Genomic DNA, 125,068 nt, shown 5'->3' on the forward strand with positions numbered 1-125,068 from the left:
CGTAAATAGGCTCTTATAATTCCAGTCCTGGAGGTGAGAGACAGGTGGATCCATAGAGGCTTGTGGAGACTTGATAGCTATCAGTCTGTCCTACTTAGCTACCTCAGTTAATTAAAATGGCCGGTGGCAACCCCTTTGCTCCCATGAGAAGCTGTGCCCTGTGGACCTTCAATCAGGGAAATCGATTCGTATGAGGCATGTGGAAGTTACTCAAAGGCAGAGAGAGCTTAGAGGATTCACCTGCGGAAGACATGGGCCTCGAGCTTTCAGGGCCAGCACCTTGTGGCGGACACTAGACCTAGAAGCCCAAAGGTCCAGGTCCTGTTCTAAAAGACACCACAATGTAGGGCCTTAGCAGGAATTCTGCGAGGGCCGGGAGAGGGCGCACCAAGGTATTACCTCCACCCCCAAGCCTTAGGACAGATGGCCTGGCCCATTGGGCCCATTGGTCCTAGAGCCTTTTCGGAGGGTACACTCCACCCACCTCGCCGATCAGCCACGCCCATCATGAGGAAGACCCTTCCATTCCAAGCCTAGCTCAGCTGGGTCTGCCTAAACCACTCCATCCTCGCATCAGTACCGCCCATCAGTGTGCTAGACCGCGCCCACCGGCTCAACTCTGCTGGGCCACTTCGCCACTTCGGCGCTCACAGCTAGAGCTACTTCGCTCTCTCCATTCTATCTAGGTTCTGCCACGCCCATCCGCCATCTAGGCCACGCCTATCAGCCCATTTCTGGAGGGATAGGGCGCGTCCCCTCCCCTTGGCTTCTCCCTCCTGTTGGCCTCTCAGCCCCCACACTCAGCTGGGGCCAATCAGTCCCGAGCGCTGGCCGAGCTTCTGCTCAGCTTAGCGAGCCTCTAGGCCACGCCCACCTAGCCCTACAAGTCTCTTCCCTGTGCCCCCCCCAACTCCCACCTCGGGTTGCCCCAACAGATCGTCCCTCCCACCAGGCTGCCTCTGCTTGAGTCGCCCCGCCCACTCCAGCTTACTCTGCCCAGACCCCGCCCACCTCAGGTGGGGCTGCCCCGCCCTCTGGCCGCTCAGCCCCGCCCACTCTGCCCGCCTCAGGTGGGGCTACCCGTCCCTTTGCTGGTCCCAGCCGCGGCAGGCTACGTTTACCTCACTGCTTCTCACGGACCGGAGCTCCGCAAAGTTTTGACATTCTGGCAGCGGAGACGCGCTCTGGCTCTCTCCGGCTGACAGCTGTGGAGGAGGCGGACTCTCGAGGGCCGCTCAGTCGCAAGTCCTAGGCGCTCCCGCCGCCCGGAGTCCGGCGGCCACGAGGCCCCGCCGCGTCCTCCCGCGCTCGCCCTCCCGGAGGCTGCAGCCATGTCTCGGGGACCGGAGGAGGTGAACCGGCTCACGGAGAACACGTACCGGGTAAGTGTGGGACTTTGCGGAGCTCGAGACCGGAGATGGGAGGTCCGGGACCCTGTGGTTCCGGGCTGAGGGCAGAGGCTGGGAGGCCCGGAGACTGGGGGACTCCGGGGTTCGAGGCCAGGAACGTGAGCCCCGCCAAGCAGCTGACCATTGTCGCCAGCGGGCTAGGTCGAGATTCTTTTTCACTTTCGAGATAAAGTAGGGACTTTACATGATGAGGGTCTCCCCTTCCCCCTTGGACTCTCGGAGACTTCCAGGGACCCCACATTTCCAGAGTTGGGGGGAAGGGGATTGGTGACTCGGACAACAATCTGCGGGGTCCCCGAGAGGTTCTTGTCCACCCCCAACTTCTCTTTGTGATCAGTGACTATGCTGGTCAGACCGCTGGGGCTAAACCCTCCCCAGATCCAAAAGCGAGAAAGAGAGAGAAAAAAGAGAGACAAGCTCGAGTTTCCTCGGAGAAAAGAAAGCGCTCAAGAATGTAGGGAGAAACTCCTCCGTAATTAGGAATCCAACGCCAGGTGAGCCTGGCTCCCTCAGCTCAGGGAATTTTCTAGGCTGCTAGGGAATCTGCTCCTGGGAAGCCTTGAAACGCTTTCTCCCCCATTTGGACTCTTTCATACAGTAGCTTTTAAGTTCGATTTGACTTTTCTTTTGATTTCTTTCTTTTCTTTTTTGTTTAGCGTTTTGATAGTTTTATACATCTATATACAATTATTACGAACATGTTCGCCCACGGTTGGACTTTTTCTACGTTGATGACTTGGGGGAGGTTAGTAGAGTCTGAGAGCACTGAGATTTTAATAAGAATTGACTTAAGCTGACAGAACGTGTGGTGATTGGTCGCTTAACTTGCATGTTATGTGAGAGAATTTTTCCAGAAACAGACATGGGATTAGAGGCCAGTTTAGTAAGTTTTAAGTACTTATAAATGAATTCCATTTGAAATGAGATATGCGTTTAATCATCTGCTATTAATAGAATACAAAACAACTTTTGTTTTAATTTCACTTAGGCCCACTGAACCCCTGAGATTTAAAGTTCTCTTAAATTTACTTGTAGTCATGATTAAACCCACTCTTTGGCCATTGCTCTGGGTATTTTTCCCCCCTAAAGTTGAATTTCTAGATTTGCAAGGTCTGAGTTCCTGAAATCAGAGTTTATTGAGTTGCTGGAAAATAATTTTAAAGCAATATGAAAATGTTTTCAGAATCCATGGTAGCTCCAAAATTTCTCCACCCTCTATGTGTGTACTATAACACTTACTCTAGACAAAGTAGACTGTCTTATTATGATTTTGAAGGCTCACAACTGTGACCAAAACTTGTTCCTATTGGTGTGCTTCCTTAATTACATGGCAATTTTTAGAAATGCCAGAAATTAGAATGTTTAAAGCCTTCTATTTGGATTGGCATTGTTCATCCTTAAATGATCTGAAGACTGGAGGTGTGGGGGTGCTGACAAAGTAAGGGAGTAAAGTGCCCTAGCGTGGTGCAGACAAGGAACTCAGATGATCGGTAAGGAAAAACCGGAACTGAGGAATGTAGGGTGTTTATTGTAGTTTGTGCGTGGAATCTGAGCATCTGCTTTGGTGGAAAACACAGGCGCAGTAAAGTTTCTCAAACACAACCAATTGTTTATCTTGCTGGTCTGGAAAGAAAATGTCGACTTGAGACAAGCAATCAGATACCCAAAGTAAACTGTTCTTTTTCTCACTTCTGACTGAGAAACCCTTGGTTGGGGTGTGGGCAGGCAGATTACAGCACCACAAATACGAACCATCTTGGCATGTCTTTTTACCCACAGAACTGGAGCAAGAGGAAAATTGTTCTGTTTTATCCCCATTTGTAGACATAAGGCATAGTAAGTCTTTTTGGGGGTGTTTTGTTTTTCTTTATTTAAAGACAGGGGTTCACTGTGTAGCCCTAATTGGCCTAGAATTTGATATGGAGACCAGGCTGACCTCAGATTCAGAAGTCCACCTTCCTCTGCCTCCTCCCAAGGGCTGGGGTTAAAGCACTACAACTCCTAGCTATTTTGTCGTTGTTTTTTCCTCTTTTTTTGAGATGCTCTTGTGTGTGCAGCAGTCCAGGCCAGCTTCCCTGGGAACTCACTATGTATCCCAGGCTCGCCTCAGACTCCTGATTTTTCTGCCTCAGCCTCCCCAGTGCTGGGATTGAAAGAGTACACCACCATAATAGCTCATTTTCAGTTTTGAAAGGCTGTAATAGATTGAAGATGAGAGAGACTGGTATGTTATTGGTTTCCATCTCCAAGTGTTGAAACATTTCAAAAGCTTTCTAAATATCAACTGATTTTAACCAGCTTTTTCTTAATATTTTTGGGGTTAGTTTTTTTTTTTTTTTTAAATTCGGAGATAATGGGATTTAAAAAAAAAAATCACAGCACTAGACAGGAGATTTCTATACCTATAAAACAAAGTGAAGGCAGCTAGCCCATAATTTGACTCTAAGGATATTCACACTTAAATTTACATTTATGGGGGTGATTGGAAGCCCGAAAAGCCTTTTATTATAATCAAGGCTGAAACATTTAAGTGCAGTATTGCAAAATTTCTACTGACAGTGTTGATGAATGGCATTCTTTTAAAAACAGATTTCTTTGTGTTACCTGGCAATCTACAATATTTTACTAATAAAAACACACCCTAACCAGGTGCGTTTACAAAAGTTTTAGGTGTGTGTGTGTTGTTGTTGTTTTTATTTTTTCTAATACTCAAATACCTTAACACCCCCCCCCCCCAGACAGGGTTTCTCTGTATAGCCCTGGCTGTCCTGGAACTCACGCTGTAGGCCAGGCTTGCCTCGAACTCAGAAATCCGCCAGCCTCTGCCTCCTAGAGTGCTGGGATCACAGGCGTGCGCCACCACTGCCCAGCTCTCAAATACCTTTTAAATAAAGGAATAAATTCTTTAGGGCAATGGGAGATTGGTAAAGTAGTGTGTGATTCTCTGTGTAGTATCAGATATCCTTAAATGTATATCTATCCATTGGCATGTTTTTAGATAAATGTTTACTGGATATCCATGCAGACTCCCAGAAGGATGCTATATCTTACTGTTTCATAAATAGCATGATAATAGGCCCTGAAAGAAAAAGTTGATCATTTGAGTTTAGCCAAAGATAACCAGTCTCCTTCCCTTAGCCTGTAGTGTGCTCAGAATTTGCCCTCGAAGGCGTTCTTGTGACTTTTGCATGTTTTTCTGATAAGAACTTGCTTTGGTGGATAAGGATGAGGCAAAGTTCAAAAACCTTTGCTTAAGAGGAACCACGACTTTTCTAGCAGTTAGGATTTCAAGGTCTTAGGAGACTGGGAAAGCATGAATGTAGTATCACCAAGGGCATCCTACCTGTGTGAAGGAAGAACATGACTCTCACTAAGGAAAGAGGGAAAGGACCACAGACACAACCTTTACCCAGTGCCATGAACAAAGGTGCGTTCTATTAAAGAACTAAGGTGCAGTGTATACAACTTAGGGAACTATGTATGCAAAAGCTGGAGAGGTGGTTCAGAATTTACTGCTCTTCCAGAGGACTTGAATTCTGTTTCTAGCATCCATGGAGGATGGCTTACAACTCCCTATATCTCCAGTTCTAGGGGATCTAGAATGATAACTGGAGAACAAATAAAACCAAATATATAGTAGATTAAAAAAAAAAAACAGACATTTAGCACCAACCATAATTTTAAAAGTTCTAAGATTGAGATCCTTTTCAATCTTAACAAAATTATTTATGGTACCACGAAACAATTGAAAATGGTGTGTGTGTGTGTGTGTGTACACATGTGTACACGTGTGTAGGTAATGGATAACAAGAGGTTGCATCAAGTGTCTTCCTCAGTCCCTTTCCACCTCATCTTTGAGACATGCTCTCTCGATGCACGGTGTTGGCTAGACTGACTGGCTGGCTAGCGAGCCCCGATACACTCCTGTCTTTGACTCACCAGTCCTGGGATCTCAGGCTCACACTGCCTCCTCTAACTTTTTACTTCGTTGCTGGGAGTCTAAAGTTCTTATGCTTCTAGAAAGAAACGCTTTATCACTGAGTCATTTCCCACCCTCTCTGACTCAGGAGACAGGGAGGCAAGCGGATCTCTGTGAGTTCAAGCCCAACTTGGTTTGTAAAGTGAGCTCAGGGCACACAATAAGATCCCCATCTCAAGAAGGAAAATAATATAAGAAAATGTTTCACACAAAGCAGTCAGGAAATGTCAGTTTTTCAGGAAGGCCTCTTTATTTAACTCTCTTAAAATTACCAATCTGTTTTCCAGCCCCACCTCAAGCTACTTTTCTTTTTCCCCCATAAAATTTATAACTGGAAGATATACGTTTACTCATTGTGTTTGTTCGCCTCTCCTCCCTCCCCGATGGGAATGTGAGCCGCTTAAGGTAAATACCTTTGTTTTGTTGTATTTCAAGCACCTAGAACAGTTCCTGGTACAAAGGTGTATTTGTTGAACCACTGCACATTTAATCAATTTAAGTGTTTAATCCTGTGTTCAGATCTCTGCTCCCTCCTTTGACGACATCTACCTCCAAAGGTAGCTGTGGATTCTTTATTTATTACCATGTTCTAAAGATCTATTTAAACTTTTATTTTCTGTGTGTGTTTACTTACTTGTATATGTATGCGCCGCATGCATATCTGGTGTCTTGACTGGAAGAGGGTGTCAGAGCCTCTGGAACTAGAGTTCCAGGTTGTTTTGAGCTGCCTTGTGGGTGCTGGGAATTGAGCCCTGCTTGTCTGCAAGAGCAGTGAGGGCTTTTAACTGTTGAGCCGTCTTCAGCACCAGCCTATTTATTTATTTAATTTCATATGTATTGCATGTATGACTGTGTGAGGATGTTGGATTAGAGACAGTTGTGAGCGGCCATGTGGATACTGGGAATTGAACCAGGTCCTCTCAAAGAGCAACAGCCAATGCTCTTAACCTCAGCCCAGCACCAGCCATTTTAAAATTGAGAAACAGACCTGGAGCCTGAGTGACCAGCTTCAGTCATTTACACCCCCAGCCTCTGAAGAGTGATTCAGTTTCTGGTGACTAACGAATGCACACAGCAAATAGATTTTCATAATTCGGTGATCTAAAAATGTCACTGAAATTTTCTCTTTTCTGGAAATTCATCATCATAGCCATACTTTGAACAGACCTTTAAATAAGAAACTGAGATGTTTTTTGTTGTTGTTCTTTTATTGGGTAGAGTAAGCCGTCAGGGCATGTGTTTCCTTGTTTGTCTTCTCAGCTTGAGTGTAATGGGGGTTGTGGAAGTGGAAGGGTCAGCTTGGTCTCCAGAGAGGATAGTCAAATCTGCATGTAAAGCTTTAAAATGCCTTTCTAGCTGAGAGTACTGGGATACCCCTTTGAACACAGCGCTAAGGCAGGAGAATTGCTGTGAGTTAAGAACAGCCCTGGCCACAGAGTAAGACACTGTCTCAGAAAAGTAAAAAACAAGTGCTGGAGAGACAGCTCAGCGATTCAGGTGTGAACTGCTCTTCCCGAGGACCCAAGTTTAGACCCCAGCACCCATGCTGGGGGCTCACAACTGTCTGCAACTCCAGCTCCAAAGAGCCTGTGTTCTCTTCTGGCCTCTTGGGCACCTGCACACATACATACAAACACACATACACATACACACACAAACACATATATACACACATACATACCATATATATATATATATTTATATTTATATTTATATTTATATAAAATCAACTGTTTTTAAAAAGTAAAAACAACTGATCTCTGAGGTATATTTAGTATATTTATTCTGTAGCTCTTTACATTATTTGGCATTTCTATCTTTCCTGTAACACTTTTTTTCTTCAGGTATCCTGAAGATAAAATGAGATTTGCAGAAGTCTAGATCACTTGCTGTTAGTTATCCAATGACTAAAAAGGAGGGTGTAAGAACACTGTGTCAGGGAACAGCAGGAAGAGTTGCCAGGTGTCAAATACAAATGGGACCAGCCCAGTGAGGTAAAATAAAATATAAAAGCAAATAGTAGTTTGCTTTTTGCTTTTAAAGCACACTTTGTTACTAAGGAGTTTAGCACCTGTTTGGTAAGATGGCTGGCCAGCATCCTTTAGTGTACAGCGAGGGAAGTTTCAGTGAGTTATAGTTTATTCAAGAAATTTCAGGACTGATATCTGCTAAAGGAAAGTTTTGTGTCTCTGTCTACCTGCTATTCTTTGTCGGGGGAGCTTGTACGTACATACTTGTGTGGATGTATACATAATGTGGATTCATGTATTTGGAGACCATATGCAGCATCAGGTGTCATCCTCAATTACTTTTCCCTGTGTTTTAGACAGGTCTCTCACTAAACCTGGAGCTCATCAATCATGTTAAACTAGCTGACCAATGAGCTCTAGAGACCCTCCCGTCCCTGGGTCTCCACCCCCTGAACTAGGATTATAGATATGGCTGCCACACTTGGTGTCACATGGTGCCCAGGATCCCAATTCAGTCCTCATGCCTGCTGGGTAGTTACTATATCAACTGCACCATCTCTGTAGTCCAGAAAACGTTTTGTTCGGTGGTGGTGGTGGTAGTGGTTTGGAGACAGTCTCGCTGTATAAATCCTAGACTGGCCTAGAATAAATCCTAGACTGGCCTAGAATTCACTATGCAGACCACGCTGTCCTCAGACTCAGAGATTAAAGGCATGTGCTACCACACCTGGCCAGAAATGTTCTTTTTAATTCGAGTCTTTATCCTGATTTCATTGTAATTGTATATGCTTGAGAGCAAGTCCTGAAAAGTATAATTTTCTGCATTTCCCATAGTGTTTGTATATATTAGTCAAGTTAGAGGATTTTGGAAATGATTTTTCCTCTAATAGCAGAATATTTCCAAAATTCCTATGAAAATTCTAAAAATAAGTCACCTGGAGTCTCATAATGCACAGACAACACTAACTCTTGTATCAATGCTTTTCAGTACATAGTTCCATGTCAGTATTTGGTACTTCAGCCTTTTGATGACTCCACAGTATTCTGAAACTCTTCATCATGAGTTATTGATCCAGCCCTGTTGTTAGATATAGATCATTGCCAGTAGGTTGCTATTAAGACACTGCAGTGGGCACGGCTGCAGATAAAGCTTTGGCCTCCCTAATCCAGGTTGATTTCCAAAAGTTAAATTCCCAGAAGGGCGCTGTGGGCCTGAGGTTTGCCCCAAATAATAATACTGACATTTGCATTGTGTGAATGCACTTTACACTGAACTCTTGGCCAGTTACAGAGATATTTTAAAGCCACTTCCTTTTTCTTTCTTTTTTTTTTTAAATCCAGAGAGAGATTTCATGTATTTGTTGCAGAAAAACATATCTGTCAACACTGTATAGATTACGGACATTGTCTAGAACACCTGAGATGGCATGTCTCCATGACTGGTGTAGTTTATAATCTGGAATGGATGGGTATTTAACAGAGTGAGCACATGGCCTTGTGAGCCTTCAGACCTATGTGCTTCTGTTCCTATTTTCATCAGCCTTCATTCCATATTCTCTGTTTTTCTCTACTTTGATTCTCTTTCCGGTTAGTCCCTGGTTGTAACAGTGACTAACAGATCTTTATAGATAAAGGTGAGACTAGTGTAAATGAGATAAAATGTTAGTTTTCTCTTTCTTTAGGAAAAATGTTTTCAGGCTGTTCCCAAAACAGGGAGTAAAATAGATGAGCAAACCTTAGCGACGCTCTGAAGGGTGGTTTACAGCCGGGAGAACTGCACATTTGACCCTAACTGCAGGGGTTGAGTGCCCTCCAGTTGGTCGCTGCAACTGATTCATTTATTTGGTTCTTTGGAGATTGAAAGTTCTGAAGCAGTAACAATCCCTTCACTATAAAATTTAGGAGCTCACGCCTTTAATCCCAGCACTTGTGAGGCAGAGACAGGCAGATTTTCTGAGTTGAGGCCAGCCTGGTCTACAGAGTGAGTTCCAGGACAGCCAGGGCTACACAGAGAAACCCTGTCTTGAAAAAACCAAAACCAAAACCAACCAACCAAACAAAAAATACTTAGTAGCAAGGGCTGGAAGGAAGCTAATAGCAACCCTACCCTTACAGAGGCCTTCAGTTTTAGGTTCCTAGCACCCAAGACACAACTGCCTCTAACTCCAGTTCCTGGGGAGCCAGCACCGTCTTTTGGTCTCCATAGTCACCGCACTCAAGTACACCTATGAAAACACACACATTAAAAAGTAAATGTTTTGGGGGCTGGAGAGATGGCTCAGCAGTTAAGAGCACCGACTGCTCTTCAGAAGGTCCTAAGTTCAAATCCCAGCAACCACATGGTGGCTCACAACCATCTGTAATGAGATCTGGAGCTCTCTTCTGGCCTATAGGAATGCATGCAGGCAGAACGCTATATACATATAATAAAGCTTTTTTTTTAAAAAAAGTAAATGTTTCATACAAAAATTGTAAACAATCCAGAAGCTTTCTCTCTCTCTGTGTGTGTGTGTGTGTGTGTGTGTGTGTGTGTGTGCGCGCGCGCGCACACACATATGCACAAATGTGAAGGTTAGGGGGCAACTTGTGGGAATTGGTTCTTACGCCATGTGGAACTGATTTCTGGCTTGGGTTAGGGTTAGCAGACTTAAAGGCAAAGGCCTTTACCCACTGAACCATCTCCTTGGCCCTGAAATGATTACTTTTATGTTTACCAAAAAATAAGCAGAAATGGATATACAGATTCCAGTTCAGTTAAATCTATTAGAGCTGTGGTAAAACTTAGTACTCACCACCTGTCTTGCAGGTTAACCTTTGAAGATAAAGCCTTAAGATTTTTCCCTTAAGTTTCACATAACAGGAATGCATTTGAGATGTTTACTAATCTGAAACTACAGTTGCAACAGAAGTTAAAACACTGAAAAATGTTCAAAGTACAGTTCTTGAGATGGTTTTAAGGTTTTTCCTGTTGCCAAGCAGTTTAGGATCAGCTGTGTCCTGGACACAGGTTCAAAACTAGTGATGACCTGTAAAAGGCATGGGGAAGTTCATCTGATTAGAGCACACCACCCAGGGTGAGGAGTGTGTAGGTGAGAAGAGATGACAGGTCAGACAACTGCTGACCCTCAGGCTTGCTAAGAAAGGTACAGGCAACAATCCTGTCCCTTTCAGATGCTTATCAGACACTGACTCCTGAGACTGGGAGTAATAGTTCACTTCTGACCAGAAAACATCCTCAAATAACAAACCAGGAAAATAGCAGTTATAATTCCTTATTTTTTTTTTTTTTTTTTTTTTTTTTTTGAGTAAGGGTTTCTCTGTGTAGCTCTGACTGTCCTGGAACTCACTCTGTAGACCAGGCTGGCCTCGAACTCAGAAATCCGCCTGCCTCTGCCTCCCAAGTGCTGGGATTACAGGCATGCACCACTATGCCCCGCAATAATTCCTTATACTTAAGTTTTGTTGCTGGGATTACAGGCATGCACCACTATGCCCCGCAATAATTCCTTATACTTAAGTTTTGTTGTTCCGATTTTTTTTTTTAAATGAAATGTTGGCAAATGATCTGGAGGTGCAGCTCATGGTCGGTCATTGCCTAGCATGCATGAAATCCTAGAAATAAAAATAAATCGAGTATGGAGAAATGGCTGAGTGAGTAAGACAGCTTGTTGTGAAAGCATGGGGAACTGAGTTCTAATTCAGCTCCCATAGAAATCCTGGGCATGGCTATGCGCTTGTCTATAACAGCAGCACTGTGCAGGGTGGAGGCAGGAGGATGGCAGGAACCACTGGCCACTAACCTAGCTCTAGATTCAGGCCTGGTTTTCCAGGAAGAAGACAGCGATAGAGCAAGATACCCCATCGTCTCCGGCCCCTCATGTTTACAGGCACATAAACCTGCTTCCACACAGTGTAAATAAGATAAATAGTGGAGATTGGTACTCCTCACATTCCTGTGACTACAATTGTCCCGTGCTCCTTAACCGAGGGGACTGAGACAGCGGCCGTAGTAAACAACAGCCTTGTTTCCAGCACCTGTTATCTGTTACGCATCTGCCAAGCTTACCACAAGCATCCACACTTTTCTTCAGCTGTTTTCTGCAGACCCACAGCTGTACCCAGGCTCTGTGGTCACCACCAGAAACCACAGTAGAGTAAGGCAGCGTGGTCTGTATAGCTAAAGACAGGACAATGCTGGCAGTGTGTCACCCTCCCAGCTCCTGCCCTGAGCCACCGATGGCTTCCTTGACCTGTCCCAGAGGAGCACTGCCTTTCTGTTCCCTTATCGTTTTCTTTTCTCATTTTGGCAGTATTATGGACAACATGGCAGGTTCCTCCATTCTAGGGAGTGTTTACTCCTGAGTCACACTTGCAGGCTCTACCTCTTGAGCTGCATTCGGGCCCTCTTTACTTTTGAGGTAGGGTCTCACAAAATTGCCTAGGCTGTCCTTGAACTCCAGATCTCCTGCTTCAGCCTTCTGGGTAGCCCGGATCCCAGGCCTACCTCCAGGCCATCTGTTTATGCTTTCCTTTGGACTTTGTTTTGTTTTCCACTTGGACCAAAGGAAATGATTTTATTTGAGAAAAGTTGCTTTTTTTTTTTCAAGGCAATTTGTAAGACGTTCTTGAGAAATTGGCTATTCAAAGAAGTCGATGAAACTCAAAAATTATACAAGTTAGGGGCTGTAGAGATGGCTCCATGGTTAAGACTGCGTAATGCCCTTGCAGAGGACCCAAGTTGAGTTTCCTGCACCCACACTGGTACTCTAGATCCAGGGGATCCAACACCCTCTGATTTTTGTGGTAGCCACATTCACATGCACATACCCACAATCAGGCACAGATGCATACACATATATCTAAAAAGCATATATTTAAAAGAGATTTTTATTCCTTGTCCTTCAGTCTAAGAGTATAAGTAAAGATCATGAATTGTCTCAAAATTATTTGAATTTTGATTTATTTTTCTCTGATTTCAAGGCATACAATTTTAATGCACATCAGAATGACCTGTCTCTTTGACAGGGACTCACTAGAGTTATTCCACAGATAAAAATGGTATTTGGAAGGAACTGATAAACTTAAAACAACAAACAATGCTTGTACGAAATGAGCATGCTTTGATCTGATAAAGTCCCTGTTGCTCTTAAGTACTTTGGGGGAATTTCTAAACAAATTTCAGCATAGCATATAAACCACCCTTTCCTGCTGATCCATTGTTTTTAAACAGTCTGCCACTCTTGCTGGCCTGGAGGTCACAGAAATCCTCCTGCCTCTGCCTCCTGAGTGCTGGGATTAAAGCTATGTCTGGCTTATTGCTTGCCTTTTATCCCCGGTCATATGTTTTAAAAACAGCAAGCAGGAAGAGCTAGCGGCAGGCATGCAGGTCAGACCACTTCCCTGAGGTCTAGTTACTCCTTCAGAGTATGTTTCCATTGGTGGTTCCTCTAAACCCAATTATCATTCCTTTAACGATTGCCTTTTAATTAATTATTTGGGGGGTATATGTGTATGCGATGACATACTTTCAGAGGTTAGAGGATAATATTCTGGAGTTGGTTCTCTCCTTCCAGCTTGTTGGTCCCAGAGAGTGAACTCAAGTTATTAGGCTTAGTGGCAAGCCCCTTTACCGTACTGAGCCATCTTACTGGCCCCCATATATGCCTTTTCAATATAATAAAATTACATATTTCAAAATGATGTGCATTTCAAAATGATATGTGAATAACACTTAAAACATTTGTATATATGCAGTGTGTATATGCTTGTGCATGTAAATGAGTTTAGTGTGTGCCTGCCACACATACAGAGATCAGAGGACAGCCTCCCATGTCTGTCCTGACCGTTTACCTTATTTAGGACAGGTCTCTGTTGTTTTGCTATTGTGTTGGCCTGGAAGCCTTGGGGGAACTCTGCTGTCTTCACCTCCTGTCTCCTCGTAGGAATACACTGGGGTTACAGGTGCCGCACTGCAACCAGCTTTCCTGTTGGTTTCAGGGGTTGAAACCCAGCTCTTCTTTCTTTGACCACAAGAACCATCTCCCAGTCCAGTATTTGCATTTTTATTTTTCTTCCTCTCCATTTGGTTTGCCTTAGTATCTTTCATGCCCATCTCTATGAAGCCATGCGACTAGAACTCTCTTCATTCATCTTTGTAGATGAATGGGCCTAGCATAGGGCCAAGCTTGGTGTGGGCTTCTAATAAAGCTTATACAATGTCTATTTATGCTGTAAATATCTCAGTGGGAGAGCTTTATGGAGTTGGCAGAATGAAATTTAAGTACGCATATTCTCCAGTTCTTGCCACGATCCATTCATTCTCATATTTATTTTTATTTCTGGAAAATACCAGAAGCAAAAGCACATTTTCAGATTCTGGTTGGAATGTTACTTCCACATTCAAAATTGTCTGACTGACAGTACTGTACTTTATTTAGACTAGGAAGCTTTGCCCTCCCATTCTGGCAAACAAAACAAACCGCTACAAGTCAAGCAATAATGGAAACTACTGTTGTAGTTGGAATTTTGAGTAGTTTTTATTTTAGTCATAGATACCTTCTCTCTGAAGTTCATACTCTAAAAGTTGGTTGAAGTCTGGAACAGGATTCTAAAATCCCGTTTTGGGGACAATGCCTCACTAGCCCAGGCTGGCTCTGAACTCTCGATTCTCCTGCCTCAGTCTCCCAAGAGTTGTCAATATAGCCTGTGCCATCCCTGCTGATTATATCCTTCCATGTTTGTTTGTTTTTCTGGTTGATCTTGTTTTTCATTTAAGTCATGTGAACATGGCATTGTGTGTGTGTGTGTGTGTGTGTGTGTGTGTGTGTGTGTGTTTTCAGAGGACACTTTCTGAGAGTTGTTTCTCTCTGTGTACTGTGTGGATCCCAGGGATCAAACTCAGGTCTTCGGGTTGTAAGCATCTTTACCTGCCTAGCGATCTCACCAGCCATTTTCTTTCTTTGTTTTTGGACAGGGTCTTCCTATGTATTCCAAACCTCTGGAATGCACACTTCCTTTCGCTTGCGTCCGTTAACTTCCGTAGTGCTGGAATAACAGATGTGCACCTCCACATCTCCCATGGCTTTGTTTTTTAATAATTGAGAACCTAGATTTTATAAGTTAGCATGCTGATTTGAATGCTCTCAAAAATAATTTTCTTAGCAGCCTTACTAGAGAAGGTAGGGCCGCCTTCTCATACCTTCCTCTGTAGCCGGGAGCCTTTTTGTTGATTTGCTTGTGCTTTAGCTTCAGGCAAGTCCTTGTTGCCTAAACAAGTGGAGAATACCTCACTGCTATCTGTTTCTTTATTGTTTGTTTAAAGCTGGGCCTCAGGTAGCCCTGGCTGACTTCATGTAGCAAAGGCTAGCCTTGAATTCCCAATCTTACTGCCTCTACTTCCCAAGTGCTGGGATTATAGGCCTATACCACTTGTGTTCTGTGGTTGGACAAGGCATGGTATGCGCTCTACCAACTGAACTGTAAACCCAGGAGTTCAGACACTGGGTCGAACCTGACAGTATAGACCTTGTGTTCTGGGTGATAACACTGGCTTCTGATTTCTTGATTGATTATTGGGAATCACAGGACCTAATAGGTGCTCCCTTAAGTGCCAGTAACATTCTACAACCAATAGAGGGCTGTTCCTGTGCTTCACTGTCCACTGTTCCCGTAGCTTCTTTTCACTCAGGCCACGTTGCTAGAGACAGACAGATCCATGTGCTCCTATAGGCCCCTGCATGACCTTTGTACCCTAAAGGATTACTTTGGCAGAAGTAATTCTGTGTAACCAAAACCTGGTTTATAGGAGAAGGGAAAATGATCAGTGGAGGATTTTCTCTGGGGCTGGATATTTCCTATGGAAGTTTCCTTTATAGAAGGACATAGTAAGGTTATATTTTCCTGGAAACAGATGTCTGCCAAACACCTTCTCCACCCATAGCTGGAAAGACAGATGCTAATCCAGCAGATCTGTCTCAAAATGGATGTGTTATCATTTTTTGCTAATGGGACAAATTGATTTTTACTCTGGGAGAGGCAATTGCTGCAGAGATGGACATGGGCATAAACACTTTATAGACTGAGAATACTTTCTGCTCATCCTAAACTAGTGTTCAGTGAGGATGGTAGGTGACCTCATCTGACTTATCCTGAAGAAATAGCTCAAAAGCCAAGCATGAGAATCTAGGTTTGATCCCCAGAACACACACTAATTTATACACACACACACACACTTCTAATCCCAGCCCTGGGAAAGCAGAGATAGGCAGATCTTGGGTGTTCTCTGACCAGCTATCTAGCCTAATCACGAGCCCCAAACTAGTGACAGACATTTTGAATGAATAAGGTGGACAGCACTAAGTGGTGTTTTCAGAATCTGCAAGCCTCTTAAACCTTAGTAGACAGAGGGCAGAGCCTTGTAACTTTTATGATTCTCTAGTGGAGCTTTTACTTTGCGTTAATGAAGTTGCAAGCACTGGCCCCATTACCTCAGGCTTGATCTTAGGGCTAATTGGCCCACTGGGCCATTGTGTCTGTAGCAGTGTGTTCAGATGCATCTGTGGAGTCGAAAGGGCCGCAAGTAGCATATCAGCACGAACACATAAATCTCTATATACAGGCTTCAACACTGCGGGACATTGAAGGTTGGCACTGCTCCTGTTCCCGGATCGCAATGCAGTGGGGGTTAACCTCAGGTCCTTGACCTTAATTCACGTGTGCTTTCAAACAAGGTGACAGGGGAGTGAACAGATAGGTGATATCACGTGTGGTAACAGCAAGCACTGGAAAATAGATCCAGGAACACAGCAAAAGCAAGGAGAGAGGGAGGCAGCCGTTGCCCTGCCTGGGGAAGACGAGGGCCAGGGTAGGTGTCTGAGAGCTGAGCTGAGACCCAGTAGGCCTGGTGTCCAGCGCCAGAGCCTTCAGCTGGGAAGAGCAAATAATGGATTTGGCTCTTTGAGATTTGCAACTTATGAAGGACCTGGAACATAGTGGCTGGGGGTAGTGTGAGTTCAGTTGCCAGGAATGGCCCAGTTTGAAATATCCCTTCCTCGTACCATGCTGCTAAAAAGACAGAAACCAAACATAAGAACTAAAGATAAATCTATTAAATCTTACCAGGATCTGCCTTATGTTGGGTTTCTTCTTCTGATTAGATGATTTTTACATGTATAGTCTTGGAGGGGGGGTTATTTTGTTTTTTATTTTTGTTTTTGGGTGCTGAGGTTTAAACATAGAACCTCATGCATGTAAGACAAACACTCTACTGAGATATAACTCCAGCCACTGTGTGTATATTAAAATATATATATTTAACACTGAAATTAAAAATAGCTTTTGGTACTTTTGTAGAGGTCTTGCCCTTTACAATCGAGTAGACAAACAGTATAATCAAAAATATTGGTGAAGATGTTTGGATAAAATAGTATTTTTGTGTAGAAAGTTATAGAAGTATAAATTGCTGCAGCCTCTTTCTCCCTTGGTGATATGTAATAAAATCCATTACCTACTCTGTGTCTCAGATATTCTATTTTCAGATAAATTCTTACCTCTGCATATAGGAAGAATGCAGTTTATTACCTCATGACTGATGGTTACACAAGCTTGTAAGAATCAACTTTCTATCAGTGGAGAAATATATGGACAAAATGCATGTTTTTATATAATGTGTATGTATACATTTGCATGTGCGTCTAATAAAAGTGCAAAATGTTAGCCAGGTAGTGGTGGGATGCTTTTAATCCCAGCTCTTGGGAGGCAGAACCAGACAGATTTCGGAGTTTGAGAATAGCCTGGTGTATATATACAGAAACCCTGTCTCAAAAACAAAAACAAAAAAAACAAAAACAAAAACAGGGATAAAAAGAGTAGAAAGTGTTTTAGGAGGTTGACTTATATGATTGTGGGAGGTGGTGAGTGAGCACTGTGTCGGGCTGGAAGGTGACACAGTTCCCAAGTATCACAGGGGCACCTCAGTTTTGCTAAGGCCTTCCAGCTGATTAGATGACATCCACCCACCCAGAATTGCTTTTGCCATCTGTTAGAAGATATTGATATTAGTCATTTCTGCAAAATACTTCTGTGGCCAGGTCTCAGAAGTATAACTTTTAATAAAAAGGAAAAGAGAAGCGTGGAATGAATTGGATCATACCACAAATGTTTATTATATAGGTATTGTTTCAATAGATAAAGTAAAAACATCTTAATCGGGACTAAATGTGTGTATATATAAAGATATAAAGCATAGATTAGAAAGGCATCAGTAGTCTTGATGACAGATTCTCTGTGGACTAGCATGACATCATTAGGACACACAGTGATCTTATCTGCAGTAGGTAGGGGCTTTCTGCGGACAGGCCGGTAAAGACAGTGCTAGCCTTTAGTTAATAATTCCTGTCAGGACTAAGTGACTGTGAGTTCTTTTTTCTATTATACTTTTTAAAAAGTGTACTTACCTGTACATGTGTGCACATGTGTGAGATTAGAGGAAAACTTTCAGGATTCAGTTCTCTCCTACCCTGTGGATTCTATAGCTCAAATTCTGGTCAGCAGGCTATGCAGCAAACAACTCTACCTACTAAGCCATCCTGCTGGCTCCATATACTTCTGTTTTCTTTCTCCTTTTGTTCTTTTTTTAAATGTGAAACAAACATAGGAAGAGATCGGAAATAACTCAAAAGCTATCGGGAGGTTAATTATAGTCACAAAAAAATGGGTAGTAAGAATCTAAGAAAATATATATAAAAAAAAAACTATAGCTATTTCCTTAATTTCTCATAATGTAGTGCTCTGACATCACAAAAGCATTTTTACCCCAGTGTGTTTCACAACACACCTGAAGAAGCGATTGAGGCACCAGGGTGAGTACAGAAGTTGGTAGTGAAGCCTCTTGCTGCCCATTGGATGTTTACCAAGGTTTAAGATGTAATGCCTTGGACTGGAGAGATGGCTCAGCAGTTAAGAGCACTGACTGCTCTTCCGAAGGTCCTGAGTTCAATTCCCAGCAAGCACATGGTGGTTCACAACCATCTGTACAGCTACAGTGCACTCATATACATAAAATAAATAAATCTTTAAAAAAATATAATGCCTCAGAGTTTCTGAATCTCATCTGTAAAATATAGTAACCAGTAACCATGAGGTTAGAATCAAACAAGATCCAAGTCAAAGATTGGGTCTAGAGCCAGGATTATAACACCATGAGTATTAACAGATACTTCAAACCTAAACAATTAATAAAAGAACCCAAACCTCTCAGCTGAATAAAGCAGATAAGAACACCTTTAATTTTCTGTGGTTGGCTCCTTCTCTAGATATTTTGTGGTCACGACCTCTCTCATCCTGATAATGACATTTTGAGGTAGGAGAGCTGATATATTTCTGTGTTACCTAGAGATTCCTGAGTAAACAGGAAAGGCCATCTGTTTGAAGATCGACCAGTATTTTAGAGCTCTGCTCTTGCAATATTAATTACAATGGTTCAGTGTGTACCAAGCATCAAGTATTGTGAAGAGTGTATAAGTGCACCTAGCGAGCTGGGGCGGGGCCTCAGGGCAGAGTGTTTGACTAGCATGCTTAAGGGTCTGGGTTTGATCACAGTACTGCAGAAATGGATATGTAACAAAACAATAGGAGTTCCATAATGTTAGATTATCAATTCAGTTTTCATATTTATTAGAAAATAAAAATTATCACTATTACCATTTGTAAAGCAGACTAAGGCTCACAGAGGTGATGTTAATCACCCAATTATTTAAAATGGACCTTGTCTCCCACACTTGCAGTTCCTTTGCTCCTATGATGGCGTGTTACAGATTACAGACAACACAAATTACATAGAGTGCCATTTGATAGATAATAAAATAGTATAGATTTACGGGAGCCAAAATGTTTTGTTTTTTCATTTGTTGTTTTGTGTTGTTTTGAGACAGGGTTTCTCTGCCGAACAGCCTTGGCTGGCCTGGAACACTGTAGACCAAGCTGGCCTGGAATTCACAGAACTCTGCCTGCCTCTGCCTCCCAAATGCTGGGAATAAAGACATGCATCGCCAAGCGTAGCAACAGAGAGGGTTTTTGAGTTTACATCTTTGAATAAAGTTTTTGTTTGTTTTGCTTTGCTTTTTTGAGACAGGATCTAGCCTGGCCTCCAGCTCTCAGTCCTCCTGCCTCAGCCCCCTAAGTGTTGGCATTGCAGGCACGTATCCCAAAGCTGGCTCAAATAAGTATTTCTGGTCTAGCTTAGTGCTCAGAAAGCCCCATCTCAGTTCCCCGAGTTTCCTTACCCAGCTCACGCTCCATGCCTGTGACGAGCGTGAACAATGCGACTCTTGTGGCCGCCGCTTGGCCCTCAAGCAGTTCTCTCTCTGCCAAATTTGCTTCTACTACTTTCCTCAAGGCTGAGGAGGTAATCAAATATTGGCAAGGTTAGGACAGGAACAGCAGCTTCCAGAACCACTCAAGGAAGAAGGAAGCAAAGCTTTCTTCAAATGAAGCCTGTCTCTGGGTATCCTTAGTTAACTCTTGCCACAGATGTGTCTGCCACACAACTTTAACATTCGTCTCCATTCATACAAGGGCTTGTATCAAATGACATAAAAGTCCAAGCTGTAGAACTTGGCATTTATTTAGAGACTTGTAAACCACTTAAAGATTAATATTCTTCTGTAAATATTATTCATATTTTTGGCTTTTTGGAGACAGGGTTTCTCTGTATAGCTCTGGCTGTCCTGGAACTCACTCTGTAGACCAGGCTGGCCTTGAACTCAGAGATCCGCCTGCCTCTGCCTCCCAAGTGCTAGGATTAAAGGCGTGAGCCACCACTGCCTGACTTTTTTTTTTTTTTCCTTAAGTCTTCTGTTTTTACCTCCAGACTAGAAATGGAGTTACTCTTTCCTGCTAATGACCTCCAGTTGTAGACAGTGCCAAAGCTCAGGTCTTAGCAAACCTGGCCACAGCCCCGGCCTTTGACCTAATGACTGCTTTCCTAAAACACAGGACCCATTCAACGCTCAAGTGCGCACTGCCCACTGCTGTAACATCTTCCAGACTTCACGGTACAAAGGCAGTGGTGCTTTTTTGTTCTTCAGTTTAAAAATAACTTGTACTTCAGCTAAAATAACTAGATTCATGGCCAAGAGCCAGTATAGAAATGGATTTTCCATGGTTGAAAGGGGCCAAGGTTTCTGTAGCGAAACCTAAATATCAAAGAACTAAATGATGCCTTGAACTTTTCTAGCATAAGAACTCTAGTTTTCTTCAAAGCTGGTTGTATAGTCTTAAGGCTCAGTTAAAAATCTATGAATTATTTAGAGTGATTCTCATTTCTTGGCCTTTTAGCTAAGACTATGTGTGGATAGTGATTTATATGTGGGATTCAATGCTCATCATAAGATGTAAAGTTATTAAGTATTTCAAGAGTTATTTATTTTTAAGAAATCAAATTATGAGTAAATATGGTGATGTACACCTTTAATGCTAGCACTTAAGAGGCAGAGGCAGACCGATCTCTGAGTTCAAGGCTAGCCTGGTTTACATAGTGAATACCAGGCCAGCCAGGGCTATATGATGAGACCCTGTTTTAAAAGAAAAATAAATTAAGATGCAGAGGAGGTAGCTCACTTGGAAAAGTGCTTGCTTACAAGCATTTCGAGCTTAGTTTGATCCCCGGCACTGACATAAAGACCTGGGCATGGTTGTGTGTGTTTGTGACGCCAGTATTCACAAGTTGTCAAAGATGTGGATGCTTGAGCCTTGCTGGGCAGCCACCCTAGCCTCATAGACAAGCCCTGGGCTCCACTGAGAGACTCAGTCTCAAGAAACATGGTGATGCCTCTTAAGGAAAGGTACCTTAGTTTGACTCCTGGTCTCCACATGCATGCACACATACATGCACCTGCACATGCCCAGGCATACTCAACCAAATTACACTTTCTTATTTTATACAAATAATATACTTAGAACAGATCTAGTTTTTTGGTTTTGTTTTGCTTTTTATATGACTGCTCGTATGCTATAGGACAGAGTAGCTCTTTCATGGTTTCCTCTAATTTTACCATACACACCCAGCTTCATACGAATATTACAGGAACTTTAGTGATGCTGCATTCAAAATAGTTTTATTTTTCAAATTAGGGTGTGACCATTTTCTAATGAGGGTTTTACTGTTGTAGTTTTGAAACTGTTGCATATTTCAGGCTGGGTTCAAGCTCCTGTGACATAAAGGATAGCCTTAAACTTGTGAACTTCTGATCTTCTGCTGCCTCCCAAGTGCTGGCATTATATATCTGCACCAGTATGCCCAGTTTCTGTAGTGCTGAAGATGGGACCCCGGGGCTTTATGCTTACTAGACAAATGTTGTGCCAAGTAAGCCACATCCCCATGAAGTCATTAGGTTTTAAGAATCATTGAGTTCTACATGCAGATGGGATGGCAGAGCGGCCCAGCTGCTTTGCCCACAGGCCTGGCAGCATTTCATAAAAAGTTAAACCTACACCTACCCTATGATGCAGTGGTTGAACTCCTGTGTATTTATCCTATAGATATAAAAACGTATGCCCATACACAGACCTGCATATAATTGTTCATATCAGCTTTAGTTGGAATAGCTCTAAACTAGTAACAACCTAAATGCATACATTGGTAAGCAACGTGTGATACATCCATACCACAAAACACAGCTAGCAAAAACAGGAAAGAGGAGGAGCTATTGATATACCTACCGTGCTGGGTACTTCTTAAAGGCACTGTGCTGAGTGAAAAAGACCATTCTCAAAAGGCCACATACTGCATAACTCCATTTACATAACCTTCTCACCGGAACAGATTAGAGTGGTCAGGGTGGGTGGAGAAGTAGTGACTAGAAAGGGGCCCAGAGGTTGACTGGACAGACCATCAACTGTATGTACATCAACTGTGGCTGTATTGTGGCTGAGGTGATAGCTGTGCAGACCCATATACAAGATAAAATTTTATACATAGTCCACTTGGAAAGCAATAGGGATACAAAGATTGGAAAAAAATCTGGGGCTGTAGAAACGGCTCAGCAGTTAAAAGCTCTTACAAAGCATCCAAGTTTAGTTCTCAGAACTTGGGTTAAGTGGCCAATTTCTGCCTGGAACTCCAGAGCCAGTGCATCTGACACCAGATAGTCTCAGCAGGCACCTGCACTCGAGTGCATAACCCACACACAGACACACAAATACAGATAATTTGCTCTAGTTAGGGTTACAATTGCTGTGACAAAACACCCACCCACCGAAGCAACTTGGGAAAAAGAGTTTATTTGGTTTACACTTCCATATTGCTGTTCATCAGGGAAGGAAGTTAGGACAGGAACCTGGAGACAGGAGCTGACAGAGGCCGTGTAGGAGCGCTGCTGACTGGCTTGCTCCTCATGGCTTGCTTCAACTGCTTTCTTATAGAACCAGTACCACCATCCCAGAGCTCCTACAATGGGCTGGGCCCTCCTTCAGTTAATCCCTAAGAAAATACCTTAGAGCAATGGTTCTCAACCCCTTTGGGGGTTGCATATCAGATATATACATTACAATTCATAACAGTAGCAAAAGTCCAATTATAAAGTAGCTACAAAATAATTTCGCAGTAAGAGGTCACCACAACATGAAGAACTGTATTAATGGATCACAGCATTAGGAAGGTTGAGAACCACCGCCCTAGAGGCTTAACTAAGGCCTGATCTTATGGAAGCATTTTCTTTTCTTTTCTTTTTTCTTTTCTTTTCTTTTCTTTTCTTTTCTTTCCTTTCCTTTCCTTTCCTTTCCTTTCCTTTTCCTTTCCTCTCCTCTCCTCTCCTCTCCTCTCCTCTCCTCTCTTCTCTTCTCTTCTTTCTTTCTTTCTTTTTTTGGTTTTTTTTCTTTCAAGACAGGGTTTCTCTGTATAGCCCTGGGTGTCCTAGAACTCACTCACTAGACCAGGCTGGCCTTGAACTCAGAAATTTGCCTGCTTCTGCCTCCCAAGTGCTGGGATTACAGGCGTGCACCACCACCACCCAGCTATGGAAGCATTTTCTTAATTGAGGTTCCTTCCTCTCAGCTAACCTTAGCTTGTGTCAAGTTAAAAAACAAATCCAGAACATAATTAAATGGTAAAATATTTTTAATTGCCAAAACCCAAATAAGGTCACCGTCAAAATCCAAGTAAGATCGTAGCCATACTTCTTGTACAAGTAAGTAGTTATTTAATGGATTTGAGAATGTTCTGTGATTATAGAAAATGTCACTGTGGGAGCTAAGGGGAATTACTACATCTAGAAACTGTGTGTGTGTGTGTGTGTGTGTGTGTGTGTGTGTCCATCTGTCTGTCTGTCTCTGTGTGTGTGTATGTGATGTGGATTGTGTAAGTGTGTGTGTATGGTGTGTGAGTGTACTTATGAGAGTATGTGCATGAATGATGTTTGAGTGTGTGATGTGTGTGTATATATATGTATGTGGTATGAGTGTGTGTATGGTGTGTGTGTGTGTCTGTATGTGTGTGTATCTGTGTATGTGATGTGGATTGTGTGAGTGTGTGTGAAAGTATGTGCGTGATGTTTGAGTGTGTGGTGTGTGTATATATATGTATGTGGTATGAGTGTGTGTATGGTGTGTGTGTGTGTGTGTCTGTCGGTCGTATAAACATGTGCATGACATAGAATGTGTCAGATCAGAGGATAACTTTTGAGAGTTGTTTATCTTTTTGCACCCTAGTTCTAGGAGTCACACTCAGGTTGTACAACAATGCCTTTACCTGCTGAGCTACCTCACCAACATCCATTGTTTTAATAGTGCCTTACGAGGCCTAAGGTGAGAAGCTTAGAAGCTTAGGGGGTTTTAAGAAGAGACTAAAGCAATAGCAGTATGTCTACAGATATACAGTACTAGGTACTGAGGGTTCATCAGAAGAGTGGGGGCCAGAAGCTTTGGGGGACTCGGTCACCTGTAGACCTAGGACAGCTGCTTGCTCCAGTGATACAAGATGGATGGACTTCCACACAGAGGGACCCTTATGGTTTTCTCTCCCTCCTTCTGAGAATACCCTGACATACACACACACACACACACTCACACACACACACACACACACACACACACACATCTATATATGCTATATATAGTGCAGAGCTCTAAAGGGGAAACATCTGTTGACAAAATCTAAAGAAACTTTGTGTAGGATGGCTGCAGATGTAGCCCAGTGGCAGAGTGCTGCCTAGCACACACGAAGCCTTGGGTTCTACCCCTGGCACTACATGAACTGGACATGGTGATAACAGGCACCTGTAATGCAGCACTTGGAAGGGCAAGACAGTGAGTGGGATCAGAAGTCCAAGGTTTTCTTTGGCTACATAAAGAAGTTGAAGCTAGCCTAGGATACATAAGACACGTGAGAGAGGGAAGGAAGGAAACAAGGAAAGAAATACTCTTTGAGTAATAGAGGAGTGGTGGCTGGCTTACATGTACCCAAAGGATCCATAGGGACATACTGGCCATTCACCTAGGACCTCAACTGCCAAGGGCTAGGATGGTAGTGTGTATGCATGCAAGGTTGTTCAGCCACCAGGTTCTTTTCCCTATCCCAGTTGCCACTGAGAACGGAGCTCTTCTGCTACAGACTGGAGATTTAATCTGCAGACATGTTGGATCTTGGTCTTAAACACCAGAGGTAAAGGTGCACAGGAGAATTTGGTGGACACTGGTTCAGTATACGCTGGTTCCCAACCCCCATCCTGGCTGACAGAAAGGCTAACCATCTGTTGGATATTCTTCTCTCCCTTCTACCCAGTGATTGCGAATTAGGAATGTCTCTGTAGAAACAATGCCCCTGAGTGCTATCCATAGTCAGGATCCCCATGGAGTTGCTGTCTAGACACTGTGCTTGCAGTCTCTAGCAGCAGCTACCTAGCACCCACAGCTCTGCAGCGGCAAGAAGGGCTTCACTTGCTGGGCACTGGTGGCACATGCCTTTAATCCCAACAGTTGGAGGGCAGAAGCAGGTGGATTTCTGAGTTCCAGGCCAGCCTGGTCTACAGAGTGAGTTCCAGGACAGTCAGGACTATACAGAGAAACCATGTTTTGAAAAAAATAAAAAAATAAAAATAAAAAAAGAAGGGCTTCACTTGTAAATATGAACTGACTTATTGAAAAAAAGAAAAAAGAAACTGTGTGTGTGTGTGTGTGTGTGCGTGCATGCGTGTGCGCCCAGAGACCAAAAGAAGGCATGATCTTCTAGGGCTGGAGTTACCTGCAGTTGTTACCTACCTGGTGTGGGTACTGGAAACTGATTTGGATACTCTGTAAGAGCAATATATGTTCTTAACCACTGAGCTGTCTCTCCAGCCCCCAACAACCCCCTTTAAAGATCACCAGAAGTGACTGAACATGATGGCATATGCCTTTAATCCCAGCACAGAGGCAGTCTGATGTACATAATGAGTTGTAGGCCATCCAGGGTAACATAGTGAGACCCCCTCTTTTAAATAAATAAATAATCACCAGAAGTCAGGCATGATGCCACACACTTATAATCCCAGCACTCTTTATCAGAGGGATAGTTTAAAAAATATATAATTAGGAGATGATGCCATGGGAACTGGAATAGAACGCTGACACTCTAGAGTACTCAGAAGAGAGGACAATACATTCATAAACAAAGCCAGAATGGTGATGGTGATTTTAAAAAGGAAGAGTTAAGATACTAAAGCACTCAGAAAAATTACACAAATGGTGTGTGTGTATAATTAAAAACACCGGGTAGGATGACACACACCTACCTATGATCCCAGAGGCAGGAGGATCATGAGTTTGAGGCCAGCCAGAGCTACTTAGCAAAACCTTTTCTCAAAAGAAAGCAAAAATCAAAAGCTTAAAAACAAAAAAAGTTAGGATATAAAGTTAAGAATATTTTTCAGATGCAAAACATAAAGACAGAGTGGGAAAATAGAGAAAAGGTAAAGTTAGATAAATCTAGGAAGCATAAAACCTTCATCTGAGCTCCAAAAGAAATAAGAAACAAAAAGTAAAGCAAGAGTTTTCCAGGTCTGACACTGATTTTCCACATGGCTAGAAGCTGCCAAAGACCTCATAAAATAAATGGAGAGGGTGCCCACAGTGAGAAGGGTACCCATAGTAAGGAGGGTGCCCACAGTGAGGAGGGTACCCACAGTGAGGAGGGTGCCCACAGTGAGGAGGGCCACCGTAGATTTTACAACAGGGATACAGAGATAGTGTCTAAACTAAGCTTTAAAGAAGGGGAGAGTCTGAAGCTGGGGATGTGGCTCAGTCAGTCAAGTGCTTGCTTGCAACTATGGGTACGTGAGTTTGGATCTCCAGTAGCCATAAACCCAAGCACAGCTGCAAACGCCTGTATTCCAGTGCAGCCCTGGGTCTCGCTGGCCAGCTAGTCTAGCTGAATTGGCAAACTCCAAATTCAATAAGAGATTCTGTCTCAAAACTCAAGGTAAGGAACAATATAGCAAGATATTTGTTATTCATTTCCAGCATCCACACAAGCATGCACACAAACATCCCCAAAGGGTCAGGATCAGGGGAGTCAGACAGACAAACAAAAAGTCCATTACTTCAGCAAACGTGATGCTAAAGTCAGTAGCGCAGCATCTTAAACATTCTGAGGAAGACAGGTGGGTAGATTATATTGCCCAGCAAAACAGCAAACAAATGTCAAGGTAGTTCCAGAGGATAGTGAGAAGGCACTTGTCACCCAGACTAATGACCCAAGTTCAGTCTCCAGAGCCCCATAGTCTCGGAGAAACGACTGCCCCAGGTCACCCTCCGTGTGTAGGGACATTCACATTCCTCCTCCCCTTGCCTGCACACACGATAAGTGACTTGATATTTGTAAGAAGTTTCAGACATTTGGAGGCACGGATACACTTCTCATACATCATTACACCAGTTTTGGCAGCAGAAAGGAAGAAACTGGACAGCAAGAATGGGAGCTCCCAGTACAGGCAACCAGCTGAGAACATGCAAGGACAACAACCTGGCATCCTCAGGTGGAGCTGAGAGCGAGGGGACAGAATCCTTGCAAAGGGAGATGGGAAATAAAATTGGTAGGACTGGGCTTGATCTAACGCTGCATGGGAAGGGACGTAAGGTAGACGCAGAAGCATGGGGGAAGAAGCAAGCCAACTATTAACTCCAGGAAAACAAAAAGGCTTTGCTAAGAAAGGAAATGTGGTCTTAAGTACATTCTTTGAATTATAACCAATATTTATAGTCACAATGAATAGACACGACTGACCAGAAAGTTGTCGATTGCGTAGGAAAGAGGAGGGCTGTAGTAGAGAAGTAGGTCCTCCTGAATTACAAGAGGGAGCTAGCGCTTACTCTAACATTGAGCTGAGTGAATAGTCAAAATGGTGGTACTTCTGGGAGGGAAGCACGTGGTTTGACGGTTCTGTGGAGTAATAGCAAGGGTTAAAGTATAAGGCACAGGTGTTGTCATTGTACTTTGTATCACTACACATCCCTACCCATCTCTCTTCCCAGTTACTAATGGAGAGCCTCTTTTGCTTTGAAGGCTGTGTGTAAAGCATCTGATACGCTGAATGTTGGCTCTTTCCCCCCTTTATCATTTGCTCATCCACAAATACTACAGACACGGGAGGACGGGTCGGGAGGCCTGAGTCGTCCATTTAAATTGATGAATATGAAGCAACTTGTTGGTCCTACATGGAGCAGATGTCTATTGTCACCATATGTTGATGTGTTCTCAGTCATAAAGCCAGCACCCTGGGAACAATGCTTGTTGTCTGTACTGTATAGGTTCAGGCAAAATGAAAGCAAGATTGCCCTGAAGTTTCTAAATACTTGATAGCCAGAACATTACCTTTAATTATAAATTAAGCTGAGGTAGCTGCTCAAGCAGACTGTTCCCTAATGCTAGCTAGAGTGCAGTCTACCTGCACCAGCAGAGTTATTTGGCCTCCAGGCTCACAGTCCCCATGGGGCCTGGGAGGGGCATAAATGTCTCCTGCTTGCTGCATTTATAGCAGAGTCCAGGCAGCCCTTGGGTAACTGAAAGTTGCAGGATTATACCCATCTTGCTGCCTGTTCCATTGGGTCAGACAATCGAGTTCATTGAGGGTTGTTTTTGTTTTGTTTTGGTTTGGTTTGGTTTTTTTTGGTTTTTTGGGTTTGGTTTTTTCAAGACACGGTTTCTCTGTATAGCCCTGGATGACCTGGAACTTACTCTGTAAACCAGGCTGGCCTCGAACTCAGAAATCCACCTGCCTCTGCCTTCCCAGAGTGCTGGTTACAGGCATGCACCTCCACCGCCCAGTTCATTGAGATTTTTATGACTGCATTTTTTTGTGGGCTGAGGATTTGGCTCAGGTAGCATACCTGAAGCCCTAGGCTTGATCCTAAAAATTGTAAACCACAGGAGGAAATAGACACCTGTTATTCTAGCATTTAGGAAGTGAAAGCAGGAGGGTTAGAAGTTCAAGGCCATCTTCAGATACATAGCAAGTTCCAGGCCAGTTTGGGATTCCTGAGACTTTATCTTGATTGATAGATAGATAGATAGATAGATAGATAGATAGATAGATAGATAGAGACAGACAAGCATTTGAGACTTTGTTATCTATAAATTCTACTATATAGGAATTCTAGAACCCACAGTGACAATGTTCATATCCTGCCCTCTTTTGTTTGTTAATTTGTTTTGTGTGTTTGTTTGTTAGAATGTTATGGAACAATTCAATCCTGGACTCCGAAACTTAATAAACCTTGGAAAAAATTATGAAAAAGCAGTGAGTGGTAAGTCTTTTGATTTTTCTTAATGGATTAATGTAAAGAGAGTATGAAATCTTTTAACATTTTATTTATCTTTAATACTTAACATTGAACTCTAAAAATGTCTGTAAATGGAACTTTTCATAATTTATCTGCAGGATTTTTCCAACAACAGTGCAGGATGGTCCTAGTGTATTTGAAGCAAGTGACTTAAGTAATAGTGAGTGTCCTACAAGTGACATGTTTTAACTTTCAAGTCATGGTTTCTGATACACAAACTTGGACTTTTATATCCTTTTCATGAAATTTTCTAATTTTTAAAACAAAGCTTGTGAACTAATAAATTATATGTATACTTATTTGAATATGGCCAGGTATGATGGTACATGCCTCTAATCCCAGCATTCAGAAGGCAGAGGAAGGTGGATTTCTGTGAGTTCAAGGCCAACCTGGTCTACATAGTAAGATCCAGATCCTCCAGGGCTATTCAGAGAGAAAAACAACAATAATAACATGTGAACATTAGCGTCCTGCTACGTGAGAATCATTCACTTAGCTATCTATAGAAGAATTTCTTGCCTTTATATAGATTACGTTTTTGCTTATTTTGAGACAGAATCTCACTTTGTAACACAGGCTTTAAACTCAGGCCTCTCCCACCCTCCAAGTGCCAGGATTATAACTGTGAGTCACCATAACACCTTGGTGCTGATCTTTTTCATAGTAACATGAAAAATAATGTTTTTAACCTCAGTGTAAGAACTCTACATTAAAGGTGGGGTTTAGATTTTCATTTTAAAGTAGGTGCTTCATAGAAACCGAAGTTGAAGCCAGGCTTGGTAGCATATATCTGTACTCCCAGCTACTTGGGAGTCTGACATAGAAGGATTATAAGTTCTGTGCTAGTTTGTGCAACTTAGCAAGAACTTGAATCAGAGACAGTGGGAGCAAGAATAGAAAGATGGTAAGAAATAGAGAGATGGGAAAAAAGGAGGGCGGAGAGGGGGAGATTTCAGGCAAGCAACCAGACAGCTAGGGTGTGCCTGCAGGATCACAAACAAGCTGGAGAAGTACTTATCTAACATTAATGAGGCCCTACTTTCAATCCCCAACCAAACTAAATAAATAAACTCAGCCATTGGCATGTGCCTGTCTTTCAGGACTGAGGTTGCTAGCTAGCTATCTGGAAAAGGTTTTCACTGAGGAGGAGTTTTGGTAAGCAGCTACTCCTGCACTCCTACTAAAACTGAATGCTATTAGAATACATTAACCACCCAAAAACATGGCCTAGGCAAGACAGCGCACTGTTTGGGCCCTAAGCTATGGATGACAAGGAACATGGTAGTCAGAGTCACTGGAAAAGTAGATTGCGTGGCTGTGCATTTTTACCTGTAGCTTTCAGTGCCAGGAGGCATAACAGGTCTGGGATCTTGCTGCTCTGCCCAGCAGTGCCTTGCCATCCACAGGTACATTCCTTTCTTTGAGAGCGAGAAGCCAGCCTTGCAGTTCTACCTCTATGATTGCTTAATCACCAGGCTACAAAATCACTGCTGTCTCCAGTCCTCATGGGGAAATCCTTATAACCTGTAGAACCTTTCCCGTGTAACCTCAACTACTTTCTGAGGCAGGTATAGACTAAGAGAGCTGCTGGCAGCTTAGCCTCCTGTTAACACAACTTCTCCACCTCCTGGAGACAACTCTGTACTTGATAAGTATTCTCAGAACTGAGGGCCACCTAGATAGAGTTTTGGTGAAACCACTGATAATTGTAGCTACATTTGTAATGCCCTTGGTAAGAATTTGGGCCGAGCAGTGGTGGTGCATGCCTTTAATCCTAGCATTTGGGATGCAGAGGCAGGCCTATTTCTGAGTTCGAGGCCAGCCTGGTCTACAGAGTGAGTTCCAGTACAGCCAGGGCTACAACAGAGAAACCCTGTCTCGGGGGGGGGGGGGGGGGGGGAAGAAAAGAAAAAAAGAATTTGGGAGTAATGATGAAGAAGTCAACAGATTACAAAGGCAGAGTAGCATTCAAATGGCTGACAAATACAGGTCATTATCACAGGGATCTGACAATGTGATTGCTGTGGACTTGAGCAGGCAAGAGACTGTGCAAGAACGCCAGCTGACAGATAAGGGATGTTGGCAGACAGACACTGCTTCAAGCAGAAAAGTTGAGCCCTGGGCACCACACTAACCTGGGAAGAAGCCTTGAACAAGTGGGACTGGACAATGCCAGCTTAGCTACGTGTTGCATGGTGGCACCAGGCGCCGGCCATTGCACAGAATGCTGCAGCATCCCACAGACGATGACTTAAGGTGCCACCTTCGATTTCCCCTGTAAGGCAAGCTAGCTCTCTGCAGACTCAGGGCTCTCTGCTTGACACACTCTGTCCTCAGGTGGCCTTTCTCCATCAAGGTCCTTTCTATAGTCGCAGTTAATGGCCTAGCATTTACTAGGTTCCAATGCAAGCCATGCTTGTTGCAGTGCTCTGGCCAAAGCAAGTCCCATGGCCAGTGTCCCAGGGAACCACAGACTTGAAATCTGAAGGAGTGCAGTTCACGAAACTATTATAAAAGTCTTTTATGAGCGCATGGACTGTGGACTTGTGGGAGACCCATGCAGGCTTTAGCAGAGTAGGAATCCAGTGAAACTGTTTCAAGAAAAAAATTATCAGCAGAGTGTAGAGCATGCCTTTAATTCAGCTATGTGAGTCCGAGGCAGGTGGATCTTGAGTTCCAAGTCAGCCTGGTCTACATAGTGAGTTCCAGGACAGCCAGGGCTTCATATGAGACCCTGTCTCAAAAACAAGCAAAAAATTATCCAATAGAGGTATGTACATTGACGACTCTAGATTGAGGTGATTAAACAATCACTAAAATAGAATTCATCAGTTTCCTTAAACAGTAAGAAGCAGAAACCCCCACAGAGTGGGGCAAAGTTATCCAAATACTATTTCACATTTTTTAGTTCTGGATAACTTGTATAGTTTTAAAGTTAATTTAGCTTTACTAAAAGCAAAGCTACTTTGAGAGACTGAGGTTACATGGTTTTAAATATAAGTCAACAGTTGCTTTTCAAAAATCTCGGTTTAACATGGGTGTAAACCAGAGATTTTTAACTGTTGTGTAATCCTAAAGGCCACTCTCCCTCCGCGTGCTCTTCAGTTTATCAGCGCTTTACGGTTGAAGCCTTTCACTCGCACACCATCTATGGAGCTGACATCTTGCTGGCAGCACTCTTGTTTCTAGGTGGAGTTGCTTTTTCTTTCTTCTGTTCCAGCTGAAGCTCTGTGATTTAGAGTGGAGGAAGTCAAGTACCCCAGCAGGAGATGTGTACATTGTGGCTGACTCACACCGACCTTGGGGACAGTCTGAAATGTCTCTGCTCCACTCCCTTAGCAAAGGGAACTGATAACATTACCTTCCCTTGTCGTAACAAAGCTGGGTAGATTAGCTAAGTAATGACCCGCAAAGCCTTTATAAAGGCTGTCTGCGTTGGTTAAGTATCCTGTAACTTCTCCAGTCCTATAAAACACCAGGATAGCAGAATATTGCATGTCTTAAATTTACATGCCAATGCAGTAAAGTAAAAGCCTTCATTTATATTGTTGAAAACTCCATAGCAAGTGCTGAAATCAGTAAAATTACAGGGGCAGGAACTTGGCTGGTAGTACTTTCAGCTACCCGTATACTTGATAAATCCTCCGATCTTTTCTATACTTCCCCTTAAAGGCCCACCTTTGAGGTATGGGGATGCGGCTCAGTGGTAGAGTGCGTCCTAAGCACATGAAAAAAATACACATGGGGCTGGAGACATGGGTCGGCAGTTAGCAGCACTTGCTGGTTGTGCAGGGGAACAACCTGGGTTTCATTCCCAGCACCATGAGACAGCTCACGACTGCATATAGCTCCAGCTCCAGGGGATCTAATATCCTCTTCTGGCCTCTGAGGGCACCTGTATATATATGACATGTTCACACACAGACATACGCATATGTATAATTTTTTATCTTAATTAAGAAAAATAGGACCTGGGAAGATGGCTTAGTGAGAACAGTGCTTATCTCAAGTGTGAGAACCTGACTTTGCTCTTCAGTACCCATGTGAAAATGTCAGGTGTGGTGACACAAGCTTTCCATTCCAACACTGAGGAGCCACAGACAGGCAGATCACTGAGATCAGGGCTCAGCCAGTCTAGCCTAACGGTGAGTTCCAAGCCAGTGGGAGACCCTGTCTCTAGGGAGGCGGAGGCCGACCATGTTACTGAGGGTGGCACCCAAGGTTGTCTTCTCTCTTCGCACAGCCATTCATAAGTGTATGTAGACACATACACGCACTAAATAAATAAGCTACTTCTTAGCATGGCCTGGTGGCATAGGTTTGTAATCCCAGCGACTTGGGAGGCTAAAGCCAGAAGGATTACAAAGTCAAGGCTAGCCCAGAAAAACTTGGTTGAGACTCTGTCTCAAAATGAAAAATAAAAAGACTGAGGATGTAATTCATTGGTAAAGCACTTGCCTAGCCTTGGGTTCCATGTCCAGTACAGGGAGACATTTAAAAACAAACAGGGACAGAACAGCTGGTGTAGCTTCTGCCTGCTCTGTGGGAAGAGGAGGGGTGGAAGCCCTTTTTCTTCCGAGCTCCTGTGCTTTCCAGGGCTCCAGGAAACTGGTTTCTGTGAGTTCAGGGGAAGGGTGGAGAGTTTTCCTCCGAAATCACTCTGGCTTCGGCTGGGTCTTGTGGAAGCGCTTGCTTCTCCAACACCATTCTCAAGCTTAAGTGCCTGTAAAGCAGAAACCGGGCTGCTGTTTGTCCATCCCATGCTGGCTGTTAGAGAACTTCACAGAGTGGACAGCCTTTATCGCCACAGGGTGCAGACATTGTCCAAGTACCTTCAGGGTCAGTTTGGAGGAGAAACACTTTTTAAATTTTCAGTTTAGTTATTTTAAATTGTGTACGTGTGTGTGCATGTGAGTAAGGGTGCTGCTCACTGAAGCTAGAGACATTGACTGCCCCGGAGCTTAAGTTAGGAGACTGAGGCTCTCTCTCAGCAGGGTGCTGGGAACCAAACTCCAGGCCTCTGCAAGAGCAAGACGCACTCTTACTGCTAAGCCATCTGCTCATTGAAAAGTATTTTTTTTAAACTACAGAAATATATATTTTAGGATGATAAGAACCCAGCTTCTGTTGCAATAAAATCATTGCTCATTTCTGTTGGAAGGAAAAGGAAGGAAAAAATTTGTTGTTTTTTATATGTAAGTTTATAATTATCAGAATGCTAATGTGTTTCAAACTTCATAGATTTTTTTTTTTTTACCTCAGTAACAAATCTGTTGGCTGTGACCAGATTGTATTAGGGACATAGGGTATGCTGGGCAGGCTGTCTGCACTGAGCCCTGCCCTCAGCTCCTCACCGGGGGCTTCAAAGCAAGTACTCTTCATAACCTCCGCCTGTTTTTTATTTTTATTTTGAGATAGAGTCCCACCAAGCTCCCCTGGCTGGCCGTGAACTCACTCTGTAGCCCAAACCAGCTTTGAATTCCTCCTGTCTCAGCCTTTGAATAGCTAAGATTATAGAGAGACCTGGCTCCCTTTTTTTGTTGTTGTTGTTATTTAGTTTTTTTGTTTTTTTGGGTTTTTTTGGTTGGTTGGTTTTCGAGACAGGGTTTCTCTGTGTAGCCCTGGCTGTCCTGGAACTCGTTCTGTAGACCAGGCTTGCCTTGAACTCAGAGATCTGCCTGCTTCTACCTCTACCTCTGCAGTGCTGACATTAAAGGCATGTGCTAGCCACTATCATCCAGCTTTCTTTTTTTTAATAGAAAGATTAAATGTGCTTTCATGAAAGCACAGGTTCCTAGGCCACAGCACCCAATATTCCTTGAGTAATGACATGGCCGACTTGTAGTCCCAAAATGTCTCTGCTCCCAGTGACCGTTTGATATCAGTAGCATATGCCCTGGAACTGGCATCAGAAGCAGGTGGGGCCTTGGGGATGTCACTGAAACAGTCTGCCCTAGAACTTCCTGTAGCCAGGGGCACTCTGGGATGCTGAGCCTGTCTCCCTCCCGCCTTTCCTTGTCTGAGTAATGGTTTTCTGTATCACATTCCTGTTTAGCTATGATCCTGGCAGGAAAAGCCTACTACGACGGAGTGGCCAAGATTGGTGAAATTGCCTCTGGGTCTCCTGTGTCAACAGAGCTAGGTGAGCTGACCATCCATTTCTACAAAAACCTAGCCTGCTGCCCCAGGGTTGATAGGAGTGTGTCAGGTGGCTCAGACCAGAAACACAGAAGGGAACTGGTTGGGCACTGTAGTCTGAGTTCACCTTGGTACATGAAAATAGAGTGTTTTGGAAGGCAGGCCCGGGCTCAGGAGCGAGGTGGAGGCCCCTTCTCAGGCCTCTGAGGAACTCTGCTCCTACCTCTGCTGCCTGGGTTCAGGCCTGTCACCTCGGATCCCTGAAGCTCCAGCGTGGAGAACTGTGACCTACATTTTGAACCAAGGTGGGTGAGACAGGCCAAGTTCTTGTGGTGACTCACCTTGTGGAGACTGACTCCTTGACTCCTGCTGCTGTGCCCCGGCTCCCACTCTTCCACACTTGCCTTTGGTTGTGATTTTTCCGGTTTTGCTGGTATGAATGGATCCCCTGTGCAGGCGAGGAAGGAGGATAGCCACACCCTGGGCAGCCCCGGCACAGCTGAGGGAAGCTGGGCTTCTATTTACAGAGCTATGCCACTGCGCTGCGGTCCTCTCCTGCAGGGCAGGGCCACTTGGCTAATAGACCCACATGCCACTCTCGTCTTTAAAGCTTGTGGTGGACTGTGTTTTATTGTGTGGACGCTGAGAATTCTGCTTTAAGGGTTCTGAAAACACAGTGAAGAGCGAGTGTGTGTTTAAAGAGCCGCGTGTCTGTCTCTACTCAGTGTCCAGTCTGAGAAACTCACTGACCACATTCGAAGGCTGGAACAGGCTTGATGCCTGTGGCAGGGTGTGGGCGGGCTGGGTTCATGGTCTCTGGCTGCTTTATACTTAAAACGTTGGGGAAAGCCACAGGCGCAGTGCACCTCTGCAGTGGTGTCACATGGGGACCAGCAACACTGCTCTGGTTAATGGAATCGATCGCAAATGATGTTTGAAATCCCAGATCGTGCTCTGAGGGGTTCGTGACTTCCCCCTGTCATGACGGCCAGTTGCAGCTCTGAAGCGCCGTCGGTTTAATGACGTGCAGCCAGCTGTGTGTGTGTGTGTGTGTGTGTGTGTGTGTGTGTAGCAGATAGTAGTATTTTAGAAATTTGGGGTTCTAGAAGAAGCTAAGCTGATAACAGGGTTCCAAAAATAAGATTTAATTAAGAAGAAACATGCCATTGTGCCAGGCATGGGGGGGAGGGAGGGTCTGGCCCTCTCATTAACACATATGGCGCTCTGACTCACCGCCCTTCAGCTCTCCGGTTTAATGTTTTATGGGTCCAGCCACTGTTTAAATGAGACTTCTGTTCCACACCTTACTTTATTCAGCAGCAAGTCCATAACATTGGATCAGCTATTTCCACAGCAACAGTGTTGTTATAAACACTGCCCGACACTCCAGCTTCAGTGGGGAAAGTGCGTTGTGCAGACGAAGGTTCCTTCTGTGACGCTCCTGCCCCATTTCCCTTGGTTCCCAGCTGCCCGTTTGCTTATGCCCACTGTCTCAGAGGGTCTCACACAGTTACTCACTAGTTTTTTAGCCATTTACAGCATTTTCTTTAGGTTAAAAAGTTGCCTTGTTTTGGGCAACTTAATAAGAACTTCTTTTGACTTGCATAGTTTTTCTTTTGGTACTGTTTAAAATACCTTACTCTATCTACTTAAATTCCCACATGGAAGAATAGCAGTCAAGTCACATATTTTCAAAAAGTAGAGGAGGAAAAAGGAAGAGAAAGACAGGCTGGGGAAATGTGAATAAGTACTTGGCATGAAGTACGAGCCAGAGGACACTCAGATTCCTAGCCTGCATGTAAAAGCAGAGTGCAGCGGTGGCTTTGGTGACACGTGCCTACAGTCCCATCACTGGAGAGGCAGAGACAGGAGTCCCTGGCCTCGGTCATCAGGTAATCTCCCTGAATAAGTAAACTCCAGATGCTGTGAGAAACACTGTCTCAAAAATGAGGTGGAAAAGCTAGTTTATTAATAAAGACACATGGCATCGACCTCTGACCTCCACAGACATGCACGCATGTTCACAGGTGCACACACCCCTCCTCCAAAAAAGAAAAAAACCCAAAGGTAGATTGTGTTTCCTTCCTTTTCCAGTACTTCATGTGGCTTTGGATACTGGTACTCATAACCTTATGAAACATAAACTTTATTTAAGATTGTCTCAGTTTGTTTTGTAATTCTGTGATAAAACACCATGACCAAAAGCAACTTGGGGAGGAAAGAATGTATTTTGCTTACATTTGCATATCAAGTTCATTATCAGAGGCAGTCTGGGCAGAAACTCAAACTAAGGCAGGAACTCAGAGGCAGGGGTTGATGCAGAGCTGCTTCCTGGCTAGCTCCTCGTGGCTTGCTCAGCCTGACTTCTTACACCACCAAAGACCACCAGCCCAGAGATGACACCACTGCAGTGAGCTGGCCCTCCCACATTAACTATCAGTGAAGGAAATGCCCCAACTACGTTGGCTACTGGGCAAACCTGTGGTGCATTTTCTTCATTAGAGTTCCTTCCTTCCAGATAACCCTCGCCTGTATCGGGTTGACATAAAACTAGTCAGCACAAAGACACACAAAGACAGCGTGATGACACATGCTTGTAATCCCAACGCCTTGAAAGCTAAAGCAGAAGGATCCCAAGGTCAGTCCGAGTCATATAGTGAGGCCAGAGAAAAACGGGCTGGTAAGATGACTTAGCAGGAAGTGTGCTTGCTACTGGCCGATAACCTGAGTTCAATTCCAGGGACCCGCTTGGTAAAAGGAGAGAACTGACTCCTTAAAAGTTGTTCTCTGACCTCCACATGTGTCCTATGGTCCATGTATTAGAAAACTTTTTTTTAAAGATTTATTTTTTTTAAAGATTTATTTTTAAAGATTTATTTATTGTTATATCTAAGTTCATTGTAGGTATCTTCAAACACCCCAGAAGAGTCAGATCTCATGGATGGTTGTGAGCCACCATGTGGTTGCTGGGAATTGAACTCAAGACCTTCGGAAGAGCAGTCAGTGCTCTTAACCGCTGAGCCTTCATCTCTCCAGCCCGTAGAAAACTTTTAAATGAAGGACTGCAGCACAGCTTTGGGGCACACTACTTGGCACACAAAGCCCTGAGTCCCATCCCCAGTACAAGGACCACAGGATAACTGCAGTAAGACCACGAACCATTTCCAGTTTGAATCAATTCAAAAGACATTCAGTGTGTCTTTTGAATCTGTCAGTGAAGATGGAGTGGATTTTTAGCTATAGATAGTTTCCATTTAGGCAGTCTCACCTGGCATCTGCTCATCTGCTGCCATGTGGGTAATTTAGTATGCTTTTGCTTAAACGTAACAGAATGTCCAGCTTACAGTGATTTGAGCGATAGGCAAGAGTATTGTTCCATGTCAGGCCTGCCCAGTCAATCCTCAGCAAGGATTCAGACTCCTTCTTTTCTTGTCTTCATACACATTTCCTCATGCCACCAAGATAACCCCCGGCCTGATGACCACATTTATCTCCTCATTGTCTCCAAATACAGGAAGCAAAATGTGTCCCAGGTGTGTCCTGTTATAAAGGAGGAGCCCTGGCCCGGAAGCCCCAGCACACATGTCTCTAGCTCCATAACCCAGGTTAGGTCACATTTGTCCACGTCCAGCTGCTAGAAAAGATTCCTTGGTGTGGCCAGCCAGGACTGCAGAGGAGAAGGCGCAGCTGTTCGGCACAGCCCTGCTATCAGGCATCTCTGGCATTAATGATCTGGTTTCAGTGGTTTTGGGTGAAGGGCGGGACATTACACAAATGTTCCTGCAGTCATTTGTGGTGTTTCTGCACACTGCATGTGTCTGGTTGGAGCGGCTCCCCGCCGCCCACATGAGCTGGTGTGCATTTGCCCAGCACGTGTATATATCAGACCTTGTCACCTGTTCCCGCAGGCCCATTGCACTTCTTTTTCCAGAACACCACAGCTGTCCTTCCCCGTCCAGCCCTGTGTCCTTAGACAAGAGCTCAGCACAAGGGAAGCAGCACTGGGGACCTCTGGTTTCTTCCGCCCACTGAGTGTTACTGCTCACTCACTCACCTTTGAGAGTTCGTGACCATGGATGGACTCCAGGACATTTCTCCTGGGTCTGCTTCCTCGCCTCTGCTCAGCAGCTGCCTTCCTGTGTGACTCCTGGAGCCTTGTGCTGAAAATGAGGGGAGGGACTAGAGAAACATTAAAAACATCTTTGAAGGCTGCAGCTGTGTAGGCCCTACCCCCACCGTGTACCTGTCCGGTCTCCTAGTCAGTGCGTCTAGCCCGCTTTTCCCAGTAAGAAATGTAAGACTGTCTCACTCACAACGTAGAACCCTAAGTACTTGCTGTGAGCTGGGTGCCCAGCATTTCACGCACGGTTACCAAGTAGTTCTCACTGTAGGCCTGGGTGGTGGGCATAGGTGCCTTCCATCTCTCACAGGCAAGGCCTAGAGGCAAGGTGACTTGTCTCAGATCACTCAGTGGGTAGTTTGACTTCAGAATCTGAGTTCTTGACCTTTGCACTGTCACTGAGGCGAGGGGAAGAGGAAGAGCCTGCGGAGGGAGGGCTGCTGAACGCTGAAGCCTCCACCATAGTGGCCTTCTCAGAAAGGGGGTGGAGCCAAGCCTGTGATCCCAGCACTCAGAGTTCCCTGAAAGGTTAGCCTGAACAACATAGTCACACCTTAACTGAAAAAAGGCAAGAAGGGGCTGGCAAGATGCACTGACCTCAAGGCTGAAGGCCTGAGTTTACCCCCAGGAACTCACATGGTGCAAACAGAGAACCAGTTCCTGGAAATAGTCTTTTGACCACACCATGCAGGTACTGCCCATATCCCAACCCCCCAAATCTTTATGTAATTTTAAAATTAAAAAAAGAAAGTTATTAAAGTTGATATTAGTGGAAGAGCAGGTCCGCCAGTGTATTTAGTGGTGACCGGTTCCCCTTGAAAATGATGGTTTCTCTCAAATGTCTGTTAACAGCAAGAATCAAGAAGTTATTGATATGGAAATAACAGATAAATCATACATACACACACACACACACACACACACACACACACGTGCGTGCGTGCACACAGAGTCTTTTACTGTCCACACAAATTTGGGTCTCATTGAAGCCTCACTGAGAATGTATGGGGAATGCTTCCCCAGCACTGAGGCCCTCATTCCAGTCATTCCTGGGCAGCTTTTCTGAGGATCTGTAGGTGCTGTGTTCCCCTAGGGGTGGCTGCTGGGCTCTAGAACAAACAGTCATTATCTCCTTTGCAGAGGGAAGGGATAACCCACTCCATAGCGACCACAAGTCACTCTCTCTCCCTGGACTTTGTAGCCAAACAAGACAAAGCAAGACTTGAGAAGCCCAAGGTCCCTGTGGAGCTGGACAGGTCTGCCTGTCTCCATTCCATCCGGCTCTCACCCAGGACAGCGAAGCCAGGTCACTGTTTACCCTCCTCTGCCTGTCACTGGAGAGTCCACAGAGGTGGCGGTGGCGGTTGGCTGGGTGCAGCAGAGCTTGGGCAACTAACTCTTGGCCTTAATGAGCGGGCTGGGTGTGCCTAAAGGAGGTGAAGGTCGGCTGTGTAGGTTGTGTGAAGAGGAAATGAGATAATGTGCCTCCCAGCTTCTAAAATGTCAAAGACTAGAAAGATGGCCCTACCCCCCCTTTACTTCACCTTCAGGCAATTAGCAAACACTACCAGTGCCCCCTACACATTCTTTTCATTCATAAAGTAGGTAGCGTGGGTTTGGAAGACTACACCTTTTTCCACAGTGATGCTTGTTTTTTCATGAGTCCTTTTGATCATTTCTTTGTTTATTTCATTTCCCGTTCTTTTTCTTTCTTCTATTGTTCTTTTTCTAATTTCATAACTGGCACAATTAAAACATCTATTAATTTAAAGCATTAAAAGCTTCACATGGTAATAATACCAGAACAAAAACTGCAAATCGAAACCTAGCAGCCATCTTAATAGATGAGAAAAATGGTAATTGTTGTGGGACCTTTGAAAAGGCTTGGCTGAGTTGGGCGGTGGTGCTGCACACCTTTATTTCCAGCACCGGGGAGGCAGGGACAGGTGGATCTGTGAGTTCAAGGCCAGCCTGGTCTAAAGAGCAAGTTCCAGGACATACAGGGCTACACAGAGAAACCCTATCTTGAAAAGCAAAACAAAACAAAAGTTTGGTTTGGGAATGAAGCTTAGTGGTAGAGCCCTTGCCTAGCATGCTCGAAGTCCTAGGTACCATCCCTTACACTGCAATAGGGGAAAATTTTTGTTAAAATTCTCATATTACTCAGGTAAGGTGACGCACACTTGTAATCATTTAGGAGGCAGGAGCAAGAGGACACTACCACCATGTATGTGCACACTCGTGCACACACGTGCGTGCATGGGGAAAGAGAGATTAAAATAGAAAAGAAGTGAAAAACAATAGCCTATAACTAAATCAAATGGAATTGATAAGGCGTAGCCGACGGAGCCAGTTGCCTCACTCGCGGTCCGCAGACTCTGCATATGCAACCACAGGGACTAAAAGGAGCCCAGATTTATTGGCGTAATTGAAGGAAGTGGTTGTGATGAAAGGACAAAGATGTTTCTGAGAAAATGATGCCAGCAAAATCCCTTCACATAAAAGGAACGCCCTAAGACGTCTTGCAACACCACAACCTCAAAGGGTAGAACTGTGTGATACAGTCTTGATCTCTGTCCAGATTGCTAGCACAGAGCTGATAAGTCTTTATGTGCTGAGGAACTGACTGACGGCCGGGCCACCTGAGGCTCCGGATGGAGCTGTTCGCCAGCGAGTGAGTAAACCAGTCATGGCTTTTAGATGCTTCTGCAAGGACTGGGTTGAGAGGAGCTTTAGATAGGTGACTACGCAGTGTTCATGGAGTGTACAGCACAGGAGAGAACGGAAGTCTGTTGCCACTCTCCAGATTCTAAGTATCCCTCCAGAGTCTGTCTGTCTGTCCTCCCCGCCCGCCCGCCCACCTCCCTTCTTTCCTCTTTTCCTATCTTTCTTTTCTCCCTCCCTCCCTCCATCCCTCCTCCTCTCTCTCTCATCTTTATTTTTTTAAAAGATTTATTTATTATTATATGTAAATACACTCTAGCTGTCTTCAGACATTCCAGAAGAGAGGATATCAGGTCTCTTTACGGATGGTTGTGAGCCACTATGTGGTTGCTGGGATTTGAACTCAGGACCTTTGGAAGAGCAGTCAATGCTCTTAACCTCTGAGCCATCTCTCCAGCCCCCTTTCTTTCTGTTTGTTACTAGTTTTGGTTTTTTGTTTGTTTGTTTTGTTTTTCAGTATGTACCCTTGGCTGTCCTAGAACTCGGTTTGTAGACCAGGCTGCCCTAGAATTCAGAGCTCCACGCACCTGTGCCTCCAGAGCACTGGGATTAAAGGTGGCATGTGCCACACTACCCAGTCAGGACTTCTTTCTAATGAACCAGTAAGGTTTCCCTATTTTGAGAGATTCCCATAGTCAAACCCATGGAAGACAGGGTGAGAACCCCAGCTTACAGCTGACAGGTGAAAGTGAGAATCTAGTTTCTATCAGCTGTGAATAGGAACACCCTTGTGAGACTGAGCTCTTAGCCAGTGGGATCAATCACTGTCTTCAGATAGTGTCCGAACTGAATTTGAGGCTACCCAATTGTCATGCAGTACAGACTGCTTTCTGGGTATGTGTGAACATGGTAACAAAGCATTTTGTGTTTCAAAAATACAGACAGGGATTTGAGTTTGCCGTTTACTACTCTGCCCCCACACTGGGAATTAAACCCACAGTTTTGCATATGTTAGGCAAGTAAGTGCTCTACCCCTAAGCCACATTCTCTGTCTTTTTCATACATTTCTAAGCAGATCCAAATTTAGAAAGGATGTGACAGTTTGATAAAGCACAGAAAAGATGTTCTAGGTCCATATCTAAAGTTATATGAGAAGCCAGCAGTCCCATTGAAATTATTCTTGAGAAACTGCTCTTGTTTGAATTGAGACAGGGTCACACTGTGTATTCCAGGTATGTGTCACCACACCTGGTTTACCTTAAAGCATCTTCAAAAAGAGAACCCACCACCTAAGTACCCTGAAGGCTGAGGCAGGAGGATCACAAGTTTAAAGACCACAAGCTTGAGCCCAGCCTGGGCACATGCCTATAATCCCAGCACTTTGGTGGGTTATGAGGTTGCAGAGGTAGGAAGATCGTACATCCAAGATCATTCTTAGCTACATAACGAGTCTTAAGGCCAGCCTGGGCCACATGAAACTTGGTTTTAAAAAACAAAAGCAATTCATCATCATGCAGGTGAACATGAGTGATCCTGTAAGAGTTGTGATAGGAAAAACTGTTTCTTACTGTTGACATTAACAACACGACCCCAACAACCACAGTACTCTAAGGAACTCGGTCCTTAACCACTTGGTCTTGTTGGGATTCATAGACTCAGAGCTATCTACTTAGTGCTATAAACAGGGCTCAGCGGGTAGAATGGTGTAATCCACTGTGTTTAACTGTTAAGCAGGTCACAGGGCCAAAGTCATGGCTACAGGCTGCCAGGGTGGGGCTTGTAGTCACACACATAAGGCTTTATGCCATGCCCACAGCTCAAGTTGGCAGCATGCTGACCTGCCCTGCCGCACACAGCCGAAGCTCGCTCGGTGTGAGGAGGCTGCCAGGCTCAGCCCTACAGCAAGCAGCACTTATTTTTTTAAACTTAGGAAGTACTGAAAAAGAAAAACAAAAAATGGCCAGGAGAATGTTTTAGAAAAATATTACAAAGAGCTTCCGAATCACTTTTTTGATCATTTAAGCAGGGAAAAAAAGTTGTTTGCATTTATTTATTTATTTTAAAAAACCCAAAAATCCACAAACAAAAACAGCCTTTCTTCTGGGAATTTATAAACTTGCTTTGATTTTTTTTTTTTTTTTTTTTTTTTTTTTGTATCTTACCATTATAAAAATTTAGGCAGTGTTATTTTGTTCCAGTTTAGTAAGCTGTTTCATTATTTTGAGTTATATGTTTAATTTCTTTTTACATTTTATTTATTGTGTGCCTGTGTGTGTGTGTGTGTGTGTGTGTGTGTGTGTGTGTGTGTGTGTGTGTAGAGGTCAACCTGGGAGGTCAGTTCTCTCCTTCCACAAGGTACATTGCAGAGACTGAACCCAGGGTGGCAGGCACCTTTACCTACTGGACTATCTCCCCAGACTCCAGACCAGGATCTTAGATCGAAAACAAAATAGATTCTCTGTGCACCCTAAAAATTCATGGATTTCCCCCCCTTCCTCTATCACTTTTCCCTTTCTTTTTTGACTTTTGAGTCGGTCTCCTGTAGCCCCAGCTACCCTCGAGCTCACAGTCTCCATGTTCTGACTGCTGGAAATCTAGGCGTGTACCACTGTGCCAGTGCGCTTTCTCTTACTGATTGCAGATGGAGTCTTTAGTCTTAAAAGTAAGAGCAGAAAAGGGTGGGAAGGAATATTTTTAAAAGGAATCTGCAAGACTAAAATGTGGCTCAGTAGGTGAAATGTTTCCTGAGCCAGAGTGAGGACCCAGTGCAGATTCCAGCATCCGCATAAAAGCCCTAGCCTTGGAGAAATGTGGAGCACAGGTAAAGACTCTAGCCAGTAAGCTCCTGGTTCAAAGAAAGACAGTGTGTATGGTGGCATACACACCTTTAATCCTAGCACTCAGGAAACAAATGGATCTCCAAGAGTTCAAGGCCATCCTGGTCTCCATAATGAGTTCCAGGCCAGCCAGGGCTACATAATAATGTGGAAAGTGATAAAGGAAGACTTTCAGCATCAACCTCTGGCCTCCACACATACATTTGCACACACCCAGGAGTGTACTGATGACAGAAGTATGGTTAATACATTCCTATGATGTAAATAAAACAAAAGAATTCAAAGCAGTCAGTGAGCAAGGACCACAGAGCCAAACCAAGTTACGTCCAACCGAAGTCATATGATTTTTAGGTAGTTAAGGCTCCTTTTAAGGAAATTTGCTGCTAAAAATAAACAGTAGGGGCTGGAGAGATGGCTTAGTGGTTAAGAGCCCTGACTGCTCTTCCAGAGGTCCTGAGTTCAAATCCCAGCCACCACATGGTGGCTCACAACCATCCGTAATGAGATCTGATGCCCTTTTCTGGTGTGTCTGAAGACAACTAGAGTGTACTTACATTAAATAAATAAATAAATAAATAAATAAATAAATAAATAAATAAATAAATAAGTAAGTAAATAAATAAATAAATAAAAATAAATCTTAAAAAAAAAAAGAAAGAAAAGAAACAGTAGGTTGTTCGTTGGTTTACCTGACAATAGCAGCCACACCATCAGGTGCTGTTCTAGCACTGAATACAGATTGACTCTGCAGTCCTCATGACAACCCCATGAGATGTAAGTCAGTAAATCATATCCCTTTCACAGAGGTGGAAGTAGGTTCAAAAAGAGTCACTTGCCTGTTACCTAGCTACTTGTTGACAAGATCTGGGTTATGTGTCCTGTTATGCCAATTTAATCTTTTAATTATTTATTTAATGCTGTCTTCAGACATACCAGAATAGGGCATTGGATCCCATTACAGATGGTTGTGAGCCACCATGTGGTTGCTGGGATTTGAACTTAGGACCTCTGGAAGAGCGATCAGTGCTCTTAACCACTGAGCCATCTCTCCAGCCCTGTCATGCTTTCTTATATGGCAGTCAGATTATCCTGCTATCATCACCCAGAAGAATAAAAGCCAGGGCCAGAAACTGACTCAGAGGTGAGAGAAGTCTGCATTTTCTGTTTTTCTCAGATACCATTCCATATTGGGCACATTGTATTTACTTTGGAACAATTTACAACATGAGTGCTTCTTCCAGCATGTGTGTCATACACACACATATATGTGTATTGGAAATCAGAATTCAACCTCAGTATTCAGGTTCAGGCAGAGTCCCCCTGGAGAAATTTTTTCTTTTTTTGAGACAGGCTAGACTGGCTGGTCATTGAACCTTGGGGTTCTAACTGTCTCCACCTCCCCAGTACTAGGATTACAAGAATATACCACCACTACCACACCCAGCTTTTTATATAGGTGCCCGGGTGTTGAACTCAGATCCTTATGCTTATATGGTGGCGCCGTCTTGCCAGCCTCCTGTCCTTGCTTTTAGGAAGAAAAGTATTCCCTTTCTACTTTATGTAATAGGGGTGGAAGCAGCACACGCGTACCATGGCACTCGATCGGAGGCAGGGGAATAGTAGATTCCCACCTTCCCACGTGGGTCCAGATCATTGAACTTGGATTGTCAGATGGCTTTATCCACTGAGCCACCTCATCAGCCCTATAGCTTTTTCATTACATGCTAGCAGTTTAAAACGAGGAAGGGAAAAAAAAAAACCCAGGAGTTTTTCCTGGAATCATGCATTGTACCCTCTTGCATTCAAAAGTGGCTTGACTTACCTCAGTTTTTCAGTGTCTGTACTCAATATGTCTGTGTAGAGAAGGACATATTTTAACTGTAGTAATTATAGAGAAAGATAGTTTAGAAATAAGTAACTTACAAGCATCTGTGTTATGTTACAGTTATCACAGAGGTCTTTGTTGTATAGTCATATTGGTATAGATATGTGTACATTTCCTCAGGGGTTGAAATGTTCTGTTGGAAATTGCTTATTTTACTGAAGTAACTATGTGTCCACATGCTGTACCGTCACCTGTCATTCATAAGGACCGCAATTATGAGACATACGTCATTAGCGTCATATCCCTTTCACAGATGTGGAGACAGGTTCAAGGAGAGTCATGTGCCCAGGTCACATAGCTGCTCACTGTTAGCTGACTAGATCCCACACATGTGGCCTACAGTGTCAATTTAATTTTTTATACTTATGATTTTAAAAATTACTGTTTTGACTTATTTAATTGGGGGGGGGGGGGTTGGAACATAAGGCTTGTGAGGGGAGGCAGAGGGCAGCCCGGAAGAGTCAATCCCTCCTTCCCATGGAGTCCAGGCAATGCACCTGGGTTGTCAGGCTTGGCAGCAGGTGGCTTTCTCACTGGCCGAAAACAATGAACACAAGAAACTTGAAGGAGGAAGGGTTTCTTGAGGCTCACAGGTTTTGGTCTATTGTGTGAGGACGGCAGAGGTGCTTTGCTCCACATCTTAAAGGATCAGGAAGCCGGGAGCTGAGTCAGAACTTGACAAACTACACCTTTCCAGACCCACCGCCAGAGTCCCATTCTGGCTAGGTCCCTTGCCCCAAAGGTCCCACAACCTTCCAAAACAGCACCCCAGCTAGGGACCCCAGCTAGGGACCATGTTTTCAGATGTACACACCTATGGGAGATGTTTCATGTTTGAATCATGACATAGAGATGAGGTTATGAGATCTGTATTATCTTAGCTTTATTATTTAATGCTACCTGATTCCTCGAGCACATGTGAACCTGAAACGACACCTGCTTTTTATTACCACTTCGCCCATCCTCAGAATCTTTGACTTGGGAAGTGTACAAACAGAAAACTACTCTGTTTCAACCCATTTTTCACAGCTTATTGATCTTTTTCTCCTAGAAGAAAATCATGTGTCCAAGCAATTCGAGATATGGAAGAAAGGACTGTAGAGATAGTTCCATAGTTAAGAGTTCAGTTCCCAGCCAGCTTGGTGATACACGCCTTTAATCCCAGCACTTGGGAGGCAGAGGCAGGCGGGATTTCTGAGTTCAAAGCCAGCCTGGTCTACAGAGTGAGTTTTAGGACAGCCAGGGATACACAGAGAAACCCTGTCATGAAAAAAACCAAAAAAAAAAAAAAATTAAAAAAAGAGTTCAGTTCCCAGCACCGAGATTGAACAGTTCCCAACCTCCTACAGCTTCAGTTCCAGGGGATCCGATCCCCTCTTTGTCCTCATAAGACATATGTACATGTGTGTGCATAAACACACACATACTAAACATTTTAATTTTTAAAAAAGGAAACAGGTAAGTGCCCTTGCACTCATGTCAAACTCACCCAGGGCCAAAGCAATGACCATGCATTGGATGATCAGTGCCAGGGACTCTACTCTGCCTCAGCTGCTGACACCATCGCTGGCGACTAGAGCCTCTTGTACCCTGTTATGAATGAGTGCACATATCTTATACTGTTGATAGCACTGTGTCAGAAAGGGGAAAAGCAGGTTCTAGCACACAGGGGAAAGGCACTTGAGAGCACACCAAGGACAGCGGCTCTGATCAGGAGCACAGGGACAGAAAGGGGCAGTGAAGAAAGTGAGGCCCAGCCTGCCACAGACATTTCCCAGCATGCAGCAGTGCCAAGGTGTAGGGATGGCAGCTCTGGTAGGGGGACCAGGAAGATTCCTTGTTATGTAGGTGGAATATCCTCTGGGTTAGGAAAGGCAAAACCACAGAAAAGATACTGGGAAATGCAAACCAAAACACAAGATAACCACTTCACACCCAGCCAAGCAGCTGCAACTAAAAAGACAGCCAAGACCCAGCAAGATGGCTCAGTAGATAAGTGGGTAAAGTACTTGTCTCCAGCCCGACTACCTGAGTTAGATCCTAAGGACCAATATGGTAGAAGGAGAGCTGACTTTCACAAGCTGTTCTCTGATCTCTACATGTGCATCCTAGACATAGATACATACATAAAGTATTATATTAAATTTAAGGCTTATTTACACAAATGCATGTATATGAATGGCCTATCTGCATAATAGGATCCCATTATAGGTAGTTGTGAGCCACCATGTGGTTGCTGGGAATTGAACTCAGGACCTCTGGAAGAGCACCCCTTAACTGCTAAGTCATCTTTCCAGCCCCTTAAATTGTTTTAAAAAACAGTCAATAACAATAGTAGCAAAGATGTAGCAAGCCAAACATAGTGGTACATGTCTTTTTTTCTTCTTTTTTCTTCTTTTTTTTTTCAAGACAGGGTTTCTCTGTGTAGTTCTGGCTGTCCTGGAACTCACTCTGTAGACCAGGCTGGCCTTGAACTCAGAAATCCGCCTGCCTCTGCCTCCTAAATGCTGGGATTAAAGGCGTGCACCACCTCAAAGTCTCTGACTTTGAGACCGGCCTGGTCTACACAGTGAGTTCCATGTCATCCAGGAAGATCCTCTCTCAAAAAATAAAATAAAATGCAGAAAAATTGAAGGCCTCATCTATTGTTGGTAGGGGTGTGAAATGGGATGGATTTGGTGAACAGCCTTTGTTCCTTAAATTCTCATGTGACATAATTCTACTTCTTAATTGTGTATGAGAAATGAAACGTATAGTACCACATCATCTTAAACTTGAGCATTAATTATAGCTTATAATTAGAAAGCCAATTTATGACCTGTCCCTGTAATGAAGTGTTTTTTAGCCATGAAAAAAAAATGGAGTACTGATGCATGCTGCTACATAGTTGAGCCTCTAAAGCATGGTAAGGCAAAGAAGCTAAATAAAAGGCCATATATTGCATGATTCCATTTATATGACATATTCAAAAACTTAATAAACACAAAGCAAGCTTTGAAGTTTACAGGGAACCAACTGAGGATTGGTTGCCTAGTGAGTAGTGGGATTCTTTTTGTGTGGTTAAAAATACAGTGGTAGCCGGGCAGTGGTGCACGCCTTTAATTCCAGCACTCTGGGAGGCAGAGGCAGGCGAATTTTTGAGTTCGAGGCCAGCCTGGTCTACAGAGTGAGTTCCAGGACAGCCAGGGTTATACAGAGAAACCCTGTCTGGGAAAAAAAACAAAACAAAACAGTGGTTAAAAAAAGATCTTGTGGCTAAAAAAGGCAGTGGTGTGGGTTGCACAGCATTGTGAATTCATATACTAAATGTTACTATTGACACTTAGGGGCACTTTACTGACAGCAGCAACAAAATATAAGTTGGGCTGAAGAGCACTTGTCGCTCCTGGAGAGGACCCAAATTTAGTTTCTAGGACCCATAATGGTCAGCTTACATCCACCTAGAACTCCAGCTCCGGGGGGTCTGAGATCTCTGGCTTCCATAGGGCACCTGCACTCATATGCACATTCCTTCCCCCCACAAACTCTGTGTGTGTGTGTGTGTGTGTGTGTGTGTGTGTGTGTGTGTGTGTGTGTGTGTGTAATTAAAAAGTAAAAATTGTAAAAGGCTGGCGACCTCTCTCACATCTCAGGCATAGTTGTGAGGCTGGGCGAAGGCCTCCTTGTGATCTGTCAGCAGTAAGTGCTGGAGGGATGGGACAGAGGACAGAGGACAGGTAGCAGCAAGAGCCACAGTCTCACCATCCCTGCTGGGCTCATTGATAAGCTTTTGGTGAGGCAGGTCCTCAACAAGAGTTACAGATGAATTTAAGAATCCTTGATTGGCCAAGTGAGTTGACACGGGGTTTTTTAACATGGGATTTTGATTCTAATATAGGAAATCGGTTCTCTTTTGAAACCATGGCAGCAGACCTGGTCTTCACCTGTAACACAGTAAAGAGATTATGAAAATACAGATATACACAGTTTGATTTGGGATTTGCACTGAGTAAGGGGGTAATGAGAACTACAGAAATTCGTGGGAAAAGATGACCTCACTTACATGAGGGTGGCAGAGAAGTGGCAAGTCTGAGGGTGGGCTACAGGGCGGGTTGGAGAAGCTGTGCTTTCTCTTAGGAACTGAGTCTGTCTTCACTAACCTGGGCTTTGGAGCTTATGGAGAGGATCATGGGTAATAATGTGCAAAAGAAAAATGGACCTTTGTTTCTTGGTGCGTTGGTATGTGTCATTTCCAATTGAGGAATTATCATCATTGTCACTAAAGGTTGGGAGTTATTAGAAACTGAGTCATACTTTAGGAGCATGGGTTCAGAGGTTCAGTACAAATTACCAGATGAGCAAGGAGGCATCGTGAATGACAGGCATTTACAACCATGACCTGCACCTCACAGGCCAGCTGATCATCCCTGCGACTCCGCAGGGCCCCAGGGCTGGGGCGTCACCCAGGCACAGCTTCTGCCTCTGTCCTGATAAGGTTTCTGGCACGGTCATTCATTCATCCATCAATCTATCCATCTATCCATCCATTCATTCATTTTCTCTCGCTCTTCTCTACCCTCCGTCCTTACTCTACTCTCAGTTTGTTGTTTGTGATTGTCTTTTAAAAAATACACATAGGTGCACATGTGCACACATATGCACTGGGTGTGGTGATGGTGCACGCCTTTAATCCCCAACACTTGGGAGGCAGAGGCAGATTGATCTCTGAGTTGAAGGTCAGCCTACTCTACAGAATGAGTTCTAGGACTGCCAGGGCTTGGGGGGGTGGGGGGGAAGCCTGCCTCAAAAAACTAAAACAAACAATAAGAAACCAAGATGGATGGATGTGGATGGATGGATAGAATCCTGTGTCATCCAGAATGACCTCAAACTCTCTATATTGTTGAGGGTGACCTTGAACTTCTGATTCCTTGCTTCTACCTCCTGAGAGTTGGAATTACTAGTACGTGCCAACATACCTAGCTAATGCAGTGCTGGCAATGGAACCCGGACCCCCACATATGCTAGGTAAATGCTCTACCAAGCAAACTACATTCCCAGCCTCTGGCTCAGTTATTTGAGCTAAGGTCTTTCTATGTAGCCCAGGCTGTCCTCAGACTTACTATGTAGCTGAGGATAACCTGGAAATCCTTCCTGATCCTCCTGCCTCAACTTCCCAATGCAAAGATTGGTTTATGTGCTGCTGGAGGTTTGATTTAGGACCTCACACATGCCAAGCGTCATTTCGCTAACTAAGCTCTATCCCCAGCACTTCTCTAAGTTCTCAGCCAGGGTCTTGCTAGCTGTGTAGCTCAGAGCTAACCGCAAACCTAAAACCCTTCTACCTCACTCACTGTCTCCTGAGTTCAGCCTGAACCATCATGCACCTCTTCTTTTGAAGTTTTACTGTATCTAATTAAATATTTTAATTTTATTTCTCTTTTATTCTGTACTCAATCCAGTTTTAATTTCCCATTCATATAATGCTATATAATTTACAAGTCCTCAGGGATGTCAAAAGCGATATACTTTGATTTTGTAATGAAAATTACAACCTACATTCTAAAAAAAAAATCTTATATCTTGACTGAAAAATGAACTTAATATCAAATTTAGTTTTTCTCTTTATTATCTTAAATTGTCTATTCTTACATAATTAAACCCTTGGGTATAAATTATTTTGGCCAGCCCCTCCCCCCTTTGAGATAAGGGCTCCTATATTTAGACTGTCCTCAAACTTGCTATGTAGCCAAGGATGACCTTGAACTTCTGATTCTCCTGCTTCTGCCTCCCAAGTGCTTGGATTACAGAAGTGTGCCCGCATGTCCTGTGTCATTCTGGGGTACCTGGGGACCAAGCTTAGACTACTCTAGAACTTACTTTTAAACGTTTATTAATTAATTTTTTGATGCTGGTGCTTGAACCCAGGGCCTCACACCTATACTTGAAGTGACAAATAATTTGTTCCTTGTTTTTCCTCTGGTGTTACCAGGGATTGAACGGAGGACCTCATGCATGCTTGTCAAATGCTCTGCTGCGGAACTATATTCCCCATTGGTGATATGCATTACTTTTGACGGCTGTCTATATTTCTCTGTAAATTTTCCTCTCTTGGAGCTGGGTGCTGGAGAGGAAGAGACATTGTGGTACTAAGGAAGTTTGGGATTTCTTTGTTCTTGGCTCTCAAAGAAAGCTGAGCAGAGGAAAATTAATTTTTGGGTATTTCAAAAAGCCATATGAAACCCAAATCCCAGTTGGTAATTAAGTGATAAAAGAAGTATTTTTCTTTCCTATCTGCCTTTTATTTTGACAGCTGTTTAGGTTTCTTTATTTGGCCTTAGGTGGTGAGTGTTTTGTCCACATACACACATGTACGTGTGCCATGTGCCTGTTGGATCCCCTGGAACTAGAGTTATGGATAGTTGTGACTCCTGAGAATCAAACCTGGGTCCTCTAAGAAGAAGCAGTGCTCTTTTGTCCCCCCGAGACAGGGTTTCTCTGTGTAGTTCTGGCATTCACTCTGTAGACCAGGCTGGCCTTGAACTCAGAAATCTGCCTGCCTCTGACTCTCAAGTGCTAGGATTAAAGGTGTGCACTACCACTGCACAGCAAAGCAGTGCTCTTAATCCCCCCTCTGCCCCCCATCCCCAGTCATCTTTCCAGCCCCTCCTTCCCTATTTAGATGAGCATCTGTTGTCTAAAGCCTTGTTCTAGTGTTGAAGATAAATGAATACAACAAAAGTTCCCCTCCCCGGGGACTTTCCAGTACAGAATAGACACATGGTGTGACACGTGCATCAGGGGACAGATGAGGAGCACTGAATGGCGGAGGAAAGGATGGAGTGCCATCAAGTTTGCTTGCAGTAGACATCATGCGTATATTGTGAGGCAGATGTCTGACACAGCCATTCCAGTGAAAACCAGCAAGTATAAAATAAAGGGCCCAGGTCTGTAGCAGACATAAAGTCTCTGTCCTTGGGGAAGGAAGTCAGGAGAGCGATAGGGTGAGCACTTCAGATGAAGAGGGTGAGAACGTGGCCGGGACATGGGCTGGGGGCCAAGGACGAATTGGCCTTTCAACCTGAGCTGGAGGTGTGAGCTCTGAAGGTGATGAACCTGGGAGTGGAATGACCAGACATAGATTTGTAAGGGCTTTTCATGGGCTCTGAATGAAGAATAAATGGTAAGAGGTAGAAATGGGGAAGCATGGTCCAAGGCTGGCACGCCAGTCCTGGTTGGGCAGGATGGTGGCTGGGAGCTGGGGAGGAGGCACTTGTTGTCTGGTCCACTGAGCACCGAGTGAGGAGAAGGACTGGGTGCCTGCCTGCTACGCCGATGGAGATGGTGAGCCTTCCACTGGAAACTTGAGTTTGGAGATCATTGTGAACAGGCTCTGTAAACAGGCCAGCCCTGTCTCACCAGCCCAACAGCAGGGACACTAAATAAGCTAGTTCCCGGGTCCTTCCTGGATCATAAATGTGGCCATTCCTGCGGGCCACAATGTGTCAACAGTCGTTTGCCTTCTGGTCTTCTCTGATTGTCACTAGGTTGGAGGAGGGGTTTCTGTCAAGTCTCCCAGGCTCAGCCTACGACATAGAACAAGCTATGTACGTATGCCTCTCAGCCAAGCCCAGGAGCCCAGTCCTCTCTGAAAGGCCTCTCCCCAGTGAGACTGTAGATCAGACAGCCGTCATGTACCCTGTGCTACCTGATTCGGGCTTCTGTGTGTGTCTGTGAGCCTTAGAAAGGCAGTTCTACCATCACAGCTTTACCTCCTACAGAGTTCATTCACTCAGCTGACGTAGCTTCAAGGACCAGCCCAGTCCTTCCTACGTGTGCCTCTGTGGATCTGCCCAGCCTTTCACGATTCTCTTTTAGACAAAAATTCAAATGCTCTAGTATTTTCTCATTTGTATTACATTATATTTTTGTACATGTCCCTGTATACACATACATGAGTTTGCCAGGGCACGCATGTGAAAATCAGTGGTTCTGTTCCAACACGCAAGTCTTCACGTCACCATGTTTGGTGGCAAGTGCCTATACCCACCGAGCCTGTCGTGATCTCACCAATCCAGAGTGTTCTGGTACTGATGAGACTTTTGCTCCCACACCCTGAGCATCACTTCAGCCTGTGTACTGCATTAGCTGCTTGTGCATCATGCTGATAGAGTCCTAAAACAACGAAAAAGAGGAATTACTGACTTGGGCTCATTCTCAGGAATGATGCAGTGGTGAGGTCATGAGGGAGAGCGTGTGAAAGAGCAGAGTAGGCAGACATGGCAGCCAGGAAGCAGAAGAGAGCAGAGAAAGCAGCCAGCCAGGTAGGCACCTCAGATTCCATCCAGGCGCACGGCCTACTTGCATGGACCTGGGCCCACTTCTTTCTTTTCCCTACCTCCCAGTAATGCCACACAGGATGACTCCATCAAGGGATTAATGTTAAGTAAGTCAGAGCCTTCCTGATTTAATACCTCTCTGGAAATGTCCTTCCAATCACTCCGAGAAGAGCTTTCAGTCCAACCAAGTTGACAACGAAGATGAGCCATCTCGGGCACCCAGTGATGCAAACCCGACCCTTCCCTGAGACCTTCCACTCAGAGTTGAACCACGGACACCTAGAAGTCAGGATCCCAAGCTCAGGGTCAGACCTGGGTCTCACTCTCAGTAGAGTCCTTATGCAATGTTAAGAAAATCTTCCAGGGCTGGAGAGATGGCTCAGCGGTTAAGAGTACCTACTGCTCTTCTGAAGGTCGTGAGTTCAAGTCCCAGCAACCACATGGTGGCTGCCTCTCAAAAGCTCAGTAAGATCCTCAAGGGCTGGAGACATTGCTAAGCGGTTAAGAGAACTTGCTACTCAACAAAGGACCCAGTGCTGTTGTAAGCATCCATAGTGCCCATCTGTAATTCCTGCTCAGGAGGAGCTGATGCCAACGTGTAGCCTTCACACACACACACACACACACACACACACACAGAGAGAGAGAGAGAGAGAGAGAAATGTGTACAATTCTAGATGTACCATTAAGTCTTGAATGAAAATGAGCCATTGTCACCTCATTCATGATTGGTGGTTGATGGCACAACTGTTTTCATTGGTGTCAGCGTCACGGTAGATGTATTTCAGTAAATAAGAAAAATGAATCATTAATGTTCAATTTGCTTCACTTGAAGTTATTTGTCGAACACGCTAATCTTTTAATTTTACATTAAGCTATAAAGAAAACTGTTTATCATTTCTATATGAGAACAAAATTGATGTTTCTTCTGTGTGATATAGTTGATACGCTTAAATAAATTAAAGCATTCCTTTGGTCCAGCAAGATGGCTCAGTGGGTAAAGGCACTTTCCATGCAAGCCCAGTGACCTGAGTTTGATTTGATCCCCCAGGAGCCCACATAAAGGTGGGTGGTCCTTTCATCTCCACCCGTGGCACATACCATAGTAACGACAAACTGAAATTAAAAAGCTGAAATAAACAGTACATTAAAATTCAACTGGAGGTACTCGGCTGGCAGATGGCTCTGTGGATTTCAGTTTGGATCCCCAGAACCCATGTAGGTAGGCTGGAGATGGTGGTGCTGGCTAGAGACAAACAAGAGTCCCGGAAGCTGCAGAGACTCTCCAGAGGAGCCGCTCCAGCTAGTCCGGCATGTGCAGGAAGCAGCAAGAGCAGACTCTCAGGGTGAGAGAGTTGCGGCCCGATACCTGAGGTGGTCTTTGGTCTCCGTGCTCATGCTTGCATTCTCATGGACACATACAGAGACACATCATACATACAAAACACATTTTAAGTAAGGACTTCACCGTAAGTATTATCACAGATCCTGTGTTTAGCTTGCTGTACTTGTGAGTGCAGGTCGACTACTCGGCTTGTTTATCCAGAGTCAGGTGGGAAGTAACAGCTTGCTTTCAGAATCAGTTTATCAGGCCAGTGACAGAAATGCCACCTAAACCCCAAATCTCTCTTCTGGTTTAAAACTGGTTCCTGATTTTGTCTGAGATAAGCACTAGATTGCTCGAGTTCCATTCTGTAGACCTAGTGTTGTATTGTTGTTGTGTTCCACACCTCACTGAGACTCGATTTAAAATACCCAGAGGACTGTTGGTAACTGGTTTTGTCTTTTTTCCCTTCCGGCCTAGTTTTTAGTGTTTCAGCCTTACAGAATGAGTAGATCTTGAACTGTGTCCATACCTCTTTCCCTCCACTCAGGCTCCCCATTTCAAACATCCTGCTCTGTGAGACTGCTTGTGAGGGTAACGGGGAACAGTATTGGCAGTCTATCATTTGCTAAAGACTTCAGTCTACACGAGGGTTCATTCTGCTTGTGTTATTTCCAAGTGTGTAATGCCATTCTGTCACTGCCCACAAGCCCCTGGCACTGATCTTTCTACTGTCTCTAAAGTGCCTCCTTTCCTAGAGTGTCATGCAGTTGGGATCACAGAATATTTAGGTTTAGTGGTCCATGTTCCTTCACCGTGTACACTGAAGGTTATCAATGCTCAGGTGTTTCCCCTCAGGGGAAACTGATTGCCTGATTCAACCCCTGCCTTCCACCTTTGCCCCATATCACAAGGAAGTGTGTTGCCTTGTACAACTAGCCCAGCTAAGACCAAAAGTAAAAACTCAAAGTACAGTTTCTGTTGAAACACGTTGCACGTTTCTTTCACACAGTTAAAAAACCTTCAGAAGGCAGCCAGGTGTGGTGACGCACACCCTTACTCCCAGCACTTGGGAGACAGAAACCAGCAAAACTGTTAGTTCAAGGCCAGCCTGGTCTATAAAGCAGGTTCCATACAGCCAGGGTGGTGGTGGTTACATGGAGAAACACAGTACAAACAAGCCGACAGAAGACAGAGCCCACTTCTGTCTAGTAACAGGGGCTTAACAGATTCTCCTTTCTAACTTGGACGTCCCGTTGTTACCAGTTTCACTGTCCACAAACTAGAACCACTCAGTAACTGCTTCTGAGAGAATTGTGCAGGCATTTGTCGTTTTAACTAGGGATAGTTGGGGGGAGGTTAATGTGAGACAGGGTTTTGTTTGTTTGTTTTAGAATAACAAAAACATACTTTACTAAAGCATAAGGTTTACAGAAGTTTCCAGCCAAGCCATACAACATGGTCACAAGCTTTTTTTCGTCCTTTTGGGGTAGAAGATGGAGAGTCTACACTTGACAGCAAAGTCACAGTGTTGTAAGTGATGTTTATTTAATGTTCCCATGCTGGTTCAGACAGTCATGCTTGTCCATCTACAGTATCTAAACCGGGCTAGAGAGCGTATTCTAAAAGCTGGTTAACTGCCTCTAACCACTGCAGTTAGATCCCTTGAGAGGGAAAGGGGAAAGGAGGTCATAACATTAAAACTGCTTCCCCCCTACCCCCCGAAAGTAAAATAAAAACACCCATCCCCCTGACAGCTAACCCTGACAACTACCTCCATCACAGAGCCGCGTAGTTTAACCATCAGCAGCCGGGACGGTGCTTCAGCCTCTGCTCACACTTTACAGCAGAGAATCAGGACAAGACAGATTTGCTAATGTGCGTGTGATCACCAAAGATGGGGGTGCTGGGGCTTTTATTCTGTAATGTTCTAAGACGATGTCCATTAAATGCAAACAAAGGAGGAAGTCTTGGCAGACAGAAGTGGTGTTCACTCGATGCTCTGTCCTGGCTTACAGCCCGCTCTCGCTGTTCCTACAGCTTGGGCTTCGTTGGTCTTCCACTGCTTGGCTACATCGTTTGCTAGTGGGTCACCTGGATTAGGAGCACTTAACGAAGCCTGCATTGATAGCAGTGCCAGGGACCACTTACCTTTCAAAATATCTAAATGTATTCTTCCCAACCTGTCTACGCTAGGGTGATAGATCTTGGTCATGAAATGTACTCTAGGTGCTGCCATTGGCATTCTTCTGGAAGGAATAGTTCAAGATTAAAAGTCCCTCCCTCAAAGAGGGAATCCTAGGGGCCAGCGATGACCTCATGAAAATAGCGGGCATTGCTCTCATCTGGTTCTGCTTTAATGCCAGGGACTGGTTCTGCCAGCAAATGCTGAGTTTCTTTGATGATCCTGCAGGGTAGCCGGCCATCCTGTCAGATCCCAAGTTCAGCCTCACGCCAACCGAGACAGGGTTTGATGTGGAACTGTGGCCTAAGCACAAGGCTTCTCGCCTGTGTTAAGCCAAGCACTCTGTCGACCAGTTGCCACTGAGCTATGCCCCCAGTCCCTAAGAATAGTTTTACCAAGCCAGGCATGGCAGATGTTTGTGTAACCACGGGCTGAGATAGGAGCGTCACGGATTTGAGGACAGGTCAAACTAAAGAGTGACACCCTGTCTCAAAAAAAATTAAAAAAAGAAAGCCAAAGAAACATTTTATTACTTTTATTCCTTGAATGCTCTCCATTGATTAAGTGTGTGTGTGTGTGTGTGTGTGTGTGTGTGTGTGTGTGTGTGTGTGTGTTTAAGGCTAACCTTAAACTGACAGAGACCCACCTGCCTCTGAGTGCTGGGATTACCATGCCCCACGGATTTTTTTCGGAGACATTTGTCACCAGTAGGCTTCAGCTGCAGAAAATATTAGGTTTTATGTCAGAAACTCAGAGCTGCATAAACACACACACACACACCCAGAAAGAGAGAGAGAGAGAGAGTAGGGAGAGAAAGAATGTGTGTGTGTTTTCTGTGTATTGAGAGGATAATTTTACCAGATAAATAAGTTAGGCTGGGGAGTCTTGGAACTCTTGGATATTTTACTGTCTTTGGTAATTTAGTTTGTCATAGCCCAGCTAACTTTTCATGGCACTCCTACTTCAAGTATTTTGAGTCCCGGGATTACCATTGCAGGTTGTGTGCCACTATGCCGGTTTGCTGTTTCCCCCTTTTCTTGGTGGGGGAGGGGAGAGAGAACAGGCTGGACTGCATAGCTTAAGCTATAAAGAATTTGCTCTCTTACTCTGCCCCAGGTGCTGAGCCTTCAGGCTTGCACCACCTCGGCCCGCTTTACACTCTCTTAAGTGGTTTATGAGGGGAAGTCTGCTGTAATTCTTATCCGCTTCCTCTCCTGCCCTGGCGTGTCCCACCCTATGGCTTCCTCAGAAATGACTGTTTATCTTTGGTATTTTGCAGTCTATGTATGATATGCACAGGTATCAGTGTTTCTGTGTCTATTCTGTGTTCTCTGGGCTTCCTGGGTCTGTGAGTATCCGCCATTATTTCCAAACCTGCCAGGTCTGGAAAATAGTCTCCAACACTGTGACGCTCCCTTCTCTCCCTGCTTCCCCTTAAGGGTGTTGCTCACCCGGCTTGGATATTTTGTTCCTTTTTTCCATTGCTTTCTTTTGTGTCAATTTAGGAGGGTTGTAGTAACATCTCTTTCCTCAGCGACTCCAGGCTCCGTGTGGGTCTCCGATGTCTTTGATTACTCTTTGAGTTGAGTCTGATCATGCTCGTCTGTTTTCACATCTCTCGGTCTTCCCTGGAGTATCCTTGCATGTTGTTACATCGTAGCTGGGTTTCTTTGTTTCTGGGTTATGTTTGGTTGGCTATTTTGTTTTGTTTGAGACAGGGTTTCTCTGTATATCCCTGGCTGTCCTGGAACTCACTCTGTAGCCCAAGCTGGCCTCCCTGGTGCTGGGATTAAAGGCAGGTGCCGCCCAGATGTTTCAAGTTCTTAGTCTTTTTGTTTTGGGCTATGACAGACTCTTACTGTGTGGCCCAGGTTAGTATAGAACTTACTGTGCTGGTCAGGCTGTCTTCAAACCGGCAGCCCTCTGTCTCACCCTGAACATTAAGATTATCAGTGTGCATTATTACATCTAGCTAAATTATCAGTCTTGCATTTTCAAAATCTCCACCATATTGGAATCTGGGTCTGGTGTTTGCCTTGTCTCTTTAGATTGTTTTTCCTTAGTATGTCTACTTTGTAAAATTGAAAATTTTGAAAAAATTGAAAATTGAATATAATAATATACCAGGTAAGAGGAAGATAGTCCTTTGCTATAATTTTGTTTGTTTGTTTGTTTGTTTTTGGATTTGGTTATTTGGAGACAGGGTTTCTCTGTGTAGCCCTGGCTGTCCTGGATCTCACTCTGTAGACCAGGCTGGCCTCGAACTCAAACTCAGAAATCCGCCTGCCTCTGCCTCCCAGAGTGCTGGGATTACTGGCGTGCGCCTCCACTGCCCATCTACTGCTGTAAATTTTTTTAATCTGGCTAGGAGTTGGGATGTATTTCACGCTGGGTGTGGCTATAATGGTGTCAAGGTTTTATTTCTCTTCCTCAGTAGTCATTCCTCTCAATGGAGCCCGGCAGTTGTGACCTAGGTCCTTTCCTGACTTTCTGCTGATGACTTGGGAAAGGAGAACTTCACTCCTTATCGTCTGTGGACATCTCAGGTTGTGTTGCGGAAGTTTCAGACTACCCTGATCTGACCTTTGGGAGAGCTTCTTCACCTTCCTTTGACCTTCGTGAGAAAGCTTGACAGGGCCTGAGATTAATTACTGTTCCCATGTGAGATAAGGCGTCCTTGCTGCGCTTGCTGGCCCTGGAAGACCAGTCTCTCTGACAGCGGCAACAGGGCTCTGGGCTTCTTTCACAGTGGCTGCTAGCTCTGTTGTTGGAAGCCTGGGGGTGGGGGGGGATTTTTTTCTATCTTCACAGAAAGCAACCATTAGAACCCTGAAAGGTAAACTCTGGGAAGTAAGGAAGATTCCTTAATTATACTAAGTAACATTCTACACAGGCGCAGAAGCCTGGCTGGGACCATCCTATCTCTGTGCAGCTCTGACAGCATCTGAGGCTTCCTGCTTTGAGCCCTCTGTGGAATGAGAGTCACTAGTCTTGCTCCTCTCCAGCCTCCACCGTCTTCCCAGTGCTGCTGTGCTCCGTTACCGAGATCGGCAGCAGCTCTGACAGGCTAATGTGCAAAGCCGGGCACTTCTTTCTACACTTACACAAAAATTAGGTTGCTTTTGTTCTGTTTTGGGTTGTTTGTTTGTTTGTTTGTTGGGGGGTGCTGCTGCTGAGACAGGGTCTCTCTCCATAGCCCTGGCTGTCTGGAACTTACTACGGAGACCAGGCTGTGCTTGAACCCAGAGATCGTCCTGTCTCTGCCTTCCAAGTGCTGGGAGTAAAGGTGTGCACTACCAATGCCAGCTATCAAAAAATAAGTTTATTTTGTCCAGTGTCTGAAAGAGTCACCTACAAGAAGAAAAAAAAGCCTAGTTTATAGTTATCTTTCTTTTTCAGTTTTTTGAGACACAATCCTATTGTATAACTCAGACTTGCGCAAAAATCAAAAATCCTCCTGTCTCAGCCTCCAGAATTCTGGGATCAAGGTGTGCGCAACCACTCCCCACTCTGACCGCATCCTTTTAAATTATTATCTTTAATTCTATGTATGTATTTGGGGTGTGTGAACATGTGAGTGTAAGTCCCCACAGAAGTCAGAGACCTCAGATTCCCACGGAGCTGGAGTTACAGGAACCAATCTCAGGTCCTCTGCAAGAGCCGTAATTAACCCCTGAGCCATCTCCACAGCCTGAGCAACTTCTGTTTGACATGGAAAACTATTCACTCTCAGGTCTTGACTGTGCCGACCACTCTCTAAGGAGGAGGTTGTTAAGGACTGTACTTTAAGTACAGCATAGGTGTCAACTCACCTTCCAGCACCCCTCCTTATATCCGTGCCTCCATTACCTCCAGCAACCAGCACTGGACTTCCAGGACTGGGACGAAATACTCTGCATCCTCTCCCCTTCCTCCCCTTCCTCCCCTTCCTCCCCTTCCTCCCCTTCCTCCCCCTCCTCCAAAACTAAATAGGTAATGAGAGGCCAGTGAGATGGCCCAGTAGGTAAAGGCCTGTACTGCTGACCTAAGTTCAGTCTCCGAAACCCACACAGTGAAAGGAGAAAACAAACTCCAACCAAGTCATCTTCCGACCTCCATATGTGCACGTGTGCATGTGTGTAATAAATGTAATTTTTAAGTCTAAGTAGGTAAATACGTTTCACTTCACTAGTATGGTACTGTAAACCTGTTTTATAAGTGCTAGGCAGGGGTTGCGTCTGGACCAGGGCCTTGAGGTATTTTAGTGCCAGACCTTTGTCCTTGCTAGACTACGCCCCAAGCCATTTTGTATCCGGTGAGCGTCAACTGTGAGCGCACTGGTCACCTTCCTCCCAGCTTTGATGTAGGGCACTGTCTGCTTTCTCGTTCACTTTGGATTTTTTTTTTAATTTTTTTTTATTCGATATAATTTATTTACATTTCACACTTTGGATTTTTAAAAACATGTCTGTTAACAAGAATCTTCGAGGAAAACTCCCAGGCTCTGCAGTAGTTTATTCCTCATCCTAACTTACACCTGTTAGTGATTTTTGCTCTATCCAGTCTTTCCTGTGCTGGTGGCAAAATGGTGACTTCCTGAGTCTGGCAGATCCCTTAATGACCCATAGTTTATTACTGTCCTTCACTGTTTGATGCTCAGGTTAGAATACCCATGTCTGACAGTCAGCTGACTCTTGTGACATGCCCCCTCCATGTGAGTTATTTGTTTATTTTGGGGAACACTGGCAGAATGATTATATGACGTTACAAGACGTGAATTGGAACTGTAGCTTCAGCTGGTTAAGTCAGGAATGACACCCGTCTAAGCTCTATCGCACAGGTATGTCGCTGTGCGTGAGGTTTTCCTTACTGCTGTTGTTCATGTGGTTGAATTGTTGGTTGGAAGTTCGGTTGGTTGGTTTTCTGTTTGGTTGGTTTGGTTTGGGGTTTTTGTGTGTGTGTTTTGGTTTGGTTTTTTCAAGACAGGGTTTCTCATTATAGCCTTGGCTGTCCTGGAACTTACTTTGTAGACCAGGCTGGCCTTGAACTCAGAGATATATGCCTGCCTCTGCCTCCCAAGTGCTGGGATTAAAGAAGCACTTGTGAGAGGAGAGCCCCCGCCTGCCTCCAGGGACGAGAGCCCTGTTTAAAGGCAGTAGACCATCTCGGAGTGCGCCCATGGGCGGCGTGCAGCGGTGGGTGGTGCGCGGTGCGCAGCGGTGGGTGGCGTGGCTCATTGCACACTCCTGCCAGTCCAGTGCACATCACATCCTGGGGCTTCGCCTTCCTTTTACTGCACTGGTTACTTTTTTCCTGCACTTTTATTTGCATGTGAGAGTCAGAGAAGCCATAGGAGTTGTTTGTTCCCTCCGCTGACTGGACCCCAGGGATCGAATGCAGTTGCCAAGCGTAGCAGCAAGCCCCTTTGCCTTCCGAGCCCTTTTTTAGCCCCCACTGTAGTTTCTCCTCATCACAGTTGCTACCTGTAAAACTGTCAGGAAAGCCACCCGAGCAGAGGCGGCACACGCCTGTATTCCCAGCCCTCGTGAGGCAGAGGCTGGTGGATCTCTGAGTCTGAGCCAACCTGATCTACAGATCGAATTCTGGGACAGCCAGGGACACACAGAGAAACCCTGTCTCAAAAACAAAAACAAAAACAAAAAGACAGACAAACAAAACAAAACAAAACAAAGCCACTCAAAAACTATACATTTTGCCAATGACATTTTTGGTTATTTTCACTTTGGTCCACACACTGTGACTTTAGGCCAGTAGTAGGTTGGCTTCTTCATGGTCATTTTATTATCTGATCCCACTTGTAGCAGCATGTAGGAAGTGGCATGTGACTCAGCCACTACTCTGTACTTCCGGAAATAACAAATGTGTTGTAATTATCTGTGACCAGGGAAGGACTGGGCTTGGTTTCTCTCTCTCTCTCTCTCTGTCTCTCTGTCTCTCTCTCTCTCTCTCTCTCTCTAAATGTCTGCCTGAATTCAGCGTGCATTCCTTGCTGCCTCTGTGGCAGGCTCCATCTGGTTCTCCACATTCTTACTGTGAATTGGAGAAGGCTTATCACACCGAAGGTTATTAATAGATCAGCTGGGTGTGGTGGTGCATGCTTGTAATCCCAGTGCTTAGAAGGTAGGCAGAGGAGGACTGTAAGTTTGAAGACAGCCTATATTACAAGAGCCTATGTCAACGAATAGTTAGAGAGGCTCTAGGGGGAGCTGGGGATGTAGCTTAGTAGATGAGTAATTGCCTAGCAGGCCGGGCTGTGGGCTCCGTCTGCAGGACCCACACAGGGAAATCAACAAAAGTATTCAAACAAAAAGTGTTCCACACCACTGTGGCACAGTACAGCACTTGCCCGCATGGGTGCATACCTCATGTCCATCTACAGCACTGTGAGAATTTTAAATTTTAACAATAAATTCCCTATTATTGCCCCCCGCCTCTTGGGAACCCAACTTATTCAGAATGAGTCACATGGCTATAATGATTTGGGTTTCCTCCTGAGATGTTGGCTCCCAACCTGAAAGGAGAAAGGAGAGGGCTGGTGTGGCCTGCAGCGCATGCTTCCTGTTGGGACACGCACTCCGGTCTACTCTGTCTCCGTCTGGGTTGTGCTTTCTCAGCTCCTCCCTCAGTGTTCTCTGTTCTTTTTCCTTCTCAAATATAATTCACGAAAAGTCGGTTAGAGCGTGAGGCACACAGCCGCACAGAAGCAAAATGCTGCCAATCCTGAAGTGGCGCTGGCCCAGGCGGAGAGTAAACGTCTGTGGACGAAACCGAAAGGCAGTTTTGTGTCCGTTTCAAAGTATGCTTCTGCGGGCTGCACACTCACAGCTAAGGTGTGTTCCCGTCAGTTCTTTAAAACTAAGGACTCGGGAGTTACCCCTGGGAGGCCAGCTTAGGAATTCCACAGACGGTGTGGGCCAGGACTAACAAGGTCAGGGGTTCCCATCCTACTACTGTGAATGGCCCATTTCATTGAACCGTCTGCAGTGGCAGACACCACACAGGAGTATGGACAGTGGGGACCCACGTGAGGTGAGCTGGGCCGCAGGGCAGAGTCCAGAGTAGAGCTGTGCTTACACACAGCACAGTGCTCTGAGGGCACATCGAGTCGGGCTGCGGAAACACAGTTCAAGAAGGGTCATGTAAGAAAGAAATGTGATGCTTTCAGCCAAAATATTTTTAGATTTTTTTTTTCCTAAGAAAATGTGATGTGCCAAGAACTGAGTGCTTAGTTACATTGAAGTGTATTTTATTTGTTTTTTTAATCTCCAACAAGGGATTGTTTATGGTTTAAAATAGATATAAAAGTAACTCCGGATGTTTCCGTATCTGAAATGACATAGTAATGTAGTTATATTCTTGGCCAGATTGCAGACTTCTCTTGTGAAAGAGTCTAGTTTGTCTTTTTATATTGACTTTTGGAAATGTTAGATCGGCATCACTGGGGAGGGAAGCTGATGAACGTGATTGGTTATAAAACCCTGGATCCTTTCTACCATAGCTGTCCTCTATCAGCACATGGTCAGACTGGAACGTCTTAGGTTCACAGAGCTTAGGGGACAATGTGTGTCCTTGGATCCTGATGGCCCGTGACTTCTCCAGATTACGCATGTCTCTATAAGCAGTCCTCGTGCCCACCACAGCCGGGTTACACGGCACTGTCTATGGAGGCCTTCAGCTTATCCGTCACGGGTCTCTTTATCTGGGACACTGGGGAGAACAGGGAGGCTGCCTGTTCTTTGCTTTTAGAAAAACCTCTGGCACCTTGTAAAGTTGACCCAAGAGAGAACCTACTCCAGAGAAATGAGGTCATGCACCAGACAGGGATGGAGTGGAGGAGACTGTGCTAAGACCTAGCCAGCTGGATCTCTGTGTGGGGACCATCTTCCCACTTCTGTTGAGTGGACTTGGGAAGCATGTGTCTCTGACTTCAGTTTGTGTAGCGTGTCATCTTCTCAGGGTAGGACAAGCACAGATGTGGGTGAGTAAGGTTCCTGTTCTTCCCGAGAGGTGGCCTACTTGATGGCACCAGTGCACAGTAAGTGACTGTTCATCATGGGCATGACACATAGGTGAGAAGTTTCCCACTGTGACTGGCTCGCTGGGGTTAGGAGGGATTAGGAGGCATGGTGCCGGTGAACTCACTCTTACACATACGACACCCAAGTCTGGGAGCACCCTGCCTTTCTGAGATGGAAGATGAGGGAGGGGCAGGGCTGGCCTGGCAAGTCTGAGATCAGATGCTCTTGAAAGTGTGGTTGAGTCCCCTGTGCACTGGTGACAGCTGAAGCCATGGGCTCTGTGCTTATCTTCCCATTCCCTGGTCCCTTGCTCTACCAGGGCCTTCCCGTCTCACCCTTTCTCATCCACAGCTGTCCAGCTTGCCATAACAATTCCTTTGGGCCTAGCTGCTGACCTATAAAGCAGTCCACCAGTACATTCTGTTGTGGTTTCATTCCTAGTTTCCTACTTGTGTTCCTAAGACCCATGTGGTTTCCGAAGCGGGTAGGTTGGCCGAGAAATTCTTGTCCCCCTCTATCAGAGGAAAGGGGTGAAGCTAAAGCACAGATCCCCACTGTATGAGAGCAGGCCTTGAAGCCAGGTGGTCACCCCGCTGCTTGCTGGAGGGAGGCTCCTTCGTCCCGGAGTAGTCTCTGTTTCAGAGACTCCACTTCATCCCAGGAGATCCAAGGCAGAACACTGTCCCTCTGCAGTCTCCCCTGGTGCTGGTATTTTCCGAAACAAATACAGGAACTAAAATGAGAGAAAGAAGATGATTTTTCTCTGTGGTTATCAGAAAAATCAGTTTACTCCTGGGACTAGATAAAAATAAATCTTCTGTTCCTATAATTAGTTACTGTAATGACTGAGTTAATCTTTTGTAAGATAATTTCAAAGTTAAGTCATGGGGCTAGAGAAATGGCTCAGTGGGTAAGAGTGCATACCAGCACTGTCCTTGGAGAAAACATGAGTTTTTCTTAGTACCGACGATCAGGTGGCTCATGACCACCTGTAACTCCAGATCGAACATGCTCTTCTGACCTTCACGGGCACACAGATGTGGCACACATTCACACAAGCACATAACAACCAAAATCTGTCTTGAAAAGTTAAATCAGATATACAGAATTTGGCTGAGGGGATGTGTGAAATAGAAAGACCATGGTGAATCCAAGACCAGAGTAGGCGTTCTTACCATGGAGGAGCTAGGTCGGGGACATCCCTCTGCACTTTCCCAGGGTCCTTCCTGCTCTCACTCAGCTTGGGCGAGGACAACCTTGTACCGTTTGCTTCCACTGTTTTGTTTCTGTTTATGCCTTTGCAAAACCTCACAATGGCTTCCCTTATGGTTTTATTCGCAGGCCATGTCCTCATAGAGATTTCCAGCACCCACAAGAAACTCAATGAGACTCTTGATGAAAATGTAAGTGGACATTTTAAAAATGTATTTTTAAAAATAATTGCCTACAACTCAAATAAGATATGATTTTTTTTTGTTCTGTTTTTTGTTTTTGTTTTTTTTTCGAGACAGGGTTTCTCTGTGTAGCCCTGGCTGTCTTGGAACTCACTCTTGCAGACCAGGCTGGCCTCGAACTCAGAGATCCGACTACCTCTGTCTCCCAAGTGCTGGGATTAAAGGCGTGTGCACCACCACTGCCCGGCATGATTTTTTTTTTTAAATTTTCATTTTGTCAACAGTTCAAAAAATTCCATAAGGAGATTATCCATGAGCTGGAGAAGAAGACGGAACTCGATGTAAAGTATATGAACGTGAGTGGGCTTCTCATCCACCCTGGGCAGCCTGAACCTGAGCTCTCGGCCTAGGAGAACTTTATATACACACACATTAGAAAAGTGTGTGTGTGTGTGTATGTGGTGCTGGGATGGGCCCCAGGCCTGACATGCTAGGCAAACACTACCACTGAGCTACACCCCCAGCCCTTTAGTATTGCTGTGTATTCACCAAAGCACTGACTACCCAGTGGCTAAAAACCTTTCAGAAAGGAGGGAATTCAAAAGAAAAGACATTGTCCTAAGAATTGAAGTTGAACACAGGGGTCCTCTGGGGCACAGATAATGGGAGCCGAATGAGTGGGAGGCGGCAAGGTCAGTCGCCACACGCAGTGAGTGTGAGCAAAGGAGACCCCAAGGCAGCGCTCAGTGAGGCATCGTTTAACTTACAGGCTACTCTTAAAAGATATCAAGCAGAACACAGGAGTAAATTAGATTCTTTGGAGAAATCTCAGGCGGAGTTGAAGAAGATCAGAAGAAAAAGCCAAGGTGGACGAAACGCACTCAAATATGAACACAAAGAAATCGAGGTGAGCACTCCCGCAATGTCTTCCTCTGTCAGTCATGAATGTACAGCTAAGGGGAAACTCGGCTCAGCCAGCTGTACCGTGCGTCCTGTGCTACTGCTGAAGTGAAACGAAAGCATCTAGGCCCAGTGTGGTAGCGCCTGTCAGTAATCCCAGCTCTCTCCAGGCTGAGCTGAAAGGCTCTTAAGTTATAGGCTAGCCTGTGCTACATAGTAAGACCCTGTCTCAGAAGAGAAAACCAAAGCATGTGTAATCTAACTTAGTGTTGTAGCATTTCCCAGAGTTAAGGTACACATACATGGTCCTTCCTGGCACCTCCCTTAACTCAGGGAAAGAAGGAGACCTTTGTGATTAGTGTGGCTGGCCTTCCTGGTCGCTTGCTTACTTTGTTTGTTTGTTTGAAATAGAATCTCACTGCTTGGCTTGAAACTCTCTGTGTTTAGTCCAGATTGGCCCAAGACTCACAGAGAGAGACCTGTGTGCTTCTGCCTCCCGGGCGCACCACCACACGGGCCTCCCGTCCTCATTTTACCATGGGAAGAAGAGGCTTAGGCTAAGTCCTATCATTGGCACCTAGAACTATGATCAAGCTTGAAACTTTCTGGCTATAGTCATCCCTAGAGTACAGAAGTATCTTTTATGACAGCTGCTCCGTGGTGACCTTTCTCTACATGAGTCAGTGTCAGTGTCGTAATGATGGTGGTGTCCTCTCAGGCCAGCTTACACGGATGTCGTCCAGTGTTTATCTGCACTTAGTGTTCACTCCATAATCAAACTAGACTGGGTATAAAGGGAGCTGTGGGTAAGTGCTGTGGCAGCCATCAGATGCCTCCGCCATCCTTCTGTGGTTTATTTCTATAGTACGTGGAGACTGTCACCTCTCGCCAGAGTGAAATCCAGAAGTTCATTGCGGATGGCTGCAAAGAAGCACTGCTCGAGGAAAAGCGGCGCTTCTGCTTCCTGGTGGACAAGCACTGCAGCTTCGCCAATCACATACACCACTACCACCTGCAGGTGCGTGGGCACGCCGTGCACTAGTGTGCCAGGGCCTTTGTCCTGGACTCAAAAGTGCTTGGATGCCTTCCCTTCCAGAGCAGCGCTGAGAGCAATGTCCTACTGAAGGACAGATAGAACGAAAATCCACGTCCCCACTCGGCGCTGACTTACCAATTCATCCATATTAAACATCCGTTCTAAACGACAGATTGGGGCTGCAGTTGTAACTCTGCTTGCCCAGCGTGCACTGGGTTTTATCTCTAGCACACCTCATAAATTGGTATAGTGGTGCACACAGGAAGTGAGGCCACGAAGGTCAGAAGTTCGAAGTCATCCTAAGTTATATAGTGAGTTTGAGGTCAGCCTGGACTGTGTCTCAGAAACAAAAAGACACAATCTTTTTAGATTGTGTTAACTTTGTAGACTCCTGTGTGTCCTGGGTGCCACTGTCCCTGCTAGCCCTAGTCTCTGGGTGGTTCTAGATGAACATGGAACTATCTGGGATCACTGGCTGCTCTACCCAAGCCACAGACACCCCTCCCCCACGCACACCCTTCATGGCCTTGGGGTTTGGTATTTTTCACTCTTGTTTACAGTGCTCACTCGTGATCACCTCAGCACAGCTGGCTGTCCCGCCTTCTCACAGATGCAGCTGTAGAGTAGAGCCAGCAGTACTTACACAGCACGCTCAATTCCCCTTCCTCTTTTTTTTTTCTTTGCTCCTTTTAATTCTCTTGAGGCTTTGTAAGCATCCCAAAGTAGCATGAGTGAGGTCAGACATTCACAGTTGTTGCTCGTAAGACGGTGTTCCGAAGGAGAAGTTCTGCAAGAGCTAGACCAGCTAGACCAGGGAGAAAACCCTGCCCTGTTGTGTGCATGTGTCACACACACTCACATCCTGAAAGTTTCCTAACTTGAATATGCAGCCCCCTAACTCAGATACTTAAAGGTCTAAATGGTTACAATGAAAAAGAGCTGCAGTCTTGTGCTTGCTTTGTGTCTGCTCTGGTGCAGATGCATCTGTAGATGCCCACGGTGCATTTACAAGAGTCAGCACTGCCGGGGACCTTTAGAAGGTGCACGCTTCCATGCTGAGGGCCATCATACTGGTTGCTCAGCGTGTCCCCTTTAGCTTTTGGGTAGCTTTTTGTGTTTTTGAGATGTATATGAGCAAACACACACACACACACACACACACACACACACACCATGCACTCATTTACGGTCCTGTGTTACCTGGAAGTTCTGTATTCGTGCTGAGAAGGCAGGTCAGTTCTTTAGGTGCTGAGCCGCCTGTTCAGCAGCCGAGACACAGTAGGTACTCAGAGCTGCTCAAACTGCTCGCTCAACTAGACTGCGAGCCCCACGCCTGGTGGCAGATCAGTAACAGATCAGTAGCGGTGCTGTCTGAGAACAGCTCTTCTAACACTGCACCTCTGTCTTTAATTTTGTTTCTTCTGTGTTTATAGTCTGCAGAATTACTTATTTCCAAGCTGCCCCGGTGGCAGGAAACCTGTTGTGATGCCACAAAAGTCCCAGAGAAAGTCATGAACATGATAGAAGAGATAAAGACACCCATCTCCACCCCAGTGTCCGGGACGCCACAGCCATCACCCATGATCGAGAGAAGCAAGATGGTAGGATCTTCCTTTGTGCACACTTACTAGTATGCATTAGGTCAAACTGACTCAGAGGCCGAGAACTGACTTCGATAGACACACACGAGCCCTCCTTTCCTAGTCCCAGACCCAGATTCCTAACCTTCCCCCTCTTCCCTTAGAACTAGAACTGACTGTGCAAATGTTTGATGCTCTGCTTGACCAGTCACCTGTGCTTTAGAAATGTTACTGTTACTGTATCCCAACATTATAAGTTTATTCCCACTGATAGCACTATAGAAATCTGAGAGAACACACTGGAAAATTGTGGTTCCATCCAGTACCTTGAAGACAGCAACAGGAGGATCATAAATTTGAGGCTGGCCTAGACTACATATTAGACCATCTAAGAGAAGAAAGAAAGAAATGATATGTTTGAGAATTGCTTCAAAATAATGCAGGCCTGACTTGCAATCTGGGTGAGGGTGTATGTGAAACATGGTCACTATAAATTGATTATCATCAAAGCTATGTGCTAAACAAGTTAATATAATACCTTCAAAATTCCTTCGAACAATTATTTCGAGTGTAGACTCCTATAGCCACTGGCACTTAAGAGGGAGCCTACCTAGATGTGATCGTTTATACCTGTAGTTCCAGCACTTGTGAGGCAGAGCCAGGCAGATCACTCTGAGTAGTATAGCCTGGTCTATGTGGAGAGTTGCAGGCTAGCCAGGACTACACAGTGAGGCTCTTTCGCTAAATGAATACTTTTGAAATATTCACAACCAGGAAAGCGGGGTTTCTGCAATGTGGTAAAGCATCTGTATTTATTCTCTCACCATAGCAGTCTAATAGCAGACTAATAGAGATCTGTCTCTACAGAGTGGGAAAGATTATGACACCCTTTCTAAATACTCACCAAAGATGCCCCCGGCTCCTTCAGCCAAAGCCTATACCAGTCCTTTGATTGATATGTTCAATAACCCAGCCACAGCTGTGCAGAGTTCAGAAAAAACAAACAACTCCACAGGTAAGAGATTTAGTTTGATTTCTTTTATGGAAGCTTAAAAACAAAGTTGGTCTTTCTGTTTAATTTTTTAAAGATTCATTTTATGTGCGTGCGTGCGTGCGTGCCTGCGATATGAATTTAAGCTACACCTGTGCTTGGGGCCAGGAGAGGCGTTAGATCCCCTGGAGGTGGAGCTGCAGGTGATTATGAGCCATTCAGTATGGATGCTGAGAACCAAATAATCCAGGTCCTTTGCCAAAACAGGAAGTACTCAGTTTTTACATTAAAAAGAAAAAATTGTTGGGCTGGAGAGATGGCTCAGTGGTTAAGAAGAGCACTGGCTGCTCTTCCAGAGTCTGAGTTCAATTTCCAGCAACCACATGGTGGCTCACAACCATCTGTAATGGGATCAGATGGCCTTTTCTGGCGTGTCTGAGGACAGCGACGGTGTCCTCATAAAATATACATAAAATTATACATAATATACATAAAATTATACATAAAATTAAAAAATGAATCTTTAGAAAATAATTTAAAAAATTGTTAGCTAATTGTTTTGACAAATGTCTTATGAGGGAAAGGCAGACACACAGTCTAGTAGATACACACAGCCTGGCTTTGAATAACTTACACTCCCGGGATTGGGGGGGGGGGGTAGTAAGGGGGATGTGCTAAATGAGGTCAAGTCTACACCATAGACACTGGGTAGGTGACATGTTCCTGTAGCACTAGTCTATCTACTGGTATCTACAGAGTAAATATTTTGTTGAGAAGGATTTTGTAAGATGTTATCTTTTTTATCGTGGGTGCTTCTGTGTGGGTATAAGCACTTATGGAGGTCAGAAGAGGGATGGGATGCCGTGTATCTGGAGTTGGAGGCAGTTGTGAGCCCGTGCCCTGTGTGCTGGGAGCTAACTCAGATCCTCTGCAAGTGCAGTACCTGTTCTTAACCGCTGAGCCATCACTCCCGCCTGAGAGGTGTTGTAACGGAAAAGAAACAGGATAGAAGATAATGACTGAGTTTCGCACAGCATTTCGTACCTGAAAGCTCCTTTGGTACAAAGCTGGTGGGAGTCGAGCTGTGTCCTGGAGAGAACCCAGAGACTAGTGTTCAGCTGCAGGGGAAGATGAGGCCTTGCAGCAAGAGATTTCTATAAAGACCATCAGGATTGCTCAGCAAGGAAAAATAATAGCTTGTAGTAATTTGCTTTTGAAGAAAGGTAAAGCATATAATTCATTCAGATAACTCCGGTTCCTTCTGGTAAAAAGCCAAGTGAAAATTTTCTGGCAGACTCATGTTTGAGGTAATTAGAGACATGTTAAGAATAGCAAAATTTACATTTGTTATGGAGATGCAATGGGAAGCCCCATGCCAGCTTCCCATTTCCTGGAGTAGCACATGTCATGTCAGCTGGTGTGGGGTGAGAGACCATTGTGGCACAGTGTGGGGCCTATGGACTCACCGGCCCCAGTGGCTATAGCCGCCACTTGCTGGTTGTGATCTGGTCCAGACTGGGAACTTTTGTGGGCTGTTTCTGTGTCATCAATATCAGCAGTCAGAGCCTTCCTCTGGAGGCTAGCTGGTGGCTGTGCACCACTGAGGTTCTTGACAAGCGGGTACCTAATAAGTTCTCAACAATGGGAACTGGGCGGCCTGCGTGTCCATGCTCAGTGAGGCCGGACCGCCCGCGTTTCCAGCCCCTCCTTTGTCTTGGAACCCAAGGGAAAGGCAGGGGGCCTAGGCCATGACCTCGACTGCCTCTGTGGCCTGGTGCCATGGCGCAGGGGAAGCTGGCATGCCCTGCTGGCCTTCTCTTGTTATAAGAGCTCTGGCTGCTCAGGGCTCCTCTGCCCACCATGAAAGCCTCCAGGCATATGGTTTCCTCCTCGTGGGCAACGTGAAGGGTCTGGAAAGAGGCCACAATTTAAGTTTCCATAAAAGGATCCCATAGGCAAGACACAGAAACGAGTGGTTTCCCAGGGTCCTTCATTCAAACTTGCCCGCCAAGCGTTCTCTGAATCACGGTCATGGCCTTGTCCACTTCAGCAAACACTGGGGAAGATCCCAGTTTACAGCGATCGGTTTCTGTTGCCACTGGGCTGAACATGATGAAGAAGCAGAAGGTGAGGACCATCTTCCCTCACACCGCCGGCAACAACAAGACCTTACTGAGCTTTGCCCAGGGGGACGTCATCACACTGCTCATCCCCGAGGAGAAGGACGGCTGGCTCTACGGGGAACATGACACCACCAAAGCGTGAGTTGGCAGCAGCCCGTCTGCAGCAGGTTCAAATGGCCCTCGCCTCCGAGAGCCGCCCTCTTTCCTGTAAACTGCTAGTTGTCTGTGGGTGTGGAACCTTGGTGCCTCTTTGTAGTTGGGGCAGCTCTGTTAGTACAGCCCAGGCTGCTCTGTGCATGTATATAGGTGAGCTTGGCGCAGGAATAGATCATCAGATCATATATGTCCCTGCTCACAAAAGGCTGTGTGTGTGTGTGTGTGTGTGTGTGTGTGTGTGTGTGTGTGTGTGTGTAGGAGACACCTGAAAAAGCCTCCATTTCATTCAGCCCCCTTGTGAGTGGCTAGCCTAACCCAGCTGTCCCCAAGTGTGCGTACTACTTGTGCGCCTGCCTCAGGTATCACAGATGGGTCTTTCTTCTTTACCTTACCTTTAGGAGGGGCTGGTTCCCATCATCATATACAAAGTTGCTGGAAGAAAATGTGAAGGAAGCAGTGTCTGTCCCTACACCCAGGTAAGGCATGGCCCAGCTCTCCCATCAGCTGACCTGTACATTGACCCTAGTGTCCCCGACACCTGAGAGTTAGAGCCTCACATGCAGCCACCCCGGGATTAACACTTCAGCACTTGGGTGATGGGAGCCAATGGCTGCTCCTCTGTGGTTTCTGTGGTCTATGAGCTTCCCTGACTATCTGCTAGGACCGAGGCCCAGCCCACCGACTCCTCACCCCTCCCTGTCCTCACCCCTCCCTGTCCCCACGGTTGCACACTAAGCTCCCAGCTGTGTTTCTCCGCTGCAGCCGTAGCCTCGGGCAACACTCTGCTGTGGTGTTCCTCACCTTGAGTTCTGGCCTGGTGCTGTTTTTTTTCCTCCCTGCGTCCCACTCAGTGTCGTCTGTGGGTCCTTTTGCTTCACCACACAGACATTCCTGCTGCCCAGGGCCCATCCTTAGTCCTCTGTTTCCTGAGCTGTCTCATTTTTTTTGTTTTTACATTTTATTTATTTATTTTGGGGGAGGAAGCAGGTGCCATAGCACATGTGTGGAAGTCAGAAGACAGCTGCAGGCGTCAGCTCTTCCCTTCCGTCCTGTGGGTCCCAGGGCTGGAACTCAGGCCGTCACCAGGCGTGGCAGCAGGAATTCCTCTCTGAGCAGCTCACCTGCCACACTCATTCACTCTCATCCCCGTAACCTCACCTCGGGTCTCCTTTGTCACTGCCACGCTGATGCTCCCCCGTTCCTCGGTGTAGGCTGTGACCATGAAAATAGCCATCTTGGAGCTGGAAAGATGGCTCGGGGTTTAAGAATGCTTTCTGCTGTTGCAGAGGACCCAAGTTCAGTTCTCAGATAGCTCACAGCTGGTAAAAACATACATTCAAAAACTAAGAAAAAGAAAAAAAGTGGGGCATGATGACACACACCTGTAATCCCAGCACTCGGGAGGCAGAGGCAGGAGAACTCCTGTGAGTTCGAGGCCAGCCTGGTCTACAGAGTGAGTTGCAGGACAGCCAGGGCTATACAGAGAAAACCTGTCTCGAACAAAACAAAACAAAAAACCTGAGACACGGGTTGAAATAGCAGAGGTGGGCAGATCAATCTGAGTTTGAGCCAGTGAGTTCTAGGACAGTCAGAGATGCATAGTGAGTCCCTGTCAAAAAACAACAAAAACAAAAAACCTTGCCCAAGGACATACAGCTAAGAGTACAGAATGAAGCCTAGACCTTAGTTGTAACCTGCCCAGGCGGAATATACGGCCAGTGTGGATATTTATTCGGGTATTTCTAGCTGGCTGTACAATGAACCCTCAGCCCACACTGAACTGGTCATCTTTACCATGAACTCCCTCAGGTACGCTATTCTCTGGCCCCTCAAGTCCATGCTCAGCTTCCTTAGCCCCTCCTCAGGACGTAGCTCCATATGTCCCTCTTTAGTCTAAAAATGCTGCCATTACCAAGAAGGAAAACTGTCTGCGGAGGGGTAGGAGTTGTTTTTTGAGTCAGGGTCCTAATATATAGCTAACAATAAGTGCAGATGTATATAAACACATACACGTAAGCATATAAACTACCACATGTGTATGTAGCGCAGTGCTGCCATCCTCTCTCACCCTCCTTTTCATGTGTATTGTTTGGATTTCATGTATGTCCATGAACCACATGCAGACCAGTGCCTTCGGGGGGCACGAGAGGGCACTGCATTCTGGAAATGGAGTCATAGATAGTTGGGGATCCCCATCATGGAGACACTGGGAATCAAGCTCTTCCTCTGGAAGAGCGTTCTGTCATCCTAGTCCTTGGCCATGGGGTGTTTGGGGTGCCGGGGTCCTTGTCTGACTTGGCCCCTCCCTTTGGTGTTTAGCTCCGCCCCGGTGAGAAGCATCAGCACCGTGGACCTGACTGAGAAGAGCAATGTTGTCATCCCGCCTCCCGACTACCTGGAGTGCCTGTCCATGGGCGCCAGCTCAGACCGGAGACCAGACGCTCCCAAGATGCCTTCCACCTCTACCTTCAAAGCCCCAGTGTCCCGACCAGATGCCACATCCACATCACCCGTGAGTGCTGACTGGAAGGGCAGGCTGTTCATGGCTGGGGGGGGGGCTTGGGTTTTCTTCTTCACATTCTCCCCAACTGCGCCCTCGCCCTCTTCGCTGTTCACCTCATCTATGGAGGAGAGTCGGCAGCGTTAGTGTGCTGGGCCTTTCCTGTCTCCCTGCTTCTGTCTTAGCTTTTTACCCTTTTAATCCCCTTCCTCTGCATTTTGTTCCTATTTTCTGAAAAGAGTTGGGACTGAGCTTAAAAATGGGGACTTTGTGCCAGCCAGTGTTCAGACATCGTCTTTAATCCTGAACTACCCCCTAAGAAGGAAGTGCAGCGCTTGGGCTCCTCGCTGCATCCTGGAGTGGCAGCTGCAGGTGGCGTTGCGTTGCGTGTCTGCAGAGCAGGGCACCTGTGAGCTCAAGACAAACAGGCACAGCCTAGCTTCTTTGTAATTTCGTGATTAGAAGCAGATAATAAGCCAAAACGGGCTGGAGAGGTGGCTCAGTGGTTAAGAGCACTGACTGCTCTTCTGAGTTTGATTCCTAGCAACCACATGGTGGCTCACAACCATCTGTAATGGGATCCGATGCCCTCTTCTGGTGTGTCTGAAGACAGCAACAGTGTACTCATATAAACAAATCTTAACAAAATAAACCAAAACAGGATAAAAGCCATGGTAAAAATGAAGGGGGCGGGGATAATGAAAGTCCAGCCTCCCCAGATGGAGTCCCAAGAAAGGGGAATTAAGTCATTCTGAGTGGGGGGCCTCCAGGGACCCCTCCGAGAGTTGCCTGCTGGATGGCCTCCAAGCTGACTGGAAAGGAAGGGGCGGGACCAGTATCCAGAGCTTCTGAGGAGCAAGGGAAGCCTCTGAGATGCAGTCCTGCGCCTACGAGTCGGCCCTGCTTTCTGTCGCAAAGGACAATGAGCAGCATATATGGCAGTGGTCTCTCTGAAGTGACATTCAAGCTGTGACAGGAAGGAGCCAGGAGATGTTTATGAGACAGAGAGCAGAAAGTTTGAACACTATGTACAGTGCGCACACACAAGGCATGGACTCGACGGCTGGCCCTAGGTCAGGGGACTTCCGGATAGTTCTCTTCAGGGAGGACAGAAGAGGAAAAGATGGAGCAAAGGAAGATGCTGAGGAGTCGGGGTGCATCCAGGCAAAGGAGCCTGAAGAGATGGAGACAGGAGAATTGCCCTGAGTTTAAGACTAACTTGGGATATGCAGTGAGTCTCAGGCCAGCACAGGCTGCACAGTGAGACCCTGTCTCAAACAAGTGCTTGTCACAACCTCAAGTGTAGCATATCAGGCCCACTGTTCATGTGGGAGCTGCGTCTGTAGTGTGTCCCTGCTTTTGTAAGACTTTCTGTTTTCTCTTACAGAAATCCATGTGTAATGCAAATAGAATGGTGGTCTTAACTCTCAGCTATAGCTAAGCAGTCACTTACCGACCCTGGTCTTCCCGGATTCTTCCATTCCCAGTTGTTCATAGCAATGCCAGACAATATAAAGACTAGAAAAAGAAGACTCATTTAGGACCAATAGATCTTTAAAAGCCTGACAATATTTTGTAAATACCATCAACTAGTCCTTATTCTAATTCCTGATAATGTCATTAAAATATTGTTTATGAGCTGGGCGGTGTGGCGCATGCCTATAATCCCAGCACTCTGGGAGGCAGAGGCAGGCGGATTTCTGAGTTCAAGGCCAGCCTGGTCTACAGAGTGAGTTCCAGGACAGGGCTATACAGAGAAACCCTGTCTCGGGGAAAAAAACAAACAAACAACAGTAACAACAACAACAATATATATATATTTTGTTTATGAATCAAGATGCAGTGGCAGACGCCCGCCATCCTAGCACTCAGCAGTAAAGTCTGGAAGATCTGAAGTTCAGCGTCATCTTTAGTTATATAGTATTTAAAACCAGACTGGACTAGAGACGAGAGAGAAGGGGCAGGGGAAGAGAAGAGAGGAAGGATCCTGAATATATTGAAAATAATAATATATTGAAAATAACAACAGCCACAATCCAGGGGGCTAGGGATATAGATCAATGGTGGAACAATCAACTAGAATGTAGAAAACCCTGAATTTAACCCCTAGCACCGTTCCAAAAAACAAAGCATGGATTTGATTTGGTTCCGTTTTCTGAAAGGTAGAATAAATGTTACAAGAAAAACTTTAGTAATGCTTGTATTTCTAGGATATGATTAATATTAATTATGCTTCTTTTGATTCAGATTTAGATAAATATAAACGGATGGGTGGGTGGGTAGTTGGTGGTTGATATTTTTACCTCTAGTCCTGACCTGACACCCACACACTGTAGAATCATGGCATTTTCTCTGGCCACTACCAACTGATCTGCTGCGCCTGAACCCTGCTTCAAGCTGGCCTGGCTGGATAACTTCAGGTCCACGTGGATTACAGAACCGTGGGAAATGGAGAACAGAAGGACTGCCACTTCCTAGGTCCTGCTGTGGACCAAGAAATGTCCCTGTAACTTTGCAGTGGTTATCAGCACCAGGAGGGGAAGGGAGCCGGAGCTCTGACTGATAAGGCACATTCCTCTGCCTTCTCTGCAGTTTACCAGGGACCTGATAAGATGCTGGATTGCCTTCCTGATCCAGAAGATAATGGAAAATACCAGCCAGTAAAAAGTCTAGCGTCACTAGATGATAACGGAGGTGTAGCTCCGCCATTAGAGTTCTTGCTTAGCTTGAATAAAGCTGTGGGTTCCGTCCTCAGCACCACAGAAGCCCAGCATAGTGCTAGATACCTAAAATCCCAGCATTCAGAGGAGGCCGGAAGGTCAGGAATTCAAGGTCATGGCTAGCCTTGGCTACAAGAGACCCAATCTCAAACAAGCCAACAAAGGAAAAAAGCAATTGGCTTTCAAAATCCAAAGGCAGAAACATTTGAGAGTCCCCAGCCAGGCTTCCGAGGCTCCTGCCCCAGTCCCACTAAGGATGCTTGCTTTGCCTGATCTTACACAGAGGAGAAATGGAAGTTACCCTACACAAATGCAGAGGCTTCCCTTTGGAGGATAAGGGTACGTGACAGATTTGTACGCCATTGTTACCAACTACAGAAAGCACATAAACCTCTTGAGTATCTCAGGCTACTAGGCAAACTAGAGAATGGCCAATCTTCCACTGACAAGGCTCCTTCATTAGACAGGCTCAAATCAGGAGTCCCAGGAGCAGAGACGGGAAGCCGCAGAGTTAGTGCTGCTTCCAAGAGCAAGCGCCATGGCCGTTTGTGGTTAGGGACTCTCTGGGGTTTTGTTGTTGATTTAAATATTTTTTATAACCTCTTTCATGTTTTTTATTTTACATTTTTAACAAGTGTTCACCTGCACGTATGTATGTGTATCACATGCACACCTGTTACCTGAAGGAAGTCAGAAGAAGGCATTAGATTCCCTGGAACTGGAGTTACAGATGGTTGTGAAATATCATGATGTCCTGGGAATTGAAGTTGGGACCACGGGGAGAGCAACAAGGGCTCTTAACTACTAAGCCCTCTCTCTGGCCCTAGGCCCGAGCCTTGAACTCTCAACCTGCCCTGCCTTCAGCTCCCAGATGCTTTATTATAGGCACCTAGGGAAATGGACATTCTTTTGAGTTATTTTTTTTTTAAGAAATTTATTTATTATATGTAAGTAGCTGTCTCCAGACACTCCTGAAGAGGGTGTCAGATATCGTGACGGATGGTTGTGAGCCACCATGTGGTTGCTGGGATTTGAACTCAGGACCTCTGGAAAAGCAGTCAGTGCTCTTAACCGCTGAGCCACCTCTCCAGCCCCCATTCTTTTGACTTTAAGAACACGGAGACAAGAGTGGCCTTTAACTCAAAATCCTCCTTCCGTCTTTACCTCCCAAGTGCCGACATCTCAGGATGTCACCATCCTGAAATGGCCATCTTTACCAGGTATTCCAGGCCCCCTAGGCTTTCTCAGCAGGACCCAGCCCACCCTGGGTCGCACAGCCCTTTACTCCTATGAAAGTGTCTTCCTGAGTCCTGAGGAATGAGTTGTCAGGTTACCCTAAGACCATCTTGTAAGGCCCTGTGCATCTCCACAAAGGCCTCGCTCTTACAGCAGGAAGGGGAGAGAGGGACAGAAAGCAAGCACCCAGGGTGTGCACACATGCACACCAGGCAGTCGGAGGGTCTGCGTTCTTGGGGTGAGCAGCATCACAAGAAACCCCCACTCTGCCTGTTCCCTAATGGACAGTGACAACCTCCTGTTGGCCATCTCCCTGTCCAGTCTCAACGCCACTCTGCCCTGGTGTTTTAGAGGCAGATGACCATTTGAGCACCTTGGCTTGGCCCGAATCATTCCATTTTGGTCTGTGTGCTCAAGGACCAGCGCCTTAGTGGCTGCCGGGAGATGACATAGGATGGGTAACAGGCCCTGCCTGTCTGCCATGGGATCCCCAACTGCAGGGAAAAGGGACGTATGGATGACAGGCTTGGGGGCAGCAGTCATTTCTGATGAGGAAGTGGGAGGTATGACAGCTGAGATGGGCAAAGAATAGTGGTGTATTCTGAAGTCACTCTGGTGGACAGCACTAAAAGTTGGTCTAGAAATTAGAGTGCTGCCAGAGGGGTGAGGCAGTGGAGTTATTCCAAAGGAGTTACACTTTCAGACCAATGTAAAACTCCAAGCAGCAGAGGAGAAGCTGCCTGAAAACTCCCAGTGAGACGCCTGTGGTCTTTTGCTGTGGCCTTATGTCCTGAAACACCTGCTGGAAGTTGAAAACACCTGTCACCTAACCTGCGACCCTGCCCAGCTTAGGAAGGCCGCACTGCAGAGTGCCGGGAGCTGTCTCAGCACTACGCCGAGCATCCCATGGAAAGGACTGCAGCATGTATCACCAGCCAGGAAAAGACCACATCCAGTGATGCGTTTCTAGTGAATGCATCACTTCACACTACTGAGAACCATCACACCACCCAAGCCAGGGACCTGCCTATGCTTGTTTTCAAGTAAACACTTTATTAAAGGTAACATACAAGTTCATGCACCAAACACAGGTCTTTTCATTTAAAAAAAAAAAAAAAAAAGAAAGAAAAAACAAGGTCAGATAGCCCACACTAGCATAAAATTTGCTGTGTAGCTAAGAATGACTTTGAACTTCTGATCCTCCTGCCTCCACTTCCCCAGTGCTGAGATTATTACAGCTTGATGCCACCATGGCCAGTTTATGACATGCTGGGGATGAAACCCAGGGCTTAGTGAATACTACCAGCTGAACTGCATCCCTAGATCCTTTGGTAATTGAGTCAGGGTCTCACCATGTGGCCCAGGATAGCCTCAAACTCTTCTCCTGTCTTAGCTTCCTAAGTGCTGGGCATATGGGCACTGGATACCAGACCTGGCCTTAAAGTGAGTTTTCTTATAGTGATTGTAGAATCAGCAAGAGATTAAGAAACATCATTCTCAGATACCCAGGACCCCCCTGTATGTGCCCCATAGTTATGGTCTCTTCTCTAAGGCCGGGATCCCCATGTCCTGGCACTGAGATCTCACAGGGACAGAATGGATGAAAGTCAAGTGCTAGCTTCCTGCCTGGCTTTTGATCGTTTCTACCTGGGGCTGTAAGAGTTCAGAGTGTGTTGATGAGGTGTCTTAAAACGCACTTTGCTTGTAGTTTAGAAGTTGACAGCAGGTGCTGTCAGGTGGAGAGCTTTCTAGTTTCCAGTTGAGGATCTGGTGCTGTCCTAAGGCCACACAGGATAGGTCAGGGTTTGCCCAGAGGAAAACAGAAGGAAGTGCTTCCTATGGGAAGTCTGCCCTTGGGAAGTGAGGCAGCCTGGGGCTGCGAAGCTGCATTTCTGGTCTGACCTCTGGGCACCGAGAGGCTCTGTCCAGACTGAAGCTGTTGCCTGGCTTACTGCTCCAGGCAGTCCAATCATGCCAGCAATTTGAGCAGGCAATCAACAGGCCAGACCTCCTGATGTTCTTTAAAAAGAAATTATAAATTGGCTCTTAATCATCCCTATCAAATGAAGTTACATCAGAGGTGACTTGTCCAGAGGCCCGCTAAAGAAACTGAGTGCCCTGCAGGAAGAAATCACTTAAGACCACTTCAAGCCTGATTAAGATGCGCCAAGCCAGGCAGTTGCTTTGTGCTTGTGATGAGTATACACTAAGTCCCGTGCTAGATGACTGCTGACTCCAGGCAACCCAGAGGCTGAGGTTACAGCCCAGGTGCCTCCGGCCTGCCTCTGGCTGAGATAGTGTATCAGGTGAATTCCAATATTCAGAAGATGCTGGCCTGTGGGAGTCCTGGCCCAGGCCTCAGCCTCCGAACACACGCTAGCACGTGAGCCACTCGCTTTGAATCAACAAGTGCCCAAGACTACTGAGAAACTAGGAAGCTTCCTAGGACCAGAGGACAGCTTGGCTTGGCTCCGGTGCATTGCATGAGATTCTTCTGCCCTCTGCTGGGTGGTGCCGAGTCCGTAATGTGCTGAGAGTGCTCTCAGGAACAGCAGGGAAGATTTTAAGATGGTAAAGACTTTTTAGAATTCCAGAAAGGTGGTCCTGACACACCAGTCCCCCAGCCAACAGCCTAGGTGTGTTGGAGGGAGGTGGTACCTGTGACCTGCTGCTGTGAGGCTCCGTGCTCTGCCCACACCTGCACAGCTTGGACAGACCCTCAGTTCAGAAGCCCCCACCCTTGTTGATCTCCTGCCCCAGCACTGAACCCAGACCTCTTACAAGCTAGGTTAAATTCTCTACCAAGCCACGTCCCGGGTCCCCAGATGGCTGGCTCTAGCAGTTAGCATCAGTCACCCAAACTAGGTAACCTTCATGTCATTATTGAGGATACCACTTTAAAAAGGGGTGTGGGGCAGGACCACAGTCACCATAGAGCCACAGCGTGGATCTGACACGTATCCGCAAGTGTTTCCTTCTACACTATGCTCTGTTGGTGTTTGATTCCATAAGATCTGAGTTTCTGCGGGCAGTGGTGGTGCACACCTGTAATCCCAGCACCTGGGAGGCAGAGGCAAGCAGATTTCTGAGTTCGAGGCCAGCCTGGTCTACAGAGTGAGTTCCAGGACAGCCAGGGCTACACAGAGAAACCCTGTCTCGAAAAACCAAAAGAAAAAAGAAAAAAGGAAAAGAAGAAAAGATCTGAGTTTCTGTGCGCATCCAGGGTGTTGCACACTGACCTGTGAACACTGTTGACACACTTCTTGGTACCTTGTCCTCCACTTTCTGACACGCAAAGGGTCCTCAAAGTTCTAAAACGTTTTCTCTCCTTGGCTTATTCTTTTGAAATCCTTTAATATGAGGCAGTAGTCTCAATGAGATCACAGGATGCCTGTGTGTGTGTGTGTGTGTGTGTGTGTGCGCGCGCGCGCGCAGATTCCAGGATTCAGGTCCTCTGGAGCTTGAGTTCCAGGTGCTTGTGAGTCTGTCTTTAGGTGCTGGGACCTGGCCTCAGGCCAGCGACACGAGCAGCATCAGTCACTGAATTCACTGTACCTCCAGCCCCGCGGGTGGCTTTAAACGTAACTTTGCCTGTCTTTACCGGTGGGTCTTATAAGAGTATTCTAATTTCAAGCCTTCCATAATCTTTGTCTTTTCCCAGAGTGATGCAAACGGGACGGCAAAGCCTCCGTTCCTCAGGTATGTATACCCTGTGTACAAGGTCAGTGTAACACTGTACTGTCTGCTAAGAAAGTGGCCAGTAGTGCCCCAATAGGCCCTTCTCAGAGACAGAGGGAACTGAGGTCACCCCTCCTGTCACCACTAGCTTTAAACAGTCCAGGAATGGGGTGTAGAGGGATAGAGCAGCGTGCTTCAACTCTAACCCATGGCAGAGTGGCCTGTTCCGCAGGGGACTACGGCAGCCTCTGTGTGACTTGTTCCCTAACTTGGCACCTGTGTTCATAACGGGCAGACCCGGGTGTGTATGTGTTATTGAGTAAAGACTTTGCTACACAAGCATAAAAAGGACCTGAGTCCAAACCCCTAACTCCCAGAGGAGCAGTGCATCAGACATGCATCTGTAACCCCAGCACCAGAGGGGAAGACAGACAGATTCTGGGCACTCGATAGTCAACCCACAGAAACACTGAATTCCAATCTCAAAACGGAAGGTGGAATGAGAGAAAACCTTACCTAATTCCATCTGATGTGCACACCCCATAATATTCAACATAAGTCCTGACCTAGAGGTCTTTTGGACCGGGGGGAGTTAGTATGTCTATTTTTGTGTTTTCCTCCCCTATAGTGGAGAAAACCCTTTTGCCACCGTCAAACTCCGGCCGACAGTGACCAATGACCGATCAGCACCGATCATCCGATGAAGATGCAGAGGACAGCGCCAGTCCCTCTGCAGTTTTCAGCTGCAGGGTGACAGGTAGACATTGCTGGTCAAGTGCAGGCACTGTCAAAGCTTGCAGAGAGTGCCTGATTTCAGTGATCCCCCCACTTGAGCAAATCCACGTATCTTCTCAGTCTAATAGAGCTGGGTTTACACAGTTTTGTCTTTAACTTAAATGAATAGCTTAGTGAATAAATCAATCATTTGAAATGTTTTCTTTTCTATTCAAAAAGCAGTAAATTTGGTTCAAGTTTTTAATTTTTAAGGAAATAGCCAGAATAAGGGACAGTCAGTGTATGCTTTTGTGCCTGACTTTCTGTAGCTGAATGCAAGACCAGAGTTTTATTTTATAAAGCCTGTGTTCTTAAGTTGCATTATGATGTTCATCTAAAGAACATATTATGTAAGTTTGCATCAGAGCATGCAAATCCAGTAAGCAATGTAAATTATGAAACTATATTAAATATTTTTTAAATGGCCCACTTTTAACCTTTTGATTAAACAAGTAGAACTCCCACCTCATTGTCAGGCCTTGCCAGGCTGAGACAGTTGGTTGGCCTGCTTCACGGGTTGGCACTTGTAAAATGATCTCCAGGAGCTACTGAATTCAGTGTGACAAAGGTTGCCAGCAGGGGTCTCAACACTTCTGAGGGCCAGGTGACCAAAACCCCATCATCACTTCTGGGGATGCCTCCTGAAGCTCAGTTTTCAATCAGCTACTGGCCTGTAAACAGGAATTCTGAAGCCTGGTGGGCAGGAGGGCTGGGCCCGCCATCCCAGCCTAACATTCACTGTCCCACACTCAGACTCCTGGCTGAGAGCCAGAGATCAGTCTGTCCCTACTACCTGTCTACAGATCAGTCTGTAGACCTTTTCTAGAAGAGCAAGCAATTAGAATCCTCACCCTCAGGACAGTCACTGTTGATAGAAGTTTGTCGATTATCAGTTTCTTAGATCTCACTGGGAAAATAATTTTTCCCCAAATTGCAAATTGGTCAGGGTCTGTGTACAGGAAAGGCCATCCTTCCCAGCTGGGCCAAGCAGGGGCAGGCACACATGGGAGGACAAACCTGATGGCCCCAACCAGGGCAACTTAGTGCAGGCCTGCCCACGCCAACACCCTCCCTGGGGCTGTTCTTTCACTGTACTAGGCGGTGTCCTGGCCCGATGGGGAAAGGGTCACATAGTTCCCATACAGTCCCTGTTCTCCTGCGACCAACCTACGTGCAGGATAGGGTGGGAAGCCACATGTTTTCAGCAACAGGGAACAAGCTGGCTTTCAGACGAGTAAAGCCAGAGGGGTTTACTTGAAGACTCGCATCATGACTGTCGCACACGCACGGGAACCGGTCTGCTGTGGTGCCCTCCTAGCCCCGGGTCTCCCTCACACGACTCTGCAAACACCAAGGTTAACATACATTTCATGTTAATAATAAAGGAGATTTGAGAACAGTTTTGAGCTGTGAGTGATACCTGAGGACGAGAAGGTGGCCTGAGTGTGACACTTCCCATGGCAAGACTTCAGGGCAGTGTGTGACACAGCGGGCAAGCAGGACAAGCTACACCGTGGTAGGAATCTCATTTATTCAAAACAGTATTTCTCACCATTCTCAAATTGAAGACTGCACAAAATAGAAGCAGCGCGTTATCCTCAGCCTTGGGAGCAGGCGCCGCCTTCCAGCTCTGCTAGGCCAGTCTATCCCACGCACTTTACAAAACAGTCCTGAAGCTTAATCAAATAAAACTATTGTACACAACATTTACATTAGAAAAAGATAGCTGAATGTAGGAAAACTGGGTGTGTTGTTCCCTTAGGTAAAGACTGCTCCACAGTTGGGGCATCTTCGCTTCCTCAGTGCGAAGCAGCACAGGAACCCAAAAGGAAACAGGACGATGGCCAAGAAGATGCCCAGGCAGGTGAAGCAGTATTCCAGGACACCAACCCTGCAGAGAGAGGAACCGAATTAGGACCCCCTACCCCAACCTGACAGCCCACGGGACGTCATGGGATGTCCTGGAAGGGACCATGCCACCTACAGAGTACCTGCCCAACTGGCAGGGAATGTGCTCACAGGCAGCTGGCCCCAGGCCCCACCTCAGAGCCAGTCTAGGGCTGGAGTGCACAGAACTAGTTGGAACCAGTATAAACTGCCAGTGCTACCAAGGGCATCCTAGGCAAACTGGGAGAACACAGTTGAAAGGTATCACCTAACGTGAATAAAAGACAAGAACTTTCCATTAGTTACACACTCTTACAAAAAGGGGTGAAGTGGGGCTTAGCAGTAGAAGCACATGCCATGGAAACCTGATGGCCTCAATATCAGGTTGTTAAGGTCAGCCCCTCGACTGGAACCCAACGATGGAAGGAGCAAAGCAACTCCAGAGCTGTCCTCCGACAGCCTTCATACACAACAAAAACAAGAGTGACCCAACTGAGTCTATAAAAATTCCTACAGCTCTGGAAAACGACACCACAGAAATGAAACCCACTCTAGAGCGTTTGTTGTGCTGGGGCCGGAAGCCAGAGCCTCCTGAGCAGAGGCCAAGTGCTCTGTCCACAGGCCCAGCTTCTCCAATGCTGAGCAGTTTTAGGTTTCTTTCCAACGTCCTCTAAGTGTTTAAAAAGTGATCATTTGTCTGGTGTGAAGGTAAAGAAGATAGCACGTTCACACATACAGAAAGTCACTGGAGAACTTTTAAAGCTTCCCTAGTAAGTCTACTTCCAACCTGTGTAATATGGAACCCAGAGACACGGGATGTCCAACGAAGCCCGTAGCAAGCATAGATACAAATCCAGTGACCTAATGGAATCTGTTCTCTCCATGCAACTCAGGCTAAAGGATCTTGTCAGTGTCCCAAGGGTGGGAAGCAAGGCTCCTCTGGAAATGTCTGACACCAACCTCACTTCCACCAAACACACTGGCTCCGCCCCAGGCCTCTCTCCGGCCCCAACAGGGACCTCCATGCTGTGCCCCAGTCACATGCCCATGGGCAGTGCACACTGCTGGGACAGAAAGAAACTGAGGTAAGCTCAAGATAATAGAATGGAAGGGGCTGCTGGAGAGACACTGTCAGAGATATCTGAGCTGGCCAGCACAGGACAGGGCTCAGCAGGGATGTCACCGGGACGGGGGTGGGGGGATCTGAAGACATGCGCAGCGAGCTGCCTGGCTAGCCCTCTGCCGTTGGCTGAGAGTCCCACCCAGCACCCTCTCATCCCTCCTACGGCTTACACACTGCAAACTGACCCTTCAGGCCACACTGGATGCTCCTTGTTTCCACCTCATGGAGAGAACAGCAAAGTAACAGCTTAAAAAGCCAAACACGCTCAGAGCCAAAATTGTTGGGCAGCTCTGCGACTTCCCAGGGCCACGACAAGTAAATCTGGGTATTCTGGGAATCTCATTCTGTTTAGAAGACAAGGCAAACTCCATGCCGGCCTCACGCACCCTCTCAGGCGAAGCTGCCAGGAACAGACATAAAACATAAGATGGACAGGAAGCCCCAACACTCCAAGCAGTATCTGAACCCCAACAAGCTCTTCAGGTGCGGAGGCTCTGAACAGGCAGCTCTAGGAAACCACCTTCCTCTCCATTCCTGTGAGCGCTCTAGCTCCCCCTCCCCCAACTCACAGCCTACATTTCCTGTTGGCAAAGCTACCTCTCCTGTGACCTGCAGGTCAGGGTCTCTGAAACTCCCTATAGAACAAAGATGACCTCGGACTTCTGGCCCTCCTGCTTTCACCTCCCAAGGTCCAGGATTACAGGTGTACCACCAAGGCCTGTTCTAGACTCTTACAAAACTGTCCCTTAACTACCACAAGGTCACCAAGTCACCACGTCCTTTGGCCTACCACAGACTGAGCAGGACTCCACCCGGCTGCAGCTGCAGGGTGCACTCTAGACAGGGGTGAGAATCCCAGCTGATAAGAACCTGGGGCTGCTCTCCCTGCCCTGAGACACCAGCAGTCCCCAAGCACAGGTGGGTGGGACTTGGGAATAGAAATGTCCAGAGTGGCGGGAAGAAGGCCATGTGACCCAGGGCATTTCTGTCTGGGCTTCACCCTTCCATTTTTCCTAGTACCTTCAAACTGTCCAGTCATGAGGTAAAACTCTGAAACACTGGTTTACATATTTCAGTTAGAAAATATACCATGAAAATTGGGCACACTGGTGTCCACCCATAAGCCCAGCACTCAGGAAGTAAAGGCAGGAGGATCAAAAGTCCAAGGTTATTCTCTATTACATAACATGTTAGAGACCAACCTGGGCTACATGAGATCTTGTCTTAAAAGGTTAGCAAGGTAAAGGAGAAGAAAGAAAATGTCCCACAAAAGCATTGGGCCATAGGAAGCAAACCTTGCTGATTGGGTCACCAGGAGCTTTTAAAGAACCCAGGGCCCTCGGGCACCTTCATTACCTGAAAAAAGCGCCCAGAAGGTGGCTGGGGCTCTGCAGGATCATGCCAGGGTGGGAAGGTTGGGGTGGGCTCTCCACGTTGCCCTGCATCTCATCCGCAGAAGTATCCCAGGTGTGGGCTAACCCTAACCCTAACCCTGGTCTACATATTTCAGCTAGAAAAATATACCATGTTTTGGGCTACGCTGTTTTGGGTGCCAGCTTGTTCTGAAGCCCAGGATGGCAGGTCCTCTCGGCCTGCATTGCCTGATGCACATAGTTCCCAACGGTAGCCAGGCCGGCATCTTCTGCCCCCTTAACTGCGCTCATAACTACAGCAGACCTAACTGACCTGTCACGACTGGGCCTCCAGGCACTGGAACGTCTCCAAGCATTAGTTCCCAGCAAGCCCCACATTGCTGTCAGAGCTCTGAGCTGGGAAGCAGTGCCGTCCGTCCATCTTCTGCTGACTCCACAGTCGCAGGTAGCTAGCAGACCTGGCACTGAGAACCTCGTGCCTCCTGAGGAGCCATCCCGAGTTATGGAGGAGTTACTGAGGGCTGCTCACCTCTGCGAGATTAAAGCCTGCATGCCTCCAGGACAAGAGGGCGCTCCTTCAATCACGCCACGTGTGGACCGCGGTTGGACATCTGACAGCAACCAACAGTCTGTGACTGGAGACCACATACCTTCATCCCATGAAGGGAAAGCAACTCAAGTTCTACACTGGCTCAAATGGACCAGGGGATGGGGAAGTGAGAGACAGACTTGCTCTGCGCATGAGAAGGTACTCTCACACCCCAAAATCCCAAGCTCTGAACCCACATGCCTAAAGGCCCAAAGCTCTGGAAGCAGAACTTTTCCTAAATTTGGAGGAAGCTCAACATGGATGCAGTTTGATCTGAACATATAACTACGTGATTTGTTGTTTGTGTTCTAAGACAAGCTCTCTTTACATAGACCTGACTTTCTATGTAGGCCAGGTGGGCCTCTAACTTACAGATCTCCATTTACCTGCCTCTGCCTCCAAAGTGCATTAAGGGCATACACCACCACCCAGCCAATTTATAGTCTATTTTTTTATTTTTGGTTTTTTGGATTTGTTTTTTTGAGACAGGGTTTCTCTGTATAGCCCTGGTTGACCTGAAACTCACTCTATAGACCAGGCTGGCCTTGAACTCAGAAATCTGCCTGCCTCTGCCTCCCAGAGTGCTGGGATTACAGGCGTGCACCACCACTGCCTGGCCAACTTATAGTCTTAATAAATCCACTTAACATGAAGATTCACATCTTGCTGCAGAAATACTAATATTTGACCTTCAGCTCTGCCCCAGATCTCAATGGGAACACTGGCAAAAGTTTTAGTTTTAAAAGCCAACATCTGACTCCAGGAACACAATATGGCCTCTAAGCCAACCTACATTCAGCAAGATGCTACAGGCGGCTGCAGCGGCCGGGGCAGCTGCACTGAGTGAAGACCCCGCCCCAGAACAGCTGCTGCCTTCCAGCTGACCTGTCCCAGTCCCCAACAGCCTCACTTTCTCCTCCTCTACAACCTCCAGAAAGTCTAACTCTGCCAGGACAAGTTTCAACTCTTTTGAATGGCTCAGAACTCAAATCTGGGCCTCCTGGCGCACCTGGATGGCCCCTCCCCCACCCCACAGGCCACCAGGAAAGGGGAGGAAATAGCACAGAGTATTAGGGAGTGACTAACTTAATTAAAAGCCTTTACTTCTTTAACCCCGACTGGAGGCTCCATGAACAAGTGGCCACTCAACCCTGACACCTGGCCACAGGAGGGACAGAAGTAAAGGGGGGGGGGGGCTCTGAGCCGCAGAAAGACTTGTGATGCTGGAGGGTCCCATGACCAAGGGCTCATCCAGAGAGGGCTATCCCAACCCCTCCTGTGTCCTTACAGCACCCCATCCAGGGGCACACCCTGGCTATCTTACAGGTGGATGAGACAGGAGCTGTGCCTGAGGCCACACAGCTGGGAAGGGTGGCAGGGATCCAAGCAGTCAGGCTCCTGGTTCTGGCCCCAGCCCTCCTGCTGGTCAAGTGTTTCTTTCTCCCAAGCCCGGGAGCTCCAGGCACCATCCAGGCCTGGGTATCCCTACAGCATCCTCCATCCAGGCCTGGGTATCCCTACAGCATCCTCCATCCAGGCCTGGGTATCCCTACAGCATCCTCCATCCAGGCCTGGGTATCCCTACAGCAGCCTCCAGGGAAAGGGATGGGAGGGTTTTCTCCACCAGCTACGGGTTGAGCAAAAGTCTGCAACAGTCTCCACTCCAGAGAGCATCGCCACAGGACAGAGTTCCACCCTCATGTGGGCAGTTTACAAGGACCAAACTCGAAATATCCTGCCCCCTGGGCACAGGTCTCAAAGGCTAATCTGACAGGCACAGCCCCAAGTATCCACAGTGGGCAAGGGCAGTGCCTGCCAGCTCCAAGACTCAGTACCACCCTGCCAGAGCTGGGAGGCCCCAGCTAGGACCGGGAGACTAACCAACCCGGCTTCCCTCAGATCGCGTGCCTCGACCAGCACACGGCCAGGACACCAGCCTCCCCCTGCCAGGCATGGCCAGCTCCTTCACCTTCCTCAGCCACAGGCAGAGCAGAGCACCCCTTCCCCCAAGCCTAAAGCTGCCACGGCCCCATCTTCCCCAGACTCAGCTCAGCCCACAGAGGCCTCCACAAACAGCCTTCACACCAGCGATCCAGTGCTGCATCCAGACCCCACCCTCCTGGATTTCTTCCTGTCTCTCTGGTTACCTCCAAAACTAAATCCCCAGTAACAATAATAAATAACTCCGCCAGTACCCTGTGGAGGAGCCTGTGCCGGGCAGGCTCTGCACGCACAGCCATGCCACGCACCGTGGGCGTGCTCATTCCACTCGTGACCTGTGCTCCCAGGGCATGCTGGTCAGCCTCACCTGCCCTGCATCTGGGGACAACCCACAGCCGCTGGAATGGAAAGACACCTGCCTCAGAGACCCAGGGCCTTCATGGATACGGGATTGCTGCAGGTGGGGCAGGACAGCCTGGGGTAGAGGTGGTGCTGAGAAGCCCCATCCACTGTGGGTGAGAGAATTGCTTCTTGCAAATGTCTATAAAAGGAGCCGGAGTCAGGCTGCTTAACTTCAACTCAGACAGAATGGCAACGTGACAAGCGACACCGGCCTCTCATGCCAAGTCTCACTCAGAGGGAATCACAGACGTGTGACTTGGACAAATTCCTGCCAAGCCACTAGGGAGAGACAGGACAGGGCCTGGGAGGCTACATCTGGAAGGGAGAAAGCTTGGTCACATGAGCAGTGTCCTCTCTTTCAGCCCTAACATGCCAGGCAGGGCAGGGGCAGGCTCAAATGTTTACAGGGGAACACCTGTCCCAACGCCAGAAACAGACACACTTCCTAAGCAGACAGAGCTGGCCAGCCCTCCTGTGCTGCTCTCCTAGAGAGGGGCCCCCAACACTCTGCTTGCCTGCTTTGTACTGCTGGGGTCAGCCCTGGAGCGGGGGGCTAGCAGCAGAGGACACTGTCAACAAGCCCGCAGGGATCCCAGCTGTGCAGAACAACCTGGGAGGACCAAGAGTGGTCGCCACTTTAAGAGTCAGGCACCCCCAAACCTGCCCTCAGAGGGCCCAGGTTCCTTAACACTGGACATCTCCATCCACAGGCAGCCCCAGACCTTCCTGAGAGGGCAGCGGCACAGCCTGACCTTGTCCCAGACTCTACAGGACCCAAGAGTCCCGTGAACAGAAGCCACAAGCCACAAAACAACTCACTTCCCAGGGAAACTGTCCCGGAGCCGGTGTTCTCCACCCAGCAGTACTCCAGACTACAGCGGGCCACTCCACAGCTCTAGGATTTTGACCGCCTTGGCTCCCAGACTAGAGCAGTCATACTGCCCTGCAGTCAGTGTCCCCGCGCCCCCCAAGTTCAGGGGTCTGATTCAAGAAGAGCCTTGTGGGAACACCCCTGTCCACTGAGGGAGAAAACAACTCAGCTGACTGTGGTAGGGCCAGGATCTGGTTGCTGGAAACGGCAGACATGCCATCCCAGTGAGCCTCTCCACTGCTCTGTGTCACCCTACCTGCCTGCCTGCCATCCACTCTACACCCCTCCTTACACTTGAGATATCACCTAATATTTGTCCCATCCTTAGGGCCCTGAGACTTCCCATCCAGTGGCTCAACTCAAGGCCACACAGGAAGTCTCCGATTTTCCACCTCCATACAACCAACCCCCTTCCAGTCTCAAGGGCTCTCTGCACAGGAGACCCTATACTGATCCCCTTGGCCCGCCTCCCAGTCTCTGCTCCCCCTTGCCCACCAAGTCTACCCAGTGTGCCTCAAGCCCTCAGGGGGACCGCTTGCAGAAAGAGAACTGCCCTCTGGAGGCAGTCAGCAAGGCCAAGCTATCTGGGAGGCAGCCCTCTACAGTTAGAGGAAGCAGCTGAGTCCCACTCTCCTCCCCTCCACCAGCTCCCAAAGCCAAAGTCACTTGGGTCCCTGACCGAGGCCTCTAACTAGCCTCAGCCTTCTTCAGCAAGCACATGATCAGCTGAGGGTCCAGTGTCTTCCGCCCTCAGTCACCTCCCGTGAGGCCACTCGCAAGTTTCCAAAATCATTAACTTCCTTACGGCTCCACACTGCGCCTCTGAAACACACTTTGGAAATGAAAGCTAAGTCCAAACAAGGGTTTCTTAATTCCATTCTCAGAGACTTCGAACTTCCCCTCCCAGACAAAGGCTGAAACCCTGCCCTGCCTGTCGCCACCTGGCCCATCTGGGTGTGTGGCCAGGTCTAACTTGGAAGCTGAATCCTCAAAGCCTGCCTAAAGGGAGCCTGGCTCCATCTCTCGCCTTATATAAAGTCCTCACAAAGTTTCTGTCAGCTTCAGTTTGAGGATAAAACAATCACAACAACAAAACCACTCCAGCCCGGAACAAAGAAGCACGGGGTTTCCCCCTGGGCCAGCTAGTGGCCAGGAGTTGCTAAGCCCCGGTCCGCATTCTGCACCCTCACAGCCTTTGCTCTTTGCTGGTCACTTGGGTCTCCTAAGTCCTTTGACATCCTGGCCGGCCAGCGGACTCAAGTCCCAGTACCTCCTTAATAAGACTCAACTGTAACAGTACACTTGCGGAAACTGGGGGAAAAACAAAACAAAACAAACCCTCCTTCCCCGCGGCTCTCAGTCCTAGGGAGGAAAGACCATCAGTCCCCATTGTTAACATTCCTGCGTCCCACGCACTCCGGGTGCCATGCCTCCCAATCCCAAATGCACTCAACTCCCCACAGGAAAGGGAGCCCATCCTTCTGCCGCATAAAGTAAATTCTGAGCCAGGGGTGAGTGACCCCACCTTCTCCCACTGCAGTCCCTCCCTTGCGGGACTTCCCTCTAAGAGGGGAGCCGGGCTGTGACCCCACCCCATCCCACCCCCGCTGGCCTTTTGCAGGATTCCGGCACGTGCTTACCCCGCCACCCCCAGCCCAGGCTGAAGACTTACCTGCAGACGGGGCAGCCTCCGACCACGACGATGGAGTTGGCAGGATACCGGGTGACCGTTCGACTTTGGATGTTATAGACCCGGGGGTGGCTGGTGGGGATCCCTGTGGGAGCGGAGCGCAGATCAGCACCGGGCGACTCGGCCCTCCTCCTCCTCCTCTCCTCCCTCCCCCTTAGCCCCGGTCCTCCCCGCCTCCAACTGGGCTGAGCGCGCCTGCGGGTGGGCTCCAGAAGAAGCCAAGTGCAAACCCTCCGACACAAAGTTCACGGCCACTGGGGCAGGGCCTGGCCGGGCAGGGCGCTCCGGGCAGCAGCTGCCCCCCGCAGGCCCGCGCCGGGACCGCGCGGTGCTCAGCCCGGAGGCCGCTCGGGGTCCCCTTCGAGCCGCGGGCCCACCTGTGACGAGGTAGGGGTAGGGCGGCGGCGGGGGCGCGGTGGGGATGGCCCCGTAGCCGTGCGGGCCGCACGCGTAGTCGCCCTGGCCGGCCTCCAGGTTGTAGGCGGGCGGGCGCTCCTGCAACAGGGGCTTGTGGTCCATCGCGGCCCCCGGGGCCGCGCGCCCGCCAGCTCCGGCCCGGCTCGCTTCCTTCGGCCCGGCGGGGATGGCGGCGGTAGCGGCGACGGCGGCGTCCCGGGCAGCTCGGCCCAGTGAGGCGCGCGCCGGGCGGGGCGGGCGCGCCAAGGGTTCCCCGCCCTCCCGCCGGTCACAAGACCGGGGTCACGTGGGCGTGACGGGGCGGGGCTGAGGGCGGGGCCTGGGAGGGCGTCTTAAAGACGCCGCGGCGGGCTGGCTGGTGGGGTGTTGTCCTCACTCGGTCCCGCCCCATGTTGGATCTTGGACTTCCAGAGAAGTTCTGACACCCTGCCCCGGCCGGATACCCAACAAGATCCTGGCCATCTTTAGGTTTGTTTGTTTTGTTCTTTTCTTTAAAAAAATGTTTATTACATTTATTTAGGGGGAGGGTGTGTTTTTATGAGTGGGCACGCGCACATTTGGAAGTCGCTCTCGAGAGTGGGTTTCTGTTTTCCACCATATGGGTCCTGAGATAGATAGACTGACAGATTCTGCAGCAGGCGCCTTCACCCACAGCCTTCGCCGCTTTCTTTTTTTCTTTTTTTTTTTTTGGAACTGGGCTCATTCAGCCCAGGCTGGCCTGGAACACTGTAGCTGTCTTTAGACACTCCAGAAGGGGGAGGTCAGTTACAGATGGTTGTGAGCCACCATGTGCTTACTGGGATTTGAACTCGGGACCTTCGGAAAATGGCCTGGAACTCTCTTTTTAGGGGGGAGGGAGGGTTGGTTTTTTTTTTTTTGAGACAGGGTTTCTCTGTATAGCCCTGGCTGTCCCTGGAGCTCACTCTGTAGACCAGGCTGGCTTGGGATTACAGGCGTGCGCCAGGCAAAAGTAGCTGGGCTCGTCCGGGATTTGAACCCGGGACCTCTCGCACCCAAAGCGAGAATCATACCCCTAGACCAACGAGCCGCTGGCTTGTAACTCATAATGCTTTCGCCTCTGCATTGTAAACTATGGGCTACCTTGCTCCTCCCCTTGACCAACCCAGCACCCGGTCAGCACCCACGGGGCGGGACCGGGTGAGCCCCTCCCCAGTCACACCCTTCCGTGTTGCTGTACTGCCACACCCCCTTGGTTGCTTGAGGGAGCACAGCTGAGTACAACTACCCACTAAAGCCTACTCAACTGCTGAGCGCTCCTCCTCCTCCATTGATTGTCATTTTCAAGGGCTGTGGCCACTAATTAAAAATAACTGCCGTGCTTGGGAGAACCCTAAACTCTGAGCACCTGCTCCGCCCCCTTCAGGTTCTTTAACCTTGTTTAGCAGCCTGACCACGTGTGTTTGCTGAGTTTACAGCGTGGCATTGCGGCTCCCTAGGAGAGGACCAAGGCCTGACTCAGGCCCATGAGTCTCTCTCCATAGCTACTGCCATGCCCCTCGGCAAAGTGTCGCCAGGCGTGGGCTTGCCTACCACACATGAACCCATGGGTTCCCTAGCATGTGACTCACCCCAGGGCTGGGGAGATGATTCAAGAGGATAAATTCAGTGACCTCCCTACTCTACAGCAAGTTCAAGGCCAGCCTGAGCTACATGAGACCCCCGTCTCCAAAAAACTAGCAAGGAAAAAGAAATATTGGAGCAGAATCCTGCCGTGTGTGTGTGTGTGTGTGTGTGTGTGTGGCCTGTGTTTTGTTCCACCCCTGGGATAACTGCAGCTTTTCAGCATATTTATTCCTAACTTGGGATACTCCTGTAATCTGCCCAGAGTGGGATTTTCAGGCTTATCCCATTACATTTAATAAAATCTTTTATTTTAGCAAAGTAACAGAGGGGCTTCCCCGCAGGGCCTCTGACATCCCAGGCTTCGGGTTTAGACCCAGTTTATACACGAGTGAGTGAGGAGTCCTTTCCCGGGAGCAGGCCTCAGAGCCCCTCAGAGAGTGGCTGTGTGCCCCTGTGACAGGCATGCCGCTGAGTTCACTCGCCTAGCTGTCCCTAGTGTGTGCATACAGGGCCCACACCCGAGGAACCAATTAGAAACTCATCTCCCTTTAGGACGCGCCAGGTTCTTCCAAGCCACTCCCGTTTTTCCTCTCATGTCCTCAATGTCTCACGAGGAAGAACAGAGGCAGGCAAACCAGCTATACCCCTTGACCAATAAACAAGAAAGAAGGGGTGTGTGTGTCTGTCTGTCTGTCTGGTGGCACTCTAAAGGAGAATTGGGAGTTCAGAGCCATTCTGGGTAACATGTTGAGACTCTATCTCATGTCTCATGAAACCCAGTGAGGCTGTCTGTGTAGCTCAGTTCCTAGAGCCGTCACCTAACGCACGCACGTGAAGCCCAGGACCCATCCCCAACATTGCATTAACTAGGCCCGGGGGGCAGAAGCCTGTGATCCCTGCACTCTCCCTGCACTCTAGAGGTGGAGACAGAAGGATCCAAAATTCAAGGTCAGGCTGGAGAGATGGCTCCTTGGTTAAGAGCACTAGCTGTTCTTCCTGAGGTCCTGAGTTCAATTCCCAGCAATCCATGGTGACTTGCAACCGTCTGTAATGAGATTTGAAATCTGATGCCCTGTTCTGGTGTGTCTGAAGACAGAGCACTCATGTACATAAAATATAGAAATATATAGTGCATTCTTTTTTTTTTCTAAGACAAGGTTTCTCTGTGTAGACCAGGCTGGCTTGAACTCAGAAATCCGCCTGCCTCTGCCTCCCAAGTCCTGGGAGTAAAGGCGTGTGCCACCACCGCCCGGTATAAATAGTGTATTCTTAAAAATAATGTCAAGATCACCTGTGGCTTAACAGCAGGTGAGCAAAGCCAATCTTGATCCGAGCTGCTTGAGACTGCGTCTCATCCACAGCGACAGGCCTGGCTGATGGGGAGTGGCTAGGGGCGTGGAAGGAAGCAGGGGTGGCACCCATGGAGTGACAGAACCCCAAGGCTTGAGCAGTGTGAGGTAGAAACCCCTCTCCAGGGGAGCCTGGGCTGCTCCCCAAGCCTCATCACCAAAAGACGTGGATTCACCTCAGGCTAGCCACAGTCACCACTCAGGTGGTGAGTCTGTCTCATTAAAAAAAAAAAAATCTGTGGGCTGAAGAGATGGCTCAGAGGTTAGGGGCACTGACTCCTCTTCCAGAGGTCCTGAGTTCAATTCCCAGCAACCACATGCTGGCTCACAACCATCTGTAATGGGATCCCATGCCCTCTTCTGGTGTGTCTGAAGACAGCCACAGTGTACTCAGATACATAAAATAAGCAAATAAATCTTTTTTAAAAAAAGAATCTGAATTCATTATTTTTGTATGAATGGTGTGTGTACGGGGGAGCACATGCCCTGGGATGTGTGTGGTGATCAGAGGGCAAGTTTGTGGAGTTTCCTTCTACCTTTATGTGAGTCCTGGGATCAGGCCCTCGGACTTGCTCTGCCCATTGAGCCGTCCTGCCATCCTGGGACACTCCTTATTGTCGCTGCCCTGCAGGAAACTGGAAAGTAGCATTGGTTCCTCCAAGCCCTTCCCAGTCTATCAGACCCCATACACATCAGTAGACCTCAATTGTAGGTGTTTTGTTGTTGTTGTTGTTTGCTTGTTTTTCCTTATAGGCCTGTGTTTGCTGATCAAACCCCACTGCCTCTGGTTCCCCAGGAGGGCCTCTACTTAAGGACTCTGTCTCATGAATCTTGAGTCAAGAGCTCAAGTTCATCTTCAGCTACACAGAAAGTCTAAGGACAGATACATGGACTGGTGGACGGACGGGTGGGTGAGTGGGTGGATGGATGCACCAGTGGGTGGGTGGACAGGTGGGTGGACGGGTGGATGGATGGACGGACCAGTGGGTGGACAGACGGGTGGATGGACGGGTGGGTGGAGGATGGAGTGCTGCTGGGTCAGTCAGGAAGGGGAGGAATTGAGTTTGCATCCTAACGACCACATAAAGTGTGCACCTGTGATCCCAGTGCTGGAGAGGCAGAGAGAGAGAGGGGGGGGGGGGGGGGGGAGAGATCCTGGAGCTCACTGGCCGGCCAGTGTGGCCAGATGACTGAGACCCAACTTTAACCAGAGACCTTGTCTTAATAAAATGGAGAGCATCTTTCCTCCACACGGACACACACACACACACACACACACGCACGTGCAAGAGCAAACATGCACACACACCACACACACACAAAACATATGCACATACACAAAATAAGAAAATGAACCAGTTGGCCATGAGGAGATGGCAGGCTTGCTTGCTTAAGTGGACAAACAACAGATTATCTGTAAAGCATCGGGCTCCGTCAGGACAGGGAGAGGGAAGGTGGGTGAGGGGCTGGAGTCCTGTGCATGGCAGGAGCAGCGCCCTGTAGGATTGGACTGGTCACCCACTGAAGGAAAGCACAAGGGTGCTAGGACAGATGTCGCTCCCCCTCCCCCTGTCCCCATCCCCCACTTCTCCCCTCCCCCTGCCCCCATCCCCCACCTCTCCCTCTCCCCCCTGCTCCTCCCTCCTCTCCTACTGGGTGTGTCCCATGTGAGCCGCCTACCCTGAGCTACAACCCCAGCAGGGAGCTCTGTCCTGACTGTTGTTGATTTCTTCATGAAATTAGGAGCAAAGCCAGCCTCTGAGTCTGAGCCCAGAAGAGGAAGTGTAAGAAACAGACGACGGCTGTGGGATTCCCCCGGGTTGGGGTTTGAACAGACGAGAGGAAGAGTTAGAGTGACCGTGGAGCCCTGTGGGACAGTCCTGTAGCCTCCGGGCAGAAGGGAGAATGTTCTGAAGGCGCCTGTCTCCCCCGTTTCCAGCCTCAGGCTAATGAAACAGTGGACCTTAAGGAATTGGAATTTGCCGGGAAATCTCATTCTATGGCATTGTGGGAAGTGATCCCCGAGTGCTTGAGGGCATGGTCCCCAGTTGGTGAACTGTGTGGAGAGGATTTAGAGGTACAGCCTGGTGGGAGGTGTGCCACGGGAGGTGGGCCACGCGAGGTGTGCCACTCGAGGTGGGCCACGAGAGGTGGGCCACGCGAGGTGGGCCACGGGAGGTTTCCAAAGCCCACGGCACTCCCAGTTAGCGCTCTCTGCCTTGTCCTCGTGGGTCAGATGCCAGCCCTCAGGTCCTACTGCAGCCCGTGCTGCCTGGCCACTGCCACGCTTTCTCACCGCGACCTCATGGACTCGTCTCTGAAACCATAAGCTCCCCCAGAAACTCTTCCATATATCCTCTTAGTGTCTCTTCACAGCAATAGGAAAGTTAATTTAGCCGGGCAGTGGTAGCGCACGCCTGTAATCCCAGCACTCTTGGAGACAGAGGCAGGCAGATTTCTGAGTTCGAGGCCAGCCTGGTCTACAGCGTGAGTTCCAGGACAGCCAGGGCTACACAGAGAAACCCTGTCTGGAGTAAAAAAAAAAATAAAAAAATAAAAATAAAAATAAATCCAAAAAAGAAAGTTAATTTAGACACTGGAGAAAGAGAAGGCTGAAGGGCTGGAGGTTTAGGCAGAGCGAGCTTCTGGAAGAAGTCCATCACTGGGGCTGGCCCTGAGCTTGAAAGGCCCTGTCCAGTTTGCCCTCTCTGCTTCATGCACCACTGAGGACATGAACTCTTGCTCCGGCTGCCACGCCGGCCGCCGGCTGCCACACTCCCCAGCACAGTGGGACCCTCCTATGGCTCCGGGAACCACAGGCCAAGGCTAAATAAACCTTCCTTGGTGATGGTGCTCTACCTCAGCGAGGGCGGACCCCTAACTAATGTCGCGGAAGGGAGAGACTTAAGGGTCTCAGCATTAGCCATAATTATCATTTTGGTTACTCTCAAGTTACATCTCAAAGGCTTCCTCTCCCTTGTTCCTTCCACCCCTTGCTCCCAACCCTGTCTCTGAGACAAGGTCTTATGTAGCCCTCCCTCTGTGTAGCCAAAGATGACCTTGAACTTCTAAACCTCCGGCCTTTACCTCCCAAGCGCTGGGCTTACAGCCATGCACCGCACAGTCTGTGGTGTTGAAGCCGGGACTCAGGGCTTCAGGATGGTGGCCGCCAACCCTGCTACCTATTGGCCGGATCCCCACCCGGCTAGTTTCTGATAAGCAATTCCCCAGGGCGGCTGGGCAGGTAACTTACACGGAGTCAAGCCCTGATAAGGTGAAGCCGGGAGGTCCTGGGGTCCCACAGGGCTTTAGCACACACCTTTTACCGTGGTGGGGATTCTGGGGAGATTCCTAGAAAATTGCCGGTTACAGCTGGGAAGGGAGAAGGGCCTTAAGGAGATGATGCTAACTGTGCTGGGATGTTTGCTTCTCAGCTGGAGAGGGGCTGCAAGCAGGTGTCTGGACGAGGGATCTTTTCGTCCCCTTGTCCCCACGATAGCCCTGGCTTTGTATCCTGTCTCACCAGAGACCAGAAGTTAAAACTCTGGGTGTGGGCAGGGCCTCATTTCCTCCAAAGGCGCAGTGACTCCGGGTTCCTTGGCACACACAACTGAAATGTCTTTAGTTCTCTCCTGTGGCTCTCTGGGTCACCTCCGTAAGGACACGAGTCATTGTTTGCATTTCGGGCTCAACCTTGATACAGCTCTGTCACTTACATGCACACATTCTCACCCCTTACCCCTCCCACCGTGCGCCCTCGGGAGGCGAGACCCAGCTGCCCTGTGTTCCTGGCATGGCTGGAGACAAGACATTCTAAAGGGTTTTCCCTTCAGCTATTACATTATAGACATATAGCTATTACAGTGGTCTCCAGAGAATTGGAATCCCCCACCTCCTCACCTCCCACCCCCACCCAGGAGGGAAACGTGCCAGCCAGAGGGGGGTCTTGTATGATCAATGTCAGCCCACCATGCCAGAGAGATTAGAAGCTGAGGTCATGTTGGGTCAGGGACAGACAGGGCCATACCTTGACCAGGACAGATTAGCTACGTGGAACTCTCAGCCCCTATTTAAACGGAAGCCTCAGAAATTAAAGATGCCTCTCTTAGGAGGATCTGGGTTCAATTCCTACCTCCCACTTGGCAGTTCTCAACCATTTCTAACTCTCGTCCCAAAGGATCTGATGCCCTCTCCTGGCTGCTGGGAGAACTGCATGGCGTGTGGTACAAGGCAGGCAAGACACCCATTCACATAACATAAAAAAATCAAAACTATGATTATGTCGGGATTCTGAAGGTGGGCATTGGGGCCACTGGACATCTTCATTTGTTCCTCTCCTCAGTGAGGCCACACTGAATAAAACCTGTGCCTGCGGTTCACTGTCACACGTCTCTTTAATTGGCATATTGGAGACTGCATGGGAGCCTAGCTCGTCTGGGCTTCTCCAACCGTAAAAACTCCAGTAACAGTGTTCTGGGTGTGCTGGGCACTCTCCATATCATGCCATATGGTGTATGTGTTCTGGCCTCTTTAGAGTCATCCCGTGGAAGTGACATCAATACCCCCTAAGAGGAGTTCTAAAGGAACCTGAGGGTACAGGTAGATTCTATTGTTTTCTTCAAGGAATCCTGGCTTTTGGACACCAGGTCTACCACCTGCAGTCCTGAGATTATAGCATGCTGCCCTGCATCAAGTGTGAGAAATGGAATCATTGGTGACTGTGGTGTGTGTGTGTGTGAGAGAGAGAGAGAGAGAGAGAGAGAGAGAGAGAGAGAGAGATACACCACCAACTCTCTTCATAGTTGGTATTAGCCAACAGTCAATTCTCAGTCTTTTTGACTATTTTGAGACAGGATCTCACTAAGTGGCCCAGATTGGTCTTGATCTTCCTCTGTTGCCCAGACAGGCCTTAAACTTGCGATCCTCCTGCCTCAGCCTTCTGAATAGCTGAGATCTGTTTCATCAGACTGACAAGTGACTGGTTCTAAGAGAAATACATTCCTACGGAACAAAATGGAATTTGTTTCCCTTAGTGTGTATCTTCTTTGGGCTGGGGATGTCACCTAGGAAGACAATGGTTGTCCAGCATGCGCAAGGCCTCAGCACCAAAAGGAGAATAAAACTAAGGGCTGGAGATGTCAGTGGGCACCGTGCTGGCCTGGCCTGCACAAAGCTCTGAGTTGAATCCTTAGCACCTATAGGAGCAAATGTGCTGGCAGCCACCTACAATCCTAGCACTCAGGAAGAAGGCGGCAGGTCTGAAGTTCAGAGTCACCTCTACCTCCTTTGGACCCCTTTGGGGGGGTCACACATCAGACATCCCACATATCGGATATTTACATTACAATTCATAACAGTAGCAAAATTATACTTAATGAGGTAGCAACAAAATAAGTTTATGGTTGGGGGTTAGCGCAACCTGAGAAACTATCAAAGGGTCACAGCCTTAGGAAAGGTGAGAACCACTGCTCTACGATGAAGTGCTTTGAAGCCAGCCTGGGCTACACGAGAGCCTGCCATTCATAAATCAATAAGTCCTATGTATAGTTTTGATAATTACAATTGTTCTTTATCACCTGCCACACACTAAATTTATTTTTTTTGAAATGTTGCCTCTTATATTAAAATAAGTAACTGCTACTTTGGTTTTGACTACAGTATGTAAACGTCTCCTAAGAAGGGCACCAGCGGGAGGGGATCTGGTGAGACAGGACATGCCCACCCCTGCCTGAGGGCTGGGACAGTTCTCATGCTCCAGACCCTGACTGTCACTGTCACTATCCTCAAATGCACCAGAGGAAGGCGAAACAAAGATCATGCCCTTTTCTTGCACGCTCTCCAGAAAAACTGATAACCTATCACGAGGACTTCTTGGCACCAACGGCAGCTGGGTCCCTCACATGGCTGGGACTGTGACCAAAGGAGAAAAAGAAGGAAGCACAATGTGAAAAGCCAGGGCTGGGACCGACCACAAGTGCCTGCTCGGGGAAGGACATTACCAAATATTTGCTGAATAGCTACTAAATGTTTATCTTAGATAAACACTTCGGGAGTTTTATGGTAAGCCCGTTGTGAGCCTTACAATTCTACTGGGCAAATATTTCTTAAGTATTTTATAAATTAAGCACATCGGTTTCTACGCAACACATAAAAGCCTCGCTTTTGCTGAGTCGGGTGGTAAATCTTTCATAAGACATGGGGCCTAGGAGATAACTTAGCTGGTAAAGTGCTTGCCCTGCAAGCAGGAGGAACCTGCCTTTGCTCCCCAGAATACACTTGTAAAAGCCAGGCACAGAGCCCGAGGCCTGTAATCCCAGCACTGAGGAGGTAGAGACCAACCGATCTCTGAGGCTCAATTTCCAGTCAGCCTAATTTTTACAAAGCAAGATCCAGGCCTGTAAAGGACCCTGTCAGAAAACACAAGATAGGCAACCTGGGGGAACAACACCTACCCAAGGTTAACATCTGGCCACCACAGACTTGCATCCCCAAACACAGCTTCACACACACACACACACACACACACACACACACAACCTGCATAAGTCACATATATACGAATTTGTTGAGGTTTGGTCCGTTACTATGTATTGTAATGCTAAATTCTGTGTCCCAAGGTCTAGCTGCCTCAAGACTTGTGAAGTCTTATGTCAATCAAGTGATGCTATGTAACCTTGCCCCCAAAGTTATCCCTGATTGGTCAAGAAAGATACCTCAAGTCCATAGCTGGGCAGAAACCCGGGAGGGAGGCAGGCGGAGCTTTGGTTCCTGGGTTTGGGGGTCTGAGGCGGAGACCACGATGAGAGGAGAGGAAACCTTAGCAAGGTACCATGGGATAGGTGGGTCAGGCGCACACGGCCATGATGAGGGTCAGCCTGCTGGAGTAGGAACAGCCCAGACGGAAAATGGCAAGTGATATCTTGGGGTTACTGACAGGGAAACAAGCAAAATCTGCCCGGCTCTACTGCTTTAAGGGTGTATTATAAATATAAAGGTTTTGAGTCTTTTGGGAAATAAATGATCTAGAGCAGGGTAGAAACCCCCAACTAATACTGTTACAACACATATTCAAATGTTCGCTAGGCAAGAACTCTGTCATGAAGCTATGCCCCGATCTTCCCAGATATTGAGATTGAAGGACAGGGTCCAAGCACAGTCCAGCCAAATTTAGATATTGAGAAGGGGGAGGGGGAGGGTCCTGTAAGGAAGAACTACTGGTTCTCGTCAAAAATGTTGCAGGCCAGGGGCTTCCTGTATAACTCGAGAAGGAAACCGAGCCTCCTAGACTGGAAAAGTCAAACGGCCTTTCAGAGTTGGTACAGGTTCTTGGGGCTGGGACAGGGCTCCTCAGTTAAGCATGATGACCCTTTGAGTTTTACATCTAGAACACCTGTTAGAAAGTCAGGCATGGTGGCACACACCTGTAATCTCAGGCACACGGCCAGGCCAGACTAGCCGAATGGGAAAGTTCGAGGCCAGTGAGTACCTGTCAAAAAACAAAATGGATTGGGTCCAGAGAGGTGGCTCAAAGGTTCAGAGCACTTGCTACCCAATCACGGCTATCAGAATGGATTCTAGTACCCGTGTTACAGGCCGGATATCCTCCTACAAGCTGGAACCCCAGCGCCACCGGGAGAGGAAACAGGCTGGCTGGCCTCCCCCATTTATCACGGTTACATTGTATCATTGGGGAAATCCGCCTGCAGTTTCACAAAGCTACCCTGTCCCAGGAGAAAAACGTTACCTGGATTCACAGAAGTCTTTTCTTTCCTAGGCACGCCTAGATCACAGCCTGCGATTCCAAGTGTGTGCGAGCCTCCATGCCTGGCTTTTTAACACGTGTTCTAGATCTAAAACTCAGATCGGCAAGATTCCCTGCCAGGTCCTTCACTGATGAACCAACCTAGGCACGTGAAATCCAGCAGGAGAGGGGCTGGCGAGATGGCGTAGCAGCGCTCAGCTGCTCCCCAGAGGTCCCAAGTTCAGTTCCTAGCAACCAAATGGTGGCTTTGTTTTCTGTTTTATTGGGTGGGTTTTTTTTTTGTTGGTTTTGTTTTTGTTTTTGTTGTTGGTGGTGGTGGTTTTTCGAGACAGGGTTTCTTTGTGTAGCCCTGGCTGTCCTGGAATTAACAATGTAGACCAGGCTGGCATCGAACTCAGAATCCGACTGTTTCTGCATCCCAAGTGCTGGGATTAAAGGCGTGTGCCACCACTGCCAGGCGACAACCATCTATAATGGGAGCTGATGCCCTCTTCTGACCTGCACCGTATATACACACAGCACTCATATGTAAATTTAAAAAAAAAAAACAAGCAGCAGTAGAGTACTACCTAGAATCCCCCAGTGAGGGGCTGGGGGCGTGGTTGCTTAGTGCTTGAGCCCCTGCCTAGAATCCCCCAGTGAGGGGCTGGGGGCGTGGCTCAGTGCTAGAGCCCCTGCCTAGAATCCCCAAATGAAAGGCTGGGGGTTGGGCACCAGTAGGAAGTTTGCTCAGCGCGGTAGTCCCTTGGTTTGATCCCCGGTGCTGCAGGAGGGCTCCTTATTCTGTTTAATTTATAATGGTAGCAGGGAACCAAGTACAACCTGGAGACACGCCACACTAGTGACCAATTACTGATGAATGTGGTGACGAACATGGATTTTCTTTGTTTGGGGGAAGCAGACAAGGGACCCATCTCAACTAAGACAAATAAATCATAAGCCCAAAGTCTAGAGACCAACCTGGACATTATTTTAGAGGACTCTTCCTGCATAGGGTAGCTAACGATCCTGACGGCCTTCACTCAGCCATTTTTTAGTATTGCCAAAGCCACCCAAAACTAGTCCTCCTCAGAGTCAGGGGATGTGAGACACCGCTGTCATGGGACCTTGGCTGGTTGGAACAGGTGCATTTAGGGAATTGTGGGGAGGAGGCTTTGACATGGGAGGATGCCGTGGACTGGAGAGCTGGCTCAGCAGGAAAGAGCTCTTAACTCTACAAGCATGAGGACCTGAGTTCAAATCCCCAGATTCCCACATTAAGTCAGGCATGTTCCTGCACATGCTTCTAATCACAGCGCTGTGAAGAGCAGAGGCAGGAGGATTATTATAGTGGAGGTTTGAATGAGATATCTCCTCATAACCTTGGGCATTTAGAAACTTGGTCTCCAGCAGGTGGTGCTGTCCGGGAGGTGTGGTCTTGCTGAGGGAACCACATCCCTATGGCCTGGCTCTGGAGGGTTCCAAGACTCACCTTCCCAGTTCACTGTCTCTACCCCTTCCTTGTGCTTTGAGATGTGAGCTCTCGCTGATGCCGCTGTCCTGTCTACTGCCTGTTGCCACGATACCCAGTCATCATGGAGTCTTACCCCTCTGGAACCATGACCCCAAATAAACCCTCCTCTGTAAGATGCTTTGGCTGTGATGTTTCATCACAGCAACAGAAAAGTAACCTGTCAGATCACCGCGACTTGCTCACCGTTAGCCTGGCCACAGGGAATGATAGAGTGGGTCACCCAAAGTCCTCTGGCCTCTGTGGCTGACAGACACATGTGCATATACTACACACACACACACACACTCGAGAGGATGGTGGCATGATAAAGGTTCAGAGAAGCCACCCAGGGTCCCAGGGCTCTGCTACAAACAAACAAACAAACCCAACTGCTTTTCCTGTCTCTTCTCAGGCCTCCTGAGGCGCACCCCAGGGCCTCCTACCTGCTTCCTGCACTGTGGAGGCCATGGCCAGTCCCCGTAAGATGCGTAAGATGCCCAGGAATGGCCAGAGAACGCCTGAGGTTGGGCCAGGTAGAGCCCCTCTATGGTCCAGCAGCAGACAGGCAGTAGCCGACATGAAGGAGTGACCCCAAAGGCCAGTGAGGAAGAGTCATTTCCCTGAGAACTCGGGGGAGGGGAGAGCAGGCAGGGCCTCACAATCCTGCTCTGTGCCAAGGTTCTTAGGTTCTGAGCCTAAGGCTCTGCCCCGGAGGAGGTGACACCAGCTGGAATATTTCATCCCACTGCCAAGAGATGTGATCTAAGCCAGGACCTGGGAAAGAGGACCGGACCGTAGAGCCGTAGAGCTGTCACGTGAAGATAAACTGCCACACAGCGGTAAGCACGCGGTCTGGGCAGACTTTGCCCGAGGTCCTAGAAAGGTCGGAGGGAGAGGTAAGATCCAAAGCCTTATCCACAAGTAGACCGGAGGTTCCAGGAGCTAAATAAATAACAGAATAATAGATAAATATTTCCTAAGGCTGAACAAGGCGGAGCCTACCTGTAATTACAGCACTCTGGAGGCAGGAGGAGAAAGACTTCAGGTTGTAGACCTGCTAAGGCTCTATGAAGAAACTGTCTCAGAATAAATAAATATACCAACACATACACTCCCACACACATACACTCCACATACTTACTGCACACATACATACACACATATACACTCTACATACTACACACACATACACATGAACTCCACATACTACACGCACATACACACACATATACTCACATATACACACACATATACACTCACACACATATACTCACATTAACACACACACACCTTTCCTTCTGAAGATTTGATATTTGTGTTTATTAAAACATAGTGAAGCCAGGCGTGGTGGCACACACCTGTAATCCCAGCACTTGGGAGGCAGAGGCAGGCAGATTTCTGAGTTCGAGGCCAGCCTGGTCTACAGAGTGAGTTTCAGGACAGCCAGGACAACACAGAGAAACCCTGTCTTGAAAAATCAAAAAACCAAACCAAACCAAACCAAAAAACATAGTGAGAAAAGGCAGACTTAGAAGAAACTGAAAGGCAAATTTTATCACTGTGTGCACTTGTCCCCGGGGAACCTTCCACACAAAACTTCAAGGAAGGGCAGCTCTGGGGATGTGTCTCAGTGACACTTCCCAAGTTTTGGGTTCCATCCCTGGCACCTCAAAAGACAGACATAGTGTAACCCCAACTTTTTGGGAAGTGGAGGCAGGAGGAGCAGAAATTCAAGGTCATCCAGAGCTGCATTTTGGGTTTGAGGTCAGATGCACTAGATTAGGTCTTATCTTTAAAGGGAGAGTTTTGAAATCAGCAGAATTGATTTTGTTTTGTTTTGTTTTTTCGAGACAGGGTTTCTCTGCATAGCCCTGGCTGTTCTCGAACTCAGAAATCCACCTGCCTCTGCCTCCCAAGTGCTGGAATTAAAGGCTTGCACCATCACCACCTGGCTGACAGTCAGGATTAAATGAAACCTTATCTTTAAAGGGAGGAGGCAGATGTTGAAACTTAAATACTCTTTTCTTAGGGAAACAGTACTTGGAAGAAGCAATCATTTTTACTGGGGAAGCCGGGTCCAGAAAATAGACAATGGCTTCGACAAATCTCTTGAGGTGAGGATGACCCTCGATGGGTGAATTTTTAGTGCCTCTCTGCCTCTAACTTTATCTTTATTTCTTCATTGACTGAGGAAATTTTAGGGGGTACATTGGAGGCAGACCCTGAAGTCCGGATCCTTGTCTCCCTCTCCTAAGTACATACACTACCATGCCTGAGTTTTATAAGGTGCAGTAGACGGAAGCCACCGGCTTTGTGCATGGGAGCCAAGCACACTTCCACTGAGCCGAGGTCTCAGGATCCCCTGGAGGTCTCTGCACCTCCACAAACACAGCTACCTTCTTCTGCCTTACAATGTGTAGCACTGGTCTCCAGAAGGCTCTGGCTGCATCCGCCTGCACTCACCTTGCTTTGAGGACGTCACTTTCTGTGTTAGTTACTTCTGTAGAGTTATAACCAAAATACCTGCAAGATGGCTTGAAGGGATGGCCCACCTCTGAGGTCCAGGGCTGTATTCCGTCTGTAGCCATTACTTTTCTCCATGCCGTGACCAAAGAGCTCACAAGAAACAACTTAAAGACAGTGTTTGTTCCAGCCAGATGGACTCAGATGACAGAGAAAGCCTGGGGACAGTCAGGAGGAGGGGGAGAGGAGAGGAGAGGGAGGGAGGGAGGGAGGGAGAGGAGGGAGGCAGGGAGAGAGGGAGAAGAGGGAGGGGAGGGAGGGAGAGGAGGGAGGGAAGGAGGGGGGGGAGGGAGGGAGAGAGGGAAGGAGAGGAAGGAGCCCTGGCGCCCACTTACTTTCTCTGTCTCATTTCAAGGTCCCAACCCACAAGATGGTGTCACCTACCACCCCGCCTTGGTCCTCCTCTTTAACTGTTCTGAAATACCAATCCCATCTGATCGAGGACCAAAGGGCCAGTGAGACGGCTCAGTGTACTCACTTGCTGCCAAGCCTGATGACCTGGACCCGATGGTGGGGAGAGACCCAACTCCAGACCCATCATCCTGTGATGTCTCCACCCCTCCCCCCACATTCTTAATATAATTTTACTTATGAATTATTTCTTTATGAATTAATTTTATTTGTGCTTTATAAATAAAGATATGTATAAACTGTTTATACATTTATTGATATATTTTGGTTTTTCCGAGGGGCTCCAGGCTCCAGGTGATCAACCTGTTGCCCACCCTGGGTTTGATCCGCATCATTGCATAAGATGGGCAGGGAAGCACATGCTAAAATCCCAGCGCTTGGGAGCCCACAGCAAGATCAAAGTCCAAGGTTATCCTTGGCTACTTGAAAGTTCATAGCCTTCGCTACATAGTAAATTCAAAGCCAACCTAGACTCCTGAGAATATGTCTTAAAATATTTGGAGGTGGTGGAACTGTGGAGGCAGGGCCAGGTTATGGACAGTGGATCAGGGAGATGTGTCTGTCCTTTGGGGCTCTCCGCTGTCCTGTTTCCTGTGTGTTGGCTCATCTTTCCTGTCCACTAGGATGTGAACAGCCCTCCTCCATGAGCTCCCACCACCATGATGTGCTGTCTAAGCACATGGTATAAATCCTTCCACCTTGGCTGGGCATTGGAGGCGCATGCCTTTCATCCCAGCACTTGGGAGGCAGAGGCAGGCGGATTTCTGAGTTTGTGGCCAGTCTGGTCTACAGAGTGAGTTCCAGGACAGCCAGGGCTACACAGAGAAACCCTGCCTCGAGGGAAACAACAACAACAACAACAAAAAACTTCCACCATTAGCTGTCCCTGTCAGATAATTGGTACACTAGTTATCTCTGTCAATGTGACATGTCCCTAGACACATCTGGAAAGAAGGAATCGTACTTAAAAATATGTTTCCAAGCAAGGAATTAATTAACCCCAGCATTTGGGAGGCAGAGGCAGGAAGATCTCTCTGAGTTTGAGCCCAGCCTGATCTACAGAGCCAGGATAGCCAGGGCTACAAAGAGAAACCCTTTCTCAAAAAGTGGGGAAAATAGTTTTCATATGATTGAGTTACAGGCAGATCTATAGGGTACTGTCTTGATTAATTATTGCTGTGGGAGGACCCCTGTGGGCAGTGCCATTTCTGGACAGGTGGTCTTGGGTTGTGTAAGAAAGCAGGCTGATGGCTGGAGAGAGGGCTCAGCGGTTAAGAGCACTGCCTGCTCTTCCAAAGGTCGTGAGTTCAATTTCCAGCAACCACATGATGGCTCACAACTGTCTGCAGTGAGATCTGACACCCTCTTCTGGTGTGTCTGAAGACAACTACAGTGTACTCATATAAAAAAAAAAAAGCAGGCTGAGGGGCTGGCGAGATGGCTCAGTGGTTAAGAACACTGACTGCTCTTCCAGAGGTCCTGAGTTCAATTCCTGGCAACCACATGGTGGCCCTCAACCATCCGTAAGGGGATCTGATGCCCTCTTCTGGTGTGACTGAAGACAGCTGCAGTGTACTCACATAAAATAAATAAAGCTTTAAAAAAAAGATTTATTTATTTAATGTATATGATGTATATTATTTAATGTATATTAATGTATACTGATGGTTGTGAGCTATCGTGGTTGCTGGGGTTTGAACTCAAGCAGTCAGTGCCCTTAATTGCTGAGCAAGGGGCTCAGGCCATGCAGGGCTGCTTCAGTGCTCAGGCCTTTGGGGAGGGTGTGGCCAAGCAAAACCACTCACCACAGGGAAGCCAGGATACTGCAAGCTTAGGTGAGGATGAGACCAGGGACGAGACACAGTTTTCAAGGCTAGAGGGATGACAGAGTGGTTTTGAGTGTGCATTGATCTCATGGTGGTGGTGGTGGTAGTGGGGGGGGGGGGGGGGGGGGAAACAGGGTTCAGTTCTCAGAACCATTATCAGGTGGCTCACAGCCATTTAAAGGGAACTGACTTCCTCTCTGGCCTGTACAGGAACTTGCATGATGTTTGTATGCACAGTACATATAGAGTCATGCAAGCACACACATGCACAATCTTTTTTTCTCATCCAGGCAGTGATGGCACATGCCTTTAATCCTAGCACCCAGGAAGAAGAGGATACCCTGATCTACATAGTTGCAGGACTGCCAGGGCTATACAGAGAAATCCTGTCTCAAAACTCCATCCCCAATATATATATATATATATATATATATATATATATATATATATATATATATATATATATATATATATGTGTGTGTGTGTGTGTGTGTGTGTGTGTATGTGTGTGTGTATGTATGTACATACATACATACACACACACATATATACATACATATACTAACAGTCCATTAATTATGAAACCATCAATGGCTAATTCACTGATTAAGTCAGCATCTTTCTGGTCCAATCATTTGTCTAAGCCTCACTTCTGAATACTGCATTGAAGACCAAGCCATCAACACACTTCACAGTCACATTCTAACAGAAACTCAGCCATCTTATTTTTAAAACACGGAGGCCAGAGAAGGCAAGTCAGTAAAGCAGTCTCCTTGATAAGACTCTAGGATGACCCTACACTTAAGATCTTCCTGCAGCCATACCCTGAGGGCTGGAATTACAAATGAGGCTGCCCAGGCTGCAGAGATGGCTCAGTGGTTAAGAGCACTGACTGTTCTTCCAGACGTGCTGGATTCAATTCCCAGCAACCACAATGTGGCTCACAACCATCTGTAATGAGATCTGATGCCCTCCTCTGGTGTGTCTGAAGAGAGCAACAGGTAAGTTACATACATTAAATACATACATAACTTTTTTTTTTTTGATTTTGGTTTTTTTCAAGACAGGGTTTCTCTGCGTAGCCCTGGCTGTCCTGGAACTCACTCTGTAGACCAGGCTGGCCTCAAACTCAGAAATCTGCCTGCCTCTGCCTCCCAGAGTGCTGGGATTACAGGCGTGCGCCACCACTGCCCGGCAACTTTTTTTTTTTTTTTTAAAAAGAATTCCTGTACAATTCATCAGCTGCCTAGGAACAAGGTGGTGACTTCCATCCTTTGATACCAGGCAGCTAGAACGAAGGGAACAGCCACTGTAGCTAGTTTCAGCCATCAGGCCTAGGCAGAGGGAACCTTGGCTGAAGAACTTCCATCAGACTGCCTTGTAGCCTTAACCTGTTGGGTACGTTCTTAATTGCTAATTGACGTTAGAGGGCTCAGCCCACCACGGCTGGCCCCTAGGCTGTGGGGGGGGCCTGCGCTGTATAAGCAGGCCAAGCAAGCCAAAAGGAATGAGATAGCACACGGTTTTCCTCCCGGTCTCTGCTCCAAGCTCCTTTCTTGAGCTCATACGGCGACATCCTTCGATGGCGGACTGCAGTCTGTAAGCCAGATAAGCTTTATCCAAGTTGCTTCTGGTCGTGACGTTTAGCACAGTAACATCGAAGGAATCTAAGAGAACCGGTCAATGACTCTGTGTCCCGGGGATGAACACCAAAGCTCCGATCTGCCTACCTGGGCTTCATCTCTGCCTTCTCAGAGTAGAAGCTTCCACAGAGCACTGGTTCAGAGCCACTGGTACTGCAAGGGCAGCCCGGGGGAGTGACTCGGTGGTAGCGCTCTGGGTTAAGAAGATCCAATACATGTCGGGCTCTGGGTCTGATCCTTAGCAATGCAAAAAAGAAAAAGACAGGCAGGGGTGATGACCCCGTTAGTAATGCACTTGACCAGTCCCCAGAAGCTACATAAAACCCAGGCACGCCTATGCACTGTGATACTAGTACTAGGGAGGCAGACAGGATCACTGAAGTCAGCAAGTGAGCAAGACGCCATCTTAAAACATAGAGTGATAGTTATCGGGAGACTTGGTGTTGATCTCTGGCCTGTACACACCCAGGTGTACACACAACCCTATATGCATACACACATGGGAATGATTCTTGGCCAGATGTGATGGTATACACCTACAGTCTCAGCAATTAGAAGTCTCAGACAGGAAGAACATCACCAATTTGAGGGCAGCCTAATGCTCACAGTGAATTTCGTGGCAGCCTGGGTTACAGAATGAGACCTTCCTTCTCAAGAGGATAAAGTGTGAAGAGACCCAGAGACGAGACTCAATTGTAGAAGGCTTGAGGAGTATACGCGAGGCCCCAGGATTACATACCTGTGATCCCAACACTCGGGAGGCAGAGGCAGGAGGATCAGAGGCCATCCTTGGCTACATAGTGAATCCAGTGTTTATCCTTGAGCTCTAGACATTCAAATCTGTTGTATTTGTCGGTGCTACTTTGTATAGTTTCTCCTTGGGTGAAAGTCCTCCTAAGTCACAAGGTTATTTCTTGGGTATTCAGTAAAATACTACCCACAGAGATGACCCTTTCTTAGGGAGTGTGGTGGTTTGATTAAGAAAGTTCCCATAGGCTCATAACATAGAGTGAATGTTTAGTCACCAGGGAGTGGCACTATTTGAAAGAATTAGGGTTATGGGGTATATTTGGCCGCACTGGAGGAAGTGTGTCCTGGGCTTTGAGGTTACTCTCTATCTACTAATCGTGATGTAGCCCATAGGTACAGCTCCAGTGCCTACCCGCATCCCACCAGGAACAGACTCACCCTCTAAAACTGTAGGCAAGCCCCCAATTAAGTGTTTGCTCTTTCTTGTAACAGTTACCTTGGCCGTGGTGTCTCTTCCCAGCAACAGAACAGTAATTTCGACGGAGACAGGGAGTGACCCAGCGGCACCGTGATAGGGGATCTATTCTACCAGACAACTTGCTCAGTCTGTTTGCAAACACTGGCCCATATTCCAACATGCCCATTTTGTACACTGTTCCTGGCGCTCAGGGCTGACGGAATGTGCTAATTCAAACGACTAAACTAATGAAAACCTTTCATTTCCCCTGGCTTTCTACTACAGTGCTGCATAATCACTGATCTACCCCCCCCCCCCCCCCCCCCCCAGCTAAAGCCGCTCTGTTTAAACCACCAGTGGCTACTAATGAAACTAGATACAGGTCTATTGTCTTAGTTTCTTTCTTGTCGCTGTGATTTAAAAAACAAAATTCGACAAAAGCAACTTAAGGGAGAAATGGTTTATTCTGGCTTGTTTTTTATTTTTATTTTTTTTAAGGATTTATTTGTTATTATATGTAAGTACACTGTAGCTGTCTTCAGATACCTGAAGAGGGCGTCAGATCTCTTTATGGATGGTTGTGAGCCACCATGTGGGTGCTGGGATTTGAACTCAGGACCTCTGGAAGAGCAGTCAGTGCTCTTAACCACTGAGCCATCTCTCCAGTCCCCTGGCTCATTTTTTTAAAGTGTAATCCTTCATGGCGGGAAGTCATGGGGGCAGGAGCTTGAAACAGTGGGTCACATCCATCCATAGTCAGGAAGCAGAGGCTAAAGGATGCTGTTGTTCAGCCTTCCTCCACACATACAGGCCAGGACTCCAGCCTAGGGAATGGTGCCGCCCATGGTGGGCAGGTCTTCCCACCTCAACACAACAAAACAACCCGCTACAGGCATGCTCAGAGATTTATCTCCTACACTCAAGAGACCCATCAAGAATTCTGAAGATTCTCTATCTGTCAAATTGACAGTTAACACTAACTGCACACCTGTGTAAGTCCCCAATGCTTACTTATAATTAACAAGCGCTCCAAAACCGAACGGCTCATGGAACAATCTTTTTATAGCACACCGATGAGAGATGAGAAATACCATCACAGGATCTTCCGCCCTGTGATTATGTGTACTGGAAACATCTTCTTAAAAGCCCTTTCATCCTCACTGACACTAGAAATTCTTAACTATCCCTGTGCTCCTAAGTTAAAGAGACAGACCTCCAGGTTTATGTCTCACTTAAAAAACATTGATCTAGGCCCCGGGACACACAAGCAGGAGGACTGAATTCAGATCCCCAATACCCACATAAAATATGATTGTGGCAAGGTGTCCCTATAACCCCAGCTCCGGGAGGCAGAAACAAGAGGATTCTGGGGGCTTGTTGGCCAACCAGTCTAAGAATGGCAGGGTTCAATGTCTCAAAAAGTAAGGCGGAGTGCGACAGAGTAAGCTATCCAAAGCTGACCTCTAGCACATCCTCCCACATGCAGACATAAGTATACAAAACACACACACACACACACAGAGTCTCAATGTAAGTGGCTTCCTGAAGCCCCTGGAGACTTCAGGTTAAAACCACTACACACTCAGCTAATGAGTAACTATCCCCAGAAAAAAATAAGGCAGTAGCAGTAGTGGGCAGCTCTCCCCAAACAGGACCAAAGCTGTCATAACCCTCCTTTGTCTGTGTTCCGCTCACAATCAGTCCTGTGCTCTGTGGTACTTTTTGTAAGATGGTGGGTCTCCCTTTTCCCCAGGGTTGTGGGCCACCGGCTTTCGAGGACAAAAGGAACAGAGATGGCAGGCAGAGTTCGGGTGGCCGCGAATATGGCGGCAGGACTTTTGGAGGCGGGTGAGCTCCACTTCACTGTTCCAGGGACAGGGCGTGTTTAAGGGCTTTTCGGGGTTCTGGTGGAAAGGGCTGATTGGTCATATTAATACAGTTCCTAGTCACCTTGCCGGTGAGAAGCCCAGAGAAGGTCTGTGTGCTGAGTGACGCAGCTCTGTAGGAGGTCATTCTCCAGATAAGGCCACGTGCCTGTGTTCAGGGACACTCTGTAGACAGTCAGTTACAGACTCCCCACAGAGAAAAGGAGTCCTCCATTTTGTGCAGACTTGAAGGAGAGCCACCTGGTACTTTGACCTTAATATCAGGGTTCTCCAACATAAGATCCTATACATTGTGTAATCATTTCTCCTGCCAAAGTAACACCCGCTGGTGACAGAAGCCACCCCCCCCCCCAGTCACCCTTGATGGATAGTTCCTGATGCATACTCACGCATGGCCCAACACCTGATCTTTGGCTGCCCTGACACCATATTGTTCCTTATGTTACTTGGGCTTTGTGTCCCTGTGACAAACACGTGAGGAGAGTGACTTAAAAGGAGGACATTTTTATTTTGGCTCACTGGTTTGGTGGCTTTGGTCCAAGGTCTGTGGCAGCATCACACTGGGCCTGAAGCAAGGTGCTGCCTTATGGCGGCAGGAGCGAGCTTGCTTCACATCATGGTGGTCAGGAAATGGGCAAACAGGCAGGGTCCTAGACTAGGTGTACCCTCCAAAAATACGTCCCCAGAAACTTGATCCTCTAAACGGTCCTACTTAGTAGCTTTTGATTCTTAAGACGCTGGCTCAGCAGGTAAGAACACCGACTGCTCTTCTGAAGGTCCCAGCACCCACACGGTGGCTCACAACCATCCGTAAAGAAATCTGACTTCCTCTTCTGGTGTGTCTGAAGACAGCTACAGTGTACTCACATAATAATAAATAAATCTTAAAAAAAAAAAAAAAAGACACTATGTCACAGCCTGGCAGTGGCAATGGTAGTTCATGCCTTTAATCCCAGCCCGCGACAGAGACAGGTGGATCTCTGTGAGTTTGAGGCCAGCACAGTCTACAGAGTGAGTTCTAGGACATCCAGGACTACACAGGAAACCCTATCTCATGAAATCGAAAAGAAAAAAAGAAAGAAAAAGAAAGAAAGAAACACTGTGTCACTATAAAGCCCAGATTGATCTTAACTCAAGATCCTCCTACCTCAACCTCCCCAAGTGCTAAGATTATAGATGTGTGCTACCATTCATAGCTTAGGGGCTTTGCTCCCTAAGAGGCCAGATGTGAAGTCGATGCCTTATGATCCCACCTCTCAATAGCGCCACCTGCTGGGAACACACATTCAACAAATGTGCCTTCTTGGGGAAATTTATTTCCAAATAATGTCAACACCCCTGGATTTCAGCTCTCTATTTAGTCATTCCTTTCCTTCCTCTTTAGAAAAACTCCTGGAGATGAGCCTTCTAGCTCCACAAGCCAGGGGACATTAAAAAAAATCAACACAGGGGCTGGGCATGTTGGCTCCTGCAATTCTAGTACTTGGGAGGCCAAGGGAGGAAGATTGCCACAAATTTAATGCCAGACTCTGTCGGTCTGAGATTTTATCTTAAGAAAAACAAAACAAACAAGCAAGCTAACCAATTAAAGAAACATGGGCCTGGGCCTGGCTCAGTGGTAGCGCCCCTGCCTAGAATCCCCCAGGGAGGGGCTGAGGTGTGGCTCAGCAGTAGAGCCCCTGCCTAGAATCCTCTAGTGAGGGGCTGGGGGCGTGGCTCAGTGGTAGAGCCCCTGCCTAGAATCCTCCAGTGAGGGGCTGGGGCGTGGCTCAGTGGTGGAGCACCTGCCTAGAATGTGCAAACCAGACACTCTAGTGCTGTCTCCAACACAACACACTATCCAAAATTTGACCTTTGACATTTCTCATGTTAACAAAAAATACTACAAGAGACGTTTGGGGAGCTGGCTCAGTTATGTGCTCTCCGCACACGCATGTACAAGGAACATGGTTTGAATCCCTGGCACCCATAGTGAAAAAGCCAGGTGTCGTGCCATGGCCTGTAATCCCAGTGTGAGTGAGGTAGAAGGAGAAGACTCCTTGACTTGCTAGCCAGCTAGCCCACACACTGAGTCAGCTCCGGATTCCAAGAGACCCTGTCTCAAAAACACACGAGGGAGAGTTAAGAAGCAGCAGCCACCTGACCTTGATCTCGGCTTCCATGCACATGCAATACACACATGTGTACACCTAAGACTCACAGTTGTGGATATTTGATCACACTGTGAACCCCAAGAGTGTGAGTTGGAAAAAAACCTTGTGGTGTGGCTCAGCCCTAGCACACAGCCTCGACCTAAGAGCTGTCTGTCAACAACATCACAGATAGGTCAAGGCGTCAGCTGAGTAGGGAGGTCTCTGCCTCTCCGAGCCTAGTGTTAGCGTCTTTCGTGCCAACATCTGGCTCCCAAATCTTTACTGGCAAAATTGAGACTCTGGGGTTTTTGTTTTTAAGACAACAGTTTCTTTAAATCCTAACTGGGGGATAAAGATGTAGCTCTGTTGGTAACTGTATGGCTGAGAAAGCAAAAGTCCACGGCTCCACCCCCAACAGTGCATAAAAACTTGCAATCCCAGCATCCAGGAGGTGGAGGCAGGAGGATCAGAAGTTTACAGTCATCCTCAAACATGGAGTGAATTTTGGGTCAGTCTTAGGGCTACATGAAACCATATTTCAAAATCTTGTAGAGACGGGACTGGGGAGATGGAGGGCTCAGTCAGAGAAGGGCTTACCATGCAACCTGAAAACCCGAATTTGACACCTGGCACTTGAAAAAAAGGCCAGATACAGGACTGTGACCCAAGTACCGGGAGCCAGAGAGACTCTGGGGGGATTCCTCAGCCTGCTACATAGTGTCATTAAATCAGTGAATTTCAGATTCACGGAGGGACCGTAAGGAGAGTGAGAGAAAGAGAGAGAGAGGGAGAGGGAGAGGGAGAGGGAGAGAGAAAGAGAGAGAGGGTTTGTATTCCTGCACAAACATCATGACCAAGAAGCAAGCTGGGAAGGAAAGGGTTTATTCAGCTCACACTTCCACACTGCTGTTCATCACCAAAGGAAGTCAGGACTGGAACTCAAGCAGGTCAGGAAGCAGGAGCTGATGCAGAGGCCATGGAGGGATGTTACTTACTGGCTTGCTTCCCCTGGCTTGCTCAGCTTGCTCTCTTATAGAATCCAAGACTACCAGCCCAGAGATGGCCCCACCCACAACGCCCACCCTTGATCACTAATTGAGAAAATGCCCCACAGCTGGATCTCCTGGAGGCACTTCCTCACCCGAAGCGCCTGAGTTCAATTCCCAGCAACCACATGGAGTCTCACAACCATCTCTGGTGGGATCTGACGGCGATCTTCTCGTGTGTCTGAAGACAGCTACAATGCACTCAGAGACATTAAGTAAATGATACTAAAAAAAAAAAAAGAGAGAGAGAGAGAGAGAGAACCAAACTGCTGTCACCACAGTACAAGCTTTAGCCCCTAAGCGAACTCACAGATCCGAGTGGCAACTGGTGCGTCTACGTACACTGGGCACCTGCAACCTTTGTCTCTATAGAGTAGTTTCTGTTAGGTGCATCAACCTGGGCTTCCTCCTCCTGTTCCCGACCCGCTCTTATTCCCCGGCTAACTTCACTAGCCGTCTCTATTGATCCAGCTCAAACCCTTAGGGCTGCCCGCCGTCTTCCCGGCCATCTCTCATCTATCCCCTTTTCTTGCCACTGCACCTTCTCAGCTCCTGGAGAAAAGATCTCTTGGCTTCTCACACAAACAGCTATGGTTACCATTCCTTCTAGGCTCCGCCCCACAGTTACCTAGCAACAGCGGGGTGGGCGGGGCTTGCTATTTGGCCCCTCCTCGCTCTCCCACTCTCTCTGCCCCTTCTCTCCCTCTCTCCCTCTCTCCCCACCTCTCTCCACGGGTTCTTGGCCCTCCTCTTCTCTCTCTATCTCTACCCACGTCTCCACTCCCTTTCCCTGGCCCCTAATTAAACTATTCTATATACTATATAGAATATAGTACATAGTATATAGAATATAGTATAACTATATAGTGTAACTATATAGTATTCTGTACTATACCCCATGGTATGGCTGGCACCTCAGGGGGATGGACTGCCTCAGCACAGGCCTGCAGAGGCACCCGCCCACCTCACCATATCTGGCTCTCGTTTTATAAAACACAGCTGTGCTAATACAGAATAGAACCTGTAAATGCCTGTGCTTCCCTCGTCATGTTTGAGGGGCCTGGTGATGAGGTCGGGAGGCCCCTGCATGCCTTAGGCACCATGAGTAACTAAGGCTGGCTTCCAGGTTTGGCCCACTGTTTGTATTTTAGAGGTTTTGTGGCATGGCATTATTCTTATTATTATCAGTATTATTATTATTATTATTGGGGAAAAAAGCAAAAACCAACCAATTATTTCTTTTCTTTTCCTCTTTCTCTTTTTCTCCTCTAGGTGGAATCACAGACTAGGTCAAGGACCCTGTATACTAGAGGTTACATTACCAGTCAAAAAATACCACAAGGCACAGGCAGGCAGATCTCTGTGAGTTTGGTTTGGGGATCAGCTTAGTCTACATAGTGAGTTCCAGCACAGAGCGCTACAGACCGAGATCCGGTCTCAGAACTTCAACAAAACTGAAATGGCTTCTTCAGGACATTTTGCTTACATTTACATATGTTGATGAACTAACACCGTCAAGAAGTTTCCATGAGCTTCCCCCCCAACCCACACCACCCCCAAGGACAGAAGGACAGACACACTTCTAATTTCTTTCTTTTTTTAAAAAAAATTATTTATTATATGTAAGTACACTATAGCAGTCTTCAGACACTTCAGAAGAGAGCATCAGATTTCATTACAGAGGGTTGTGAGCCACCATGTGGTTGCTGGGATTTGAACTCAGGACCTTCGGAAGAGCAGTCAATGCTCTTAACTGCTGAGCCATCTCTCCAGCCCACACTTTTAATTTCACTTTTATTTATTCCACGTGTGGTGTGCATCTAGAGGCCAGAGCACAAAGGGGTCGTTTGGCTCATGCTGGTGGAGAACTGGAATCAGCTGTTGGTCTGGGAGAGGCTGGCGAGCCCCGTCTTTTCTCTAAAGCATTTCCGGAACGCTTCATTAGTCGATGTGCAAAGATGGCCCAGTGACCCAAATCTGATTATAGAGAAAAACTAGGAAGGGAGCTGGTGGTAGAACACCCGACTAACACCAGCAAGAGCCTGGTTCGATTCCCAGCGCTGGGGACATAACAGCATGCTGGGACCACACGCCTTCCTTCCCCCCACCCCTCACCCCCTGCCTGCACCCCAACAACCCCAAGACGCCCAGTGTGATGAACCCAGACTCGGAGCCTGGCCAGGGAGAGAACTGACAAGATTAGAGTGGAGAAGAAACAAAAATGGAGGAACTTAATACAGAGGAATGCAAGTAAAGGCGGAGGCCGAGAACGGGAACCACAGTCGCTCTCCGACTTCTATACACAAGCACTGTGGAATGTCACGCACGCACGCACGCACGCATGCACACAATAATAACGACTATAAAATAAAAATGCCCAAATAAAGCAAAACATCAAGTGGCATCTCGGCACTCGAGAGGCTGAGGAAGGAAGGTTGCAAGTTCAAGGCCAGCCTGAGCAAAATAGTGAGTTCCATCCCAGCCTGGGCAACTCAGTGAGATCCAAGGTCAAAACACAAAACCCAGCCAAGCCAGCAAGATGGCTCAGAGGGTAAAGGCACTCGCCTGAAAACCTGAGCTCGTGAACCTGAACCACATGAACGCATGTGGGTTCTTTCTTCATGAACACACACACACACACACACACACACACACACTAAATAAATGTTATAAGGAGAAAAAAAGATCCTAAAACTAATGAGGGGCTGGAGAGATGGCTCAGACATTAAAAAACCCTGCTCTGCAGTGAAGGCAGAATCAGACCCAGCTCTCTCTTAATACACCAGGTGTCCCTGCAAATGCCTATAACCCTAACCCCAAGGTGAGCAGAGAGCAGTGGATCTGGGGGACTGGCCGGCTTCCAGCCTGAGACAATGAATGGGTCCTAGGTTCAGGCAGGGACCTTGTCCCAAAACAGGTAGAATAGCAGCAGAGTACCTGATGCCCTCTTTTTCTTTTGTTTTTTTGGATTTGGTTTTTTTGAGACAGGGTTTCTCTGTGTTGCCCTGGCTGTCCTGGAACTCACTCTGTAGACCAGGCTGGTCTCAAACTCAGATATCCGCCTGCCTCTGCCTCCCAGAGTGCTGGGATTACAGGCATGCACCTCCACCGCCCGGCTACCTGATGCCCTGTTAAGGTCTATATGAGTTGTATATAGGTACACACACCCCTACACACACACACACACACACACACACACACACCTGCATATACTCTCACGCATAAATAAACAAATTTAAATCTAAAAAACACCAATTTAAAAAAATACAGAATTTACCGGTGTGGTGGCTCAGTAGGTCAAGGCTGGGAAGCCTGAGGTACTGAGTTCAAACCCTGGGACCCTCGTGGTGGTAGTAAAAAAAGTCAACTCTAGAAAGCTGTCCTCTGATCTCTCTGCAAACCACAGCATTGTGCACGAGCACACAGGAACACACTCACATACAAATAAATGTTAAAAAATAAAAATGTTAATAAGGGGCTGGAGAGATGGCTCAGCGGTTAAGAGCACTGGCTGCTCTTCGAGAGGACCCGGTGGTAATACCCAGCATCCACAGGGCAGTCAGTTCACAACTGTGACTCCAGTTCCAGGGGATATGACACCCTCACACAGACATGCATGCGGGCAAAATAAGGAGAAAACGTCCAATGCACAGAAATAAATCTTTAAAGAGAAATACAGAATTAGAAATGACGACTATCCTTTCTTATGAAGGATGAAAAACTGGCTCCTGTCAACTAAAAAAAAAAGTAACCTGGGGGGGGGGACCTGACTGGTGGGGGGAGGGGCGTTGCCAGGGTCCACACAGATCTTTACATCAGTGGCCCCCAATGAGCAAACTGAGGTCAAAGTAATGTCGCAGACAACAGAGGCCAGGTCTTCCTATGGCCACACTAGTGCTTCTACGATCAGCTTTTAGAAGCTCCGCGAAGCTCTTTCTGTACCCCTCAGCCCTAATTGCATGGGGTTTTAGGAGATGCGAGAAAAGCCATCAGTTACGACGGGTACGGACTTTCAGGCAGCCAACTTTAGGGTCCTCCACACTCTTACAGGCAACCCCTCATCTGTGTTCTGCAAGCCCCATAAACTCCCCACTGGATCCACAGGAAGAACTTTGGTACACGATCAGTTTGGTTTGCCACAAGGATCTTAAGAGGAGGAAGACATAGTT

The 125,068-nt window shown here is 47.1% G+C and overlaps 2 protein-coding genes, 2 long non-coding RNA genes and 1 other non-coding gene across 5 annotated transcripts; 3 read left to right on the top strand and 2 right to left on the bottom strand.

Annotated features, from left to right (window-relative positions):
* The first annotated feature begins 1,071 nt into the window (after positions 1–1,071).
* Baiap2l1 (BAR/IMD domain containing adaptor protein 2 like 1) lies at positions 1,072–87,159 on the top strand. Its single transcript, XM_052167897.1, has 14 exons — positions 1,072–1,382; positions 29,057–29,132; positions 35,224–35,310; positions 67,999–68,060; positions 68,336–68,407; positions 68,821–68,958; positions 69,817–69,969; positions 71,421–71,588; positions 72,435–72,582; positions 74,609–74,819; positions 75,236–75,313; positions 77,157–77,349; positions 84,955–84,992; positions 85,600–87,159. Exons 1-14 carry the CDS (start codon positions 1,332–1,334, stop codon positions 85,673–85,675), a joined length of 1,551 nt encoding a protein of 516 aa, XP_052023857.1. The 5' UTR covers positions 1,072–1,331; the 3' UTR covers positions 85,676–87,159.
* Positions 87,160–87,256: 97 nt separating this feature from the next.
* Bri3 (brain protein I3) lies at positions 87,257–96,297 on the bottom strand. Its single transcript, XM_052167898.1, has 3 exons — positions 95,999–96,297; positions 95,604–95,706; positions 87,257–87,636 (listed from the first exon to the last, which is right to left on the bottom strand). The coding sequence occupies exons 1-3, from the start codon at positions 96,138–96,140 to the stop codon at positions 87,504–87,506; spliced, it is 378 nt and encodes a 125-aa protein (XP_052023858.1). The 5' UTR covers positions 96,141–96,297; the 3' UTR covers positions 87,257–87,503.
* On the top strand, positions 96,250–103,432 carry LOC127672623 (uncharacterized). Its single transcript, XR_007974994.1, has 3 exons — positions 96,250–96,506; positions 99,725–99,878; positions 100,715–103,432. It is a non-coding gene; the product is annotated as an uncharacterized LOC127672623 (long non-coding RNA).
* On the bottom strand, positions 97,015–97,086 carry Trnap-ugg (transfer RNA proline (anticodon UGG)). The gene has a single exon. It is a non-coding gene; the product is annotated as a tRNA-Pro (tRNA).
* Positions 103,433–108,521: 5,089 nt separating the features above from the next.
* LOC127672624 (uncharacterized) lies at positions 108,522–111,308 on the top strand. The gene is made up of 3 exons (XR_007974995.1): positions 108,522–109,064; positions 110,255–110,339; positions 111,104–111,308. It is a non-coding gene; the product is annotated as an uncharacterized LOC127672624 (long non-coding RNA).
* Positions 111,309–125,068: the final 13,760 nt, after the last annotated feature.

Source organism: Apodemus sylvaticus, chromosome 22 (genome assembly GCF_947179515.1).
Source record: "Apodemus sylvaticus chromosome 22, mApoSyl1.1, whole genome shotgun sequence".
Taxonomy (NCBI): domain Eukaryota; kingdom Metazoa; phylum Chordata; class Mammalia; order Rodentia; family Muridae; genus Apodemus; species Apodemus sylvaticus.

Coding starts and splice junctions, on each gene's coding strand:
- Baiap2l1 (XM_052167897.1), top strand. CDS start 1,332: ATGTCTCGGGGACCGGAGGAGGTGAACCGGCTCACGGAGAACACGTAC. Junction 29,133..35,223: donor TTATGAAAAAGCAGTGAGTG/GTAAGTCTTTTG, acceptor ATTCCTGTTTAG/CTATGATCCTGGCAGGAAAA. Junction 74,820..75,235: donor GAACATGACACCACCAAAGC/GTGAGTTGGCAG, acceptor CCTTACCTTTAG/GAGGGGCTGGTTCCCATCAT.
- Bri3 (XM_052167898.1), bottom strand. CDS start 96,140: ATGGACCACAAGCCCCTGTTGCAGGAGCGCCCGCCCGCCTACAACCTG. Junction 95,707..95,998: donor CTACCCCTACCTCGTCACAG/GTGGGCCCGCGG, acceptor CCGCTCCCACAG/GGATCCCCACCAGCCACCCC. Junction 87,637..95,603: donor GGAGGCTGCCCCGTCTGCAG/GTAAGTCTTCAG, acceptor CTCTCTCTGCAG/GGTTGGTGTCCTGGAATACT.